We start from the raw sequence: 144,179 nt of genomic DNA on the forward strand, positions 1-144,179 counted from the left end.
TTCTGTTCCCTTGCACAGGTCACTCACAGCACTGACTCTTCCCTGTGACCCCCAGGAGCAGCTGTTCCCCTTCCATTCTGCAGCTCTATTATTTAAGGGAAGGAAAGGAATGAAATTATGTGTTAGTCAGTCCTGTGCTGTACTTCTGCCTGAGATTGATTAACACAAAATTCAATTTCATGCTAATCATCCCCAGTCCTTGCTACATGTGTAGGAACAGGTCCTACAGTGCACGGAGAGCTGCAAAAGCCACTCTCTTTTGGAAATTATTGTGGAATTATTCACTGCAAGACTCTACTCATTCTCACCTGCACTGCTCTGCTCAGACACAGCTACTCTGACCTGGCTGCAGCCAGAGGAGAAAGTCAATCCCCTCCCTGTAACAGATGTTGAACAGAGGATGGATAACTCACCACCAGGAACAGCCTGTCGTTCAACAGACAGACAGGTTGGATGACTAAATTCTGCAAAAGCAAAGTCCAGGGACATCCTCCTTGGTGACAAGCACAGCAGAGGCAGGCAGTGGGAAAACTCTGTCAGCTAAAAGAGCTGGGAACTCCCAGGGGTTAGTTGAGTTTGGGCAGTGGGGATGGCTCAGTTTATTGCCAGCTGGGTGGCTGCAAACACTGCAAGGAACCGGGTCTGGGGGGAAATATCTGGGGCAGAAGAGATCTGAAGTTCAACAGGGCTGAAGGAGGTTGTCAAAAAGACTTTAAAAAGTAAGCACAGCACCCTCCAAGCCTGGTTACACTTGGGCCCAGGGACAGTTGTGAAGTTACTGGGAAGTTCAGAGGTGGGGAGGGAGTGTTGCTCTTCACAGGCCTGGCTGGGGGAGGAAAGGAGGGAACAGAACACACAGCACATGGAAGGTTGTGGCTGCTGAGCACTGGCCAAGCAAAACCTGCCTCCCTGCAGCCCCTGGCTGCTCCCTGTTCTCCCTCCTCAGAGGTTCTTGCAGGTGGTTCACGCTTTTCCTTGCCTTGACTTCTCTTCTTTCAGGCAAGGGTTTGCAAGAGGGGAAAGCACCATCCAGCTCCCAGCACCAAAACAACCTGGTCTGCCCAAGATCCTCCTCCTCCTCTCCCCTTTCAGCAGGAAAGGAACCTCCCACCCATCCCTGAAGGACACCAACCTCTGCCTGGGCATTCTGAGGAGGAGAAGCTGCCCTCCCATATCTGTTCTCTGGTTGGGCTCTGCTCCCAGGGAAAAAGGGACAGGATGAGGGGAAACGGCCTCAAGCTGTGCCAGGGGAGGTTTAAGTTGGATATCAGGAAAATTTCTTCATGGAAAGGGAAGAAGGACCATAAAAAAAGTTCAGGACTCTTCCACGGCTGGCACTCAACGTTCCCTCAGGAAGCCTTGGAATTGTGGGACTTCAGTCTCAGCCAAGGAAAAACCCAGAATACCTCTAAAGCTTTCTGCAAGTTGTCTTTAACTAGAGGTACTTTTAAATTAGAGCCTGACACATTATTCTAATCGTTCCTCTAGAAATACAAAATTAAACATGTGACACATTTTTGGACAGGCAAAAGCATTCAAGAAATTATGAGCATGAATTCATTTGAACATGATAATAAAAGAGATTTGCTTCACAGACAGCTGGTGAAAGCAAAATGCTCCTGAGAGGTCCCAGCAGCTGCTTTGTGCTGGGCCACCAGGATTCTTAGGAGAAGGCCTGACCATGGGAGTGTTTAAATCCTGTTTGTCACACTGCACCAAGAGCCATCCCGTGCTCTGCTTCTGCCCTGCCTGTCCCTGCACCCCAGTGAACAGTGAAGGATGATCCTTCAACGATTTATTCAATAAAGATCACTCAATTAATCAGATAAATCATTCAAGATGTTGTTTGCCAAGTTTTGCTGCTCACATCGCAAGAAAGGAGTCGAGCTGCTGAGAATGTTACAGACAAAAAGGTTGTGCTACAGAACAGCTTTGCCACATCTTAAGCAGACTATTATTTATCAATTCTCACACCCAAACAGCTCCAACTGCCCAGAGAAAGGCCAGTACAAGAGACAAAATAGAGGTTTGCTCTCCAGCATCAAAATGGGGAGAAAATACATATATTTATCTTAAAGGTCGGTTCAGTCATTGAGTAGTTGCTTAGCAACACTTCCTAGCAACACCACTGCAGGAAAACCACTGAGTACTCTCCTCCAAGTCAATTAGAAATGGTAATTTGGATGGGAAGATCCCACAGCCTTCCAATTACAAACAACAATTCTTTCCTCATCACTATCCTTTTTTATTAGAAGCTTTGTAAATTCACCCCTTGCTCCATTTTGCTCTGCTTTCCTTTCCTTCTCCTTCCCAGGTGACAAAACTTTACATCAGCATCAAGTCAAGGCTGACAGGATTAGGAGCAACACCTAAAAGGATAATACAACCCATTCATCTCCATCTCCAAATCAACGAGGGGCTTCTTCCCCTCTGCAAAAGAAGCTCAAGAGACACAGCTGGCTCTTCAGTCTCCTCAGATGTGGGACACTGCCAAACTCCAGAGCCAGAACCTGGAGTTCTGGCACTGGGGGTGTCATTGAGCTTCCCAGTGCAGTAGCTGGGGAACTTCTCTTCATCCCTTGAAGCACAAAACACTCAGGGAATGTGGTATTGCATCAGCAAACTACTCCACTTTCCTCCATAGTCTGTAAGCAATAGCAGTAGATAAGAATGGCTGGGTAAAAACAAACAAACAAAAAAAGTAATTAAAGTGCTTGGTAATTTCGGGTAATTTAATGCAATGTGTTCCAAAATGAGATTTGAAAACTAAGAAGCCAGGCAAATCCTTGAGATGGGAATGATCACCTATTGAAAGCCTTTCATACTTGAATCTGTCAATCTCAGCAATGCAATGAAATGAAGAGAAAGAGCAAAGAACATGATCCTGCGTGGGCTGGTGACTGAGCAAGGCTTAAACAGTCTCATTCACTGATGTCTCCAATATACAGTAATGACAAAAAATAGATTTCCTGCTGTCAAATGACCATAATTTTCTAGTTGTTTACTCTCTCTAGAGCCAAAAAGCTATCTCCTACTGAACTGCTTGCAAAAACTATTACATGCTTTCATTAGGGTTTTTCCTAAACATCCCCTCCTTTACATAACTTGCCATTAATTTGAGGGAGGCAGATCATAGAATCCCAGAATGGTTTGGGATGAAAGGGACCTTAAAGCTCATTTCATTCCAATACCCCTGCCTGGGCAGGGACACCTTCCACTAGACCAGGTTGCTCAGGGATGCTTCCTTCAAAGTTTGAGGGAGATAAGGTTCAATACAACACACACAGACTTCCCCCATAACCCACCTGAAGTCCTAACAAGGCCACAAACTCACAAGGTAAGGCAAGAGGGCAGGAAAAGAATAAGTTTTCCTCATCTGTGCCCCTGCCTTGGACAGGATCATCTGGAAGCCCCATCATTCCCAAAAGGTGTTTACCCAATGTGCCCTTAGCAGCCACCAGAGATGAAGATGCTGCTCCCTCTGAAGATGAATCACTTCAGTGCCTCATTAACAGAAAAGCTTTGTCATATTTTAAGTCATTTGACATTGCTCAAGACTCCCCTAAAAAAGTTAAAACCTAATTCTTTGAAAAGATTTTGCATGGCCCACAGGACACCTGCCAAAACTTAGTTTCATTTCAAAAGGAATGCCTGCTTTTCACAGTTTCCAAATCCCAGTGCCTGTGTGCAATTGGGACCTGTCTCTTCCCCTTGGGGTACACGTTGGGCCAGTGCTCAGGGCTATTTTCTGGCCATCCTCCTCCAAAAGACACCCTCAGTTACCCCCAACATGAAGGTAGGGCTGCTTTGCAGGGGCTAATTTAGCTGGGAAAACACGGCTGGCACGTCTGGAAGGATCCCACTTCTAGTTGAGAAATAACATTACAACTCCAGCAGCATCAGCTTTATAGACACCATTAAGGGAAAGCTTATTAGCCTGTGAAGCTGCTGGGGTGGATGTGCAGCCCTCTGGCTGACTACAACTAAACTGCTTATTTCATAAAGCCCACAGCAAAATTCTTCAATAGTGACACAAAGGGGGAAGCCACAACTGTGTGGTTTAATGTACAGCTTGTCACAGGTATTTGAATGGTCTCCACAGCCTTTAGCAAGGGAAAGGTTCCCCCCACTTGCCTGAGAGCAATACATTTGGTAATAAGGTAGATAATCAAAAAGCAGACCTGCCTCCATAGCAGACATGTTTGGATGGCTGATTTATGTCACAGTATTCTGGGAGCTGAGAGATAGATCTGCTTCTCCTGCCCTTTCAAGGAAGAATCCCAGGAGCACACTGAACCTCCAGAGCTGGCTTAGGAGAAACCAAACCAGAGCAGGCTAAATTCTGCAACAGCAAAACCAGAAATGCCCCAGGTATGACAGATCCAAATAAAAGGGTTGGAAACAACTACTGCCATTCCTGGGTGGACACACAAGGAGGGAGGCAGGGATAAAGCAAGGGGCTTCTCTCTCCTTATCCCCCTCTCAGCCTCTCCAGGACTCTGGGGCTGGGCTGTGGGTCTGCTCCCCACTCCTCCCTTGCTGCTCATGGGGGGCTGCCCTGCACCTCAGTGTTTCCAGCTCTCCATGAAGGAAGCAGCCCTTTTCCATAGGATCAATCCAAGGATGAACTGACACAGAGGGTTCCTTGCTCTATTTTACCCAACCAAATATAAAGCAAACCTCATCATGAAGGGTGAACAAGCAAACCATGTCCCTCCAGAACCACTCCCTGGACATGGATCCCACTTCACCAGAATCCAGCCCAGTTCAGTTACTCTTCAATGCCATGATTTGGGATTATGCAAATTCTGTTTTAGGAGTGAAGGGAGCGATTTACAGCCTTTTAGCAACACACTGCACTACTGAAACTGTCTTTGCTCATCCCTCAAAAGGCCAGAGAAGACTTTTACAAAAGAAAATGAAAAGGTAAGATTTGAAAGGCAATTTTAGAATTTAAATAAGGAAGTTGTGATTATGCCTTCAGCCCTTCAGGACAGAGAGAAAAGCTTTGGTATAAAGCTAGGCTGGAACCAGCCTAATTCAACTATCTGAAAAAAATAAAAAGGAAAGAGGAAAAAACCCAAACCAAACAACTTCCCTGCATTAAAATCATCATCATGTTAACAATCCAAAAATCCAAGACACCCTCCCTCACTGGAACAGGAGGGCAAGTGAAAAGGTCACTGGAGAGCCTCTTTTAATCCTGAAAAATTTCAAAGCACCCGGAAAGGATCCTGTAGGGTAAAGCAGTGGCAAGATGAAAGACATCACAGGCTGTGCATCCCAAATTCCTTCATGCTCTTCAGATGTGCTCAGCCACGGCAGGAGCCAACTGCTCCTCTCCTCAGAGGAGTTCTGCTCCAGCCCGACCCTGCTGCAGTCCCAGAGCAGCTTTATCCATGCTCATTTGACATGGATCAACAAGGAAAATGAGAGGACAGAGCCAGAGGCTCCCTGAAGCCACAGCTCAAGAGGACTCCCAAAGTCCCCCCGGGCACAGCCTCAGCTCCCTCGGGAGAAAGCACTCGATCCTGTGTTGTTTTAGCAGAGGAATCCTCCCTGTGCCCAACAGGGAGAAGAGGCACAGCATAAAACACCAGCTCAAAGTCTGCTTTTGGTACGAAGGGAAAAAAAAACCGCGTGGGAAGAATATTGGGGGGGCAATTCTGAACTAAGCCCAGGTCAGTGACAAAACGTCGGAGCCTCCGGGCACAACCCGAGCTCTCCCGGAGACATCGATCCCGAGTATCGCCTCCAGTCTCCTTTTAAGTTCCTCGGCTGAGAACCCCGAGTGCCCGAAGGGGGATTTGTGGAGCAGCAATGGCCGCAGTCTGCAATGGAAATGAAGCCGCGCTGCAGCACAATCCTTGCTGAAGTCAGAGGGCACGGATGGGATGCGAGCTGCTAAATGTCAAACGGCAGAGCTGTGGCAACCCCCCAGCATTTTATCTGAGCACACTCCCACTGTGAAAAGGACCTTTGTAAACAACCTACAAATTCCCAGCTAAGCTCCCCAAAGCTCCCTCATTCCACACGAGTTCACTGGTATGTCGCTGGTCACATCTTTATTGACAATAGAAATTTAGCATCATCACCTTGACACGGAGTCAAAGGAAAGAGGGGATGGGGAGAGAGGAAAAGAAACATCTTTGAAATCCTTTTTTTTTTTTAAATATGTACTACTCAAAGCCCCTGAATCATCCAGTAACCTGGGGATGCAGGGGGGTGGGTGGAATTTGTCCCTTCTGTAGATCAAAGACTTCAGTTTCTAAAAAGTTGCTTTGTTGAAGAGGTCTGCACTTTTGTCAGGTCCCCTCTTGCCAAAGGAACCAAAAGTTCTTGGCAGAAAACAGTCTGCCACGACGGTACATACAGAAAGATGGAAAATAGAGTTGTAAAAGGAACTTGTTCTCTTCAGCAGATGGCTCGTTCACCAGCATTTTGAGAAGCTGCTGCCTTGACATCTTCCTCGAGAGAGAAGGAACAGTTTAGCACTGGAGAGAGGGAAATCTAAATGCACTTGCAAGTGATTCTCTGACTCTTCAGTAGCTCACACTAAATGAATGTGACTGTAATTGCTTGGGTTCCCAAACTACAGCAGGATTTTCCTTATGAGTGAAGTGTGTCCCTCTCTCACTTTCCCTGTCCGTTCCTTGTAAAGGATAAAAGAAATAAAAAGAAATAAAAGCAGTGAGCGGGGACCTCCCAGGTCCAGGTGGAGCAATACTTCCACTTGCTCTGAGTCCTTTCTCCAGGCAGCTTCCCCTCACACAAACCTCAGTGACAGAACATGACGTGCCAGGTGATGGGACATGCAGGGTTTGGGTGGATTCCCTGCCTGTGACACCACTCCCCAGCAAGCCCAGGGAGTTTGGCCTGTCCTGCCCCATTCTCTTGGGGAGGGGAGAAGGAGCAAAACCTTCCCCTGCTCTCAGATTCACCAGTTCACACATTTTTCCATAGAGAAAGGAGAACAAAGGGAAGAAGTTTTGCAGAGAACTTTTTTTGCCTCCTCTGATTGCAGCCTCATTGTCTGTCAGGGTTCAGTGGCATTCAGTCAGTATCTTCCCAAAATAACTCCTGAGCACAAGGTAAGGTTAAGGCAAGTTAAAGTCCCCTCCAAAATTTCTCAACATTCAACTGCAGCATCATCCACAGGAACAGAGCTCAGCTGAAACAGTGGCAAAGAGCCAGGATGTTCAGCAAGCCTGAAGCAGAGGGCACAGCCACTCAAAGATGAAAAGCATCTGGGAGGTGACATCCTGCAGATGACTCCAGGAAAGCACTGCAGCTCTAAAAGGCAGAGGAGAAACCACATTTCCAAACTGCAAACCTCGAGGTGTTCAAACCTACCCACACCACAACCATCCACTCGTCCCATGGAGGGGCTGGGGGAACACCAAGCTTGTTCACACAGACACAAAGTGCTGATTACACTGATCTGCACCACTTTGCACTGGCAGACAGGAGAGGAGACCCACGATCCAGCAGAGCATCCTGCACCACCAGCTCCCATTCCTGAGTGGAAAGTTTAGTGACTTTTCTTCAATATAAAGATATTCAAAAACCCCAAAAACCCCAGGATTCAGCCTGTAGCACCTTTTCCTCCTGAAACCAGAGGCTTCAGCAGGAGTGGAGGGATTTTGCCAGCAGTTATGCAAAACTTTCCCAGGTACTGGATCACCCAAATATTTGCCTAAAAGGCATGGGAAGAAAAAAGGCACATTGAGCTGTGATGTGCTGGCAAATGGTCTTAAGCAATAAAACAAACCACAGGTAGGTGCTTTCCTCACAAGAAGCCATTTCCATCTGCCCTACTTTGGATGTGGTAAATGTGCTGAAGGTGACTACAAACCCTTAGGCACCATTGCAACGGGCTGGGGTGCCCCAGCACTGGAACACCAGAGCCTTCACTGACAAGGACAGGGCACCTTATCTGCAGCTCTTGCTGTTGTGCAAGAGAAAAGGGAGTTAGTGACTGTAGGGAACATATTTCTTCCCTAAAGTATCTCCTTGGAACACCTGAGAGTGGCTTAAAGCACAGGTCAAGAAGTCCAAGTGGTTATTACCTTGAAGGGATGAGACCTGAAAGGCTCCAAGGATGAGAAATGCCAACTATTGTGATTACCACAAACTGATCTTAAAACAGATACCACGAGAGAGAGAAAAGGATGGGCACAGCCTTCAAAGGACAGGCATTTTTCACTGCCTATCAGCAACAGTTCAATTACAGCACTGTCTCCCTGTGTGCTATAATTACACTTTCAGCTGGGTTCACAGGCAAGTGTTGCTCAAAACTAGTTTCCATTGGAGTGGAAGTGAGTGACTCCCACGCTGCCAGTCAGACGTGGCACTGGATGGGGACACCTGGGTCATGCTGTGGGGGCAGGGAACTCCATGATCCTGAAGGTGCCTTCCAACCCAAACCATTCTATGACCTTCTAAATCAAATAAATTAAAACCACAAAATTATACACTTGCATGCACATCTTGAACACTTCTTTTAGTGTCAGCCTTGATGCAAGGCCTGGATCCAGTGGCAATTACTTTACCAATCTGAGCACTCAGATTGCCCAGATATGAAATTATCCTTCACATTCAGGAATTAATAATGTACTTCTGAAGAAGCAGCAAGGGAAAGGCCTGGGGCAGAAGGCTGGCCAGCACACAGAGCACATACGTGGAGGTTGTGAGTCAGTCTGGTAACAAACATGAAGTACCTCAGTGACATTGCAGAGGACGGACCACGACACCCATCCCAGCACACTTTTGTTCTGCTGAACAGAAACAACCACAAACAGCTGCTGTTTCTTACCAAGATGGCCAGCAGATCTGCAGAGCCTTAAAAAGGCAACCCACGCTGTTAAACATCCCCTTACCACCCTTCTGGCTGCAGGAGCTCCACAAGTGCCAACCCGCTTCCCAAACAACCCAAAAGCTCCAGAAAAGGAGACAATTTATTCATGGAAACGGGGCACCTAGAAAACGACAGGACATCTCTTTAACTCTGGTGATTGCACCAAAGTTCAGTGATTTTACCCAAGTCATCCCTAAACTACCATGTTTGCAGCAGAACAAATGCTTGTTCCCCACTGTACTGCTCTCTTCCCACAGACCCTTCCCCACACTGCTCCTCGCTGCCTCCCCATGCAATACTTGGCATTCCCTGATGATTTTGGAGCTCTTTGAAGCTCAGGATTTCACTAATTCATTTCCATGCTTTATTTCTTCTAAGAATTCCTTTGTAAAGTGTGCTCAGCCTTGGGAAGTAACACTGCACTAGTGTGTGACTTTGAAGAGGGAGCTGAAGCGTGAAATGGGAGAAAGGCTGCCCACAGGTGTGGTCACCCCAGAGCAGAAAGGAGCTGGAGAACAGAGCTCAGCGAGAGATGGGGAACAGCCTCCTGGCCTAGAAGCTGCTTTCCACTCAGGAAGGTGACAACTAATTTCTCGACTGTGGTTCAATTAATTACTATCACACTCCCCATGGGATTAAGTAGAGTTGGTGCTTTAGACCAAGAGGTTTTCTGCCAGGAGCTCAGCAGTAGGTGGGGTGGGGGCTGCAGTGCCACAGCCAGGCTGTGTCCCTGGGCTCCCCATGTCACAGAATCCCAGGATGGGTCAGGCTGAAGGGACCCCAGTGGGTCACTGGTGCCACCTCCCTGCTCAGGCAGGGCCAGCCCAGAGCACAGGGCACAGGATTGTGTCCAGAGGGCTCTGGAATATCCCCAGGGAGGAGACTCCAGCCCCTCCCTGGGCAGCCTGTTCAGAGCTGGGGCACTGCCCAGGGAAGAAGTTCTTCCTCCTGTCCAGCTGGAGCTTCCTGGGCATCAGTTCCTGCCCGTTCCTGCTGTGCCATTGCTGGGCCCCCCGAGCAGAGCCTGGGCCATCCTCTGCCCCCTCCCTGCAGCCCCTGACACACGGTGGGAGGTCCCCTCTCAGTGTCTCTTCTCTGACATTTTCCTCCATCTTCAAGGAACTCACCAACCCCTTCCACACCCATCTCCCCAGCAAGCCATCCTTCACCCAGGATGTCACATCCCAACGTGCCTGCTGCCCTGCCACCCCCTCTGGGACTCTTTTCCTTGCTGCTCCTAAAACCCAACTACAAACAGTTTTGAGCCTGAGATATCTTTATTATGCACTGTGACCACCAAGCAAGTTCTCCAGAGCATCCTCCTCTAGTCCATGGGAGTCTTCTCTTCTGGGGCAAAGACAACACTTTCTGCAGGTGCTTGGCACAACCTTGGGAACAGGCCAGGCCAGGCTGTGACTCAGCTCAATCAATCCAATATAAAAATAACATCTGCACCCACCCTCCACAGATTTTGTAACAGAGCTTCCAACCCTTGGATCCCAGACCACATCCCTTTCACATTCTTTAGCCAGGACACACACACACACATTTCTGTTACAAGGAGCAGCCTCAGATTCTCAAAGCCAAGTATTCTATTAATTTGAATTGGGACTAGTTGAGTTAAATTGATTTTTTTAATGCGTTTATCCTCTACAGAGACTTTTTTTTTTCTTCTTAAATGCTGATTTGCTGAAACTGTGCCTATCCAATACTCATTACTGAAATGCATGGAAAGCTGCCAGAAGAAGCAATGCCTTCTGGACTAAACAAGGGATTTATTACTGAGAAACCACAGCACAGGGTAAAAATCCATCACAAACTTATTGATTTAAACTGATTGTAAGTAATCACACACAATTTATATTAAGTGAAACATACTGCCATCTAATTCAGAGTAAGTGAATGGAATGTTACTGCTCTGAATTCTCTTTAAACCCAAACTCTAATTGATATCCAAATAGAAATAATTGAGACTTTCAGAAAACGTGAATAAAATATTTTGTTATCTCGGTTTATTATGTATTGATAGGTCATTTTTACCTATTTAAGAACAGTTAGACAGTAATTATAGTATTATATTTCACCAGAGATTTACATGTAAGCCTGAGGGCAAGTTAAATAGAATTGGGCAAGTACTGTGCCTACAGCATGGAGAAAAGGATTGGATGTGTGATGCAGTTTAAATAACTTTATCTTGCTCCTAATACAGAAGCCTCAAACTTTGCCTCCCTTCCACCCCAAATATGATGAAATAAAGTCATGCATTTCACTAAAATATGCTTGTCTCACCTCCAGAAGCAGCATTTTAAGATAAAAATTATCACTGTGGCATCAAATCTTCCCTCCAAGATCCCATTCAGGGAACTGTCGGTCTCCTCTGGTATGTCACAGAATGGGATCCCAACCCTCAGCAGTACTAGTCAGCCCTGTAGCCAATTCTATTTCTAAATAAATGTTTGAAGGTATTTGCTGTTCTTTTAAACTGTCCGTGTGTAAACACTGACAGGAATTGAAAAAGTAAAAAATTCAATCTTGATCAGAATGTTCTCTGCTATACCCAGAAATTCAGCTATTAATATTTAAGGATGTTAAGAACCTATTACTTTTTATTAATAAAATCAATTACTTGCAGGAGCACAGAGTGTGCCACCATTTCAGCAGCCCATTGGCTCCTTGAAGCTGTCGGAGAGCAGGAGCCCACCTCAAACCTCTCCCTGTGGAACCTCCTCTCAGGTCATTTTTAGTTACAGACTGACACACCATTTCTCAACAGGAGCATTTCTGACCCAGATCATTACATGATCAACATCCAGGACCGACTGGGAACATTTCTGGGGCAGGTTGGGTTCAGCCACCCATTTGCAGGAAGGTGCATTTCAAGGTAACGTGATGTTAAAAAGCATAAATAAGGATTATTTATGCTTTATTTATTTATTGCTGATTTTTGTTGCTTTATTTCTATGGCCTTCTGATACTGAAATGTTTTAAGCACTGCTCTAATCCACTTTGCACTCATGAGTTTGAATCCAATCATGTAAAGAGCTGGTTTAAGTGAACAGTTGCCCATAACCAGCCTCATTACAACTCAATTAAGTCCATTTGCAGAGTGCATTGCGGAACTGGCCCCTCAGGAATTTCTTATGTTCCTGGAGCTTATTAAATTGCTAGATATCTTCAACAAGGCAACAGCTCTGCATCCAAATCACCATTTATTCCTATTTGCCTGGTTAGCACTAGCCACCTGTTAGCTCTTATTTTTGCTCAACTGGACACTTCCATTCCTATGAAACTTTCCCCATTTTCATAATAATCTGGCTTTTAACACCAATCCCCTGACCAAACACTGCAAAACTCTGTTTTTCAGCTGCTCTGACAAGAATTAATAGCCCACTGTCATGGACAATGCTAAGCTGTACCAGAGGACATTCATGCTCCTCAGGTAATTGCCAAGCATGACTTCAGTTCTACAGAAGCTATTATGAGAAATAAAACCTAATTTGCAAGCTCTGTTTTTTAAAACAAATTTATTCACTGCACAGCAACCTGTTTAGCAGAGCCTTTTTCCTGTCCTGTCATGTGGGTGCTGCCAGGCCTGTTTCTACACAATCCATGAACACCTGCCTGACCTCTCCACCCAAAAGCAGATCCACTGGCTCCAGGTGGCAGAGATGGTCTGATGTGCTTGCTTGTCTTGCAAAGCATTTACGTCATAAAGTCAGAAGAATGGTATGTTACTGAATCACAGAATGCCTGCAGTTTTAAGGAACCCACAAGGATCCACAGGTCCAATTCCCCTCTCCTTGCAGGACTACCAAAAACTAAGCCTTGTGACAAAGAGTGTCCTCGAGATGCCCCTTGAACTGTCACACTTGGTGCCACGAGCACTGCTCTGGGGAGCCTGTTCCAGGGACCAACCACCCTCCCAGAGAAGAGCCTTGTCCTAATGTCCAACCTGAACTTCCTCTGGCAGCTTCACTCCATTCCCTCATGTCCTGTCCTGGTCAGAGGGAGGAGATCAGCACCTCCCCTCAAGGAAGGTGCAGCTGCCAGGAGATCCCCTCAGCCTCCTCTTGTCCAGGTTGAACAAGACAAGGCATCTCAGCCACTCCTTATAAGTCTTGCCCTAAATTAACTTACACTCCCATTTCAGGAGCCTTGCTGCTGTTTGGAGACAGAATCCCAGACTGAACACACATTTACTTGCAGTCCCAGGGCTGGGCCTCCCAAAAACTGCTGTCAGATACTGCACTGTTCCTTTAGAGAAGTGAGAAGAATTAGCAAGTTAGTGATAAGTAATTCTTTTCTCTGAGGGGGAAATGCATTTCTTTATTAATAAATAGAAGTAAAACTTCAGTCAGAGATAACCTGTCACAACAGAAAGAAGTGAAAAAGGTTTATTTTCTCAAGGAATAGCTAAGGTTGAGCAGATACTGTGTCAGAAAGATTTTAGGTGTCGGCAAGGTACAACCAGCAATTTTTCTGCTGTGTTTCCCCCTCCCCTCTCAGCAGTGGTTCTGAAGCACATAACCAAATTCTCAGTCAATGTAATGTCAAATAGCACAAAAAACCCACTCCCTCACAATCACATCTTCCTTTGGTATCCCAGTGACAGCATTCCCACCCCTCGTGTTTACAGCCTGTTACTTCCTGATGGTTGTCCTCTCCTTGCTTTGGATCTCAGAAAAGTGAAATGTTGATATTGAAAGAGAAATTCATCTGTGTGATGAGTAGTTATCTGGCATAGAAGCTGTCAAACCATGGAAGTGTCTTACAACTGCCATAGAATAATGAAAATATTCTTTAAAACTGTGACAACTGCAAAGTGAGACAGAAAATGAAGCTGCCTACACCTGGAGACTGCTCTCCCCTGTGTGAGCACATCAGCCTCTGCTCTGGACTGCACAGCAGGTTTCATGGAATCACAGAATGGAATCCTCTGAGTTGGAAGGGACCCACGAGGGTCATCGAGTCCATCTCTTCCATGACTGGCCTGGACAGGGATCAAACCCACAACCTTGGTGTTATTATCACCATGCTGTAACCAAGGGACAGACAGACCATTTTGCTTCCCATTTCCCCTCTGCCAAAACAAGGCACTGTTGCAGTCCTGTTCTGGAGGAGATGGGAGAACTGCCAGGATTCCAAGGGCAAGCAGCTCCTTGCAAAGGATCAGCCTTGGTGTGGGGCAGGATGGCTGATGGAGCCTCACCATGGTCAGGGGCACCCACAGACAAACAAAGGCAGCTCAGGCTGGAGGAGGTCTCAGCTCACTTGAGGAGGAGCTGAGGAAAAGCCCTGGCCAGTGCAGAGCACAATTCCAGCCTTTCAGAGAATGCAGTCTACGTAATGAATGTGGTTTTTCAGGAGTCAAAATAAAGATGGACGTGAAGCTTCAAACCATGCAGAGTCCATAGTACCTGAACCTGCACCCTGACTGTCACACAGCAAAGCACTTGCTTTACACAGAGGATCACAAAGATTCTGTTTGCCACAGTTCCTGAAAAGCTGCTCATTTCAGTGAATCAGACTTTGTCTCATTGAAAACATTTCTTGACTCCATGAAAAGCTGAAGATTTATATGCTTTAGACACTTAGGCAGAGATTTCCACAGGTCACCAGGGAACTGGGATGTTGAGCTCTTGCCAGAAGTCAGAACACTGAAGAGTGAGCACAGGCAAGCAAATATTCGAGGTATTTAACCTCCTCCAAAGGTGCCAAGGTTAAGCACCCAGGTGACTAACCACCTGCAGAAACACAAGCCCCAGATTTTGGGAGGTCATTTCTGTCAGCATGGAGCAGCCATTAGGAGATGTGGGAGATCCAAGGCCTTTGTCTCAGCCTTCAGTGCTCCTGAAGGCAACAAGGAGCCTGCAGGGCAGAGCATCAGTGGCTTCAGGCCTGTTAATCACTGCTGTGGTTTTATATGAAGTCCAAGTGTAAAGGTGGGGCAGGGGGGACATTTAGCAGGGCTGCTTTGAGGGCAGAGAAAAGATGAGATTACAGTTAAGAGTGGAAGATTGGTATTATCAAATCAATACCCTACAATAAATATAATGTGTTGATCCAATTAGCTGAGTGGAGTAAGATGAATCTAGGGGCTATTGGTGAAACAGGAAAATTGCAAGAGGCTAAAATTAAATGTACCCAAAAGAGAGGGGCAGTGGAAATAATACTCTAAAACAATGAGCTTGGGTGACTCTGTGCAGTTTGAAAATTTAAGCTGAGTACAGAGGTCATCATGGAATTTTTGGAGCTTTTATTCCAGAGGCTGAACAGAGACAAGTTCTTCCACAAGTGAAAACACAACAATGCCAAAATTCTGCAGATGAAGCTTGTTAAACTGTTTGCTAAATACCTTTGCACTGTAACACATTGAAAAGAAAGAGAAGTATCACTGTAATGATGTAGCTGCTTGCAGAGCTGGTTAACTCGTCCCACAGCCCCCTGTCCTCAGTGAACTCAGCAACCAGATTTAGCAGGAGCTATGGAAATATCAGGGAGGAGGCAGCAGTCAGGCTAAGTAAAGAACTGGCAGCCGAGGAAGGACAGGTATTTCAGACAGTTTCCAACACTTAAAGAACTCAGCTCTCAGTCTGTGGGTGTGTTTGCTCAGCATCTCGACTCAGTGGCCATTCCACACAACAGCAAAGCAATAATTCCAACTAAGCACACCAGGAAAAGGAAAACTTCTCTCTCTGAATGTTTAAGGAGCAGCTAAGGAAGACTGACTTATGCATGCATTTATTAAAATTCTCTCAGCACCGAGCAGTTCAGCTTTTAAGTTTCATGTGCAGCTTGAAAGCCAGGCAGAAGCCAAAACGTTTGGAAGAACAGCATCTCTTCAGAGGATTAGGAATTAAGTAAACTGCACATTAGAGATAAAATAGGGGAGTGCTTGTCTTTATTCTTAATAATAAACCACAAGGCATTGAGCTACACAGCATGATTAGCTCCTTTCAACTCCTCACTACTACTGCTGAGACAGCAATGTGGCAGTTTCACTGAAACATTAAAGAATACGGAGCGATTAAGTTAAAATTAAGTGAATTTAGGGCAGGCAGAAATGCTACATTGCAACCCAGAAGGGATAAGTCTTTTGTTTGGGTAAAGAGCAGCTTAAGCCCTAGTAGTGTTAGAATGGATTCCTGGAAAACAGGAGTTATTCATGGTTTGAAGGGACCAGCTCTGGGGCTGGACATGTTACTCTGCATCTCTCCTCTCCTTCCTGAGTCACCCGGGGACTTGGTCTCTAAAACATCAGCCCTGCAGTGGTGCCTGCCAGGCTGGGGAAAAGGATGAACTTGGGGAACCACACCTGAGGGCTCATCCCCTCCTCCTTCAGCAGCTCCATACAGTCTTGAACTTCATGTTTCTGTGACTGGATTCCTCATTCATAAACTCCTCTTACAAACATGACAAAAATACAAAACAACCCCAGACAACCAAAGAACAGTTAAGTCTGTGAGATACAGAGATACTAAGCAACCAGGGGCCATATACAATCAGCTCAACACATACAACAAAACCCATGACTGACCAGACTCCTGGGAATGAAAACACTCTGCACAGGATGGACAGAGGTCTGTCTTCACTGTAGACCTGCAATTATTCAACTCCTCTCTACGGTTTAGAGAGATACTAAATTTATCCTGCTGTACCCTGACCTCGTTTAGGATGGCTGGAGTAAGAGAAGGAACAGATCAAACCTCCCAGCCCTGCTCCCTCCAAACTTCAGCTGTAGCCTATGAACCCGCACACTTTGTCCTTTACTGTCACCTTCCACCTGTGGGAGAAGCTCACCCAAAACCTCTTGGTTTGAGTATCTACCAAATCCCACCCTAAAGTGCTTCCTCATTGCCTGAAAAAACTGGGCAACACATAAACCACTAAAAACACTTTGGCACCAAAGCCCATCCCGTTAAGGCAAAGCTGTTTCCTTGTCTTTGCACAGTCTTAGTTAGGCCATCCCTGGTTAGGGAGCCACCTTTTCCTGCCTTACAGAGCCTGGCACATGTGACTTGGACCCAAAACTAAGCAAATCTAAACAAGCAAACAGACCTGCCTTAGCCCAGTGAGCAGCTGGAGCTCTGTGGTGGCCTTTAGGCACTGCCCAAACCAGGGCTGAGTGCCACGAGCACACATTCAGTGTGCCAGGATGGGCCCTGAGGTGGCTGCCACCAAAGCACACGAAGCAGAATTAGAGCTGCTGAAAGCCTTCCAGGAAAACACTGGGAAAAGGCAATGAATCAAAATGAAAATGCCTCCTGCAATGGACTCTCTTCCAACAACAGGGGCCGGTTCCCCACGGACTCTCTCAGGCTGCAGGGATTTCACAACATCTCAGGCAGAGCAGACACATAAATCACCTGAAAGGGCTTTGGGTTTGACTCTACAGCACCAGCAGTGTTTGGAAACTTGTGTCTACCAAAGCTGGCAGAGCTTTCAGATTTGTGGATTCTGCTCCCCTCAGGGAAAATATGAGAAGGGAGCCTTTGGTCAGATTCCAAAGGAAAATATCTTCAGTCTTTGGGTTCCTCTGGACTGATACGTGTCAGCATTTTGGGAACCTGAAAGTCTGATTACTGCAAAGACCCAGTTATTGGCTTGGCTTGCTCTGGAATATGCCCTGGGATTCACAGAGAGCCTGAACTCTGCTTCCTGAAGCTGGCATGGTCCCAGGTCCCTGTCTGCCCTGTGGCAAACCACCCCAGGCTGTGGCTGTGCTGGGGCGTTAGAAACCATTACTCCATCCTGGGTAAACATTTTAAAACAACACTTCCTGTTTTGTCTTTTAAAGTTATCAGGAGAGTTACATTCTCCACCCAGAAGAATGACTTCTCTTGTTTACTGTTCTCATGGATCTACAGGATGGAGGTATAATACAATGGATAATATACACAGAGAAGTTTGGAATATTAGGCTCATTTTGATCTTGGGTAAACTATGTAAACCTGAGAGTCTCTTACTGAGCTGCAGAGGCAACAAGAGCTCCACAACCCCAACCTGGTGTCTGTTCACCTTTACTAAACCAACCAAAATAGGTGATTTTGCCCTAACTCTTCCAGTAGCATCTCTAGTAAATGTTTCCATACCTGTGAGAAATTCAGGAACTCTTGTGATTTCTCTGATGCTCAGCAGTGAGAGAGTTTATTACCTTCAACAGGTCTTCAGTTACCTACAGGAAGAAAAGATTCACAAGTATCATCACAAGTATCATCAGCCTCTGTCTTTCCAACACTTGCAGATTCAGAAATGCACAAAAAAACCCTTTTTATTTTGCAACTGAGTTTCCATTAATTTCCATTTAGACCTCCTGTTTATCTCCCAGTTAGACCATCCTCTGTGCCTTGCTCCAAAGCAGAAATATCCCCCCACAACATCCTCCCCCAGGCTAATGTTCAGGCGCTGGTTTTATACCCACCAGATATTTCAGAGGTGCTAACTCTGTATTTGCCTTCCAGATAATCCATCTGAACTTCCTGAAGTCAACCACCTGCCAAAAAACCACAAGATAACAGCCAACTAATCTTCCTTTATAGAGCCAAAACTCTGATCTGGTATTCTAGACAAAAGAAAATCCTACTATTTTACACTTAATCATCACATTTTGTCTTTTGTCCCCCACAGTATATATATATTTGTGAGGGTCTTTTGCTGTCTTGATGAGTTAAGTGGGAGATTTCACTGATGGGATGCAATTTCACTGATGGGATGCATTTAAAAAGAAAATCAAAAGCAAGAATCACCAACAGGTGTGGTGTTGCAGAGCTGTCTTCTTATTTTTCAGCTGGATTCCCAGGTTCAGGAAAGTGCTGAGTTCACACACCAACATGCAGCAGGTATTTTGGAAGCCAAAGTCAAGGACATTCATGGTTTGCCCTTCAGTGATGAGCAAATTCAGTCCTGCACATTTGGGGAGAAACTTGTCAAAGGTACAGGCACAAAAACAAGGTCCAGTTTGATCCCACAGTAGTCTAGATTACAGAATTTCATAGAAACTCATGTAGATTATCAATTAGTCAGAGATCCACCCACTCTATGCTAAATTTGCTGCAAATAGACTGTTCTCTGTTTCATCAAGCAGTCATGGTGCCATTCAGAGCAAAGTTTGCTCAGCCAAAGCTGTGGAGACATGGAACAGGTTCATGGAGTTCAGAATTAGCAGTGATATAAAGCTATTGTAGTCATTACAGAACAATTCTTAAAATCCAATGCCCACATCAATTGTAGTCTCTCCAAATTCAAGCCAACCTAAAGATAAAACCAAATAATCTGCCAGAATAGACTTACTGCATTGCTAATGGGTATTAGAAAATGTAACTGCAGGAAAAAAAAGGAATAAAACAAAAAGACCATGATGAAACCTCTCTTATAGAATTCCTAATAACAGATATAAAAGTTCTTTACAAGAGACAAGGCAGGAGGGAAGGGCAGGGAGAAAAGCATCACTTATCACAGTGAAAAAACAAAGGCACAGATTCTTAATATTCATCTTAAGACTCCCCAGCAGGCTGGAACAGAAATCAAACCTGAAGCCTCTAGTTATTTGTTTTGAAATACAATTGTAAAACGTGCAGTCGTCTGAAGAAACATGCTACAGAACAACACACAATTTACCTCCACACAACTGGAGTGAGAGCAAATTTTATGTCTAATTCCACACAGTCTGGCTTCATCCTCACATTACCAGAGCTCAGGAGTCCCCCTGTCACACTAACCCTATACGATGCTGCTGTGAGCACAATTTCCCCTTCAAAATCCTCGAGATCCTTGTTCTCACACCCGAAGTGCAGGACACAGCCCATCCTGAGTGTCCAGCTGTCTGCCCCCACCGTCCTGCTGTCTGCCCATCCCAGCCAGGCTGTGCCAGGACGGTGTTCAGGGAAAACAACTTTTCCCACCCAAACTTGTCTAATGAAACTCAACTTTGGCGAAGAAAAGAAACTACCAAAGGGTTTCTCTTGCTCCCCAGCATCCTGCCTTCTTTTGAAGTTCACAGTGAGAAATTACACAGGCTGTTGGGGAAGAGGCAGCAAGGTGAATATGGGTGGCAAAAATCTGAAAAGAGAGGAGTTGTCGGGCATTTCTTTCCCCTCCCTAAACATGCTTTTATTTCCCTTTAATTCTTACTTTTAACTCCACTTTATGTGGAGCTGCAGGTCACCACATTGACCTTCCCTGGCATTTCTGCTGCTGCTGCCAGTCTGTCCTCCCGAGGGCTGAGGGCACCAGGGACCACGTTCCGAGGAGCTGGCGGAGAAAGCAAAGCGTTTGCTGCCTGTTTTTATGACAAGTAAATGAACACATGCGAACGCCAGTCTGTCGCACCTGCTCCTTTTCCCACTTCATTTTTCCATCACCTCAGGCGACACATGAACTTACAGACAGTATGGTTTTTTTCCTCAGCCTTTACTTCCAACTTGCTGCGTTCCTCAAGATGTTTCTCAAGATGCCTTTATCAAAATAACTTCCGACCAGACTCTCCCCCAGCCCCTCACAACTCTAAAAATAAGAAGCAGGAGCTGCTGAGATCTGTGCAGAGCTCGAGGCGCGGCCGCCCGAGGGGCGCCGGCTGCCGCCTCTCTGCAGCCCGGCACAAGAGCTGCAGGCAGGGAGGGTCCATTTGGGAGTTAAAAACGCAAACAGCCCCCCAAAGTCGTATTTTTGGCTTTGCGAGAGCTGCTCGAGCCGCAGCCCGCCATCTCCCTCTAGTGCCCGGGCGCGCCGGCCCCGCCGCCATCTTGGCCGGGCTTTCCCTCTCCCACACTGCCCTCTGCAGCTCCATCCCGGGCCGTGCCTCCCGCTGAGGAGAGAAAACATAAAAAACCCATAATAAATATAATATAAAAAGTCCTTCCTTGTGTTAGAGAGGGGGTCCTTCCAGTCAGGATGATCAGAGAAGACCCACGGCGTTCCCCGAGACGTCAACACCTCGCAGGCCCGGCCGCCTCAGCGCCAGCACAGGGTCTCATGCGTCTTGACTAGAATCTCTCATTTTTTCGCACTAAAATCACCAAATTGAGGCGTCATCAGATTGCACTAAAGATGCTCGATCAGTTTGCACAAACAGGTCACCATCAGCCGTGTTTCTACCCCTTTCTGGTGCAGGACAGGTGCCCTGGAAAGCTGGGCTGGCCAGCACAGGCGCAGACACACCTGCCCGCCCCGGCTCCATTTTGCTAAAATAGATTCTTCAAAGCAATAGATTAGTACATTGCTGTAGCATTCAGTGATGTATTTACTGCTGCAAAGCTCCAGATGCTCTGTAAGCCACAATAATACAGTTAAGTGGAAAATGAGTCATTTAAAACCATAATGACTATCATAGCATGACTCCGCTGACAACGAGCCCCGGCGGTAATGCTGCGAGGTGGATGAGGCTGGATCGTCAGGGCTGTGGGGCACGTCAAGCTCTGCCTTCAGGGCAGGGCCTGCAGCCCCCCAGCCCTGGTGCTGCCGGGGGAGCCCCCCTGGTTTTGGGGTGGGGATGGCCGGGGTGCTGAGGTGCTCCTGTGAGCCCCCATCTCCTCAGCACCACACTCCACCTCACTGCCGGGATCATGGAAACGCTGTTGTGGCTCCCAGGTGAGAAAAGCTGGGCACCCGGATTTCGGTGTGAGGAGGCAGAGCTCAGTTCTCACCAGCATTCCCAGGTGCCCTGGGAGCAGGTGGTGAGGGGCTGCCACCCTTCCCAAAGGCTCCTGGTCAGACACCCCAGGCTGTGCCCATGGGGACGGATGCATTTCCAGGTGCTTGCCATGGCCAGTCTGGGGACAGGCAATATGAGGAGGGACATGAAGGCTCCTCCAGCCTTGCTGTGGTCCTCAGCCAGGCCAGACAGCAGTGGGGCCATGTGGGGCCATGCCTTGCTGCTCCTCAGGCAAGAGAGGGGAGAGTCAGGAGAGTGAGTGCAGCCTCAGGGAAATCACAGGATCCCAGAACATGCCAAGCTAGGAAGGGGCCCACATTGAGTCCAATCCTTAGCCCTGCACAGGCCCCTCTGTGCCCCAGAGGATCATCCAAACACTCCTTGAGCTCTGGCAGCCTTGGTGCTGTGCCCACTGCCCTGGGGAGCCCATTCCATGTTGGCTCTCCGCTGATGTGACAAAGGCAAATAGGGTAGAAAAGGTAAAAGCAGGGCCAAGCTTTCTGCTGGTATTAAGCAGACAGCTCCGGTGATGGTAAATAAACCATTTTAATTTGTCTTCTTAGGAAATTTGGCATCAGTTTTTTCCCCCACCTCCAAAGGAAGAAATTCTCTCGCTTAGAGCTTTGCTAATTGTTTCAAAAGGCAGGTAATGGAAAAATCAGATGGATGTGCTCACTAAAGGCAGAGACTTTAAGGAGCTCATAGAATGGAATCATAGTATATCCTGAGGGAAGGGACCCACAAGGATCACTGAGTCCAACACACACTAACTCACACTGTACATACAATTTGCTATAGAGAAGCATCTTTTATTCCCTTAACACAAGCAATGTGCTTTGTTGCTGGACTGTAGCACTGTGCAATTTAAGCCTAACTCTCCAGAATACAATTGCCTTTATCGAGCTGAATGCTCTGGGTATGGACCACTTCCAGTGCCTTGTATTAAATGTGATAAAGCAAGGTCACTCCTTAATCAACCTGACCAGTGCCTGCCACAGCACCGCTGGGATTACTCTCATTTATGTAGGGGACCAGGAGAGCTCCTCACAGATCAGACTCATAAAAATAATTTACTGCTACATTCACCTTGCCCAAAACAGCAGAGCCATCCCGTCAGCCTGCACACATTTCAGGCTCTCTTGAACTACCCTCTTGTGGTACGGCTGCAGAATGACATCTTCTTCTAACAGCTTAAAATACATCCAGTTCTGCTTCACTTTCTAGGATTAACTGAGACAAAGCTTTCCTTTTGGAGTGCAATAACACCCTTTTTTTATCAACGAGCTCCAAATGCATCATGTTTCCACCAAATACACCGAGCCCCCCAAAATAGGGACGACTGAAAATCCCAGGAAGTTTATAGTTCCATTTTTAGTTGTCTGTAAAAGAAAAGAAAACAAATTTCCAAGCTTTTAATGCAGTTTCTGCTGCATAAAGCACCCCCCTGCCCCCTCAACAGTGATTCAACAGAAACTAGTTAAGGGCTCTGAAGATGCAAAGCAAAAGATACATTTCATAATCATATTGTATATTTGATAGGTAAAGGCTCTATCTAATGAGCTGATTAAGTTCTTGCTTAATTATTTTCTTGTATTGAAACAAAGATAATTGTACCAGGGCTGGGTGGTTCAGTTCCTAGGGCTAAATGCAAGCTTTTTCAGTAGAGAAACATAAATTCAACCAAGAAAAATGCTGCATTCAAAGTGAGTTTCAATGTTGAGCAATAATGATGATTAAACAAGCCACATTAAGTGCTAAAATACAGCATATCTGCCCTCAGTAATCAGAATGACCACAGGCCTTATCAGCTTGGGTCAATACTCGAGGCACTTGAATTATCAATAAATAAGTAAACCCATTCTTTCCTGGATAAGTTTAACAAATCTAGGGTGCCAGAAGTTGTTAACATGGGTGAGGGTTGAAAGTGCTTTCTAAAAAAATAAATTCCTCATCTCCTACCACCACTGACTCTGCAATTTACCTGATCCAGGCTCTTTTTTTTGTTCTCAAGTGGCCCGGACAGTAACCTCGTTGCCCTGGGTGACTCCTGGGCTGACTCAGGCACCTTGTATTCCACTGGTGACTCTGAGTTTTGTGTTCTCAGCAGCATTTTTCCCATGTATAAAACAGGGATTACCAGCCCAGCAGAAGAAACACCAAATGGCAGCAGAAAGGATGTGGGAGATTGTAGGGTGGCACCGTGATTTCATACCCTGCTCCTTGCTGGATTGAGCTTCATCCCTGATATTGTGCCTGACAGCATGTGAGCATTTTGACAGCTATCAATACCTGTGTTTCCATATGCAGGCAGTGCAGGAATGAGAAGGGGGATATTCTTTATCATCTGGAAATACCTTTTGCTAACATGATTTCAGTTGCAAGATACCTGTGGAAAAGGAAAGGTGTGTGTTCCCAACACATTGCCAGCTGGGAACTTCCACCTTGCCCACGGCCACAAGCAGTCCCAGCTCCTCTAGCTGGAGACAGGACACTGGGAGAAGAACAGTGTGCCCTCACCTGCAGCTCTGGTTCTCCTCAGCTGGCACAAATCTGGAGTCTTTCGTAGAGGTTACCATGGCTAATTCACTGAGGCCTTCAGTTTTAATACTACTGAGGGAGTTTTTTGTACTACAGCAGCACTGGGCAATGCTCACTTGCCCCAGCCAGGGCAGCAAGCACAGTGCAGTCACAGAGTGAGAGACAGACTGTCCCCCAAAGAGCTTCACTTAAGGAATGGCCAGGATTGGTACTTACAGTGGGGACAAGGAAGCTCTGACAGACTGTAAACCAGCAAGGGAGGAGGAAGCCCCACCACTCCTTTGCACACACTTCTCTCAACCAGCAAAGTTAGAGGTTCGTCTTCATCCAGAGTAAAGGCAGAGTCACCTTCAAAAGGCAATTCAGCCCATTTCAGTTGGGATCCTGCTGCAAATCACCTTCTGAAGGTAAGTACAGGTATGCTCAAAGCTGGCAGGTGGAGTCCAAAGAAGGAAGTTGGTTTATCCAGGTGGGACTTAACCGAGTCACTGTGGGAGTAACAAAACCCCGTGTGATCTGAGCCTTTGGCCACTGTTTGAACCACAGCTCACTCTTCTTCCTTGCCAGAACCAGAGCAGCAAGCCAGGGAGCTCCTCTGGAAAACAACATGACCACTGGTGTGTTACCTTATTCCAGAGGGCTTTCAGCAGGGTCACCTGCACGTGTGAAGCAGCAATTAAGAGTCCAAAGCAGCAAGAATTGTGCTAAAGAATTACTTAACAAGGCACAGCCACAGCAAACGAAAATTTACTTTCAGTAAAATCCTCCCCTATCCTCCAGTCCAGCAAGGACTACAGTTTTCATGAGCTCATACAGGCAAAGGTAAAAAGGAACACAAATATGGCTGTGACTTTTGGGAAAATATTAAACACAAATTAGACACAGGCAGTGTCTATTGCTGCCTGTGATAGATTTAGCTGTCATAGGCCATGAGAGAGAAAAGGATTGCAAAGATTGCAGCAGTAAGGTCTGCATAGATGAAAACCAGGCTAGAGCAAGGTATTAGTAAGGAAAAGCAAAGACAATATAGAAAGTTAAAAAAGAAGGGTCAAAGTATGGCATAAAATGAACATTGTATTGGGAAATAAATGTTAGGAGTGCTTTCAAAGATTCCTCTCCTGTACACTATGGTTGGCATCTCAACTGGTGATAGGAAGATGCTAAGTTAAGTGGAAAAATAGTTGGAGTGTGGGAAGGTGGGACTTTAAAGCCTAAAGCAAAGTCCTAGGTGCTGTAGGCACGGTAGCTGAAGGCTTTCTAGGATCTAAATCTCACACAACCTACAGAATTAATACCTTTACCACTCATTTCATTCCCACAGATGGTACTTGGTGTGGTCTTTAAATGAACTTCATTTCTTAAACACTAGTGAATTCAAAAATAGAAGATTTAAGACAAATGTCCTGCAGAGAAAACCCTGCAAAAATGATCAAATTGTCTATACCTGCAAGCTAACATCCCTGTATCAAACTTCTGAAAAACAAGGAAGGCACCTGAAAGAGTTTAAAAGCATTAAAAAAATCTGTTTTCATCTCTTTCTATACCTCTCAGGCATATTCCTCTGAGTATCACCAGCAGTAGAAGACTTGACACACAGATCTTAAATTGGATTGAAATCAAAGGGAGTGAAAGCCTCAATGCTTCCTGGGACTCTGGGAGTGAGGGCTCATTGGCTTAATTGGGAATTAAGGACCAGCAGCAAGAGTTTGCTCAGCACCTGGGAGGACAAAGATCATAGTCTGGACAATGAAGAGCACGTTTCTTCCCCCTGAAGACACCGACAGAGCTGTCAGGGCTCCTCTGAGCCTGGAAGACAATGCTTTCATCAGAACCTCTCTCGTGGGGACCCTCACACTTGCTCCAGTAGTTCCATCCTTCTGTGGCCACCTAGAACTGGTTTCAGTCAGAAACCCAGAAGGCTTTTAATGATGTGCATCCAGAAGACTGAGATTATGGTCTAACTAAAATCTAATCCAAGTAGGGTAGTACTATATTTTAAAGAAGCCAAGGATGTGGTCTCCTTTTTGTTCCTTTTTCTCTGATTACTCTAATAATTTTAATAAGATGGCTTAGAAAAGCTTGCCGTTTCCTTTCCATTTTTAACAGCTATTCCTTCTGAACAAAACCCCACTGTTGGGAAAAAGGATTTCTTCCCCATGGCAACGCTGGGGTACTCCACACAAAGAAGCACCTAGCAGTTTAGTTCACATTTTTTAATAACATGGCACAATTTACATTACACAAGTCTTCGCTGATGAGGAAACATGCTGAAGATTGAGAGCCGCTTCACTTTGCTTTTCACATAGGATCTAGAAAGGACTTTATTACATACAGGATAAACAGCAAAAAGGTTTGTATATAACAATCTCTTTACAATACTGAAAGCTACCACTACGGTTCCAGTGTACATATTCCTCAGGGTTGGGATTTTTTTTGGATTTTTCCTTTTGTTCTTAAAAAAAAAAAAAAAGGAAAGAAAAAAGAAAAAAAAAAGAAAAGAAACCACCGCACAACATCTGGAGTTCACAAAATCTGAAGCTCACAACTAAACCTTCAGTTGACTACTAAAATAGATCTCTGATCATTAGAAACAACTGTCTGTAGTTAACTTTTTTCTTTTTTTTTTTCTTTTTTTTTTGCCAAAACAGAGTAACAACTTCAGATAGCACTTTAATACACTAGAAGACCAATGGAACTAATTTTATTTCATACATATATTTTACAGTCCAGTAGACAAGATATTGAATTCTCTCTGATAAAGTCATATTCTCTCCAAATATTTAGACAAGAAACTTAATGCATTATAAAAAAGTGTGCTATGAAAAGACAAGATTTCAGAAGATTGATGCATATTTGTAAAAAGGACCATGTTCTTCATGTTATTTCATGGCTTCTGTGATTAGGGAACAACAAGGCTGGCCTGTTAACTCTTCACAGACTTTATTACCAACTGAAATACAATAAATTGCATTATGAAATCTGCAATGGAGTTCATTAATTAAACACTGATCCACAGTGAAAACATATCCATCATTTAGAAAAGTATTCCTGTAGGATTTGTTTCAAGGTAGCTAAAAATCCCATAACACAAAAAAAAAGAAGCGTGTGTACAGATAAAAATGACAGACTGGCAATAAAACCAGACATGAATGGCTATAAGCAGATGCTCTTCCAGAAAGAAATTTGACATGTTCAGTGACAAAAGTTCTGGAAAAGATCCAGCATTTGATTATTCCTGTTTAACCCAGATGAATGTGACTGAAAACCAATTGGCCATGACTTCAGTACCGGTGCTTTCAGAGCACTGACCCTGACGCCGTGGAAGCGACACACGAGCTCCAGTGACCTCAGCAGCCTCATGCAGGGCTTCAGACAGAAAACTGCACCTCTAGTGGGCTGTTTCTTCATCAAAACAAGCAAGAGAAATAGGCTCCTATTAGAAATGAGCTTGTTCAGGGAAAATATGACTTTAATTATGTTGTGTGTTGAAAAGGCTCCTTTGAGTTATAAAGGCTTTTGTGAAAAGCCTTAAATTCATTGCATAGTTGAAGGGGTTTAGCTGTCTATAACAATATATGTAACACAGCATAAGCAGACTGTGTTGATCAATATTAAGTTTGCAAATAGCACAGTTTAAGAAGTATTAATGTATTATGTTACTTAATTTTATCTATTTACATTTGTACAAAGTAAAGCTTTCATCTTACCCTTTTTGCATATATGAACCATTAACCCATGAAGCAATCTTTTTACATAAATATCTACAATTGACTTCATTTCTGGTCTGAAAGAGCTTTGTAGGGTTGACATTGGTGGTGGCTTGTTTCTAGTCAAATCACTCAGATTGATGTCTTGTTCTTCAGTTCAAATATTGAAATTCTTAAACTAGAAATAAAATAGAGTAGGAGACACGAGAAACGTATGGACTTGGCTAAAAGATCTGGAAAATTTCAACATATAATATACAAAAAAAACATTTCAAAATCTTTGCACTCGGGTCTATACATATTGTACAGTGGGTCACATCCCCAGTCTGTAGCAATGACTAGTAAGAAGGTCTTTATATTATGTTCATGTACAATGTTTTTGTCCCTCTTTCTATGGTTTTTATTCAGTCTCACTCTGCTTATCGAGCTTCAATGTCCTTGAGGGTGTGAGAGGGGGGCCTCTCCCTCATCTCCGTGGACAGAGGAGTAGTCCTTCTGGGAGACCCAGGCCGAGGTCCCAGCGTGGAAATAAGAGGCGGGGGGGCACTGAGAGCTGCTGTGGGGGGAGTTTTGTTGAGGATGCCGTTCTGGTGTGCCGTGGGGGGGCTGACTCGGGGGTAGTGCATGCTGGGGAGTCCCGGGGTGATGAGGCTGGGGTGGGGCAGGTGCCCGTCCAGGGCGGCCGGGTGCACCGAGTGCAGGCGCGCGTGCTCGTAATCCTCCCGCAGCATGTGCAGCCGCTCCCGCTCGTCCAGGTGGGTGCCCCGCTCGTGCTCGCGCCGAGGGTCGACAGACAGAGGGTGGTGGTGATGGTGGTGGTGGTTGTAGTCGTGAGGCTCCCGATCCCTGAACGACCTGTCTGCTTCGTACAGTCTTGGCGTGGAAAGACGGTGAAGGGGGTCATTCCTTAGCAAAAAGTCTCTGCCCAGGGGGTCTCTCCGATGAATATCCAGCTCTCTGTACGGATCTCTCAAGGGATCCCTCATCGGGTCCCAGTGGAAAGAAGGATAGGGGAAACGTTCTCCACCGGGAATTGGGCTAATTCCCATAAAAGGCGTCATCATGCGAGTCCTATCGAGGCCACTGATGCTGTTCATGTGATGTATTCCAGTTACACCTACAGTCATGGGCATAGACACTAGAGGACTTGGATGGACGTTGGATGTAGATATAGGTGGTGGTTGATCAGATGACCGATGAGTCTGAGGTCCCTCAGGTTGAACATCATGGTCTTCCTTTCGCTCTTCCTTCACTTTGACTTCGTTGCTTTTCTTGGGATTCTCGTACGCCGGCTCGTTCTTCCTCTCGGCCTCGCGGTTTGAGGTGCTGTTGGGCCTGGTGCTCTCCACAACGGGGGGCCTGGCATAGGGGGAAGGAACCCTGGGCATCTGCTTAGACTCTTCCACCACTCGGCTTTCATGGCTCAGGCCTTCTTTCTCCGAAATATAGTTGTCCTTCACCTTGTGCTCTTCAACATTAATTTCCTTCCGGGATTCGGAGTGATCCCTCTCTCGTTCTTTGGGTTTCTCTTTCTCTCGGACCTCGGGGTTCAGATGGCTCCTGATCTGCTCGTTTGAGCTGCGGTTATGTCCGAGGGAATTTACTGGATGGATTGGTGCTGGCGAAGGATGGCTGGAGTGTCTTTTCTCAATGCTCTCCCTACAAGAAAGAGAAGTGTGAAAATGAAGGCATGAGAAGCTCTGCAGATAAAACAAAGCGTCAGGTGTCTGGCTCTCTGCTCGTGGCTTTGCAGAGAGTTGGTAACATGCACCACTAATGCACTGTGCCTTTGGCACACCCAAAACACCAGAAGAACATCCCATCTCTAAACTTGGCCTGTTCTATTATCTCATCCCAGGAGAAGAAGATCCCAAAGCTGCTTTATGAATAATCTGATTGAGATCTCAAACACTGAAGTCCACAGAAGGCTCCCATGGGAATCCAGGTCTAGGACACACATTTCTAAAACAACGGCCTTAAATGTTTGCAAAGAGACAGAAAAGTAAAAACGTACTAATTTCATCCAAAAAAAGTGAGATAATTAAATCCAAATTATGTGTTAGTAGTATTTTACCTGCTTCTTCTATTAGGAATATGTTTGGGAAAACAGATGACTTTCAACTGACTTTTAAGAACATTTCTAGACCTATATATGTTTACTCATTTCTCTCCTCTGTTCTCTACAAGTGTGTAGCTTTTCAATTTATTTCTGACAGTTCAATTTACTTCTTCAAACTCAAAACAAAAGCCTCTCAAGAAACCAGTACTGCTGGTGACAACCCACCTCTCTGAACAGGTGGAGACTTCTCTAAGTGTGCAGTGGCCTCAGTGCAAGTGTTTTAACAGAGCTGGCACAGATTGTGTGACCACTTCCTCAGCAGGCAGGGACAGGGTCAATGCTAGGAGGTCTCAAAATACTGTGAATGCATCACTCTTTCAAACCTATTTATGGTGTCCAAAAGATTAGAGAATTATTGCCTGGCAGTGGACAAAAACCTAAATATGGGAATGGGTTCCGTACCAATTATTTTCAGGAAGCGGTGTTGACCAGGAGTTGTTATGGGCAACACTAAGTGAAAAAGCTTTCCTATTTATAACTAATAAAATTCATAAGGTCAATCTAAGCCCTCAGTTCCAATGATTTTAACCTCCTACTAATTTCAGTTGATCTCTAAGTTGGAGTCTCTCCATGAAGACAGCTCCAGATGCTCAGTGTTGGACACATGCTGTTTGCTGAGCATGGAAATTCTGTTCCATGTGAGATGGACAATGAGCTGTTAGAGGCAACAAGTATTATGGCCATAAACTAAACCACAAGAAGTTCCACCTCAACATGAGAGAGACCTTCTCTCCATTGAGGGTGGCAGAGCACTGGAACAGCTGCCCAGAGAGGTCTCTCAGGAGACAAAACCCACCGGGATGTGTTCCTGTGTCACCTGCTCCAGATGTCCCTGCTAAGGGGGTTGGACTGGATGATCTCTAGAGGTCCTTCCCAACCCTAATGATTCTGTGACTCTGGGAAAAGTGAGAGGTAAGCAGTGAGGCCTCTCAAGTCCCCACCAGCTCCAGTTTCCATGGTTGCTCTTTGGGTGCTGCTGAACGAGGTGCACCCTGAACAGGCTGGGCTGGGGACACAGGGTGACATCACTCTGGACAAGATCAGCAGTACTGACTGCCTGAAGGGCAGCTCAGAAGGAGAAGTGGACACTTGCTCCTTCACCTACACAATTTCTGCTGCCTACTTTTCTTGCTGAGCTGAACTGCCCAAGATTTCTATCTCTAAGTACTTCTGGATGGTGAAACTGCAGCAACTGCAGAAAAACTGTCGTTGAGGAGGAAATTGTCAGTATTATAATCTCACCAGAGGCATTTTTTCCTGTGTCTGGGCTGAATTGTTGAGACTGTCATTTTATGGGCCATGCCTGAGAGACCTCCAAGAGTCAAGAATGTGACTGTTAGAAAACATTTGGAAGATGGAGCATTTGGTACCAGAACTGCCAAGTCTGCACTGCCCAACAGATAACTCCTTGGTATCAGGTTCTGCCTTGACTGACTGTGACCTAAACAGTCTGGAAATCCCATCCTGGCCTAATTTCCCTCCTCTTGCTTTGAGGTGTTTGATTTAACAGCTGCCAGATCTGGACACACGGAGACCAAGTCAAGGCACTCCAGTGAAGGATTCTCAGGTTGATGACTCAATTCTTTTACTTTGCTGGGAAAGCACTGGCTTGTGGGCTCTGCAACACCTAATCTTTTATTTATTTTGCTCACGGGACTAGTTCAGAGGGCACACTTAATTGTTTTATTTCACTAGGAAAGCCCACTGAGTCCTTTCACTGATATTTAATCAATTTTCCATGTAATTGATGTATTTTAAATGACACATAAAATTTAGAGAAAATAACAGGCATTTTCTGTAATTAAAGAAAAATATATGTGCAACCAAAATAACATATTCCTTTGCCAGTTGCATCCTACTTAATGATAGTGTTGTATCATCTCAAGAGCCTAATGATTAGACAGCTCATTTAAGTGAACTCCAAGTAATCCAGTGGTCAGAGAAGGAATTTTTTATCCTCAGATACATCAAGGGCTCCTTAGGTTAAAAATATGGGAACAACTCTAAGCCACTGCCTCCACAAAGAAGAAACTTAAAATGGTGTTCTCCAATGAACTTATTAGTACATAAAAGAAGTTCTGAGGCTGCACTGAAAAACACTGAATTTCTTATGCTGAGGACTTTGCCTTATTTTATGTTGATAAAAAGATCAAGAGATTCTTGGTTGGTTTTTTTTTTTAATGCTCTTGGTTTACATACACTTAAATGCCATTATTAGATTGGAGGTGCTCAGTGACATCTTTTAAAATACCACTGAGAAGGAACAAATCCTTTTTTTCACATTAGATATTTTTACTGATTGTTTTTTTTTTTCCTCATGCTGGGCTGGCATAAGAGTCCTTAAAACAAACAAACAAAAAACCCCTCCACAACTGCAGACAATCACAGAATATCCCGAGCTGGAAGGGACCCACAATAATTCCTGACACTGATCTTAGTGGGGCAGAGCCAGGCCCAGAGATACCTTTCCACTGAAGGCAGAAGGAATTGAGATCAATGCTTTTAGCTTCATGGCCCATTTCAGGGCTGATAAAGTTAGACCCTTGACAGGATGATTTTGAGATTAAATCATCCCCCTGGGTGTGATTCCCAGTTCTTCCTGTTTGGGCAAATTAGCTTAAAAGAGGTAACAAAGACCAGGACCTCAACTCGACAGCAGAGCTCCACCCCCCCTGCAGGTGCCACTGAATGTTACAGGGGTAGGAGAGGCTCACAAACTCTCCAGACTTTTTCTACACAGGGAACACGACTCCAGGAAAGGATTCTCAGCTTTGTCTCAAACAGGCAAAGGTGGAAACATGGTGCAAAGTCCAACTCTCCAACCCCCCCCAGCAAGGCAGCACTAGATGGACAAAAACATCATTGCACTGGACTGGAAGCCAGAGTTGTGCACAGGTATGAGGTATGAATGATGCTTGCTGGGAAGCTCTCAAATTATTGCAAAGAAACGTGTTCTGGGCTATGATATGGAGTTCAGCAATGTCAAAGCAGCTCGCAAGGAATGTGTTTTGGAAAGGGATTTTCTTCAGCAGGAACACTTCATAAGAAAACAACAAAACAGCAACCAAAATAATCACGTAATTCTACAGGTTACCCAAATCAGTAATAACCAAAATGCTTTGCCATTCAAGCCAGTAAAGTTACTCACATGCTTAAGCATTTTGCAGGGCAGAATCCCCAATTTGTAACAGTAATTTCTTTTGAAGCATAAACACCAGACATGAAAATAATGAAGCTATGCTACCAAACAGAAAATATTCCAAATGGAAAATGTAGGTGAAAAGATCTGTAGTTTGTCTTGCTTTTACAACAACACATAAAAGCTCTTACATGTATTTTTAGAATATCTAATGTGTTAGCATAACTTCTTTTAGAAAAGGCTACTAATGCTTATATTTGGGTTAGTGACAGAGAAGTCAGAAAAGCACATCTCCTAAATATTCTTTAATGTTAAAAAATTAGGAACAAATAGCCATTATGTATTAAAGTAATGTGCAAACTTAAAGGAAAGCCATCAAGCCACAACTGAAAAAAGCTGAAATCAGCCTCTCTATATTTTTCAAGGAAGGCATGACACTTGCTGAATGGCAAATTCTTATAATTTGGTATTTCATTGTTAAGAGGAATTGTTAACTGTATAATGGGAACAGTCCTGACAAAAAATATATGACCAGGTTTTACTTTCCATTAACCCTTCCCAGCCTGGACATGTTAGTGTGCAAGTCCATGTCAAACACTGAAGAGAAACTGTGCTTGAAGGTGTGTAAAGGCAGTGCATGTGGGGGGCCTTTTGAGGGGGTTAAGGTGCATTTCATGAAGTGCATGCTCTGACCCTTCCTGTGGCACTGGCACACGACATCCCCTGTGCCCTTCAGTGTTAGCATCTCACACCTTTCTCACTGGTCCCTCTGCTCAGGCTGCTTTGGAAGAGGGAGGGAGCATTACTTGTTTTGCAGACAAGGTCCAATTGACAAAGTTATTGAAGCATTTGAAGGTGCAGATACGTGTCTGATGGACTTCAGAATCCTTTTTTTCCATCCTATCAGGCACTATCTACACATTAAATCTTCAAGAGGCCTATGACAATGTGATCCACAAGGTGACAGGGTGTGTGAGTCTGGTTCTATTCCCACTTGCCACTGCCTGAACTCTGCTCCAGCAGGGCTCCTCTGGATGAAGTGCAGGGCAGGTGGGAAGAGAAACAGATGAAGTAGGAAACACCTGAGTTAGAAACTTCTTCCACGCTGTCACAGGCAGCTCCAGCTGTGCCTCTAGTGCAGCTCTGGGTTCCCAATGTGCCAGGCTGGGAAGGGTTAAAAGCGGAACGGAGCCCCAAGCTTCGAACTAGACAATTCTTGGAAGTTTTCTTTCGTACCTTTCTTTGTCATCTTTACTAACAGATGAGTCTCGTTTATCTACATCTCTATCTCTGTCATGAGCTGCAGCAGATGAACTGCGCTCCAGCTCTCCTGGCTTCAGCCAGGGCGGAGGGGTCGGGAACGAAGGAGGAGTTCGGTGCAGTCGGTTCCAGGGCTCGTGAGGGTTGCTAAAGCTCTGCATACTGGGGCCATCCTTGTGGCCGAACACTGAGTTGGGTGCTGAAATGGTGAAGTGGAAAACAAAAAGGTTTAAGAAAAAGGTATGCTCTAGTGAAGGTACTTACCAAAACAACTTTTACAGCACTCAGAGTTAAAATGAATACATATTATTGGGAGCTGGAAAAGGAAAGGAGATTAACAGAGATTCATTAGAGGGTCTCGTTCCTAAAAAATGGGCAGGCATCTGACAGCTCTTTTAATTGGATAGGGGAATGCTGTGGATAAAATTGACTGGGGATGAAGGAGGAAGATAAAAGTGGCAATGATCATTATTCCACATATTTTGGAGACATCAGGAAATGACCATTATACAGACTATAAGTAATGGAACTTGTTGCATTTGATCCTGAACCAAAACAAAATAATATGTGACCAAAACCATGCCAGATTTGAAGGATGGAGAAAGAGAGTGATTTTTACAAGGATGATCTTTTGTGATTGCCCAAATCTAGAGAAATGTTGATGATCCTGGACGAATAAATGCAGGTCAGTGATCTTTTTTAGGCACATGGCCTGGATTACTGGTGAGAAAGGGAAAAATAAAATCTTTCCATCCCCAGCTGGGGATGCTGCACGCATTAACTGCTTCTGAACATGCAACAAACCCCTGGAAAATTTCACAACCACTCACACGTTCTCTATTTTTAATTTTTTTTTTTTAAATAAACAATGTAACAGTGACATTTAGCACTCCGTTGAACCCAAACCATTAAGTAATTAATGGAAAATTATTTACTGATGAGTGAAAAAGGTCGCTTTGCAAATTCCCACCTCTTAGTGGTACGTGGCCTAATCAACTGGTAAAACAGACAGCAAACAGCCCCCATCACTCCATATTCTCCTGAGTTTCACAGCAAAAGAGGATTCAAAGGCAAAGGTACTCACTGACTGTGGGGTTCCCGAGCCCCCCGAAGGCGTTGCTGCCCACGGCGGTGAGGCCGCTGAAGGACGCCGGGCGGTTGAAGGGCTCTGCAAACCAACACAAACAGCTCAGGCTCCCTGCACGTTGGGAATTCTGCAAAGCATTCCTGTGTCATCCCACTGCATCCCAGTGCTGTGCCCAGTAGTGGTGGAACATGGTCCTCCCACAGCACAGCACTGATTGTGAGGGGCTGGCACAGAAACGACGGGGGTTTGTTCCTGTGTTCCTGTCCCATACTATGAAACCCTCCTCTTCAAAGAAAACCAAGAGGTTAAAATATACACAATACTGCATTTAAAACCTGCAAACATCTCCATTTTTACTTCCTTTTATTCCCTTCCAGTTCAGTTCCACGGTTTTCTTCAGGAAACCTCCCTGGCTAGTAAGACTATTATTAACTCTGGCAACTGTGCTCCAAACACCCTCAGGCCATGTCTCCTAAACCAGAGCCAGGATATAAATAAAATGTCCCATTACACTGATGTGTTCTGCTGACCTGACAACTGTGGAATTCTCCTGGTATTTATTGCTAATAGTATATGAAAAACTAGTGTGGACTGAAAAATGCTGGAACAATTCTTTTAGTAGTTAATGCACACAGGCTACAGGAAAGTCATATAAGCAAATTCTCACTTTATTTTGGAGTAGTCTGACAATTTTGATGAAGCCACTTCTGATAAATAACAGCACTGAGAGAAGGAAGCCCAAACCCTTTTCTATAGGCAGCAGAGTGCAGAATGATAAACCTGCATTGTGTGTCTGCTTTGTCAATTTGTGACCTTCCCAAAACCTTCCTATGCAAAATAAAATGCCAATTTAGTGTCTTGATCTCAGATGTTCCCATAAGGAGCAGAGCACCTTATTAAACAGCAGGGAGTTAGAAGGGAAATAACACCTGGTAACTTGGGTGGTTCTTGTTTTAAATGTATATTAACCAATTTTCACTAACAGACACACCTGAGGCCAGATCACAAGATTTTAAGGATATATTTCCCACTCACTCTAATGGAAAACCAGATATCTAAGTAGGAGATAGGCAAAGAAACACCTCTATGATCCAAAGCCTTGACCATAAGGCATTTTTTTTGGCTGGTTATAACATAAATCCAGTGAAACCCAAGCAGCCCTGTCACTCTGCATCTCTAAGGTCCAGATGCTTTCAGAAGTATTTCAAAACATGCTGTCAGCGACATTAGGATGTGTATTTTGAACTGCTGCCTGGGTAAAGGCTAAAATTAAATGGCTAAAATGTGCAGTTTGTAAAGGTTGAGCAGGATACTCCACACAGGGAATCTAGAGTGGTCTCAGTGGCCAATGTCTGAGTCGAATTCACCAGTAGTTACAGAGAGAACCTACCTAAGTGAGCAGCTGGGTTGAGGAAGTTGCTGTGGTGAGGTGGTGGGCCAAAAGGGGTGCCAGCTGGATGCCCCCCACCTGCCAAAACAAAGCAAAAGGGGTGAATTCCCAGCAAAAGCTCAGAAAGGGACTTGCTGTGCTCTGGGCTTGACCTTTATTTCTTAATTCTCTCAGGTGAGCCCAGAGTGCTGTGATTGTGGGGGCTCTCAGTCAGGATCTCATGCAGATAGCAGCTGCTCTTCCAAACATAAATTCCCAGTTAAAGGGGTGGGAGGGAATGAATGTTTCAGTAAAGAAAAAAAAAAAGAAAACACATGTGAAATACAATTTATTTCCAGCATCTCATCTCCAGGATGCACTGGACACCACTCTGTGAAGAAATGTTTCTCCATTTACTACATGTAAATACCCCTGACATTTCAACAGGTTGGGCCTTTGTTTTAAAAGCATGCAGAATAATTCTGAAATATTTATCAATGGACGAGAATAATTTTAAAATATTTATCAAATAGACTAATAGCCCCTGGCATGTCTTGCAGAGAGTTCATAAGCCAAAGCATATGGGAAATTCCTGGCAAGGATTAGCATTTTAATGAGCACGGAGCAAGGAAGGGATTTCACTGCTCAGGACTCACTGGCTGTGGAGAAGAGAGTCGAGGGCCGGGCCAGGTCATGGGGGTGGTGGATGGCTCCAAAAAGGCTGGGGCCTGGTGGCCTGCTCAGAAATTCTGGTTTCAGGCCAAAGTCCAGCTTGTGTGGATCCGACTGCATCTGTTTCTGAAAGGGAAAAACAGCATTTGCAAGAGACTGTCGGAAAACATAACAGCAAAAGGCACTTTTCTGAATGATGTGGGTGTAGCAGTTCATTCATACTGATGTTTTAACAGAAACATCAGTTTTTGGGACCCTCAGCATGGGTGCACAGCTGTTTTCCTGGAAGGCAGGTCTAAGGCAAAGAGGGAAAAGCTCCTTCATATTTCCTGCAAAGTTCACCCGTGTTTTCACATCTGCTCACATCCACCCTCCAGGGTGCTCAGCAAAGACCTGCCTTCAAAGGAAACACAAAACTCTCTGAGGAGGCCTCAGACACTTGCTGAGCTGAAAGAATAGGTGAGTCTTATAAAAATAAATCAAGATGTTAGTTTGGCCCTGACCCCAGGTGGGCAGGAGTGTTAAAAGCTGGGTGACAGCCCAAACTGTGCCAGGCAGAGCTGCCCCTCTGCCCAGGAGTCACACAGGGATGGCACAGACCAGCCAAGGGACACCAGAACCTTTAATTTAACTGTGAAGCTGCCACCAAGAAACGCAGTGTATCCCTCAGTGCCCCTCAGGCTGCAATTAGGGGCTAAAATGACCCAGGTGACAGATGAAGAGCGTTTGATCTAAGGAACTGCAGCCCCCTTTTGGCTGCTCACACTCCAATTCCAAATGCTGCATGTCCCTGTCTTTATTTCCTTATATGAGAATCAGCAGCCTCCATTCTGTGAGGAGAATTTGCTGAGGCAGATGGATTGTGAAGGATAAGTGGGTGAAGGATGGGCTCTTCTTTGTGCCACATCTTCATTTCAGTGGTGCCAACTCCAGTGGTTTTATAGAAGGAAGGAAGAGAAAAACTAAATTCCCAATGACCTGTGCTGCCAGAACTCCCTAAACACAGGTTGCTGATTAATTGTACAGGTCAGCTGAAAGGATTTACAAATGGGTAACATTGAACCAGGAGATCTTAACAGTAATTCTGGAACAAGCTATGCTTTATAAATCAGTATTTAATACTGTGCCAGCCCGGAGTACAGACTATTACAATGATATAAATATGCATATTAAAAAGTTATGGTCAAGTTAATGTGCATGCCTAGGAGCTGTTTTTCAAGTGCTACTAACATGTCTATGTAGTTATGAGAACGAAAAAAAAAGAAAGAAGAAAGAGAAACAAAGGCATTATTTATGTTTGGAGATAAGGGCCTGCAAGGACACTGAAATGGCAAAGATGGCCAAATTAAGGTCATTTCTTTTAAGCAAGTACCACTGAAGTGCTTTAATAGTTAAAAGAAGTTCAGCAAATGCCTCAGCTGAAGCCTGCGTGCCAGATTTTTATGCTGTGAACTCTTTTTATTCTTCTTTTTAACAACCAAGTTATAAACCCTTGACAGGCATTACTCAGAATAGCAAAAGCTTTAATTGCAGCCATATGAACGGTGCTGTTCTAAATAATGAACAAATCCCTGTCTGAACAGGAACAGGAGTATCATGGATGTGTTAAAAGATTTTTGAACGTGTTGAGTTACCTTAAAATAGCACCAGAAAAAACAGTCAGGTTTCTTTTATCCCCAGCTGCCGTTCAGGAGAGCACCCCCCTGGCTGCCAATCCTTACAGTGCAGCTCAAGGCCAGAAAACGTGTAACACCTTCACTTGGTGCCCACTAAAATCAATGTAATTGTCTGCCCTGATGTGAGCTCAGGCCATAAGGCCTTTCCTAGAAGAGAGAGGGCCAATTATGGAGCACAAATCCTCTCCTGAGCAGTGGTCAGTCTGAGGAGCAGTGTAAATGTGCCTTGTGCAGCCCTGGCTTTGCCTGTGGAACTCCCCGGGCGTGCACAAAGGTTACCCAGGTCTTGCTGCAGAGGCAAAGGCAGGCAAACAGCATCCACAGCTGCATGCAATTTTTCCTGAGGTCAGGAAGGTTGTGTTTTAAAGTTTCCCATCTTGCCTGCTGCTGCCCTCTGCAAGCAATTACTGGGCCAGGTAGTTAGCGAGCCTTCCACACTTCTCAGCAGTCTGGTGGCACTGCAGCCAGCAGGAAATCTCTGAGCAGGTCTGGTTTATTCCCTGCTCTGTGGTCAGGCAGCACCTTCAGCTTGTGCAGGACAAAAGGCACCTTCACAACCATGGGTTGGAAGGAGAAATTGTCCTCTGTGGGCCTTCAGCCAGAGGTTCCCCTCTCGTGGTCACACAGAGGGAGGACGTGGCTCCCCTGTCCTCCAGGAACACAAACCAACCTCCCTCACTTATTCTAGACCAGACCTCATTGTTTTGACTGAACTGGGATAGTGAAAGACATTTCTCAATTGTTCTTGAAATGTTCATCATGCACAGCCTCAAAAAGCCAAGTAACATCTTGTCCTGTGCTTCTGGGCTTTATTCCTGGGTTTTTTTAACATGCAAGGTAGAAAAGGATTAGGCAAAAGAAATGGCTGCATGAAAATGGCATTTACTGTGAGTTATAAATACAGTGGTATGACCTCTCTCTGAATATCAAATCAAGGAAGATTCAAAGGACATAGACAGCATGGGAATAATAATTTCATTTCAAGAAAATACCTTTTCAATAAAATAGAAAAAAAGGACATATAACTCTCTAGGTCTATAATCTTGTCTTTTTTGATAATGGGAAGATGAATGAAGATCACTAGCAGGGGAAACATAAGGAAGCAGAGAAGAGAGATATGTCTACTGCAGCAAATTAACCTGTCAACCTTGTTTAAAAGGGTTATTTTTAAACTCTATTAGCTGCAGGTTTTTGTAGCTGTTCAACATCTTCATATTCTTGTAGCAATACCTTATATACCTCAATTGCACACACAGACTGCAAAGTGCTGTGAGTTCCCTGGTAATTTAGTTTCTAACACAAGTTATTGACTCCTGAAGCATGAGCAGTGAAGAACAACCTTTCCTTACTTAGTGAAAAACTTCAGGAGCAACACAGGATTTTTCTGTGACAAGTAGAGTGAAAATACTATAAAGGGAAAGAAACTTCACAGAGTCTATGTGCAATGAAAATACAGTTGTAGTAGGAATAGAAACACCCTCACTTATCACATGAATACATTGCTTTTCTCTGACTTTTGTTTCAGGAGAGCCCAAACTGCCCATGGCCCTTACCCTTGAAATCTCAAAGCTTGAAAAATAACTAAGGAAATACTTCCTTCCCTTAAGTTTCAGTGCAATGAGAGTGTCTGACAACACATCACCTGAGGGGCTGTGTCTGCCTTAGCAGCCTGGACTCATCCAGGTCCAACCTCCAGCCAGGAGATGGGCTGTGAAGGAAGAGTGATGGGAGCTGTGCAGCCACACTGGGTAAAGCATCCCAGGGACAGGAGAAATCTCCCTGTGCCCCCTGCTGACCAGGAACAGGACTGAGAGGAACGGGATACACATGCTTTGCTTCTCCAGACTTAAAAAAATTCCATCTCACATTTGTGTCCTCAGCCACAGATAAAAGCACTGTTGTAGCTCTCAGGCACACCCATCTATCTCACCCTTCCCAGCTACAAACTGGTGGTTATTGCCCCAGATCTGGTGTCCTGGCTCCGGAGCATCCCAGACATTCGTACTTCAGGTTTTCATTCTGATACACCAGCTCTCTGAATGGGAGGGTTGTGCTATAATGCTGTGCATGGTGGATTTAACAAAGCATGGGCCATGGCACAGAACTGCTCAAGCGAGAGGCAAACCCTTCCTCTCACAGGTTTGCTCTGTGCCCTTCATCCAAAATTCAGGTGTGCCCCACCACTGACCTTGACTTTCTGTTGGTGGTGGTAGATCTGCCAGGCGATGTGGACGTGCATGGCACACCACTTCCCAGGTTTCTGGAAAAACAAAACACATGAATCAGTAACTTCCAGAAACCTGTGGTGCTTTATGCTAGTTCTAGAACCGTTACCAACCCTTAGCCCAGTTTGGTTTGGTCCAGGGGATCCCCCCACCAAAGGATCTCCCTTCAGGGCCTTCCCTCTCAATCCTCTTGGGAACTTAGAAATGAAAAACCTCTGTCCCTTGCTAAGAAGTTTTTCTTGGATATCCAGGAATGCTCCTGTTTTACACACTCCTGTAATCCTCTGATGCCACTGGCTGAGAATGCAGCTTGTGCTGCTGAGATCAGTGAAGCTGTGTCCCAGCCAGCAGCTGCTGCACAGCTGGATTGCTCACAACTGCACACTGAGGTCATTCCCACAAGTGCAGCTATGCCAGGACTGGCATTTCCACAGAAAGATGAAAATTAAAGCAGCTTAAAAGGTCACTCTGGTTTTCAAAATAAATCTGACTCCCTCATGTAATTACTGGTCTGCACCTCCAAGACTTGAGTACGTAAATGTACTGAAAGCACTGGAGGTCAGTCCATTCACTCTGTTTGGGAGGGTCTTTGCATCCCTCCTGTCACCATGGCTTTGAGTCCCGGGGAGGAGAGAGGGAGGGAAGAACCAGAGTGTTTGTTATGTTTCCTTCTTGATTTTGAACTCCATTTCCAGCACAGCTGGAAACTTTGACTGAAAAAGACTCATCGAGGATATACTTTTCCCAGTTTTGTTACTTTGAGGTCTGTAGTAACTACACAACTAATGATTCCTGCAGATTTAAAAATTATCACAGGAATTCAAGAAGCTCCTTGAGCTACTTGTAAATGAAATGTTTCACAAACTATGGCACATGGTCTGCCTTCTATTTTTAGGTGTGTATCAACCAATAATTAAACCACAAAAAAATTAAACCCTCTCTCACACACATGCTCCCCCTAAGCTCAAGCCTTTTGCTAATTCAAAACAACTGGCTGTGCCAGTGATTTCATAAGTTCATTTGGTTGGTTTGATCAAAATCTAAATCTTCTTCTTGACTACACTGAAAAATTAACAAGAAACCCTTTTTGACTGATAGATAGATCTTTAGATCCTTATTTCTAAAATATTTTGTGTTTGAAGCAGACTGTCTGTCCATAACGGACAGTAAATACCTGGGTGGGATGTACCATACTGAATAACACTGACAACACCCAGTAAATAATAAAATGCAAAATCCTTCAGTGTGCAGTGAAATGACAGGGCATCACTGCCAGGATCTCTAGGATTTGGCTCAGGAAATGATGATAGAGGGATTATCAATATTTAACCTCGAGTGTTCGTGTGAGGGGCTGCATGAGAAGCAGAAAACTTCCAACTTTGAAACTCTGCATTGTCCTTGAGTGATCACAAGCTGAAGGACTGACCATCCTGCTCCCAAATGAGGGGTAAAACACCCCAGATGACACATGGCAGCACTGATTTGCAATTATTCTGCTGCTTCAACCCGATGGGACCGAGCCAAGCTTGACAAACTGTAGCACGAGAAGATTTCTTACCCTCAACATGGGCCTGAACGGATCTGTCAACTGTGAAGAAGAAATGACAGCTTGGTTACATGCCTGTCACTCAAACAATTGCTCTAATTAACAAATTTGTATTGCTTCATTAAGAGACAAAATTAAAATGTTATCATTTTACTTTCAAATGAAGCCCTTTCGGATAATAATTAGTCCTTGGCCCCCGTCCCCGAGCGTGGCCCTCCCCCCTGGGCTGTTGTACCTGAGTGTTGACAAGCAACTCAACAAGGCTCACAGAGAGCTCTGGCCTCTGGCATCAGCTTTAATTTGTTGATTTAAAGCTACAAAAATGGCTGGTTAACTCTGCTGAAGAAAGCACAGATCTCTCTTTTGGGCAAACTTCTGTTGTCTTTCAAAGCTGCTCGGCTCATGACCAGGCTGGAGAGTGGACAAGCTCCTTTTCCACAGGCTTGATCCCACAGATTGGGTGGGAAGGGGCTGGAATGGGGTGTCAGCCCCCGCACAGCAGTGTGTCCATCACCACCCATGGCATCAGCTCCTTGCCTTGTGCCTCCAAACAGCCACCACTGACAGACTGCCCGAGGTGTTCTCTGCCACAAATGGGCTTTGCCTTAATTATTTTCTCACACTGCAACAGATGTTGGTAAACAGGGGCTGGGTTAAAACCCAGTTTTCTCATTACTACCTTTTATGTAGCCGGATGGTTTTTTTGGTTTGTTTTTTTTTAGTAGGTTATCTTCTTATTCCCCTTTTTTTTTGCTCATATTTCATCAGTTAATGCTGGAAAATAAATTCAATTTATTGGGTATTGCTCATTTGTTTTGGATTTTCTGTTTTGAAATGCAATCCTAAAGGAGATTTATAGGTGTAAAAGGTACTTAGCAGACACAGTGCTGGCACAATGAATCATCTTGAAATAATCGAAACTCAAGTTGAAAGGGAACATAAAGCTAAATGACTTCAGGATGGGAGGCTCTAGTTATCTCTGCAATTAGATACATAAACAAAAATGTGCCTCTTTTTGGTATAAAGCTCAACTACAGCACCAATTCTGAGCAAACCAAAGTACTGGAATTTGGCATAACCCAACGAAAACAGCTCTGCTGCACCCTAAAGTGAAACCATAGCACAACATGGAATTTTAAGGAGAGCTCCTCATTGCTTTTGTCAGAGAGTTCTGCTGAAAATGTGTCTGTGTGATGTTTCTCATGGCAAACAACGTCCATGAATTCTCACACACAAACAACCCACGGACAGAGAACAGAGGGAGGCGAGGAGCCCAAGTGCTGAGGCAATAAATGCTGTTCACATCCCCTGGAACACAGGAACCCGGAGGCACCAAGTGATCAATAAAGTGCATCTGTATTTCACTGGTGCAATCAATGCTACAGTAACCCAGGGAATAACTGCCATTACCCACATTAAAAACAATTACAGAGTACAAACACAAATCTTGGAGAGGTTTGTACAATTCTGCGCTGAATTGGGCTTTTATGCCTTGACCCCTGGGGCTGTGGGGGGAGAGCTGAGCGAGGAGAGAGCTCTGCCACTGCACAGGATCTGTTTGACATTCTTCCCATACAACCTCTCCAGCCCTCACTGACTGAAACGGCTCAGACAGCTTTAGTTTTAGGATATTAATTTGGACACTCAAGGTTTTCAGGAGGAATAGCTTTACTTGAGGAAAACAAAACATTTTTTACAGACCCGTGGATCTTTCTGGAGAAGGGTATGTGGGACCGTCCCAGGTCTGGCTGCAACATCAATAGGATTGGAAGTCTAGAAACACCACAGGGAGAGAGCATTAATGAGTGACACAATGCTTGAAAGCAACAGAACGTGAAAAATAATAGTTCTTTATCATTAGCACTGTCTAAGCAGCAGAGATAAACTTCTTAAAGAGGAAAGAAGAACCATTATAATCCACTTAATAGTATCTGTATTATCATCTCAATTTCCAAAGTTCCATTGTCCACCAACTTCCCATTATTTTAATCCAAAACACTGAGGGAACAGTGACTGTTTACACTGGAAAATCTTTCTAATATGGAAAACCTGATTAGGAACACATTTCTGACATGGAATCTAAAGCAGTGTTTGGAGGAGCTCGTGCTCTGCTGCTCATCACCAGTGCACCGAGCACACAGAGCATCTCCTCAGTCACTGCCCAAGGGCCTCAGCTCCTTCCACAGGCACTGGCACCACACAGATACCAGGAAAAGTAACATCCAGTTGAAAAAACATGAAAGCTTTCCCCATGATTTGAATGTAAATAGTCAGTTAATAAAACAAAATGCAGCTTTGTGGAGAAAAAACCCCTAAAACAAAAAAAATCAACCCAGCCCCCCTACATTTAGACAGAGCTTCTTCCTAGGTTAAATGAAGAAAATAGAAATCAGCTACAGCATAACTAACAATTAAGAACCAGAGTTGTTAACAGTCTGATTACCATACAGAGGAAGAATCCCACTAATGAACTGCAATTTACATATTCAGTCATTAGAGTGGATGGGCCAATTTAAGGGGGAAGGTGTCTCCTCTGCAGACATTCCAAGCCTGATTTCAGGCTTTAGTTGCAAAGGCCACAGACTGTGGTTTCCTCCCACTGATAAACAAAGAGTGACTCCATGAAAACAAAAGAAAACCCCCCTGAACTCCTCACATTTCTCTCTCCCAGCTATCACACACGAGGAGAGACAAATCAGTGCTCTTCACTGTGGTGGAGCTGGGAGCTAATTATGGAAATGAGTAAACAATAATGATCACCATTTCTAAAAATCCTGATTATTACATGACCTTTCATTAATGCACACTATCTCAGAACTAATTATATTGCTTCTAAAGTGAACTATGCCATTATATATATAATTTTTTTAAAAAATGTTTGTATGTGTCTGAACCTAATGAGAAATAACTTCTCTTCAAAGTAAATTTGGGAAAAGCCTGTTGTCCCCCATGGAATTAGGCTGTAACTCAGACCTCATTGCTCCAGAATAGGAACCATATCCAACCCCTGACCTGCATCACACAGTGTAAGAGGTAATTCCTGTTTTACCTTGGGTTGAAAAGCTCCTTGTAGGGATCCAAAGGGGCCAGTTGGAGGAATCATGGGAGGAATACCTGATACAGCTGGAGGATAGGAGTGAAACAGCTGGAACAGAAAGAGAAGAACATCAATGCCAGCACAGGACAGGCAGAGGAGCAACACAGAGAAAACATTCCTGTGGAACAGCAGGAAAATGGTACATGGAGAAAAACTGAGGAGCATCGAAGTGATCTCGTTGCAACAATGTTAGTTAAAGCATCAATGAGATGTTCACAGATGTCATGATGTTTAGAGCTTAAAAGCAGTTCCAAAATCAGGCAGCCAGAGCCTGTCCCTGCATTAGCCCAGCAGAGCGTGAGACAGACTTTGTTCCTTCAGTTATTCATTATTAAATTGGAGAGAGGTTTTAAATGGTTTCAGTCTGTGAGTCGTTTCAAGAGAAAAGGCAGAATCCTGAGTTGAATAAGACTTAGAAATCTACTGTTTAAGTGGAAAAAACCCTTATGAGTTCTACGATATTGTATCATTAAAACTCCATTAGTACCTTGGGATTTTAATGGTATCTGTAGGAAATGAGCAAAATATGCACAATTCTTACTTCATTAGCCTGTCTGAGAGGATATCCTGCCACATCTAATATTAGCAGACAGACAATCTGATTTGTTAAAAATTAGTATTTAAACAAAATGTTAAGGCAGAACCCTCTAAAAATGTAGGGTAATTTTTTATAAGGATAGTCTGCTAAGCACAAAAATGTGCACATCTCCACTGACCTCCCTGCCCCCAGTGAGCAGAGAACTTAGGCAAAAAGCACAAAAGGCTGCTCTGTAGTAGTGCAGACAACCCAAGGGATACAAGCAGGTAAACTAAATAAATAAATTCTTGGCTGTGAGGGTGGGGAGGCCCTGGCACAGGTTGCCCAGAGAAGCTGTGGCTGCCCCTGGATCCCTGGAAGTGTCCAAGGCCAGGTTGGAGGGGGCTTGGAGAAACCTGGGCTAGTGGAAGGTGTCCCTGCCCATGGCAGGGGGTGGGACTGGATGGGCTTTTACGTCCCTTCCAACCCAAACCATCCTGTGACAAACCACAACATCCCAATGGGATCTTGTCTCCGTGCTCTGGCTGTGACCCTTTGCCTCACTGCTGTAACACAGAACTCGTCCAATTCCATGGAAATGCTGGGATCACCCACCAAATTGCCTTCTGGTGGGAGTCAGGGATTCCAAGCATCACACTCCAAATACATTCTCCCAGTGAAAGCTCTGGATCTAACAGGATGGCTCCCAGCTCCACAGGGACTGGCACCCAAAAACCCACTGGGGTTCTCTGGCTGAGACAAACCCCTCCGAACACACCAGATCAAAGTCAAGCACTGTTTGCTACTTTTAAGATCAAATAAATGAGTTAATGGCCAATTGAACAGAAGCAGGACTGGGCAAAGTAAAAGACTGGACATGAAGGGCAGGAAAACACTGAGAAAATCCCATCCCAGAGTGAATCAGTATCACAAAGTTTTGATGGATTTGGTTATGCCAGGCATACACATGTGCTTTGCTTCATCCTTTTTCCTTCCATTAGCTCATCTTGCAAGGTCATTTATTCATATTATATTCACTGATCACTGAGAAAATATTTCAGTATTTCAGAGGTATCAGAAGATTTTCTCAGTTCCAAAGCATGGTATCAAACTTCTATTCAAGAGTGTTGCTGTTGTTGTTTTTAATTCTATTTAATTTGGACCTGCTCCATGCAGTGGTGCAGAAAACACTTTGAGATTTAGTTGATAGTGAATGGTAGGCATTTGAGAAATCATTAAGAGACACTTGTCCTCATTTACAATAACTTTTAATGAGTAAAATGTGCTTTAAATCCTCCAGTGTCTTCTGCATTTAATTCTCTGTGTAATGGACTAATTCCAAATGATGGGAAAAGACGTAATACTTTGTATTCTATTGGCTATGACTGATAATAAGGAATTATTTCCTTAGAGTTTTATAACAACTGGTAAGTTAATTAAATGTGACCTTTCCTCAAGGGCAGAATTATTAATAAAATATAAATATTATAACTCCATGATCTCTTTGCATCAGTTAAATTCCTCCAGCTTTCAGGATATTTCTTTCATAGTCAGTGCTCCCTTTTTCCCCAGTATCCTGTCTCTTTTGAGCAGCACTTCCCCTTTCCACAGCTCTCCTTGGCTGGGTGTGTGCAATGCTAAACTAGACCTGGCTGGAGGTAAAAATGATGCCTCGCTGTGCTAAAAGTGATTGTAAAATCAAAGATGCCCAGAAAGAAAACTGATTTCAACCTCAACATGAGTTTCTATGTGAGCTGCATTCTCTGTCCTACAGGAGATGGATTCTAACCCTCAAACAGACCTTGTTCTCCTGCAAAGTTCACCTGCACTCCCTGCCAGCTTTTTTAAGGTATTTGAATTCCTGATGTGGATCTACAGTGGAGACACTTGTCTACAGGAAGAAGGTCTGTGCAAGTGCCACAGCTGGATACTGTTCCTATTTCTCCTGCCCTATGGGTTGTGCTCTCACACCACTCAGGGGCTGCTTTTTGGGGCTGCAGCTGCTGAGGGAGCCAAGAGAGCAGTTCCTGTCCCATGGGGGATCACAGGGAGCAGTTCCTGTCCCATGGGGGATCACAGGGGTCAGGCCTTGCCAGGGTTACACACAGATTGTTCATCCAGTGTAACCTGGAACCATGGGATCTCCTGCTATCAGCTTGCCAAATATCCCACAGTGATCACTGTGCAACCCCTTCCCAAGGACAAACCTTTCCTGAAGGGAAGGCAGGGGAGGCACAAGGGAGCAGATCTGGGCCAAGGTCCACAGCACAGCTCTCTGGCTAATGGAGAACAGCCTTTCCTGACATTAGAGGGGGTGATGCCATGACCTTTACGATCCAGGTTGATAAGGTATTATGTCACTGAATTTGAAAAGCAGATACAGCTGGAGACTTCTACAATGTTTCCTGTATTACATGTGGACTTCTGTGCTTTATTTCTAAAATTCTTGTACCTGTCTCCCAGGTCCATGTTCCTGCTTGGATCAACACTGATGACAATATATCTTCTGAATCCATGTAAAGCTCAGCAAATCTGAGGGCAATTTTGCAAACAGCAATGCAAATGAGCAGCATCACCCTTTATTAGCACAGGCTTAAATGTTTGCCCAATACTCCTGGAGCTCTGAGCCTGCAAACACTCTCTTACTGTTCAAGTTACTCAAATGAAGTGCCAGAAATTACCAGGTCTGTTCAGGTGTAGACCAGGCTGTGAGCAGGGACTGTGGTTAATCAGGACAGCAGAAGGCACCACATCATGGTCTTAAGTCTTAACCAGTTTTTTTTGCCCAGTTCCACTTCTAAGCAAAACCAACACATAAAGCCAAGTGCTTTGCAGATTTCTGAGTGCTGATGCAGTACTCCTTCTCTCATCAAAATATCACTGTAGAATTTAGAAACTCTTGCCATATTCAATCAGGTACCTGCCTCTGCCAATAGGACAAAGGAAATGCAACCCAGATTTCAGCAGCAAATGAATCAATAGATTCAAACCCTTAGGAGCAGAAGGTTTACACTTAACTGGAATATTAAAAATCAGTTCATCTCAATAAATAACATTTTTGGTAGCTTAGATAAACACATCTAGTGCATAGCTGGATTCATGTTGCTGTCATCAAACAGAGCTTTCAAAACATAACAAGCCCAGTGGATCAGCTGTGCCTTTGAAATCTGAAGAATAAGACAGGTTTTCAGATTTTATCAAACAAAATATGATAGATTAGGAAAACTATTAGATTACCTGTCCCTGGAGGGTTTGTATGATAGTTTGTCAGTTCATTTCAAGTTTCTTAGGAAAAATATCAGCCTAAGGGTTTGTGGCACAACTGAAACACCGTGATGGAATCACTGCTCCCTCCTGCTCCATGGAACAGTCAGCTCTTCTGTCTCATCTTTTCACATCAAACCTCTCCAAATGGTGTATGAGCAAGAGATCTTTTGATTGGAAAAGCTGATACTGCATCTTGATCAGAAACAAGCACCACGAGCACAAGCCTTCAAAAGCCAAAGCAACCAAGGACGATAATGGTAAATCCGGAGTGATGATTAGGGAGAGATTGGACACTGTGCTGTTGATTGAGTGGTGATCCCAACCCACCACAGAAAAGCAGTGAAGTCAGTTTGAAACAGAGCAATAAAACTCACACTGTGACGGTAGAAGGGGTCAACTTTTGTAGGGTATTTGTCAAACTGCAAAGGGATCAAAGCACAAACTAGTTACTTGATATTTCCTTGCTTTACTTCTGTTGGCAAAATAGAAGACAAACTTCTCTATTGTTTGGCAACCAACAGAGAGGAAAAAATACGTAGAAAACTAAGTTTCCAATGAAACTGTTTGGGATTTTTCTTTCTTCAAAGTAAATCAAGAGACAGGAAAAGGGAAGAGGCACCAGAGTGCACACTCCTCGTCCCTCAGCTCCCACTCTTCACCTGAACCTACCACTCATGGGCCTGTCACGAGGGAGGGACAGCCCTGCCTGTCCTGCCCAGCCACACCTGGGCAGCACAGGCCTCCTGCCCCACACAAATTCTTAACACTTTTTGTAATAAAGAATAGAGTTGTGCTCTACTTATCCTCACATTTCTGCCTGGGGTACGCACCATGGGCGGTGCTGGCGTCGGCATGATGGCAGTGGGTGGGATGGCGTGGGGGAAAGGCGTGAAGGTGTGCTGGTGTGTGTGTTGGTGTGTGTGCTGGTGCTGGTGCTGGTGCTGGTGGAACTCGGTCCTCAGGTAGGGCGGGGGGCCCAGGGAGGCCCCGCGATCCGCGCTCTGCGAGGCCAAAAACCGCGTGTTTAGTTCCTGACGGAGGAGATCTTGTTCTGAAACACAAACAACAAAAGAACCCCCCGTGAGCTCTGGGGCTTTTCCACACCTTGTGCCACTTGTTCTGAAACACAAACAACAAAAGAACTCCCCGTGAGCTCTGGGGCTTTTCCATACTTTGTGCCACTTCACTGTCTGTGGCATCAGTGCTGTACTTAAAACCCTGTACAGGGTGAGAAAGCTCCCTCAGGTCTTCCCCAAAGGCCTTAGACATTTGAAAGTCTCCATTTCCCCTTCCTCACCAAGCCTGCTTTCACATTCCTCTGAGCATTAACCTGAGGGTTCTCCCTAAATTTGTATGGACATGAACACAGCCCTAAATAGGTGAGGAGGTACGAGTAGGCTGGAGGAGCAAACGAGTGGCTGCTGCTCATGTGAGTAGCCTGATGTACAAACTGATGTTACTCAAATGTTGATATTCCTCCATTTTCTTCCCCCACATCCTTCTCAGTGACCTGGTGAGGCCCTGGCACAGGTTGCCCAGTGAAGCTGTGGCTGCTCCATCCCTGGAAGTGTCCAAGGTCAGGCTGGACAGGGCTTGGAGCAACCTGGGCTAGTGGAAGGTGTCCCTGGCCATGGCAGGGTGGTGGATCCAGATTAACATCCTTCCAACCCAAACCATTCCATGATTCCATGATCTCCCCACAGTCGAGGTATAAAAGAGCACAGTTTTCTCCAGTGATAAGAATCTCTACATCTTGCACAAACACAGGCTCAGCACCACTGTGTTCACAGCCACTGCAGACCCCCTCCCCAGCCAGGGAAGCAACTCTGGGCTCAGACCACAACTGCGGTGAAGACCTTCAGCAAAGGGGTCACAGATTCTGTGGGGGCACATGGTGGTTGTACCATGGATTGAACAAAAGAGACATGAAAAAAGCACAGCCTTCCGAAAATAGTCATTCCCAGGGCAGAGGAAAAGTATTGGGTATGTCTAGGTGTTTTGGGGCTTTGATATCACTTAGAATCATCCAGCAGCAAGTACAGCCTCTCCCCACCCAACAGTGCACCTAAAACAGTTACTGGGACTAAAACCAGAGAACTGGTGTCCTACACTGCACGAGACCCTCTGGGGCCACGACCCCTCTGGCTCTTACCTGAGTAAGTGCTACCAGCAGGGTGTCCTGGAACCTGCAGTGTCCCTGACGTCAGTGGAGGTGGAGGGGGCAGAGCCGTGGGAGGGGCAAACATATTGGGGTGGTGGGGGTGTGCTGGGGGCTGCAGGGTGGGTGTGAAGGTGTGCAGGGGGCTGTGGCTGGGCAGGGACAGCGGGAACGGGGAGGCTGAGGGGTGGTGGGATATGTGGGGAGGAGGGGCCTGAGTCTTGGCAGGAGTGCTGCTTCTGCTGCTGCTGTTAAGGAGAAGAAAAGCAATTAGGCTTTGCATGGAGAGGAGGAAAGCTCTGAACACAGACCCCCCCCTCAACCCACACACAGCTCACATTAAACACAGCACGGATGGAACTCAAGGATTACAGATGCAGGTTACTATTCCCAGCCCCACCACTGTGATACTCCTTCCTCCCACCACCTGCTGGACCTTCTCTGGTATCTTTTACTTCTTTTGGTCTCTCCACACCAGCACTTAACACATATTCTCTCTCTCTGTAGGAGGCTGGTATTCTGTCCTCCGACAACACAGAGATGACACACAAAGGAGTAATCAGCCCTGTGCATTCATTACTTAATTATCAGGTCCTTTCTACATGACTGCTTCTGATTCATGTTTTCAGGCAAATGGAGCTCAAAATCAGTGATCACTGCATTAGTAAAAGTTTAATTTTTTTTGTTATGAATTAGTAAGATGAAAGACTGCAGAAAATGTGGAATGAAGTTGAGAAGGCAACAAAAGATCTGAGCTTATTGTATAGATAATGCCTCTCTCTACCCCCACAATATAAAGAGATAAGACGAGTCAACAAAATAACTATTTGTGATTACACTGGTTGCAATTTCTCAGGTTTCTTTTCCTAGTGATGAGTATTTAAAATATATTCATGTAGGGCTGAATTCTACTTGTCTTTATTTCATGTAATAACATGTTCCTATTGCAGTGACTTTTAAAGACAAGCAATACCAGCTTGGTTAAAAATAAATCCAAGTCTTAAACACCTCCATAGTGAAAACATGAAGCAACCATAGTGCTGGTTCATCAGGTCTTGAAGGTCACCAACTGTCTCAGATTTGGGGAATGACAACCTTGCCTAGAGCAGGGGAAACCTGAGGGTCCTGACTCGGAGAGACACACGGTTTCCGTGAATGTGTTGTTTAATCTCACTGCTCATCTTTAGAGGGCGATAACAAAAGATGAGGCCGATCTCACTGTGACCAGGTGAGACAAAAGCACTGCAGACTGCCAGGTGTCAGCAGTGCAGGAAACACGAAGCTGTGCAGTCCCTGGTGTGTGACTGGTGGTGCTGGGCTGTGTGCAGCTGCACCACACTCCCTGCTCTAGGGCACGGCAGTGTCTGGAGAATCAGATGTTTACAGGGATGGCAGGGTTAAAGAGTTACCCTTCAGAGAGCAGCCCAGCCTGCAGGAACTGCCATTTTCTTCCCCTCATGTATACTGTGTAAAATTCCCTCCAAAAACCCAAGTATGACAGGTAGGAAAAGTTAAAGCTAATTTAAAAATACCCAGGGTTTTTGGGATCACCAGGTCAGACACAGAGTGATCCTGGCTCATCTCAGGGTAGGAGCTGAGGTTAAATGCACTAAGTCTCCTTTACTTCCCAGTGATGGGATGGGATGTGCTGCCACTCATCTCCTTTAGTTAATTCCCCTCCACTCCATGAAGGCTCAGCCCAGTGTCCCACCCCAGCACGGCTGCAGTGACCCAGACCCATGTCTCCATCCTCCTACCTCAAGCTGTTGAGGCTCAAGCTGCTGCTGTTGTAGGCGGAGAGGGGCTGGGAGAGGCTCTGTGCGGCGGGATGGGGCTGCACGGCGGGCAGGGCCGCCTGGGCCGGCGGCAGCGGCGACTGCGGCCGCGGCGGGTGCTGCCCGGGGGGGTGCTGTGCCGAGGGGTGCTGTGCCGAGGGGTGCTGTCCCGAGGGGTGCTGTCCAGGGGGGTGCTGGGGAGCAGGGGCCCGGGAGGGCTCCTCGGGGGCCGGGGGCAGCGGCGCGGGCGGGGGCGGCGGGACGGGCAGCTCCGGGCGCGAGGCGAGCGCGGGGCTGGGGCAGTGGGCCTCGGGCGGCTCGGGGTGAGGCTGGGCCAGCGGCTGCGCCACCTGAGGGCAAGGGTCTTTAGGCACCACGGGCTCAAGGACGGGGTCTTTGCTGCTGTCCTGGCTCTTCTCTTGGCTCCTTTCTAATCCTGATATTTTGGGGACAGCCGGGCCCCGAGCACCAGGGTCGTCATTGTCAGCGGGCAGACCGACTCCTAACTCTTTATCTGCAACAACACAGAGACAGAAAGGGTTAAAACCAAGCTAGCAAAACCAGTCACACTCTGGGCAGTTCCATTTTGTTTTCATCAAGAACCACCCATGCCAACGTGAAACCAAATGAAACCCCTCTGCCTGTCCCCTCTCTCTGATAACCCTCCTCAGGACAAACCCCCTGGAAGAGAAGAGAGACCCTGTTTAGTGCTGCTGTTCTCTATTATTGTCACTCATCATCACTGACCCGCTGAGGGAACCAATGCCACCTGAGCTCTGGGCCTTATCTCAGAAATGTTAGGGTTGGAAAAGACCTATAAGATCATCAACCACCAACCCAGCACCAATACCATGTTCATCACTAACCATGTCCTCAAAGGGCCACATCCACGTGTTTCTTGAACACTTCCAGGGATGACGACTCCACCCCTGCCCTGGGCAGCCTGTGCCAATAGTGCCTGACCACTCTTTTAGTGAAGGAATTTTTCCCAATATCCAAACTAAATCTCCCCTGGCACAACTTGAGGCTGTTTCCTTTCTTGTCTGTTCTTACCTGGGAGCAGAGCCCGACCCCCACCTGACTCCACCCTCCTGTCAAGGAGTTGGAGAGAGTGAAAAAGTCCCCCCGAGCCTCCTTTTCTCCAGGCTGAGCCTCCTCAACTCCCTGAGACACTCAGACCCTTCAACATGACACAAGATCTAAACATTAAAACCCTGGCTTTTTGGTTGGCTGGTCATGGAATGACTTACTTCTATTTTCCAACTCTTTAATAATATTAATTAATTAATATTGTTATAATTTTAACACTTGCTACAGTGGAGTTTTGCTCACTGGGGCTCTACAGCAATTTCCTACTGGAATCACTCCCCAAACCTTCTGCCAAAGCATATCTGGTCCATGGCACCCCTTGGAATAAATTGAGGGGATGTTGCTGAGCCAAGACTGGAAGAGGTGATGTCTGAAGGAGGGGGGATCAGGAGCACCATTTAGGGCTGTATCTCACAATAATTTGGAACAGCTGAACTTACACCTTCAGCAAAGATGGAAGTGCAGCATATGGAAAACACAGAGGGTTTGAAAGGAGTTGGGACAAACTTATAATTAAAAAAGGATCCAGTGTTCTAAATAACCTTAAGACAGGAAAACTTTACTCCTTCTTCTGCCAGTCTTAAGGGGTAAAATGGCTAAATGCGTAATAAAATAACACATATCCAGAGAAAATTGTTGACAGCTCCATTGTCCAAACCCCAAAGTAAAGGAGTGAAATAAAGAGGGAGGGGAGTGAACTTGCCCAGCCCATAGCCCAGGCACACATGTTCTCCAACCATCACATCACTGGAGACAGCCTGGCAGATATGTGTCACAAACACAGCATCATCTGGGTTTCATTTAGTTAAGACATCAAAACAAACCATGTCAGGCACCCTTACTGGTGCTTTACAGGCCCTGTGCAAAGGTAGCAGCAGAGGTTTTTCATAATTTGTAGACAGGAGATGGGGAAAAGAGGGTAAAGAGAGGCAAAAGGGAGGTAAAGAGGATAAGAAGGAAGAAGGAAAGGGGGAAAAAGTAAGCAGACTTATTTGATGAGGACCTACTTTAATCACTTCTGGAATACGTAACCTGTAACAGGCACAAATTTGGATCAGAAGACTATGGAGGCAAGAGTGGGACTCCAGAGGGATAAAAATAATTACTGTGCCGTATGCTCAGGGTCTATCTCACTGCAATTATAGTGCAGGTTCTAAATAAAGGGACTTCCCTTGCATTAATTGTTTGGATCAATCCTGTTTGATCAAACAATTTTAGAAATTAGACAGAGAGTGATCTGCACAGGTGTAAAGGCAGGTCCCCAAGGAGGAAAGAAGTGAGCATGTTTGTTCAGGAATAGGTGGATCTATGTTCTCAGTCCTTATAGGTGTAAGAGTTAAAAGTTTTTGTTTTGTTTTGTTTTGTTTTTTTAACACAGTGGCATAATAATTAGGGCTTTGAGGGCTTAGCCTTGTCATTAGAAATCCCCCACTAGATGAATGAAGTAGATGGTCTGGAAATCCTGCACAGGTGATACATCCAAATCTACAGGGAACACCTTGCACTCAGTGCATTCATTAAATCCTTCCACTTGGTATTTTTAGCCCCTCTCATGTGTGGAACATTTATTCAGCACAGCTCTGTGCTGAGGATCTGCTCCTCATGCTCCTCCTCCCCGGGAGAAAAGGGCTGGGAATGCCACTGTCTCCTGGGGATCTTTTGCTGCTGCTGCTCACATCCTCATTACACAGCACCCAAGTACCATTCCTGGGAGTCTGCACTTAGAAGATGCTCTCTGTAGTGAGATAATGTCGTTCCAAATGTCTCACACCAAATGTGCCCATGGTTTCTCCCTCTCCCTGCCTAACCCCCCTGCCCCCACACAGCCCCCCAACACAGGGTCAGCTGTCCAGGAGTCTCTCTAACCCCAGTAACCCAGTGCACACATCCCTGCATGGGTGATAATTATGATGTATAAATCAGAAATTTCTCATGCCACAGTATCTCTTTGGGGAGCTGAAATCTGCCCTCAGTGATGAACATTACCAGTTACAGGTACTTGGGCTCCCAGTTCTCCCAGCACTCGCTGATGGAGCACATTTTGTCTAAATGAGTGGCATCCTCAACCTCACCAGGGCTGCCCATGGCACTGAACAGGCTCCCCAGGGCAGTGGGCACAGCCCAAAACCTGCCAGAGCTCCAGGAGTGTTTGGAATGCTCTCTGGAACAGGGTGGGATTGTTGGGGTGTCTGTGCAGGGCCAGGAGCTGGACTGGATGATCCTTGTGGGCCCCTCCCAGCTCAGGATATTCTGTGATTCTGTGTTTCATAAGGAGGGTTTGAGTCTTCATCAACAGCACTTCAGGGTCACACAGACAAGATTAGGCTTTTTCTACCAGTACATCCTGACTGAGAGGCTCAGTGTGAGAACTATGGGGAAAAAAACCCTTTATGTCACTGTGACACAGACAAGGCAACCTTCTGAGTTTGTTTATCATCACAGGAAAGTTCGCAAGTGAACTTTCTTTGCTGGTAGCCTCCACACTGTTTTGGATGAAGTGGAATCACTGCATCGTTATTCAGGAGAGCAGGAACTGTGATGTAACTTCCATGGCCTCCCCTTCCCCACTGAGTTGAACCTGCATGCAGCAGCAGTCAGTCTATTACTGAAAAAGGAATAAAGCCATAATTTGATGCTGAGGACTGAGGAACATGGGCTTAGCTTGTCCCACCCACACAGGAGATGCAGCTTCTATTATCTTCCTTTCCTGTGCCATTTGATGTGTCTTAAATTTCAAATTCCTCTATTTTTCACTTAGCACAGACAAACTGGGGATGTCTCAAGAGGAAGGACTCCCAGTAGCCTCCATGAAACCCTGCAGTGTGTGTGATTCTTACTGCACTGTCTCCATTACACTTCCCTCCAGAGCCATGGATTTGTATAATAAGCACACATTATATGCAGCTTTCCATCGTTGCCTCTCTTCCTAATGTGCAAACCAGTAAAATTTGCCCCAAACTCCATGCTCTGGCTCCTTTGGACCAGCTGGGTGGTCCCAAAGAGCTAGAGGAAGGCCAGGGGTGGCCAGTTGAGAACATCACAGCCACAGATGATGCCCAGCTGTGCTTCTGCTGACAGAAAGGCCCCATCAGAATTCGCCAAATTTGAAAATCCCAGAGATTCACCAATACAGAACACTCTCAGTTTGCCTGGTCAAGTGTTGCTTGCAATGGGTTCATCGTGTCTGGTTGCACAGGAGATGCCAAGAGCCAGCACAGGGCATTCCATGATGAGAGCTGAGGCCCCTGGGCAGCCCCAGTGGCAGCCAAGGACGTGTGACCTGGGCATCCCTGCCCTGCCCTGCCAGGACCCGGGGAATGAAACCTCCTCAGGCAATGTCCTGCATGATGCTGTCAACTTACAGTGGCCAAGCTTGCTTTCTGAACAGAAAATCATCCAACTTTTCCATGCCCAGGTCTGGAGTGTCATCCAGAAACTAGGCTGTATCATATACTGTCACTCCTCCCTCTGCCTGCACCAGGATACAGCCTCTCCACATCTGGCCTGGGAGCCTTCAGGCATCATCAGAGAGCTTTTCAGAACCAGTACTAAATTTTTTCACTTTCCTGAGAGGAAAGTTTTGAATTAAGCTCAAAGACCTTATTGCACAAGTAAGAAAATTACAGGAATTTTCAGTGTTTTGCAGCATTATCTCTGGGACTGAGCATTCAGCCCACCAAAGAAAGATTTTTATGGCATTATTTAATTTAAAAATAGTATTAATTTGCTTTTTCTACTTTGCTAAGCTGAACTCTTCTCTTGAGAACACTGCCTCTGCCTAAGTCAAGTTTTCTGCAAACTTCTTAATGCAAGATTAAAAACACAGATCTTTCAAAAACAGAAAGACTTTTTCTCCAGCTTTACCATGGATAAGTGTGGAGTTGGTGCAAACTGTCACAGCAAATACAAGCCCCTAGAAGATCTCTGGAGTCATGGAGTGCAGGAAAGATCTATCCCACAGACCACCAGCCCTAGGAGGTTCACCTCAGCAAGCACTTTACAAGGCTTGAAACAATTAATCAGGCTGAAGACCTTTCATATTGATTAGACATTGGTCAGTGCAACACTGGGATGAACAGGGGCAGGTGGCAGGAGCTGTTGGCTGCACCAGCCAACAGGGACCACACGGGCCCCAGAGGGATTCAGCTGCTCCACTGGATACACATAATTTGCTAAAAACAATTTCTCATTTTTAGCACACAGTCATCTTTCATCCTAATTTCCAAGGACACTAACAAAGTATTTGATTATGCAAATGAAGAAGATGCCTTGGAAAGCACGGTTACTGCAGCTCTGTCATCTGCTGATAGCAATTACTCCCCAGTAAGCAGGTATTTAGTACAAGTGAACAGCAAGGCTGGTGACACACTTTGCACTTAATTATAAAACAAAGGAAATCATTCAGGACAAAAGATTTTGCTACCTCCTGTTAAATGTTTATCTTCTGTGTTCAAACGGATTTAATTGTCAACAATGAAGTTGCAGATCAGTGAAAAGAAGCACTTAGTGGGATTGCACAAGATGTTGACAATTCTTCAGCCATTGAGCTGCTTCTGGCCTTGATTTGAGAGTGCAGAGTCCTCCAATAATGCAATGAAATAATTTATTTCATCCAGCTCTTAAACAGAACATACTCCATAAATGTAAGTCCTATAGCCCTGTACACTGGGAGTGTAATACTAACAGCCCTTATTTTTAAAAAAGCACTTTTTGCTTAGTAAAAAGGAATGAGATAAAGCTTTCCAGAGGAAAGCAAAGAACAGAACATCCTAACACCCCCCTCTCTCAGAAATCCTGGCATTTTGGTGAATAGGAAGGAGCTGCAGGCTCAGCATGACAGACCCTGGGAGAGAGAAACACTGGGAGAACTCAATCCTGCTTCAGTGTAGGGACACGATATCCACAGCCAAAGATCTATTTCCAATAGGGAAAATCTCCTGACTTCCTAACCCTTCCAGTTCAGAATCAATAAATTACATCATTAACTACACAACCCTGAAGTATTCCATGGCCAGCTCAAGTGCTGACTGAAGGGGACTTTCTCTCAAACATCAGGAAAACTTCCCACACGGCAACTGCTGCTGACCAAGTCACTGGGGGATATTGTTTGATAATAATGGGTTTGAGCTCAAAGAGTTTTACCTTCCTGTTTCAAGTCTGCGTTTTTAATTAAAGAATTTGAGGTCTTGTCTTCACAATATTTCTAAAGCACACCCAGATTCACACAAGTGAAGGCAATACCTTGTTAAGCCAGGCTGGTGGTCTGTGTTTCCCACTACCCACTGCACCAGCACGAGGCTTTTCCAAGTCAGGTGTACAGGCCTTGGAGCCAGTGTATGAAAAGCCACCTGCCCAGCCCATGGGCTCTCATGCTGATCTCTGCTCAAAGACTGGCTTATACCCAAAAGCCTGAGATTTTCTGCCAAGATTCTCTACAGTTGTGGTGACAACCATGAGCTTGTTATGTACCTAAATCTCAAGAGTCGTAGAATCCCAGAATGGTTTGAGTTGGAAGAGACCTGAAAGCTCATCCCATTCTACCCCATGCCATGGGCAGGGACTCCTTCCACTAGCCCAGGCTGCTCCAAGCCCCATCCAACCTGGCCTTGGACACTTCCAGGGATGGGGCAGCCACAGCTTCTCTGTCCAACCTGTGCCAGGGCCTGTTCCCTCTTGTTTTGTCACTCCAGATCTTTGTCCAAAGTCCTTCTCTGCCTTCTGCAATCCTCTTTGGGCTATTCCAGAAACACCCTGTGACCTACCCAGTGGTGAGAGCATTTCAAACCTGCCCAGAGCAAATAACGTGGCTGTACAAGACAATAATCAATTAAAAAAGAAAGCACAGGAAGACTTGATAATTTTCTCCAATTATCAACAGGGACATCACCTCAGCACAAGGTTAACCCCATCACAGGGCGAGGGAAGGCAAACATAGTGGGCTTATCCAATGTATTTGCCTTGGCCACGTAGCTCAATATTCCCTCAAATGCCCATGACATCTGCTCAGCCCGCTCGAATGTGACAGGATTACTCGAATGAGCCTGAACAAAACCAGCTTTCAAAAGCAGCTTGAAAAGTATCACTGATTGAATTTAGCCTGACAGCTCAGTTTAATATACCAAGGACAAAAAAGATCTGTGTGATATGTTTATAGAGCAAAATAACACATCTATTCCCTGTGAGAGGTGTCATACCCCCAACTCACCAGCCACATACCCCTGCTTCCTTTGGGAATTCGTTCTTTAGAGCCAAGAATTTCTATTCTGATTTTAAAGGCATGATGCCAGTATAAGCAGAGAGCTTAAAAACTCTTGTTATGAAGCTCAGCCTGACCAAGACAATTCCTACTTTTAACCACAACCATTTCAGCTCATTGGTGTTTACAGGAAACTTCGCTGAGCTTACACATCCCAGCTCCCCCAGCAGGGTCACTTTACACTATTCTCATGCTCAGCACTATTTTGCTCCTGTTTCCAGTGCTGCAGAGAAAAAAATATGGGTATTATGGAATCACAGAATCACAGTACTATTAGGGCTGGAAAAGCCCTCAGAGATCCTCGAGTCCAACTGTTCCCCCAGCATCGCCAAGGCCACCACTGACCCACATCCCCAAGTGCCACATCCACATGTCTGCTGAACCCCTCCAGGGGTGGTGATTCCACCACTGCCCTGGGCAGCTGTGCCAGGGCTTATCCAGCCATCTGCTCTAACACAGCACTGCTGAGGAAGAATTCTTCTGGTCTGGGTCATATCAGTAAATGCAGATTTCACTGCTTCTGGCCAACAAAGTGTCTCATTAAATGTGTCAGTTATAAGTGTCCAGTGATGCCCATCTCTCTGTAAATTGAATATCTGGGCTAAAACACATCTCATGAATTTGGTTTGTTTTAAAAGGGGGGAAAAAAGAAGCTAATTTACTGAATTGGTTAAAATGTGTAACTGAAGATCTAGCTATCATTTGTGTTTCATTCCTTTGACAACACAGTCACTAAAAGCTTTTATTTGTATGTAAACATGACTCTGCACACCAAATTCTCCCTGCAAGGGACAGCAGTATAGGGCTTAAATGGCTTTATAGAAATTAAGATAGAAAAGAACACAAAACTGAGAAAAAGACATGGCAACAACAAGGACTCTTAGGCATGCTTTGTTCTTGCATCATTCTACAGCATTTTATACGCAGGAGTGGGATATTCCACTGTATGGCAAGTCAGAAATGAAGAACTTTCTAGCTTTGAATGACAGCCATCCCTATGGGACCATTGCTGTCTCCTGGATAATTCACTGTAGGTGTTGGGGCCTCTTCTGGTCCAATCTCCTGGTGCCCCCTCTGCCCTCCATCATTGCTACAACAGGTTTCCTTGGTCTTGGTAACTTGTGCTCTTGACCATGTCTCTCCAAACCTGCTCTCCCCACAGACATCAATCAAACCACAGCCCTCCCAGTAACCAAACCTACAGAAACAGCTGAAGTCTGACTAATTGCCCAAGTCACACCCATGTTCAGACAGGAGGTGGGGAGCTGTGGAACCTGGCAGGCCACACAGAGATGCTGTTTTCCATGTTCATGGCAACTGGAAAGGCTGTGCTGCCAACCAGCTCTGCTTTCACATGTGTCAGGTCAGCTGGTGGTTCCTGGCAGAGTAAATTTTGGTACAGCAAAGGGTCCCTTATATCCTAATTGCTTCACACAATGTGACACGTTTTACTCCAATCAGCTGAACTATTCTCATTACGTTTATCTGTGACCTGAGGGGGTTTATTCCTTATAAATACATACAGCAGGACTCTGTGAAATAGGATTTGTGACCAAGAAAGTATTTTCCTTAAGCCCTCTGGATGATCACTTATGCCGTGAACACAGGTTGGGCAGTGCCCATCATCTCAGGGCACCACTTTTACCACTGTTTCATCATTTTGCTGGAAGATTGACTCCAATGTCAGTGAGCACTGGCCATGGCAGTTTGTAGAAAATGCAATTTGGGACACTGTGGTTTTTTTATTACCAACCTGAAAGCAAAATCCAAGTGAAGGTGCAAAGTCAGGGTGAAGGCACTTGTGAACTACCTGTTCACTGCTGAGGCAGATGTTGTCTTCAAGGAAGCTCTGACTCAAATGTTTCTTCCCAGAGGTGTGGATAATCTCTGCACTGTCCATACAGATCACTAAAAAGACACTGAGTTGCTGTGAAAGTGCCTTTGCACATCATCAACAGCAGTGCTCACCTTAGTGTTTACTGACTGACCTGGCTGTAATGAAAACAGCAGAGCAGCAGGTCAGCAGCGTTCCTGTTATGACAGAGCAGCTGTCTGAGAAGCTGCCACGTGAACACATCCTAAACCACCCCAGCAGGAATGAACACAAACACCCCCAGCTCAGTGTCAGCTCAGCACCACACTCAAAAATCTAAATAAACATCCTCAGTGCCAAAATAAATGGTGAGCAATGAAGGCCAGATTAATGTCAGCTCTGCCCCACACAAACCTCCACTGTCACTGTAGTGTGGTTAATGAGCTGGCAGGTCACAGGGCTGACACAACAGTGTCCTACAAGCAGAAAGGACACCAACATTGGGAAAGCCCTGCCTGCTGCAGGGTGCTTTTGCAGCCCCAAACACAGGGATTTTCTACACAAACTGGAATCATTAGCCTGTGTATGATTCATAATACCATTTGTGCTCCTCACTTTTATTTTGATTCATGTTGTGCCTTGCTGCTGAGGCTAATTATTATCCAGCACTGGTACATTCAAAGACTTCAGCCTCACACGCAGGATTTTGTGGTGTTGCCTCCGTGTCACAAGGAACTGTAATTCTAAAGGGATTAAAAGTTTACCAGCACAGTCATGTAAAGTAGAAAATGAATTGTTCACTCTTCTCATCTCTGTTTGGAAATTAGATTACGGGCTCCAAGCGAGCTGAAATACAGAATGAGGCAAATCTATGTGATTAGCTCACAGGTGGCCAGTGAGCCTTTCTGGGCTTCAAAGCCTGGCAGATTCCCATTAGCTGCAATAATAAAAGAATGTGTACTTATCCCTCAGCCCCAGCCCTGCCCTGTGCCAACACGGCTACCTGCTGTGCTAATCCTCAGAGCCAATATCATCATCCCCAATTGTTGGTTCATGAGTTTGCTCAGCTGTCGGTTGGGACACACGGTTTGTGTGGCACAGCAGAGCTCAGTCCTGCTTCCCCAGCACACCCCACAGCCACTTCCCAGCAGCAGGAGGGAGTTGGGGTGCTCACCCCAGCCAGCCCCACGCTGTCAGCAGCTGTTTCCCAGCACTAAGAACAGCGTTGGTACCATTAATCACGAGTGTTTCCTCTAAACAAACAAACACGGCTTCACCTTCATCTTCTCTCTGTGGAAGGCACCCCTGTGAGTGTCAGTGCAGCAGAACCCATCACACACCAGGGCAGAAAACAGCACAGACAGCAAATCCAGGGGTGGGCAGAAGGTCACAAGTGATGCAGAACATCAATGGCCCATTTCATGTGGGATTTGCTCCTGACTCATTCCAGGTGGAGATGTGGTGGCACAATGGGAGCCCCACACTCAGTCACAAGGGAAAACTCTCCAAGCCCTCCTGGCAAGAGGCTGGTTAATACAATGACCCTTGAGGGTTCCTTCCTCTAGCAAACTCACATCCTACCTGGTACCAGTCTGATAACTTTATTATTATTTCTATAAACGTCTAATAATCCTCTGAACCCCCCCTAAGCTCTTCACTGTAATATTATCTTGCCTCAGGGAGCTCTACAACTCAACTTACAATTTCCTTTTCTTCCTTTCATAGAATCACAAAATCATTAAGGTTGGAAAAGCTCTCCAACATCATCAAGTCCGATGTTCAACCAAATACCCCCATGAGCACTAAACCACATCACAAAGTGCTCCTCTACTAATTTCTGGAACCCTTCCAGGGACAGTGACTCCACCATTGCCCTGGGCAGCCTGTGTCAGTGCTTGTCCACTCTTTCAGTGATGAAATATTTTCCTAACATCCAACCCGAACCTTCCCTGGAATGTGTTAGGCCGGGAAATGAGAAACCATCTCCCTATTCCCACATCACAAACTCACCAGGATATTTCATACTAAATTTATAATTTATACATCAAAAATTAAAAAATCCTGTTGAACAGTGGTGCTGTGGGCAGAGGGTAACTAGTGCTTCAGGTATCCACCTTCCCACCCTGCCCTTCCCTGGCATGTTTTATAAGCCGGTCTGGGGAAGCAACTGGAACTCAAAGTAACCTATTCCCTTTTCATTTCCCTTTTAACAAAAGCCTGAACCACCAAAGCTTGCTTCAAACAGCCCTGCTGCTGGAAGAAATGCTTGGAAAACTGCCCCTATCCCTGAGCTGCAGGTCCCTAAAGCACCAACAGGCTCAGTGCTGGAACTCTCAGCCTCTCCCAAGTTGTGCACACATTTAACTGGATGTGAAGAGAGTCAGATCCTGGTTAAGCAGCAGCTGATTTGATTTGTGGATGAACACCACACACACACACCTGGGCTCACAGGCACCAGCTGCTGCAGGGCTGGTGACGTGGCACTCGGGCTGTACCTGCTCGGGATCATCACGTCAGGTAATCAAGGGTGGCACTGAACTCCCCTGCTCGGTGTTACAGCCTCACACAGCCCAGGTTCTCCTTGTGTCACCCCAGTGTCCTAGAGCTGGAGGTCATGGTGACCACCCTCCCCAGGGCAGGACTGCACATGCTGCCAGTTTCATCACAGAATCCCAGGATGGGTCAGGCTGAAGGGACCCCAGTGGGTCACTGGTGCCACCTCCCTGCTCAGGCAGGGCCAGCCCAGAACACAGGGCACAGGATTGTGTCCAGAGGGCTCTGGAATATCCCCAGGGAGGAGACTCCAGCCCCTCCCTGGGCAGCCTGTTCAGAGCTGGGGCACTGCCCAGGGAAGAAGTTCTTCCTCCTGTCCAGCTGGAGCTTCCTGGGCATCAGTTCCTGCCCGTTCCTGCTGTGCCATTGCTGGGCCCCCCGAGCAGAGCCTGGGCCATCCTCTGCCCCCTCCCTGCAGCCCCTGACACACGGTGGGAGGTCCCCTCTCAGTGTCTGCTCTGGAGGCTGAACAGCCCCAGCTCCCTCAGCCTTTGCTGCTCAGGGAGATGCTCCAGTGCCCACAGCTCTGCAAAGTGCCAGAAGGAGCTCGTGCTCCAAACCTTTCCAGCAAGGAACCAGACAACCTTCAGAAAAATGGCAGCCTGAAGTCTGCAAAACTGCACACCAGGAATTCCCACTTTGTCTGAATAACTGGTGTGGAGATAGAAGAAAAAAGCCCATTCCAGAGCCAGCCTGGAATACAACACCCAAACCTCTTCCACCCAGCACAGGTGGAGCACACTGAGAAAGGAGGTTTCATTGCTCAACTTTCATTTTTATCTCAACAGCTGAACAACTCACATTTTATTTTATTTTCCCCTCTCTGTTCCTCCTCTCCAAGGCCTTTGATCAGGGAAAACATCCCTCTGAGGGCACACTACAGCACCCACTGAACTCCCAGCACATGCCTGGGACACATTCACCCACACATTTACTGACACTTCACCCACACATCAGGGGCAGAGGGGGCAGGTTTGCAGAGCTGTGGGAAAAGGGGGTTGGTTTCTGTCCTCCCAACACTCCCACTGGCAGCCTGAGTCCTCTCCCAGTGCTCAGCTTTGAGTCATAGAATGATGGGATGGTTTGGGTAGGAAGGGACCTTAAAGACCATCTTGTTCCACCCCCTGCCACGGGCAGGGACACCTTCCACTAGCCCAGGTTGCTCCAAGCCCTGTCCAGCCTGGCCTTGGACACTTCCAGGGATGGGGCAACCACAGCTTCTCTGGGCAACCTGTGCCAGGGCCTCCCCACCCTCACAGGGAACAATTTCTTCCTAATATCTTATCTAAACCTATTGTCTTCTAGCTTAAAAGCAAGAGAAAAGGTCATTTCCATAACTGGTTTGGTTTCCAAGAAGCAGAGCTTGGCTCCAGAAGCAGCCTGATGGAGACAGGTCTGATCCAACATCCTAAAATCCATGGGGCTGCAGATGGTAGTGTCCAACAGAAATCTCAGTTGCTTATAAATTAAGGATAGGCCCCACCTGTGGCATGAAATATCCATCTTGGAGCAAGGGGAACCTTTACAAATAACATTTACTTATGTTTAAGAAAAATACTTTAAAATAGAAAAAAAAAACCCCAAACCACTTTCAGTTTTATAGTATTTTCAATTCTTTTCACAAAGGGAGGTAAAACTGAAACCGAACATTTACTGGGTGCTGGAAGACCAAATCAAGCACATATGATGTTTCAAGAGCAGCCCAGTGAAATAATCAATAACCTCCAATTCAGGTTATTGACTTTTGCACACCCTTGCAGGCATGAGACTCCAGACGAAGGCATCAGAATCACCAAATTGTTCAATTTGCTCTCCTTCAGATATTTCACACTGACATTTTTTATGATGGTGTGTGGAAGCTTGTTCAAGAGAAGCTCTTGAAAGTCAAAGTGGACTTTTAACTCCCCAGATTCCCTCTTTTGCTTCACTTAGGGATCCAGGGCTGCTTTGTGCAAAGACTAAGAGAAATAGGAAATGCTCCCTTCTCTGTGTTTTGTCCTTTCTTACAATTTAAGGGGGCTTTAGGAAGAAAACCACCTTCTGCTCCTCCCTCTGTTTAATCATATCAGAATTACAAAAGATGACACATCTACAAATGACATTAAAATGGGTTGTCTTTGTGTGCCCCACATTTGCTCCCCCAAAACCCCATCTTGTCTTTTCATGAGCCTGTTTGGATAATATAATTCTGCACTCTCTTAACAGCCACAATAACAAGTTGTTTGGACCACTGTGAACCAGCAAGAGCTCATTAAGTCCTGGAGAATGTTTGCAGCTGTTTTAGCACGGGTGTGATTTGTTGTGACGCAGCAAAACTCCATCATTTCGCCAGGTTTAATGGGTAATAGATGTGCCCCAGCACAGGCTTCTTGCAAGGCTACAAGGAGCTTTCAGCAATAACCCTTGAGGATGTATTGGGCAAACTCATCTTGCAACATCTCCAAATCTGCAGAGAAAATGATGTGAACTATGGCAAATCACCGTGCTTCAGGGACGGTGCACCAGACTAGAAGATTAAAGTTCTGCTCCAGCTCCCTCAAGACACAGTTAGGTCAGTGCTTGGCCCTGTTCCTTTTCCAAGGATTTAGATGATGAGCTTTCCAGGGCAGGGGCTGATGTAAAACAAGAATAAACTCTTGCTTAAGTCCTCTCTGTATTCATTTCATGAGAATAATCATAAGGTTTAAAAAAAAAAAAAAGGTCAGACTCAAGCCTGGCAGAATGCCAGCTCTCTTCACCCTGGTTCAACAGATGCATTTGAGTAAGGAAACTTAAGATACAACAATTTATTTCCTTGCACTACTCCTTGTTGTGCATCTGCATGTTTGAGAAGCACCTCGCTGGGGTTTTTCCCCTTTTCAGAGAGGGAAGCCTTGAGCATTTGAAAATCATGTCCTGAGCTCACGTGCCTGGTTTTCCATGAGGCCCTGACAGCCACCAATACTTATAATCATATATAATCAAATATAATCCTTACAGAACATGCAGAGGGCTGAAACTGCACCGATCTCCAGTGCAACACAGAAAATACACAGCAAATCAGCTGGGCCTATTAAGACTTAGAAAGAAACTATTATGAGCTCCATTCAACAGATCAACCCAGTGTGGTGCAAATGGGGAGGATTTCTTTTAATTATCATCAGATAAGAGCTGTCAAATTGACTCTGAGGGAAGGAGGGAGAGCAGCACATGCAAATGGTTCTGGCTGCAGGTTGGGACCAACACTTGCTCCTCACCCTCCATGTCTGGAGGGATCCAACCCCTCCTGCTCCCGGGAGATGCCAAGCCTGCCATTTGCGTTGGAAGCTCTCCAGTGCTCACTTTGAGCTTCCTGGGGGTTTGTTTCTGACTAGCAGGGGAAAAAAAAAGGCAGTTTAACGTTTATCAGCTACACCAGTTTTACTGGAAACTGTTGAAAACGTTTAACAACTTGTCCTCGGGAGGAGGGAGGTGGTGCCACATGAGAACTTCAAGTGTTTTCTCTAAGTTACTCTTCTTCAAGCAAGGCTGAAAAATGAGCTCTAGATACAAAGTGAGTTTAGAGAGACAGAAGGTTTTAGGAGACACAAACCTCTGTGGCCCAGGAAGTCAGTACAGGAAGAGATGACAGAATCACAGAATAGTTTGGGTTGGAAGAGACCTGAAGACCATCCAGTCCCACCCCTGCCATGGGCAGGGACACCTTCCACTAGCCCAGGTTGATCCAAGTCCTGTCCAACCTGGCCTTGGACACTTCCAGGGATCCAGGGACAGCCACAGCTTCTCTGGGAAACCTGTGCCAGGGCCTCTCCACCCTGACAGGGAAGAATTTATTCCCAATATCCCATCTAACCCTGCCCTTTGGCAGTGGGAAGCCATTCCCCTTGTCCTGTTACTCCAGGCTCTTGTGAATAGTCTCTCTCCATCTTGTTTGTGGGGTCCCTGTGAGGGAGGACAACACTGACTGGGATTGGGGCTCACACATGACTCCAACAAAGCCCAGACAGAGTGAGGCAGGGGTAGAGACCTGCCCCTTCCTCTTCCACACGATTCCATCCCTGCTCTCCCTTCTTCCTTAATGAACAGTCACTCAGAACAGACCAATGGTCACATCACAACTTGTCCCTGGATTCAAAACCTTTCTCCTTCCCTCCTCCAGCTCCACACTCCACCAGGCTGCAGCTCCCCTCTCTGCAGTGCTCTGTTCATCGGTGCCATCGTGGCACAAACCTGCCAGGCACGTAGAACTTAATGATCTAATCCTCCCACTTTCACAAAGACCAGATTAGCTTTAAGTTAAATACTCTTGTTCCTTAAATTTCCTCCTTGTCAGGATGCCATGGGAAGCTCTTAATCTTACGAAAAAGGGCCTGAGGACATTCTGATGCTTCTGCATGAAGAGAGAAAGCAGTCCACAGTGCCAAGATAAAGCTGAGGTATTAAACTAATCCCCCAGGCTGGGGGTGTGCAGGCAGGAGGGGTGGCTGTGCAGGCAGGAGGGGTGGCTGTGCAGGCAGGAGGGGTGGCTGTGCAGGCAGGAGGGTGGCTGCTTCTCATCGATAGCCGCGGCTGGAACCGGGACCCTGCCGGGAGCATCCCCCGCTCCATGAACAGCACACCCAGCACACTCGGGCTCAGGATACACTTGTGCAACTCCTCAGCTGCAAAGAAATCCAATAAACCTGTGAATTAGCCCCAGAAGCCCAGGGGCTGATGAATCCAGCCAGCCTGCCCACACTTGCCCTGGGCCCTTTGCCGGCGCGGCCCAGGGCCAGTGGAGCAGCTCCACTGAGGGGACGCTGTGCAGGGAGAGAGGGAGCATCCCAAACCACCACACTGCTCCATGGCAACCAAGCCTGCAAGTGCTCTCCAGTTGGATGGTTGGAAAGGTGAATTTTCCCTTGCTAGGTGTGACACCAAAGGGTCTCTGGACTGGCAGCGCCCAACCCACCAGGAGCTCCTGCAGCCAAGCTTCCACCTCCTCACCAAGCTGCTTGGATTGAAGCCTGGGCTTAGACAACAGAAAGGAAAAATCTTCCTAAACTTGAAATAAAACAGCAGAGCCTTTGCCCCCAGGTAAAGACCAGAGCACATTTATGAAGCAACTAATCTTCTTTTCACCCTTCTCGTCCACAGGCTTCGAGAGACCACAGGTATTTTACCTAACACCATAAACCCCAGTGTGGCACCTCCAGCTTGGCTCACCACTCCTCACTGCTCCATGCAGCCAGCAACACACTGGAAGGGACTTAATTCCTGTACAACTTCCCGTGGGCAGCACAGCCTTCTGGAGACCCATCCCTGGATCACGGGAACCAGTGGGATCTGCTGGAGGAGGGAAGTTCACCTCACTCACTGCCCAGCAAACTGTGTCTGTATCAGCTGAAGACAACTCAAAGGCAAGTTTGCAAAAGCAGGCTAAATATCAGTGTATGATATCAAGCACTGGCTTCTACAGTTTCATATTTTTAAGATCAGATAAATAAGGAAAGAAAGGTTTTTCCCTGCACATCTCTTTATAGACTTTCCAACAGCTTACACACAAAACATTTAGACACTTTAATTTCCACTCTAATATGAATACTCTAACCCCAAATGAAACCTATTAAAAATTAAATTCTTATATTAAGTTTAAGATGCGTCTCTTTTCTCCCCAGGTCCCATTAAACACTCTCCCTACACACAGTTTAGAAGACAGAAGAGATCCTAGAGAATATTTACAAAGAGAACAAAACCCCCTGAGGGTTTTTTATGTTACTACAACATTAATCTATTTTAATCACACAACAGATTAAAACCAAACAACATTAAATGGTTCTGCAAAGTACCCAGTGAAAGTCTATCTTTATTGCACAAAAAAAAACTCAGGAAAAAATTAAAGTGCTTGGAAATAGGGTTATTATGTTGTTCCACAGAGACGGAGCACAGCAAAATCAAGACTGGGCCACAGAGCCCCTGGTGGGAAGAAGATCACAGAATCATGGAATACCAGCCTGGTTTGGGTTGGAAGGGACCTTAAAAATCATCTTGTTCCACCCCCTGCCATGGGCAGGGTCACCTTCCACTAGCCCAGGTTGCTCCAAGCCCTGTCCAACCTGGCCTTGGACACTTCCAGGGACCCAGGGGCAGCCACAGCTTCTCTGGGCAAACCATTCCAGGATTCTGTGATTACTTCAGCAATAGTTTCTACCATAAATCTTGGTAACTCTGACATCTTCTCTATTTCCCTCACGCCCTGTCCCAGCCCCTCCAGCCTGTTCTCACAGAGTGCCCTTTGCTGTGTGAGCATCTCCTCTGCCCACCTACAACCCCCACCCTCAGCTCTGTTTTGAGGGTATGGAGCCCAATGAGCAGAGCCTGTTCCTCAGAAGTTGCCTTGAGCAGGTGCTGTGAACAACAGCCCTGCTTTCCATCCCAAGCTCTAAGATTTTATTCAGTTTCAGTTTTTAACAGTTTCAGTGCAATGAACTAAAATATCTATTGACCTGACCACAGGTGATTTCCTTGAATAACCCCAGTTAATTTAGAGGCTTATGAGTAGTTCATTCTTCCAGTAGCCCCCATCTCAGAGTTGCTAACACAGAATCTCCTCTGCTGCTGCTGCTGCTCAGTGGCCTGGTTATCTCACCCTGATGCTCAAGGTTGTTTTTTCTCATCTTGAATAACCCAAATAATTGTGCTTCTGTAATTGAGTTTGTCATCTGACTGCCCAACAGGCTCTTGATGGAGAACTGCAGCATTCTCCAGGATGGGTTTTGCTGCATCCCAAATCAGATCCATACACTGCTGCAAAGCTGAGCCTTTCCAACAGTCACAAGCCAAAGTGTTCCACCACAGTTTTATAACCACCTTTGCCCAGCAGACATTGAATGGGAGCAGTTACATTGGAGCTTGAAATTATCTCAAGAAACTACAAAGAAAAATACCTGCTCTTGTTCAAAGCTGTTAGATTTACTGAAATGAGTGGAAGCATTTCACAGGGATGCTTGGATAATATGGGGTGCTCTAGGCAGCCCTTTTATCTCTACATGTACCAACTGAGCTGCCAAAGCAAACCAAAACCTTCAAGGGAATGATTTGTGTGATTACTCCAGATTTACCAGGAGATATAGGTGGGAGTAGCTGTGGTGAACTTGTTTCTGGCAGCATCACTACTGCTGTGGAGGGATAAAATCCAGGGGATTCTGCACAACAGTTGCATTAAAACCTTCCACTTTGTTTACTCAGTGGATTTACTACCAATGTGGTGCAATCCCTGACAGGATTTGATTACTTCATCTCAACATTCTTTCTTCCCAAACCAGCTGCTGCAATGGATAATCCATATTCAACCGTGGAGGACAAAGAGGAGGAATGAACAAACCCTGATCCCCTTCTTCTACTGTTTGGGTCTCTCTTTCTAGGCTAAGAGCCAGTGAAGGAGGGCTGCTGACCTCCTCTGAGGGCAGGACATGCACTGCAATCCCACTTCCCTGCCAGTGATCAGGGAGAGGGATCCACTTCCCTCACTCTCCAGGACTAAGCACTGAAACAGGGATCAAGCAGATTCTACTAAGGCAAGTCAGAACATCTCCAGCACACAGAGATGCCTGGAAATGTTTTCATGGCAGAGACATTGTGCCTCTTCTAGCTGGCACAGTGTGCTGCTCCCACAGGGCACCCTGGGTGACACTAGAGAGACAGCCCAGGACCTGCTGGGCTGGAGGAGTGACCAGGCTTTGGGAGGAGGAACAAACCCGTTGTGGCCACAGCAGCAACACACAGGAACAGTCCATGGGACATATGGACAGAACATAAAGGATGCCACCCATGGCACAAGGACTCCACTTACCTAGTGGCAAAAATGCACAAGGTATAAAACTATGCCTAGGTGAGATCACAGAATCATAGAATGGTTTGGGTTGGAAGGGACCTTAAAGCTCCTCTCCTTCAAGCCCCTGCCACAAGGCCTCCCCACCCTCACAGGGAAGAATTTCTTCCCATTTAACCCTGCCCTCTGTCAGTTTGAAGCCATTCCCCCTTGTCCTGTCACTCCAGGCCACTGTAAATAGTCTCTCTCCATCTTTCTTGTAGGTTCCCTTCAGGAGGAGGCAATTAGGAGATGTTTCACTGCTCCTCACAGCTTCACAAAACTTTCTAGTATTTCCAGTCTCAAGTAAAAAGCCCCCCACAAGTCAGTGTCCACCCTCCCAGGAACCTGCTTTAAAAGCCATGGCATGTATACCCAGGGCTTTCTTATTTGCATTGCAATTTTTAGCCTCATGAAAGGGAATGCCTTTCACATAATGATATTACTTAAGGATCTAAGATAACAACAAAAAAAAGATGATGAGCCCTGTGATAAAATCATGAAAGGCAGTAATGCTGCACCTTATTACCACTCCATGGTAATTCAGCTTCTCTTAGTAGTGGTAAGGGCCTCTCCAAGAGCAGACAAGAGCCTGTTGTTGAGCTCTGCTAATGATGCAGAAGGTGTAACTCTAATGCAGCCGAGGTGCCAACTCCTTCCAGGGCCACACACTGGGCAGGTAACATTATCCTCTCCATTTTACAAGTTTTCACAGTAAAAAGTCACGTCTCAAAATCATATGAAATCACATTTTGAATGAACTTTAAGCTGCCTAAGTAACCATAAACTCAGGGAAGGCAGAAATAATGTGCCTATGCCATGGTGAATGGATGGTGTAAATGTACATCAGATGTTGGGGAAGTGCAGCCATTCAGTGGGTGAATCACTGCAGGGTTTTTCTGCCTCAGACTGCAGGCACTGTACCCACAACTGGTTTTGAACCAGCTGCTACACTGAGAAGACATCAGCTTTAAAAGATAACAGCAAATCCTTAAGGACAATAAATGCTCAGCTTCATGCTTATCCAAGCTCCTGGAGTGCCTCCTTTGGATCATTAAGATTGCAAAAGACCTCAAAGATCATTAAAAAATAAAGAGTGACTTTCAAAACATGCCCGGACATCCCTTCTCTCCCACCACAGTGTGAGAACAGGGTCTGCTTCCCATCTGGTCTCAATCATTCAAAATGTCAGACTGTCCACCCAATGGGTTGTGCAGCTCCAAAGGATCCCCCAACACCACCTGTGAGTGTGCATTAAATACTGACTCCAAAGGAAAAGCACCACTGTCTGCAGCATCAACAGAAGGGTGAGATCCCAGTAGCTCTCACAGCCAAAGGGTTTGAGGCAAAGTGTGAAGAAACTTCTTAATATTTCTACTCCCAAAATAATCCTGGGTATCTGTCCTGGAACTCCAATTTTGGATATCAGGAATGACAACAGAACAGCTTGTTCAAGTAAAAGCTGTTCATAAAGGAGTATTTCACCTAAATAGGGGTAATGATTTGTTATTATTGGTTGTAAGATCTGATACACAAGAAACACAGAAAAGAAAATTAGAATAAGAAAAGAATGATTTCTCCATCTGTGCTATTTTCTTGAAATTAAATCTTTCAGGGGTTCTTCTGTACCCTGATGCCAGCCTTTTCCCATACCAGTTTGCAGTCAGGAATCACTAAGCCTGGGAGTTTGGGCTGGTCTATCCTGTCCAGCCTCCTCTTTGCTAAACAGCTCCTGTCCCAGAAAAATTAATAAAATTACTCACTAAATGAATTTTATTTTAAAAGGAAGAACACACTAACTCTTAGACCTTAAATTCCAATACAGCCAACTAAATTAAAACAAAGTATGCACTGCCAAATGTTTTTGTTAATAAGACTAAAAACACTCTAGAAATTGAACATCAGTTAATCTCCCAGCTAAGAATATCACGTAGAGAAGACAAGAGGATCTGCCAGTAATCTTAAAATGAAGCCTGATAAGGCAAAAAAGTAATTCACAGCAGCTTGTGATCACTTAATGTTCTCGTTGCTGGTTAATCCATCCAGCATCAAGGGGTGCTCACTGATCCAGGGTCACAGGGCTTTTCCAAAATAATCCCCAGGAAGAAATAGTCCAAAAGGGTTATATTTAACACCGTATCACTTTCAGGCTAAAAAAGTGCTTTCAGCTACTTAATCCCTTTCTGAAAGAGGTGGCCTCGTGTTTGGTAATCAGCGACTGCTTCTGTTGTGTTGTTGCCATAACAGATGAGAGGAGCTTTGAGCGCTGCCCTTTCTCCTCTGCCCTGACACATCTCAGGTTGTTAATCCTGCCCTGGGATCAGACTCGGCCCATCTTTCATCTCCCCCCCCCCCGGGGGAGCAGCCGAGGCTCCTCAGGGGGATGGGTCACAGAGAGCTCTGCTTTGGGAAGGGGCTGGCACAGGGAAAAGGTGATGGTTGGGCTTGGGATCCTGACAGCTGGTGCATATTCATGGCCACATGGGTGAAGATGCAGGAGAGAATCCCTTCTCCCAGCTCCTTGGACAGCTCAGCATCTGAGCAACCAGAGCTGCCAGGAGAAAGGCTCTGGGTCAGAGCAGCAGAGACACTGCCATGGAAGGAGAGGGAAATGAGAAAGATCAGGAATGTGAACAGTTATGAGCCTTAACAACACCCTCCTGGAGGAGGAGGAGGAGGATTTAGCTCTATGAGTCAGCAGTGCCCTGGCAGCCAGGAGGGCCAACCCTGTCCAGGGGGTACCAGGGAGGGGATTGTCCCGCTCTGCTCTGCCCTGGGGCAGCCTCACCTCAACATTGGGGCAGTTTGGGGGGACACAATGTAGGGAAGGGATTGAGCCATTGGAGAGTGTCCAAAGGAGGGAACAGAGATGGGGAAGGGCCTTGATTTGAAGCTGTGTGAGGACACTGAGGGCACTTGCTGTGTTCAGCTGGAAAAGAGGAGACTGAGGGGAGACCTCAATGCAGTTCCAAATTCCTGGGCAGGGGCAGAGGAGGGGCAGGGACTGAGCTCTGCTCTGGGGGGACCAGGGACAGCAGCCAGGGAATGGCTGGAGCTGTGTCAGGGCAGGCTCAGGTTGGATCTCAGCCAAAGGTTCTTCCCCCAGAGGCTGGTTGGGCACTGCCCAGGCTCCCCAGGGCAGTGGGCACAGCCCCAAGGCTGCCAGAGCTCAGGGAGGGTTTGGCTGATCCTCTGGGGCACAGGGGGTGACTCTTGGGGCTGGGCCTGTGCAGGGCTGAGGGTTGGACTCTGTGATCTGTGGGTCCCTCCCAGCTCAGCACATTCTATGACTCTGTGATTCTTGGTCTTCTCCCTCCAGGGAGGCCACCACAGGCCATGGACAACTGATGGGCAGCCCCAGGGATGACAGGAACCTTGGCACAGTCCAGCTGCCCAGACTAGTCCCCAGGCATTTTCCATAGTGGGCCTCTTATCCCAGAGAAGACACTAATCACTGAACTGTGATGACGCTTATTAAATTAAAACATCTCAACCAACCTCATCAATAAGACCAAAACTAAAATGAGTTTCAGCAGCTCTTCCCTTGGGAGTGCAGGGATGTTGTCAGTCAAGCCCAAACATGAACAGGATCTAAACAAAAGCTGAAAAGCAGGAGGAATTCCAACCCCGCCTCTCGGTTGCCTCTTGGAAATCCATTTCTTAGATAACTGAAAGGCAGATAAATAATAAAAAAGAAAGATCTGCACTAACTAGATCATTTGTTTTCAGATATGTAAGTGGCAAATGCTGAATTTCTTTTTCATCTCGCCTTGAGTTGCAGCAAACTGTCACTCTTGCATGAGCAGCAAGGGAAAAACATACTTATTATTAGAAAACAGTCACTGCCAGATCTGATAACAATCTGACATTAACAACTGTGGGGATTCTGCTGCCAAGGATGTCTTCTGTTATTTAGAAAACAAAAAAGAAAAAATTCCTGAGGGGGGAAAGGAACAAACAAATAATTGTTTTACATCCTATTAATAAACCTCTACAGCTCGTGTCTCCCTCGGAAAACGCTCACAGTACTGCTATCACCTTCCAGAGCAAGCCACCAAATGACAATTAATATTCCTGAGGCCGAAGAAACAACCACAACTGTCTGAGAACCTGTCACGAACACGGAGGGGGGGTTGTTTTTATCCAACTATTTTACATTATTACCTTACTATTTTAAGGTTGTGGGACACAACCTTATGTCTCCTTTTTGTACTGGCTCTTGCTACTCATAACCCAGCCTGGAAGGATTTACTCCCTCCTTTATTTTCCTGGTCTTAACCCCTCTATCCTGCCTGAGCTCCAATGGCAGCACCATCCACACAACCTACCACATTACAAAAGTCAAGATCAGGTTTTAGTAACTCAGGTACAAAGCTCTGGGTTTCTCCCTTCCAGCTTCAACTAGTGGAAGATCTGTCAACCTACTGACACCCCATCCAAACCAAGCTAAAGCCTTTGGATAGCAAATATTTTGGATGCACATTTTGAGGAATCACCTAAATGGACCTCAGTGTGCACAGGCAGCAACAGCAGTAAGTGAGCTGGTAAAATACCAGAGAGTTTTTGGGTTTCACCAAAGGCTGTGAGATTGTTTGACTTCTCTGCAAGAGCTTAAATAGTCACTAAAAAAACCTCCGACTTAATCACAGAATTGAAAGGGCCAGGAAACCATGTGCTTAACCAGAAACATCTAAATGGCTGAAGTAACAATGTATATGGTTTAAATTGAAGTAAATAAGATTTTATTTTAGTTTTTAAATGGGACTTGAAGAACTCAGCGCCACCAGGCACTGCAGGTGATGCAGTGAGCACCTCACTGAAGTTACATTGTTCATGGTGGCTTCACAGCCGGGAAATTACAACATTTTGAGTTTGTTTGTTTGTTTTTTCACACAGCTGATACTGTAGTTTCTTACAGAGCTTGTATCTGTTCTTAGATTCTACAGCAAAAGGCTTTTTAGACAAATTCAGGTTCCTTGGGTGCAGACAATGTAGGGTTTTGAGCAGGGTCTGTGGGAACAATTTTCACAAAACACTCTCCCGTCTGGAAACAAAGTTTAGTTTCTTCACTGGTATTTCTGGAGCTCAAAATAAAGTTTTACACTCAGCATCATTCAGCATCACTGCCCTCACCCCTCTGGAAGGACCTCCTGCAAGTCAACCCCTCCAGCTGCACCTGTCCCCAAGGCCCAGAGAAGTCACTCCAATACTAAAAATGGGGTAAAAGCAAGTCTGAAACACATGGAAATCTCTCAGTCTTTGCCCAGGTAACCCTCTGCATCCTCATGGCCATTTCTACACAAAAGCAGCCACGTGTGTAACAGGACAGGCATGTCCTGGGCTGCTCCACATTTACACAAGGCATTGGATTATCAAGTAAACCAAGACACAGCCCAGGGACTTTACAGCAGCACAACCAACCATGAACAGCCCCAAACAGCTTCAAGAGCCTGGGTAGGGCTGAACCAAGGGATAGCCCTGGGCTGGGGCACAGCCAGAAACAGAATCATAGAGTCATAGAATGGCTTGGGTTGGAAGGGCCCTTAGAGATCACTTTTTTCCACCTCTCCACCATATACTGAACTTCATCCAGTTCCAACTCCTCCATCAAATATCAAACTTCTTGAATACAGATGCCCAAATCTCACTGATGTGGCCTCCCCTGCCAGCTCCACTGTTTGTAAAATGCCTTTGCAAGACAAACCCTGCAAACAGGAGACTCCCTGGTTGGATTTCCCTCCCCCCTGCTCCGCTTTTTATTGACACTGTTTTGTTCTGGTTGTTTGTTTTGGGTTTGGTTTTTTTTTTTTCTGCAGTGGTGGAATACAGGGCTTGCATTGTGCATAACACTGACAGCCCCTGAGCTGCCTCCTGTCCAAGGCCAGCCCTCAGCAGCACTGGGAGCTCTCTGCCTCACACTCACAAGTTAATGCCTTTCGAGGGTGACCTGGGGACCGACTCTTCCTGGTGTGAGTGCAAATCACTTGCCAAGTTTAGTTTCATTCTGACTGTGCCTACCAGGGAAGGGTCACTTACAGACTCCATCATCTCTTCCCTTGTCTCAAAAGATTATAATTTGTCCATTGCAATTCACATCAGGATGCAATTTGGCAGGTAAGTCAGAAGTCTGAAGGCAATTATTTTTCTTCCTTTGGAGAAATGGGTTATATTCATTCTGTAATTTTCAGTTATTTATTTTAGATGGAGCACGGGGGGGGGGGGAGGAAGGAAAAGGAAAACAAGACGGGTTTAGATATTATGATAGGATTGACACTCGATGTTTTGACATCTAAGCAGGGCTGACCATACTGATATATGCAATCCATGCATCTAATTCTACCCAAGAGGAAAGGGCTGGAACACAAATGTCTCAGCTCTTACAGTCAGGTATTTGTGTGCCAATGAAAACAACCATTATGACAAATCCTTAGGACTCACCCCCTCCCAAATTCTAGTTACAGCTATTATTAGCCAGTGTATATCACCTCATTTATAACAGCTGAAATTTATTCCTTTGAATCTGATGAGTGATATGCTGCTCTCAGCTTACCAGGAAACACCTTTCTTTATACCACTGTTTTTCCTTAGAAAGACAGCCAAAAACTACATTTAAACTACACCCAGGTTTTTGCAGCAGCACAAGGGACAGAGACCTTTCTGCCCAGTTCCTTCCCTTCACTCCTCCCCACGACCTGACACTGGTCTGACCTCTCTTGCCCAACACAACCCCCATGTTCACACCCTCATCCAGCCTTTCCTGTGCCTACATGTTACCTGGACACAACAAATTAAAGGGATAATGTCCAGATCTAAGGAATAACCTCGACTAAACAAAAAGGATTAAATATGGATGAGTGGCTTTCCCCCACCACATCCTCCTCCCACAGCTTTAGTGGACTCAGGTGGAGGTCAAGAGAGTTTTCCAGTTGGATTTTTCCAGGTCCTACTGTAATTACCTGCCTTTTCACTATTATCTTTCTACCCCATAAAATACGGTTTCCACACAGCTGAAAGAAAAATCACAGGAAGTCATTTGTGTTCATCAGATGTCTTTGGAAAGGCTTTTCACTGAGCCCAGATCTGTCAGCAGGACCCAGCACAGCCCAGCTGGGCTCCCTGTGTCGCTGTTTCACAGAACCATGGAATCATGGAATGGTTTGGGTTGGAAGGGACCTCAAAGATCATCTTGTTCCACCCCCTGCCATGGGCCAGGTTGCTCCAAGCCCCGTCCAACCTGGCCTTGGACACTTCCAGGGATCCAGGGGCAGCCACAGCTTCTCTGGGAAACCTGTGCCAGGGCCTCCCCACCCTCACAGGGAAGGATTTATTCCTAATATCCAATCTCCCTCTACTCTCTCTCTGTTTCCTTCCTATCAACCACTAAACCCACTCCCAAGCTCATTTCCATTTTAAAAGGCAAATTATTAGAAAAGAGTGGTTCCAAAACCACTCTTTATTGGAGCAAGTGATTACTTATTTCAACAGTTAAAAAGAAAGCACATTAAGTTCTGTTTTAGCTAATTAAAGAAGTTACACGTGAACTCCCTGTCAGCCCCAACCGGGTTCCACGTGAGCCCAAGCACAGCAATGTGCAGCAAAGCTGCCACTGAAACAGCTCAATGAGCCTTAGCCTAGAATAAATTTGCCAGATCAGATCTTTACTTTGAAAACTGAATTTTAGGGAACTGCAGCTTTTTTTTTTTGCAGATCTTTTCAGGCCCTGTGCCTTGTAAAAAACCAGCCAGGGTGATTCCTCCAGCATTCCAGTGGAAGACCAAGTTTTACCAGAGACTATAAAGATTTAAAGTCACAATATAATCTCACCTCCAGGTTACTGGGCCCACTTCCCTTATCAATTAACCTGTCAGCCGACAGTCGGCTCTAATTAGTGAAATCCTTTTTTAATGAAAAGAATTTGCCTTGAGCACAGTCTGTCAGCTCCAGGACCATTCTCCACTCGGGAGCATGTCACAGCAAACCCCATTAAATACCTGCAGAGAACCCAACACCAGCAGCAACTTCAAACTCCCTTTGGCTCCTGCAGACACATCCAATGTTATTTTTCCATGTCTGTATCCTGCTGTCACAAGAGACTATTTCCATTTGTTGTATGAAAACTGCACTTGCATTTGGCCCTGATGCACCTTTGTTCCAGTTGCCTGAAGAAGTTGTGTATCCATAATCCCGGAGCAGAGAGGCTCCCAGAGAAAACCCTGGCACCAGAGGCCTCCGAGAACACCTTTTTTGGGGAATACCCAGCATCCCACATGGATGTTTCTCAAAATGCACCTTTCATGAACTGAAGGAGTCACCCAGAAAGCTGCCTTCAAGGAGGAGGAGAAGTTCTTAGACTGTTTCTTTTAAAATTATACAGTGACAGACCTCGTGGACATTCAGCTTCCATGGACATTCAGACTTCACAGACACACCAGAGGCCACACTTCCACCCTCTGGAAAAGCCACAGTTTGGAAAGAACTCCCCACACCCCATCCCTGCTGTGTGCATTCCCCAGGTGGGAGGGGAGGGACAGGAGGGAGCTTTTCCCAGAGCACCAGGTAAGAGTATTGCATTAGAAAAACACTCACTAATCCCTATGCTAATGATCCCCCTGCTCCCCTCGACTTCAAAGGGCCCTGGATCACATCTGTAATCTCCTGCAAGTGTTAGCAAACAAAATTACAAGTTTTAACACTACAGGTTTCAACAAATTCCCCTCGCCCTCAGCGCAGCAATGGACTTAAAAATAGATGTAATGAGCAGCTTTGGATCTGCATAAATCCCCCGTGGAGTTCATTAATGATTTCATTTTTGGCAAGACACCATGTCGAACGACGGAGTGTTATTAAAAACATACATACACATGTACCTGAAACTGCATTCCTGCAAATGCTGAGGGAAAAAAAGGAGGCTGTGTAATTTTGGTTTACCTTTTAAGTAACATGATTGTAACGGTGTGTAACTGTAAACCCTTTTGTTCTCAAAACTAATTACAGCTCTCCAAGGGACGCCTGAATCTACAGTTATTTTTATATTTGAGAAAATGGGACCTGAAATTTCACCACAAAATCCCAGACTGGTTTGGGTAGGAAGGGACCTTCAAGATTATTCAGTTCCAACCCCCTGCCATGGGCAGGGACACCTTCCACTAGCCCAGGTTGATCCAAGCCCCGTCCAGCCTGGCCTTGGACACTTCCAGGGATCCAGGGGCAGCCACAGCTTCTCTGGGAAACCTGTGCCAGGGCCTCCCCACCCTCACAGCCAAGAATTCCTTCCCAATATCCCATCTATCCCTGCCCTCTGGCAGTGGGAAGCCATTCCCCCTTGTCCTGTCCCTCCAGGCCCTTGTCCAAAGTCCCTCTCCATCTCTCTTGGAGCCCCTTTAGGTACTCAAAGGCTGCAATAAAGTCATCCTGGAGCCTTCTCTTCTCCAACACCCCAGCTCTCCCAGCCTTTCCTCACAGCAAGAGCTGCTCCAGCCCTTGGAACATCTTCATGGCCTCCTCTGGACTCATTTCAACCTTTAAAGTTCTGCACTTGAACACAAGCAGCTCAGCCCCTGCTGCTGTTTGTTCCTGATCTCCACAGCCCAACATGAGTTATTACTCTGTGAAGCTCCCATTTCACACCACACTTGCTATTGCATGAAATCCCAGGAATGTGCCTGTTGACAAGGCAAGGTTCAGCACGTTGCACCACCAAACCACCCCCAGGAAATTCACTCCTGGCTGATGTGTTGCTGCAATGAAGGGAAAACTCAAATACAACATGTCAGAAAGTATGTGGTGCCTCCACCTCCCGTTTACTCCTCAGGGGAAAAGGTAAATAGAGTATAAGCAATTTCTTTCTTTTCAAAAAAAAAGTCTAAGCTGCCTGAGATGTAGGGAAATCATTTACCTTCTGCCTGTCAGAGCAAGTTATCTACATGCTTTTTCCATATTAAAACCGCAGCCTAAGAGAATGGACTCACTCTGTCTACAAAGGACAAAGTTTAAGTTGCAGAGAGAACATGAAAGCCCAGCAATAAACTCCAGGTTTTAAGCAGTGCTCATGTTCCATGGTTAGCCAAAGGAAAGCACATAAACCCTAAATATTTAAATGCAGACTGCTAAAGTCTGTTTATCATTTTCTGAAGAATCAGCTCAGAGACAGAATCCTATTTCTTGCCTCCTGCGTGTTTGCTTTTGGAAATTACTTTATCCATAATATGATTACTAAAATAAGTAACATGGACACGTTAACTATAAAGACAGACCTTTACCTACAAACTAGGTTGATCTTTAAGCTTTGAAGTTTTCCTAACTGCCCAGATTTTTCAGACCACTCCTAGTTCTAACTGCTGGCAGCAGCAGAAACATAAAACACTGCAGAAAAAAGCTACAGATTCTTTGCCAAAACAAGTAAAACCCCCCCATAGCATCTTTTTGAACCACTTCTCGTAACACCTTAATGCTGCTTCTCCCTCTGCCTCACAATCTGCTCCCCAACACGGACTGTCTGAGAAGCAAGAATAAGCACTTGAGCAGGAACATCCTAATTCCTGGTGGTGTGACCTGGGCACACACACCTGTACTGATGTGGCTGAAAATCCCGACTTGCAACTCACTCACCAGCACAGAAAAGGGAACATCAGTGTTTAAAAAGGAGCAGTTCCAAGAAGTGTTGAGTTACAGGGTCTCCCACACACTTCTGAATGCAGCCACTCTGTTTCATCACATCCACCAAGTCACATAGGATTAGTAATATCAGCTACTCATGGAATCATAGAAAGACACAGCTGGAGAGATCCAAAGGGCTGCAGGAGAGTGACCACATCCCACTGGGGACACCTCACTTTTGGGGACCCTGGCACAGGCCACCTCAGGTCCTGCCTCCTCAGGACATATTAACAAGCTCCAAAGACAAGCAATTTCATGGCTTTTGTGTAAACTGCCAGAGCAATAAAAAACATCATTAGAAACAAGTTACTGGCTAATCTAATTTTTAAGTATGCACAGCAATCAACTTTAAATTAATTACAATATCAGATTAAAAGAGGAAGATGGATCATTTGCTGGCACACTCACAAACTCTGTCAGGTGACAGTGTGCGTGTCATTGTTTTTAATTATTATTCTTTTTAATGGTTTTGTTAAGCCTTTATTCCAAGATGCAGGAAAATGACAGTGGCTTGTCCTGGGCTGCTGAGGAGACCCCCCACACTGTCTGCATCCCCAGGACACCATGGGGATGTCACCCTGTGTCCCACTCTCTGCAGACCTGCTGTGACACCAAGGAGGTGGTTTGGGGTCTGCTCTAATTAGGGGCTCTGCACACAGTGGTCTGTGGCAGCTTCACCCAATTATTTGTTTGTCATTGAGAGCAGATATTGTCAAGTTATTTTTGGCCCCTGATACAGTGGCAAAACATAATGAGGCCTTGAGGTGAACAACCATCTTGGCAGCAAGGAGCTAAGATGATGTGCTGTTGAAAGGCTGGAGAGCAATTAGGTTATTTGAATAGGAGGAGATGCTGGACAGGGCATGTGAAGACAGAGAAAACCAGCTTAACTATTAAAATGCCACCCCTCCCCCATTCAAGTTGTCAGCTAACTATTTAAGCAAGGTGTTAATTTACTATGGGCTGGATTGCAGACAAACTTCATTTTCCTATTAATTCAAAAGATGCACAGGCTTGTCCCACATGCACATATCACCCAGCCCTTTGCAGACAAGTGGAACAGCTTGCCAGATGATTATTATCAGCATTTAATCATATTACAGTGATTCCCACAAGTCCTGGCCGTGGGCCTGGTGTGCCCAGAGTGAGGGGCTCTGCAAACAGGGCCAAAGGTGGTCTGTAGAGTGATAACTTCGAAATAAGAGTCAGCATTAGGTACAGAGAGCAGATACAGAAGCAGATGGAAAAACAGCTCAGTCGAAATCCATCACCCCAACAACTCAACTCACACGGTGCCAAAGGCACGGGAGCGACCTGAGGAGCACGAGGGTAGGGCACAAGTCCTCTCTGCAGCTCTGTGGGCTTCACCTGGTGTCCAGGAGACTGGGCAGTGAGTTGGACTCACACCCACAGTGCCCACAAACACTTCTAACATCACACAGGATTGGGCTCTGCAGAGTTTACCTCGAGACACCGTCGTGCTGGTCACCACTGCACCTGCTGTGGGGAGCGGTTCAGACTTGTCTGACTGGTCAAATTGGGTTTTCCCTGCTCAGACTTTACATCCCATCCTGTCTGCACCACAGGAGGAGCACACAGCACCCGAGGGCCCAACAGAGTCTGGCTACGATCTTATAATCATAGAATGGTCTGGGTTGGAAGGGACCTTAAAGATCATCTCATTCCAATCCCTCTACACCTCCCACTAGCTGCTCAGAGCCTCATCCAACCTGGCCTTGAACACTTCCAGAGGGTCACTTTAGGAAGATACTTATTTTTGTAAAATATTGATGCAGATGCACACAAAGGAAAACACTCTCCACGACAAGCACTGGTAACTCCACCAGGTTCAGCAGAGCTGGGCACTCCCATCTCTTCTGCATCCAAGTGCAAATTCACAGGTTGCTAATTTGGGCACAAATTATCTTGAGAAACTACTGGGAAAACACAAGAGCAGGTATAACTGCCCAGTTTTAGGAAGGAAAACTGACCAGAGCACAAAGAAAAGCTGTAAGACACGAAAAATGATCTTTACAACACAGAAACAAATGAGAGTTTTCTAATTCAATCCACAGAGCCAGCTGGGTTTGCTTTAGCCTTTCAAGTGTTCAAGTATGAGCTTCTTTACCCAAAGGTTATGATTTCTCTTGGAGCTTGGACCAAACATGATCCTGGGGACCTGTTTCTATGCCATGGCTGTGGGTCTGGCTGTAGATGATGTGACATCTCTTTATGCACAGGGAGCAGCACAACAGGCACAGTGACACGAGCAGTGCCAGGGTGAGTTAAACCACCTGATCACATCCAAGCAATTCCTGGTGTATTCCAAGGGTTGTTCATCCAAGGGTTGTTCACCCACCTGCAATCAGACACGACTGTTCAAGTATGAACTGGGTTACAATGAGCCAGTCACTGAAGAACCACAGTCTGCAAAGCAATCTGGGTAGAGTGGTCTGCTCTAAACATGTCTGATGGAACCATGGGGTTTCTCTTGGCATGGGGAAGGAGGATGCACTTGGAGTTTCAGGATTGCTGGGATTGTTCCTGAGCATGCTCTCATCCATGTATGTGTTCAGAGAACATGGTCAGCACGACCCTTCCACACTGCTCTTTCCAAAATCCTGACAACCTTTCCATTTCTCCATCCACATGGTAAATCTTTCCCAGATCCCAGGGACTCTGGAGGCTCTTTATTCACACAGCAACAATCCTCAGCTTCAAATCAACACCCATTTCAGAGGGAGTTAGAAACACAAGACTGAACTTCTGGCAAAGAATGAAGACCAGAATGAAGACCAAGATCATTCCCCTGCTTTTTGATGAAGAAGTGAGAGCCTACGAGTTCACCCCATTTCTCCCATAACTACATGAGACTTGTTTGGACCTCAAGAAGAGTGTCAGGAGCACCTAAAGCACAGTTTAGGTACCTCACCTGGATACAATCAGATGGGAGAGGAAAAATTCCAGCACTTCTCTCTCAGAAGGGTCAGAAACCCAATATCCTTATCAGACTTTCCATCTGTCATGGCCTGAAGTCTCACTGCCCCCAATAACAAAAAAAACTGAAGATCAGCTGCCTTGGGACAGTAATTCCCTCAATGACAACATTCTCTCTATGCTACCCCAGGGTTCCAAGGAGAGCTGGTACTCCAAGTTCCAAAGCTGACCCACCCTTGAGGTTTTGATCTACAGCAGGTGCTGCGCTGCCAGCACAGCTTCTCACCCCTCCTCAGGGGCAGCAGGTCCAAAGTCAGATTTTAATAGCCATTTATCTCAGCAACACAAGCAAGGAGAAAAGAAAAAAAACCCAACAGTTATTTATCCCAGCACAGAACAAACTGGTGCTGAGGTCCCCAAGCAGCTCCCACACCTGCTGAAAGCTGCACAGGCTCCAGGCCTGCAACCCCCAGCAATAAAACCCAGCCAGCAGCAGTAAAACCAAGCCTTTGCTCATCTGCTTCTGATTTTTATAATGCTGTTTCTTTCAACAAATGAAGTTTCAGGGCTTGTGGGACTAACAACCTAGTAAATGAACTAAGTATTTATTTGTGGCTTTATTACTCAGCAGACCTATTTCCACGGAGTCGTTTTTCCTCAGGACTCAGCCTACTCTGCAGCAGCTGTTTTCTATTACAAGCCACTCAAATTCCTTTGCCTCTAATTTCCAAAAGTGCCCACTAACTTGAAATATTTGGAAACAGCACCAAATGGCTGTGGGAGCCCAGCAGTGCTGTACCTCATCCCGCTCCACAGGTTCTTCCTCCAAGGATTCTTCCCCGCCTCCCTCGTCACGCACGTGGCCCAAGTCCTACAGATACCCCTCCCCTCCTGACCCCAAAATGTTTGTGAAAACCCATGAGGGACCCACAGAGCACACAGGGACCCAATGTAAGGCTCCCAGGGGGGCTGAGGAAGGAAGTGGTTCAGCCCATGCTCCAAAGACTGCGAGTGACTTTTGGATCACGACAGCTAAGTGGGTAAGAGGGGATTTTGGGGAGCTCCTCTGGCTGGGAACAGGAGGCAGGAATAAGCCAGGTGGCTCTGGAGAGGTCAGGGCAAGCTGCAAGGATGCCTTAAGCCAGCATTGCAAGTGCCAGGGGAAATCCTACTGCACAGACTCCAGCGCTGGTGGAGTTTTGAGTCTTGTGCTCTCAGACTTGGAAAGTCCCCCCTGGTCCCACTCTGAACATCTTAAAGTGAGTGTAGGTCTTCAGCTCCAAAAAAAAAAAAAAAAAAAAGAAAAGAAAAAGGTGTTTTTACAACAGTATTTTTGGCTTAGAAATTCTTGGCTGTGGGGGTGGGGAGGCCCTGGCACAGGTTGCCCAGAGAAGCTGTGGCTGCCCCATCCCTGGGAGTGTCCTTGGCCAGGTTGGAGGGGGCTTGGAGCAACCTGGGCTAGTGGAAAGTGTCCCTGCCCATGGCAGGGGGTGGAATGAGATGAGATTTAAGGTCCCTTCCAACCCAAACTGTTCTGGGATTCTACAATTCCATGTTAATTATGGAAGGAGCCCTGCTCTCAGTTCCTGCCCTACTCTGCCAGCATATGTAAGTCAAGGCCATTAACTGCTCTAAAAGGCACTCAAATCAGTTTATCTGCTCCTCTGTTTGCCACTTTTTAACTATACATTGACACTGGCTTTTTCAAACAGCTTGAACACTGTGCTTGAATACTTTCAGACACACACTTGAGGCCTCTCTCAGCCAGTCATACCCAGCTGGGAAAGCAGTTCTTGTTACACTGAATAACTGGATGCCTTGGACAAACTCCAGGAGAAGAGGTGATGGCAGGTGAAGCTGTGCTGTGACTGGGCTGATCCCCCAGCACCAAGGTGGGGGCAGCTCCTCTGCCCTTGCCCAGGCTGTCTCTACCCCCCTCTCCTCCTTTCACTCAAGCAACTCAGCTGAAAAATTATCCCCCCCTTTTTTTTTTTTTTTTCTGTGTTTGGGTTTTTGGTGAGAAATCACTCACCTCATGCAGCCCAACTTTGCTGCCCAAAGCCAGGACAGCAGCCAGGTGGGGGAACACTGCAGGACCAGGTGGGCACAGGGACCAGCAAAAGGGGCTCGACCCTCCCTTGGTCACCAGGATCCATTAGGGACAGGAAAAAAGGAATTCTCAGTGATGCCTGGGTGGCTGAGAGTCTCCAGGGTGTCCTAGGATTTACTCCTGGAGCCCTCACCCAGCACAGCACTTCAGTAAATCTCAGTGTTAACAAGTGTTTGAAGTCAGTGGAGCAATGAAGGACAATACTGAGCTGAAGCCAAAATGAGGACAAATCAGGCTGTTTATTCCGCTCCCTGAGACTGGAAATGCCCCTCACAACTCCCTCCCTATCCTGAGAACCTCAGTGTCCCTTTGTGACAAGGCCTTGCCTTTCCTTTTGGATAATCTCCACTGAACCACGAGAAAGTTAAAAATTCACCAGATTAAAGTATCATCCTTCACAAAGTCTTCTTTGCCACCAGAATGAACGTGGCAGCTCTTACTTGGAGGCTCCATTTCAGTTTTTCTGCCTACTCAGACAAATATTATTGCACTCAGGTCACACAGTGAAGAATTTCTTCACATGTTCAGGCTCTGTTTTTCTAGGAAAAAAAAAAAAGCTGAGACTTTGGAAAGCAACAGCGAGATCTGCCTGTGGTTCTCTGCTCCTATTCCCACACTTTGGAAAACAACCACTAATTCATATGGACTTTTGTGGGTAGACTGCATGATAAAATAATATCTGACTTTGTGGGATCATTTTATGGAGACAAACACTTAAAATATGTCAGTGCAGTGATGAATCATAGAACAGTTTGGGTTGGAAGGGACCTTAAAGTTCATCTTGTTCCAATCCCTGCCCTGTGCAGGGACACCTTCCACTAGATCAGGTTGCTCCAAGCTCCAACCTTTTTGAAGGCAAAAGACATTCTTGTTTGGGGGACAGTTGAGAACTGGAAGAAAAAAAAAAGCCTCTTTGCTTTGGTTTTAAGCAGCTATGAGACTTTATTTAAAAAAAAAGGAAAAAGAGAGCCCACAATTCCTATAGACATCCCTGCAAAACTCCCACTGACATCCAGAGTGTCAAGACTGTAGGATGTGAGATACTTTGGAGTGCTTTTTTTTTTCTTTACATTAAGAGTAGCTGGATGTCTAACACCCCTTGCTCAGGCTGTGCAATTGTGCCAAGTGAGAAGACATCAGATCCTGCAGAAGAAGGGCCTCAGGGGGTGAACTGGTGGGTCAGAGGCACAGCTGGGTACTTGGGAAGCCTGGACACCCCCCGTGCACCGACCCCACACACCGAGCACTCTGTGCACAGCTCCACTGACTTCAAACAGGCTTGAAAGCCAGGCTGGCAGCACAGCCTGGATGGTGGCTGGGAAAGAACCACTTCTTTCTGAAGGTAAAGTTAATTCATGGCCCATTCCTACTGGTTTGTTTCTAGTTTTTGAGCCCCACGGGCACAAATATCCAATATCAGTGACAGGGTGCTGCTGCAGGCTCTGCTGCTCCCCAGGGTGGCTGTAGGTAACACTGATGGAAACCTCCCCGTTCAGGCTGCTCCCTCCCTTGAGCTGGGCCAGCCCAGGCCCTGTTTGCTGACACACCCTGGGGAGGAAGCCCTTTTTTCCTCCTACAACCCCCAGCAAGGTGTTGTGGAGCCGGAGCCAATCCAGCCTCAACATTAAACACACGGATGGACAAACCCCATGGAGGAACCCATTCCCATGGTTCAGTTTTATCTATAACCACGTCCCTGTTGCGTCAGCACCTTGGTGTCTGCATGGTCCTTGGCTTAACGTGGGTTAAACCCACTCCCAGGTTAAGCCTGCTCACAGGAGTAGCTTTGCTAAGGTGACAGAACTGCTGGTGTAAACCTGATGCAAAGGGCCTTGGCCAATGACACTGCTGCGCTTTTCCAGTGGAAATGAAGTGTATTTGATAAGATAACAAATGCCTGGCAAAGCACATTGAAGTTATGTAAGGGAAAGAATAGGAGGGGGAAAAAAACCCTTGTATAAACAGCAAAACAATACAGCTTTATCTAATCTCAGCAACTTATTGCTGCTTGTCTGCCTGTGTGTGTTTTACTGACAAAATAAAATAAATTGAATCAGCTCACACACGATAACATGCTCTTTCCTACCTCATACTAATTGCTTGGCTAATTGATGTTTGTTGAACTTTCTCCATTTCATTGAGTGATTAGGTACAAAGCTAACAGTTGACATCTGTAGGCGCTTAACTGGCGTCTGTAATTACTGTTAATGTTAAATAATTGTTAGTTAATTGGAGTGGTAACTGACTGAATGGAATCCAGATTGTGAAGCAAAAAGAGACCTAGTTAAATAAACATACATTTTCAGAGAAAATAACATTTTATTACAAGGGAGAGACTAACAGAAGGCCAGATATGGGAGGTCTGCAGGATGCTCTGTGTATGAAATCTCACACCAGCCTCCAGCCTGGACTCCCCTCACTGCAGGTATGTTGAGGCAGGATCTTTGTCACCAAAACACTCCTATCCCAAGAATTTCTCCACATTCTTTTGAACTGATTAACACAATTTTACAGTCCAACACTGATGTCTTTTTTGAGTAAACCAAATGTAGGCTAATCTATAAAACAAACATTCCCTCCAGAACAGATACAATTATGTGTTAGTAAATATTGCCATTTTGCTCCCTAAGACTGGAATAGTTTGACTTTGCTAAAATCAACAGCCTTAAATGAACTCCTGGGGAAATATAATCACCAAGTAATCCCAAAAGGGACTTGATACCAGCCCAAACGGGCAGGGATGCCCAGGACAACACTTCTAACTGCCTCCCTCTGCTATTTTGGTCAAGAAAAGCCAGTGCCTACAGGTGCTTCTACCATGCTGGCTCCTCTCTGCTCTTGTTTTGAGTTACTAACTTTAAAGTTATCAGTGAAGCCTTGAAAGGCTCCTGTTAGTAAGATCACAACTTTTAAGACTTAAGAATCCAAAAGGATGTGGAAGAGGCTACCTTGGACTTTCACCTGTTCCTGTGGGCACATTGGGCACATCACATTATCCAGCAACCTTCTCCTGCAGCTACAGAACAGCTTTGGGATCCCACAGCTCTGGCACCTCCCAGCTTTGGGATCCCACATCTCTGGAGTCTCCCAGCACTGGGATCCCAAAGCTCTGGCACCCCACACCCCACCTGACTGCCACAGCCCAGTCAAAAAGCCACCAGCACGTAGAGAAGAAGGGGCACGGAAAGAGTAGGGATGGTGAGGAGGGGTTTGTGCTCTGGAGATGCCGCTGTCAGGGATGTTATGGAGCAAATTCCTGGCACTGGAGTAACTGCCTCACTCCTTTGTGTACCAGAACAAAGCACCATCTCCAGACATTTATCGACCTTTCCATCTGCCTGGCTCAGAAGTCAGAGTGAAGTGACACACCAGCTCTTCTGATTTAACTCACGGGTACCAGGAACACGGGCTCTCCAAACCAGAGGCTTTTTCCAGTGCTCAGTCCCTCACTAATGAGACACTGAGCTTTCACATGGAAAATACTGAAAAGCCATTTGAAACCCATGAAAACACAGGCAAACCAGTGATTCAAAGCCACCACCGGAAAGGTCGGGATACACCACGGTCAGGGTGTCCCCTGGGGAGGGTGAGCCATCAGATCCACCACAGAGGGGGACAGCTGGTGTGATTCAGCAGTCCCTGAGGTTTGCTGGCCCATACCCGGTTCCCTGCACTGCTGGGATTGCTCCAGGGCTCCCAGAGCAAGTGAGGGAGAAGCGTTTCACTGAGAAGGAGCAGCAAGAAGAGCCAACATATGTGGACAGCAGCAACCCCACAAATCGAAAGCAATGCTGACAACACACCCCAAGTGAGTGAGGCTGTTCTGTGGGTTCCTACAGACCCCTAGAAAGGAGGGAGGCAGCCCCAGCCAGTTCTCAGGCCCACTGACCGTGCTAATACTGCACACGTGCTGTCTGTGTAGCACTGGATCCACTTATATTCAGCATGAGATGCCGTGGGGATGGTTTACTTAAGAGTGAGAGCACCTCTCCACAGCCAAGGATCTCCTGTGAATGCATCAGCAGGGAGGAATTGCCAACTTCAGCTCCCTACTTGTTTACAGAAACAGATGTAGAGGATCCTCAAGAAACGCTTCACCACAGACAGACGGGGGAGAAACAACAACATGACTGTTTTTCCAGGGCAGGATATTGCTGCAGAACCACCTAAACAGCCAGAGCTTGATCCGACTGGTATTTCAGCCACCAGTGAAGCCTCCTAACCCAGACGCCTTGATCTACCTCCAACTGAGAGTATAAATATTTCCCTGACAGCTGGTGGTGCCACACAGCAGAAGGATTCATAAAGTTTACATGAACATCCTGTAAACAATTTGAACATAAAAGGCTCTAACAGCCCAATTGTGTTTCTGATCAAAGGCAAACTTCAATATACGGCACAAACGAAAACTTCACCACTTTGGGACTCGTTTCTCCCTCCAGGAAAAGCTGTTTTCCAAGGGTATGTAGGAGGGAGTTAACATAAATGAACTACACAGTCACAGAATGAGCTGCCTGCTCTGCAGCTTCAGATGTGTCTATTTAAATTATTAAGAGAAAATGGAATTTAATTACACTGAGAAGTCACGTTACAAAAATTCCTGAACAAACCCTGTACTCTGGCCGGGATTAGTGGTGCTGAGGTGACACTCCCAGAGGGTAAAGAGCAGTTCTGTTCCTTCAAAGACACACAGAGCATAAGCAGGAATTCCAAACTGGAAGGGCCAACCCGCAGGGAAGGAGGGAGGGAGCTGCAGGCGGGGATGCACTTCTCTGCCAGCCCTTCTCCAACTCATTTATTCAGATGTTGACAGCTCCTTTGTCAAGCATTACCATGGGCCCAGACCCTTGGGTGCTCACCTCCCAGCACAGCCACCTGGATTCCCATGGGAACCATCTCCCTGGATAATTTCAGCATTACAAGGTGAAGTGTTCCCTGCAGAGCAATTGGAGTGCAGGGACAACTCACTTCAGTGGCAGCTGCAGCAGTTCCTGCTCTGGGGACCAAACCATATCCCTCCCAAATTCCCAGCCTGCTGCAGACACAGCACAGGGCTGGGACCTCCGGGAGCAGTGGCAGCAGGGAGCTGAGGTGGGAACCCCACAGCCCTTTCCACCCCTCGGCTCTGACACATGTCCCAGCCCTGAGGGGCCCCAGCATCCACTTGCTGCCCCCCAAAACTCACAGGGCCTTCCAGATTCAGGGATGCACCTTCCCGTTCAGCTTCAAGGGCACTAACTCCTAAATGGGAGCTGAGAGACTTCTCCTCAAGGGGTTTCACCAGCTCTTCAAGGGAGGTTTTGGGGTGATTTCATTGTGCTCTAGATTTCTTTAATTCTTAGTGTTTCTGAGGAAGGGACTGTCCCTTACACATCCACACCAATCCATCCCTCCTTGAGCTTATCTTCAGCCTTGAAGTCCACAACTAAATGACAGAAAGGGGACAAAATGTGTATACAAGAGCTGAAATGCTTCAGGATTTCTACAGGCTCCATAAATACATTACTTGTGTAATTTCTGCTACCTCAGTTATAAATAATTCGGGGGGGTGGGGGGGAATAAGTGGCAAGACGGCAAAAAAAACAAACACTGTGTGAGCCATGAGTGGCTGTGGGATCTCTGAGAGGGCTGGCTGTGGACACTGCCAGCCTGCCCAGCCCTCCCAGCCTGGCAGCTCTGAAGGTTCCATCAGGATTTACCCAATGCAAATCTGACCTTTCTTACGAGTGACTTTTATTGCTTTTGGCAAAAGCGGCCGTGGACAACACACAGTGGGGAAGAACTGGCTTGGAAGCAAAACAGACTGAACTGCAGAAAGGGAACTTGAACTTGGAATATATCAAACTGACAGCCCCCGGGCAGCCACAGCGTCCCCAGGGCACACACTTAGAGAAGGCAACAGCCTCCCCAGCATGGTGAGAGCCCTGCACCTGCCTGCCAGCAATTACTGACATTATCTCCAAACAGGGGAGCTTTTCTGAGGCTCTTTTTCCTGATATTTAGTAGTTTGAATGCTAATCCCTTTGACAAAACTGTCCCCCATGCTTTTTCTGTCCTCTTTCCCCTTAATCTCTTTCTCCCAGTAGAAAAAAGAAAAAAAAAGGGAAAAAAAAAAAAGAAAAAAGAAAATACCAGCCAGCCTAGTTTGGCCGCACCTGGATTTGCATTGATTCCTCCCTTGTCATTCATGTTACCAACAGGAATTAGCATATGGCTTTAAGGGGAAACTCAGGAGGAGAAAAGAAAGATGCCATTTTGATGGAAATAAGGGGCAAAGGAATAATCTACCATCAACTAAAAAGCTTATTTGTGTATGGTTTCCCAAGCAAAGCTTCGAAAAGCCCATGTTGATTTTAGGCTACACAAAGAAACCCTAATCCTTTCAAGGGAACTAAATCACCAAAGAAAAGTACCTCGGAAGAAAAGGCTCCCTGTCAAGCATGGGTATTCACATCCAAAGGGATGCCACGAACCAAGCTCCATAAGTAAACAGAAATAAGAATGTGGGAAATGTGTTTGAGGCAAAAAAAGAAAACCAAAGGAAGAGGAAGAGGGGCCTACTCTTCATCAGCCACCTCCTGGGGAGGAGAGGAGCCCCTCACCCTGGTTACAGGCCTGTGCCAGGAATGTGGATTCGCTGCCTCCTCCTCGGCTTCTCCTGCCCTGGTCCAACCCCAAGAAAGGGCTGCTCAAATGCCAAAGCTTTCTACAGCAAATTAGCAATATAAAGATGCAGTCACATGTAGTTTGGGGGCCTGGGGTCACTCCAGACATGCAGCTCTTCCCTTCTAATGGCTGTGCCACCTATTCTCTGCCTCCGAGGGGCCGGGAACCTGCAAATGCCATTAATCACAAAGGATAGATCAGCTTGCCAAGTGAGATAACCTCGTTAGACCTAAGAAATAATCCAGACTGTACTTCCAAAGGATGCTAATACATGAAAAACAGGACTATGGATCCGTAATGCAATTAAATCCAGGTATAATTCAATATGCAGCAGAAGACTTCAGAGGCAGCAGCGGATCAGCGTGGGAATCCCAAAGGTAACGGGGTCATGTTCTGTCCCCAGTTAAACCACTGCAGCTTCGTGGGATTAAAAGACACAGAAAAGCACCGGAATGACCCACTGGAGTAACAAACCAAACCCAGGGAGAAGCACACAGGGCAAATACCGAGCAAATCCACACCTGGCCAACAAAACAGACCCAAATTTCAAACCAATCAAACCTGCCTCTTCTAATGCAAACAGACTCCAACCTTCCAAACCCCCAGTCAGTCAAAATCCCGGGTTTACAGCTGGAAACTCAGCCCTTACTGAGTCCATTGAGGGGCAGGACAGTGGGGTAAAAACCTGGCACATTTTCCAGGCTTTGAATTACACTCATTTGCACAACTCCTGCCTGGAGCTGCACCCTCCACCCTCCTTGCAACAACACCAACAAAATCAAAAATAAGAATTAAAACCAAAGGATCCCCAAAGCCTTTCCAATAACGCTGCTCCAGGCCCAGCCCTGCAGGGCAGCTCATTGGTGCTGATTTAGGGCGAGTTTTCCCTTAATGTACTGTTATATCATTAGCCACTCTCTCTTTGGATTGCTGTTTGGAAGAAATTAATGGGATACTGAATATTTAAATGTGGCCCTCTATATCATTTATTAACTCTACAGAAAGCACACAGCACAGTAAGCCATGGTTTATGACTATTATCCTGTGAATACTAAACGTTGGCTGGTTATTACTGTCAGCAGTGCAAATTGGCTATTCATAATTCCACGTCTATCATGGAGCTGATGAGTAACAATCAAGTTAAAACATTTTGAAAACTCTTACAGTTATTTAAATGAGCTTAAATTAAAGCCATTTGTAAAATAAACTATTCCCTAATATTGTTATTTAAATTAATTCTGACCTGGCAGGCAATGCATTATTTAAAGCCTATATTTTATATTAAGCAAAGCAATTACCAAGCATACAGAACACGTCTGAAACCCAGAGAAACATAAAAAGCACTAACAAGCTGATTGCGACATTTCTGCAAGACAAGTTACATTTCATCTCCCATTGAAATTGCCATGAAAAGAAACGTGTGGGGAAAGAAAAAAAAAATCTGTTTGGGATGTGAATTGCAGCCTTACCTTTATTTGTGACAGCGTTGAACAGTTTCTCAGAGCTGGCATCAGATGCCTGAAAGACCAATAAAAACAAAAAAAAAAAAGTTACGTTTTGTAGCAGTGATAGATTTCCAAAGGCACGGCGGTGTATTTATACATAGGCAGAGGAATGTATATTTTAGGGAAACAAATCAGGAGACAAAACCAGGAGCGCTGGAAGCGGCGGCTCCGGGGCCGTGTCCATGAGGTGGTGCTGTTTGGCTGTGCTTCGCCGCCCTGCAGTGCAGAGATTTCCTTGGAAAGATTCTATTTCAAAAAGAAATGGGGTTTTTCTTCAACATTAGCTGCACGGAAACTGGATCTTTGTGCTGCCGTTATCCAACACGTTCTGACAGCGACATTGCGATGGAGGAGAGTCACGATTTGGAATCACACAGCCCAGCTCCGGGAACTTCCAGAACTGCAGATTTCTAAATTAATTTTTAAAGTATTTTTGGGATCCCTACTGTGGCAACACTCGATTTTTACCACCTTCAAAGCACTGCTGATAACTTAGGTTAGTAATTTCATCAACTGCTGCTACCAACTGTTTCAAAAATAAAGAGCAAGTTCGTGTTTAGGATCAGAATTTCCACGCCGGATTCACCTTCCTCTGAATAACTGAATCTTCACACCACGCTATGTGTCAACTAATAAACCTTTTCTTTTTCATCAAGACACCTTTATCCATGGAGGTTTTTCCTCCTAATATTGTGTTAGCACCCCCCCTACTCCTGCTGTTCCTGTGCCAACGCGCCAGTTCAGCTCTTTACCTGCTATAAAAAGCCTGACCTGGGTTTCACAAAAAAACGTTGAAACTCGAACAGCACAAAAGCAGACGGGGAAGGTAACGCTGGAAATGTTCATTTGACAAACACCCTGAGCTCAGAAGCACAAACCCCTAAGTTTCTGCAGCTCTGTTTGGGCACACACACACAATACACGCATATATCCAGCTACAGCCTAAACTTCTCTCTCCTCTGCACCCACAAATGCTCTTTGATTCGGGACTGGAGCTTGGATCCAGCCCCGTGAGAGACAGGCTGCTTTTGGAAAATACATGGAAAATGTGCTCAGTAACAAAACACTGCAAAACCAGGGTTAAAACGCAACACTCAAGAAAAATTTTAGTTTTTTCCTAGAAACTGTTTTCGTGCTGGATTCAGGAAAAATAATTAAAAACACTCTTTGGAAAGCAGGCTGTGGGGTTTTTTTTATTAAAGGGAAGGAATTTCTCAATTCAGAACCAAATAAAAACCATCAGACAAGCAACACAGACGTTAGCTATCTCGACTGCACTAAAAACTTCCCTGTGAAACTCCCGATAAATGAGCAGACACGGCTCAGACTGTGTATTGCAGTGCAGCAATACACTGAAATAATTTGTTTGCCCTCAAGTTAGCGACAGACAAGATTTCTACGATTAATTGTTAAAAATAGCATTATTCTTTTTCAGACTTCTAGACAGATTTTACTAGATTACCGCCTGGCTTATTTAAAAGCTGAGCTGGTGCATTTTGTCTCGATTAAATACCTTGTAAACACTGGATTTATTACCCAATGATGGATTTATTATGCAGTGACGACTTTCTCTAAATTAATGAAAATATGTGAATAATGCACAAATTGAAGAGATCAAGAAGGCCATGTGCTTTAAAGAGCAGCCCAGTATTAGTCCAACAAGAGGCTCAATGCTTTCCTACTCTTGCCAATCAGGCTGCTTAAAAATACTCTTTTCCAGTGAATTTCAGCTGTTGTTGTCTTTTCAAATGCAGCTTTTCTCTGAAGTCAAAACTCTCCGAATGAGTCCTTCTTTTCAGAAAGAAAATCCAATATTATAAACCAAACAAACTTCTTACAGTTTCAGCTATTACTTTATTTTACTGTTTCAAAACAAAACAGCACAGGGAAGCTCTAAGTTGCATATTTACTTGATTTTTCCAAGCACTACAAAGAGGAAAACATCTTGTTATGAAGTTTGTTCTAACACCAAGTGTAAACCAACAGATTGTCTTTAAGTCACGGTTTTTCAGCTGAAACCTTTTCCTGTGCTATCATATAAACCAGTCACAAACCGTGCTGTGACACCGGGAAGTGGCACATCTTGGACATAACGTGGTGCACAAGACAGCCTGCCCGGGGATGATTATCCATACAATATACATAAAAAAGGAGCAATTTTACAAAGACAAAGCTTGTCCACGAGCGAATCTCATTTTGCATTACTGACCACACACAACCGAATGGAAGAACAACTTGAAAGAACCCCTTTGCCTGCACTACCATAAAAATAACCTGAACCCAAACACTGGCTCAAATGGTGAGATGGAACTTTGCCTGCCTGTTCTGTTATTTAAAAATCGGGGTTTAAATACAACATAGCAATTAGGGCGATGAACCAGTGATACAGAGGCGAATACAATCTCTGCCAGCAGACAGGCAGTGTATCAATTTCCATGCAACTCTTATTTTTCCACAGTCAGGCAGCCACATCACTCAACAACGCTAAAGGAAAAAAAGCCAAATTAATTTAAAAATCCACAACGACTCAGCACTATCTCAGATGGATGAAATTCAGTGCCTATGCAGTGCTGACCTAAACCCTGCTCTGTACTGACAGGGATCTGTGGAGACAACAAAGTGCCTTTATGTCCACGGCGGGTGCGATGTGGCCAAACGTGGATGTCTGAGCGGCGGAGGAGCTCGGCTATCCCTTCCCTTACACCGGCCAAGTGCAACTCCCTCTTCATCCCCCTTTATCCTGATCTTTCCAGGTCTTCCTTGAGCAGCAGATGAGCAGACAGTGTCTGCTGGCACCGTGATATTTGGGGACAGCACCGGGTCGGGCGCCCCGGGCTATCCGGGGTGTTCTTGCCCTCCGAGCCCCCCCGGTTTCGGGGTCCTTCTCCCCGGTCCTGCACAGACAGAGCCGGAGCTGGTGACACACAGTTCCCTTCCTCGCACTTCGGCCGTTTTCCCTTACAAATCCCCTTGTTACCAAGCGCAGCTTAATCCTTTTCACCGCGAAATGAAACAACTCAGCAATCCCTGGGCTAAAAAAAACCCCAAAAACCAACCAAACAAAAAAACAACCAAAACCCAACAAACCGCACAGAAAAAAAAAAAATGACCTAAAGAGTATTTTTTGCCTCACCAAGGAATGCGCTGCCATTCAAGGGGCCGTATGACTAAAACATTTCCTGTGCAGACGGCGCAGCCTGACTCATTGCTGGCACGGCGCGGCACTTGCACCGGCCCCGCACCTGCCCGCGCAGCCAGCGCGGCCCCTCCGTGCCCCTCATCCCGGCCGGGGGTGCCCGGGAGAGGCGGCCGCTCCCTCCATCCCTCCCTCCATCCACAGGGGGCCCGCACGGAGCCCCCCGCCCTCCCCCGCGTTACCTGCGCTCCGGGGGCTCCGCGGGGCTGCCGGCCCGCGGCTCATGGCGGTGCGGGAGGGGCGGGCGGTGTGCGGGAACTCCCGATCCCAGCGCGGCTCTCTCTCAGCGTCCCGCGGCCAAACCCCAACTAATCCTCCGCGGGGGGCGAACTCCGGGGGCCGGGCGGGCGGGCATCCTTCCCGGGCCGCCGACCCCTTCCCCCGCTCCCGCAAGATGGATCCCGGGAGGAGCGGGGCGTGCGGGGGTGTGCGGGGAGCGCGGCGGGCGCGGAGCGGGAGCGCTTAATGGAGCAGCAGCAGGACAAAGAAAACCATGTGCGGCGGCGGCCGGGGCAGCGGCGGCACCTCCGGGTGCGGGGCGGTGCGGGGCGGTGCGGCCGCGGCGCCTCCTCCCTCCCTCCGCGGGTCCAGCGCGTCCCTTCCTTCCTTCGGGCGGCTTTTTCGGTTTTTTGATTCCGCTGCCTTTTTTTTTTTTTCTTTTTTTTTTTTTTTCTACGGGAGGGGGTGATTGTTTTTGTTTTGGTTAAAAAGTCATGCCCGTCCTCTCTCTCCCGAGCCGAAGCGAGCTCCCTCCGGGCGCCGTCCCTCTCCCGCCGCGGCCGCGCTCAGGTGAATTCCATGGGGGAGACGCAGCGGCCCCGGCTCCTCCGGAACAGCCTCGCAAGCCTGTAATCCCCGCGGGGGCGGCCGCTCCGCCGGGCCGGGATGGGGATGCGGTGCCCCCGGACCCCTCTCCGCCGAGCCCGGGCTCGCTCCGCACTGCGCGGCGCTCCCGGAGCCGCTTCCCAGCGCCCGCCGGCTCCGCCTTCTCCCACCGCCCCGCCCCGCTCTCCGACGGGTCCCCGCGGCGGGGGCGGCCCGGCCCGGGGCGGGGGAGGCTCCGCGGGAGCCGCGATCCCCGTCCGCGGCTTTGCCGGCCCGGAGGAGCCGCCGGGAGACGCGGGGATGCTCCTCGAGGGGTGCGAAGGGACCCGCGGCGGATGCGGAGCCGGACGGTCCCCGCTGCCCCCGGGATGACGGCACACACGCACACGAGCATCAGTCGCTAAAGCTCCGCGAGCATCAGTCGCTAAAGCTCCGCGGGAGGAAACGCTATCGAAAACATCGTATTGCATTTAGCAATTTTTTTTGTTTGGTTTTAAACGGAAATGTAATTTTTTTTTTTTTATTGTAACTGGGAAAAAAAGCAATGTCCGCGGCTGCAGGCAGGGTGGCCTGACGGGGACCTCAGGCTGCTCCCTGAGTTGTGGTGACTCCCCGAATCTCCCCGTGCAGAGGCTCGCCTGGCTGCTCCCAGCGCTGAACATTGTTGTGGACAGGCAGTGGATTTCCTACTCGCTGTAGGTTTTCCTTAAGCACAGCACAACATTAGTAAGAGCCACCACGGAGCATAAACACACAGATACACGATGGTATAGATGATTATTCACTGGAGCGTGGCAGTCGGAGCCAAATGGTGTTTCCTGGGAAGAGGAGAGGCAGTTATGGCATTGGCACAGTAGCCACATATGGCAAGATGTTTCCTGGGAAAGGGATAAGTGCAAAGAGAGGGCTTATGGGCTCGTGAGGCCTTGCTCATAGGGTGTTTTCAAGGTTTCAGATCTTGAAATGGGTTTCAAACCAATACTGGGCTAGAAGTGCTAATGGAATTAAACTTGTGCGGGTTACACTTGGATTTGAGCTAAATCCTCAGAAACAGGGTTGACAAGCCCAACTCACCCAACCCCTGTGGCAGAGCTCAGCCTGTAGAAGGTGACTCTCCTAAGGAAAAGATGGGAACTACCTACACCAGCCAGAAAACAAGAGCAGAGCAAGAGCTGTGGCTGCCTGGTCGGCCTCACCGGAGCCAGGAGAAGAGTTACACACCCAAAATCCGGTGGGAGCTTGGAAAGACACGTTTATGTCCTGGCCCACTCCAGGCTCACCTCGGGGACAGGGATGATGTGAGATGATGAGGGACTGGGGCAGCGAGGTGTGTGTGTGGCTCTGAGCTGTCCCCGAGCAGTGTCACAGTGACCAGGGTACGGCCACGCTGCAGTGGCTCTGCTGGCCCTGCCCACAGCAAACCCCACAGCGTGTGAGGGGAATGGAGAAAGCATGGTCTGAACTGTCCACACAAGAACAAGTGCCATACTTAAGGAAAAACTCATTAGAACACCTTCTGACCAACTACTGATGTAGAACTACAGGATTTTATGCAAATAATTTCCCATTAGTTCCTCATTCCACCACTGTATGATCCATTTAAGAACAGTTTTCCCTCTCAGTGGCTTCTCCAAGAGTCTTTTCTGAGGTACAGTTCCACTGATTGTGGTGGTTTCTGCTGGGGCAGTTGCATGGGAAGATCAAATGACAACAAGAGGCAGAGGCACCCACCACAGCTCCACATTCAGTCTGCAGACACCACAGTGCTTTCCTGACATGGCTGATCCACAGTGGGAATGCTTGGGTAAAACTGTGGCAAATGGTCTCCACTGGAAAATGAAAGAATTGTGGCCAAAATGAAAGAATTGTGGCAAACCTCAGATCCTGGTTATAGCAATGGAAATGAGTTCTCCAGGGCTGTCCACCTCAGCAGGGTTATCCCTAGATTTCCACAGCATAATTGAGGATGGATTTCAGCTGTTAAAATTGCACAGGTTTTTGCATTTAATAGATGTATATTTGCATCTAATATATTGCAAAGATAATCTCGTGCCATCAGAGAGGTGGTTTCCATCTCCTCCTCTAGGAACCCAACAGAGGTGTCTTCAGGTCTGGTCTCTGAAATCAACAGTGGACAGTGGCCAAAAGCCATTGCAGCCCATCAGCTATTTCAGAGCTCAGCAAAGGAAATGGATGGGTTGAGTGCAGATTCCAGTCTCCACCAAAAATAAATTAATAAAGGCAATAAACTGGCAGAGTGTTCTCTGTACAACAACTGGAGCTCTCTGGGACTGACAGTGAGGCTGTACCTGGACGAGGAATTAAATGCACAATACCAAGGTGTGGCAGCTCATACACTCTATGAGCACCTTGGTCAAGACTTTCCACATCCTGACATGGTAAGAACAGGTCTAATTAAAGCCTAGGCTCCTCACAAGACTTTAATTTGATAAATTTAGCCAGGATTAAACTACAGACTTGTCCGTACTGGATTTTTCCAACGTTAACCACATGCCACACCTGAAATCTCAGCATACCCAGAATCAGAAATGCATTTACCTGCCCATCTCCCTGGGGCTGTGAGGGTTTATTGGCAGGGCTCTGGGCCTCATTATGCTCATTATTCGTGCCTTAGAGACAAGTTGAGGACCTCTGTTTTCCTGCTACAACATTGTACATGCACAGAATGTGTTGTGTAATTCTGAATGAGAAATTTGGAGTTTGGAAATTCACCCAAAGCCAAATTAAATCAAAGGGACCCTTTCTCCCCTCAGTGATTTCAATGGCCTTTGGATTAAGCTTCCCCTTTTCCTGACAGCAATATTTTCCTGTGTTTTAGGTTATGCCTGGATAGGCTTTTGAAACCTTCTGTCTCTTATCTATGTGGGACTTTGCCAGGATTTTTTTCATCTGTCTGTGGTCTCTGTCAGCGTTGACATTTGTTTCTGCCACAACAACAGCCAAATGAAGTGCACTGAACTCGGATCAAAAGTAATTTCAAGATCTTTCACTCTCTGGAAGAGGTTTTCAGATCCAAGTATTTTATAAAAATGACCTAAAGCTGCCCAGACAGCAGGCAGGGAAGCAGACATTTGTTTCCAAGTCATAGAGTAATTCCAAAGAAGAATTACCCATCTCTGGCACAAGGACCAAACGAATATTGAAATTACAGCAGATTATATTGGATTAAATTATTCATGGCAAGCCTCACCTCACCTGGAAGGTTCTGCAGCTTTTTTTCCTGGCAACATGAAAACTGGATATTCCAATTCTTTGGTATTCTGTCAAAGCCTGGAAACATTTATATTTCCATTAAGTTGCTAACCTTCCCAGAAGACAGCACGGTGTCTGAGTTTGGAGCGTGATTATTGTGCCTTATAAAGTCCTCCATAATGCTCTGGAAACATACACGATTTTGTCCATTACTGGGTAGGAGATGCAGGGTCTTTTCCCCAAGAAAACAATTTATGGAGCTATCAGGAGAGGTTTATGACTCTGAACACAAGCCATGGCACAATGTCCCAACCAGAAGGTACTTAAACTCAACACTTTAGGAGGTTCAAGAAAAGGACCTGTTCTCAACAGTGACCTCACCCCTGGCTTAGGCTGTAAAAAGGTCATGACAGATGCCAGTAAAAGTACATGGTGGTGAGGGCAGGTTCTGCTGGGTTGGGCAGGGATGTTTGTGTGCAGCCCAGCCCTGGGGTGGGTGCTCCTGGTGCTCCTTCAACACCCCTTCCAGCAGGGACAGAGCACTCCTGTGGGGAAAGGGTGACACAAACAGCAAATACCCCTTTTAGAAGGAAACTGGATGTAGAACATCCCTAGCTAAGTCTCCATGTAATAACGCTTTTCAACTGACAGAGCACAAAACTTTGGCGAGAGCATATTAATGACAGTGCAACTTTTTTTTTTTATTATTTTTATTTTTCTGCAGCATTCGCAAAACTAAACCCGTTTGTAATCCCTTCTTTTATGCAGAACAGATTGCAGTTTTAAGCAGAGGCCCATAAACTGCAGGTTCAAAGAAACCTGAAACTGAATTAGCATAAAAGCTGGAATTCTCATTTAGAGGAACAGCAAGGCAACTGCTCTGCAGGCAGTTTTATGATTAGGGTTTCAAATGGAAACAAAGATAAAAAGTGGGGCTCAGGGAACAATAGGGCTGCTCTCTCTTCCCTCTCCTTACAGCTTGGCCCTATAAAATACTAAGTGGTCTCCACTGCTTCCAAGGACAGAATTTAGCCCAGATTTGTACACGTGGAGAGGTTGGATAATTTTCTGAACCCATTTGCTGCACTGAAGAGAAATCCCAACTGTCCTACTGTGTGAAGCCATTTTTCCCACAGGCTTCTCCGGTGTTCACTCCTGGAGGTGAACACCAGTGTCATCTTTCCTTCCCATTGACAACCATGAAGAGCAAGAATCCCCAGACTGACTCCTGGCCGTAATTTTCAGTCAAAAAATACAATAATTTTATATCTTCCTCTGTAATCCTTCCTGTAGTTTGAGTTCCCAGGTACTAAATACATGACGGAGCAGGGGTTAGCTCCTGGAGGCCTTGGTGGGCTTTGAGCTGCTTCCCACACTGCAGCCTAACCTGGAACATAAGATCCTATCACTGGGTAAGAAGATAAAATATAAATTCTTCCCCATCTACCAGCACTCCTGTAGTACACTTCATAAATGCACCACTTGAAAGCTGTGGCCATTATCCTCCCCTAATTTCTGCCTGCTAGCAGGTTCTGCAACTGAAGAAGTATTTCAAATTAATTTGTCTGTCAATATCTGGGTACTGAATCACCTAATAAGAGAAATATTTTTCATTCTCTTCTTCTCAGTCAGAAGAAGAGACTTTCTTATCACCAAATAAAGCATCCATTATTGCATGCTGGAATCCCACTCTGTCATCCAGGTCATTTTTAGGCCAGAAAATGCTGAATCAGCACCATAAACCAATCAAGTAATTTCTTTCATTTTGTAATATTCAAGCAAAATAATGAAAATCACATCTCATTTGATGAGGAGAATATACGACAGAAATCTCTTCTTCCAAGGATAATTTTCAAAGAGGTATGCCAAGGCAAGAAATACTGTTGCAAAACCATGTAGCTAATGTAGGGGCTCTTCTGCTGAGCAGATAAATTCCATTTTTGACTGTCAGCTCATATTTAGATAGCAGATTATGAACAATAAATCTGTACCTTTACCCAGCTTCTAAACCGTGTAAAGACGTTAACTTGGCAAAAGAATGACCATTACTTTGATGAATGAAACATTCACCTAAAATATTCATGTACAAGATGATAATGTCCAATTGATAACCAAAAAACACCCACCCCAGTGCAGATTTAAATAACTGAGATGTATATGAGAGAAACCGAATCACATACATGAGAGGAGTTATTATGGCACTGTTAGGAGAACCAACAAATGGGAAAAAAAAAAGCTTGATAAATATTTTCCATAACAAAACACAATTGGTTTCAGTGGGATACAGCTCTGTTTCTCATTAGTTATCCTTCACTTGTCAGACAAGTTCCATATTTCACCGAAACCCGCTGAGTATTCTTTCTAGTTTGCTGGGGAAAGTGGCCATACATTTAGCACGTTCCCTTTATGCTGTGTGTTTTCACAGGTCTTTCTTTAAAACACACTGTACATGCTTTTGCTTCTTTCCCTCAGGATAGTGGGTTTCGACATCCAAGGAGAGTTTAAAAGCAGGTAACAAGTCATCACTTTTGAAGCTGCAGAGCAGCTGAAGAGGTGCAATAGCCCCAGCAGCCATTATCAGTGCCTGCCAGGGTGCCACGCTATCAAGTTATATGATAAAGCACTCAGCTGACACCAGAAAAATAATCATTCTCTCTCTCCTGCACCACCCCCTTTTTCACAAGGAGGCTTTTTACACTCATTAAATGCAACCTTATCTCTGAAAGACTGCAATCCTCAGCAAATGACAAGTGTGCCTAATCTCATTTTCTGACAAGCGATTCTGACAGCACCTTCCTTTTGATTTCTAAGACACGTAGCTAGACATATATTAATCTGTCAGTCATCGCCCCTAGGAAGGATGGAAAAAAGGAGAGACAGAGATGAACATTTGTGAATGTGAAGGGAACAAGGCAAGAAAGGACTAAGGGTCCTTTCCTGGCTATTTTAAGCAGCTCAGCTGTGTTTCCCCACTCCTCCCACCCCAACATGGCACCCAAGTCACTCCCGTGCAGCAGAGCTGCCAACCCACCTGTCTGCAGAGGTGGGTTAACAGGCATTTTATTTCAGGTTTCAGCGTGGCCCAGCAGCTGTGGACTAGCAGCCAGCAGTGGGTGTATTCTGGGTATATTTTCATGGTTTCCCTGGTGTCCAAGGCAGTTGGATTCTCATTTAATTTCTCTGTGCCTCAACTTTCAGCACTGCATAAAACCCAAGTGTTATTGTCACCACAGTGCCTATTTCAGTTGCAGACTGGGACTTCCCAGTACTGGTACTATAAAATGTAGAGACTTAATTCCGAATTTACAGATTATGAAGTGTTCTGCAATAACACTCTTTTTGTGCAGCGAGAAATGCTTTGTCATTGCAGCCACTGAAGCCCTGCTTGGCTTTGGTCACCAGCCTGGCTGGCACATGTTAGCAGGGACAGGCAAAGACAGGTTGGACAAAAGCATCAAGATTGAAAGCATCAAATTGGTGTCAGATCTTCACAATTCTGTATGAACACTCAAGGTGCTGTAAAACGTTCAGTACATCACAGCCTGGCTAGGTGCAAACTGGAGAGGCTGAGCAAGACTGAGTCCAGTTGCTTTTGGAGGCTTGGAAAAGGTAGGATTTCCAAGAACCCCTGGCTATAATATGAGAAGGTGCATTTAAAACCCAAGTGTGTTATGGGGCCCTACAGTGAGTGGGAATCAGTGCAGCTCACGTGGATTTGCCACTCAGCAAGTGTGCAAAACCCAGGCACTTTATGCACAGTGTATGACATGATAAGGGGGAATGGTTTTAGTGAAAGGGGGTAGACGTAGGCTTGATATAGGAAGAAATTTTTCCTTGTGGGGGTAGTGAGGCCCTGGCACAGGTTGCCCATGGAAGTTGTGGCTGCCCCATCCCTGGAAGTGTCCAAGGCCAGGCTGGATGGGGCTTGGAGCAACCTGAGCTAGTGGAAGGTGTCCCTGCCCATGGCAGGGTGGAACTGGGTGGGCTTTAAGGTCCTTTCCAACCCAAACCGTTCCGTGATTCCATGATATGGATTGGTGGGCACAGGGCTGTGGAGTGGGAGGAGGTAGCTGGTACACAGCTACAAAACTGCAAAGGGGCGTAAAATAAGTGAGATTCTACAAATGGGACCCAAAGGAGGAAGGAGATGAAATGAGGTGGGAGGCAGTGTACTTTATCTTGCACAGACCTATTAGTTATGTTCCTCGGAAACACGCCTTCTCCCTCTCAGCATGTGAGTCATATTAATATTTCTACCCACCAAATGGTAAATTACAGTAAATTAGACAGATTTCCCATCTAACATTTGCTGGCTGACCCGCCTGCACTTGCAGAGACCTCCCCAGCTGGCAGCACATCCTCCTGCCTGGGGACGGCCCAGGCGCCGCAGCTCCAGCTTGGCCCAGTCCAGATCCCTCAACTCAGAGCTCCTCTCCACCTCCTCTCCCTCCTGATGTGCTATATCACAGTACAGGAGAAACTTTATTGTTCATAATGGGCTAAGAAGAAAAAAAAAATCAAACGAAAGCAAAGTACAAAGGGGCTCCTCTGCAGTGCTTTAAACCGATGCCATTTTCATAGCAATATAGTCATTAAGTACTTGTTTGATGGTGCAAAAAGTAGGCCAAGATCTTTGCTAATACATTTAATTAATCAATACCTGCACTAGAAGATGGGAACAATTAAAGTTTTCCTCCTCACTCAGACAAAGCAGCAGAAAGCTTGTGATCTACTTAAGGAGCCTGCCACTCAATGGGAAGATGAAAAGACTCCTTTAGTTTTACTTAAGAGCTGAAATCATGTTAATACTCCAAGTGTTTAGGATGTGGCTCTCAGAAAGCCAGTAAATGAGCAGTGGCAGGAAAGCTGCCTGTTGTCCTCAGACTTGTGTTTCCACCCTGATGTCATCATAACAGGAAAAATCACAAATGTATTCTGGAGTTCACTGAGCCTGAAAATAACACTGGGGATATTTCCTTGCTGTGCAGAACACTTGGATAACTGAGCCTACCAGAAACATCCAACTACTCCTGATGGGCCTTGGAAGGGTAAATGGAAACATGACCCTGCAGTTTACATTTCTTCTGGATTTTTATTAAAAAAAGGATTTTCTAGTTGCATTTAAGTTTCAGGATGCAGAAATGAAGGTGTAGGTAGAAAAAGTTTTCTCCTGTGGGGAAAAGTGGTGGGAGGAAACTGGGCAGTTCACTGTGCAGACCTCGGGCTCAGGGAGGGAGAGACTTCTAATTTCACAATGAGGGTTGCTGTTATGGGCATCAAATACAAGAAAATTGCCCCAAATCAGCCCAAAATGCAGCTGTCCTCGGGGGACTCCAGCTCTACCCCTGCAGCAGGTGCCACCATCACCTAAGGGACAACACTTACCTCTTTTCCACCTTCTGGGGCCTCCAAAAACACACCTTGGCAATCATCCTGGTGGGCTAGTGTTGCCACATCTCCCCTGCACCCACTCCCTTGACTGGAAAAACTTTGGATAGGGGTCTCCTTTCAACCCAAGAGGCAGGACAGTGAACAGGTCACAAAGGATACGGTTGTTTCCCACTCCCCAAGGGAGTAACATCAAAGAAGACCAATGCAGGTAGTGCCAAAAACTGAATAGCCCAGGTTCATCTACTGTTCATCTCTGATGAGAGCAGAACCTCACCCAGGACCTCACAGCTTTCTGCTATGGAACCAAAGGGTCCATCACGGACACATCCTGACCTTACACACAAGAGAAAGTACAGACACAGTGCTGTGTTGAAAACAAACTATTTTTTCATGCCATCATTAACAGAAATATAAATGCTAATGACCTTATAATTTGTATTATGAGAACTATCAAGATAATGTTGCAGCCAAACAAGGAAAACTTCTCCCTGGTCATCATTTGGGAAATGCTGGAGATGCACTCAAGTCATAGAGTTGATCTCTTGCTGTGAATTTGCTGCCTAGTTTCACTCGCTATTGAGCCTATCAGGCAATTTGCTGTTTCTAACCCACTTGTCAAAATTATGCCAGAGCCTCACTAATACTTTCTTTGAGGTCTCCAATTGTCCTGTGCATCTTACCTGGGATTGCAGATTGCTCAGGTCACGGTACTCACAACAGAAAGGTCGACAACAAAACAAGCAGATGGATTCTGCCCTAGTCCAGCCTCCATCCAGACATCCAAATCTCTCCAAAAGTCCTGATTTGAAGTCCTTGGAAAATAAAATCCCTCTAACACAAGAAACAATTTTCAGTAGCTCGCCAAGCGCTATTTTCCTTTCATTTAGGATTCTAACAAAACCTAACTTCTTTGTCTCTCAAGCTCCCTTGATCTCCTTCACTTTTAGCTGTCACATAGAGTCAATTGGCTGCACCTCTCTGCTTGATAAAGACAAGCCAACTGGTCTGATGTATCTTTAATGAGGAGGTAGGTAAGACACAGTCCAACAAGGTGCTGCACACTTTGACCCTAAGCTAGCAAAGCACTTGAATAGCTGCTTAACTTTCAGCAAAAAAAAAGCCCTTTTGAAGCTAATGGGGCTGCTCTGGCATTCAGACTTGAGCACCATTGTATAAATTTGGCTGGATTAGGGGCAGAGTCTTTGCAGGGCTGAACCAGTTACTGAGAGAGCAAAACCAGTCAGAAATACACAGGTAACCTGGTGAGAGCCCAGGCTGCTGAGTCACAGGGAAACTGGGGAAAGTCCCTCCATTATTAATTAAAGTGTCAGCCTTGTTGCACACAACACTGTGTGTGTTGTTTTGTGTTAGTGGGAGCAGGCAGGGTTATTTCTGTTCTAATGGAACACTTCATAAATGGGATGGAACACCTGAAGGATCTGCAGGGATGAAGGCTTGGCCTTTACTTCAAAATAAGTGTTCAATTCTACAAGAAGGAAGGGACAAATACAAAATAATACAAATACAAATTAATGATAGGGAGGTCATGGAGAGGAAGCCAAAAGAGTAAAATTTATATCAAAGCTGAGCTATTGTTCCTGAGACTCAGTTAATCAGCTGATCCATATCCAGCCTGGATTATTCCAGGCATTACTGGAGGAGGAGAGCTTTTAGAATCTAATATAATACATGAGAGACATGATAAAACTTCAACCTGTTGTGATAATATGTTCTACTCCACATGCACCCCTAAGAAAGGCTGCCAGATCTCATCACCATTACTTATTAATCCATTTGTTCCTATAAAATCTTCTTATTTCCCCCTCTTTTTTAGGAATTCACTTTTTCTAAAGAGGAACTGATTTAATGTAGGGAAAAAGCTGCAGCGTATCAAAAAGGGAATGGAAAAATGGGTAGGGAGATAATGTTTGTTTAACTGGGAAGGAAGAGTTATTTTAGAAATATTTTACATCATTTAAAAAGCACTGAGTACTATTTTATGCCTCTATCTGAGGAATAAAAGTCATAGTTATGAGTCCAGCTGTACATATTTCAATAGCAAAGTGAGACCGTAACAGATACATAAAAATTTCTTTAAAAAGTAGCTCAGGTAGATTTTTCATGAGTAAAACACTGGCAACCTGAACTTTAAGATAATTTGCAGCATTCCAGTGGAGCATTTTGTTCATCTGTAAAGTGCTACAGAAAACAGAGCATAGATCATTCCTCCTTAGGCCTGTGTCACCTCACTCCGGCTGCCCCGGGGCTGTGCCGTCCATCACAGCACAGTGGGGCTGGGATATGTTAGTGCTTCCAAGTTCTTTAAAATTTATGGAACGTGCCTGATGCTTGGGGTTATGGCCATTTATTTAGGAAGTTTTAGCTGCTCTATAACTCGCTACTGTGCAAACAACAAAAAGTAAGGTGTTCACCAGGTTGAGCTTCTCTCTGTACAACATTACATAATATGAAAATTAAGTATTTTTGCTTAGCAGCAGGTTGCAATATTCTATATTACATCGCCCAGGACATACACAGAGAAGGTTATAAAAAGCTGCCTGAGCTGGTTTTATTTGAAGAGGCCTTCAGACCAAAAGCCTCGTCTCCGCCTTGGACCTGGCAGGGAGGCTCCAAGAAGTCACCAGGGCTCCCCATTAAAATACTGTCAGCACATACAAGAGTTTTGGTCTCCTTTTTAGTTCAAACGTTGTCTGGGAGAGACAAAGAAACAAAGTGTTTGGGTCAGTGGAAATTTCTGACAAAGACTTTTCTTCCTGGCACACACAGGGACAACCCCACCAACTGTGTCGGGTTTGTCCCCCCCGAATGACAAGGCAAAGGTCCTGATTAAAGGCCCTCAGAGGGGGGGACACAAAAGATGGCCCAGGACTTCAAAGTCAGCACACTGCTGGCCAGCGGGGAGGTCCCTTTTTCCCCCCCTCTCTCCTTTTAACTTCAGCTCCTGCTGGCTGTGGAAGGGTTTCTAATTGCATTTCACAGGGGCTGAACAAAACGTGGTCTTGTCTTCCAGACAGCAGCGACCCCGGAGGATGTGGAGATGATGTGAGGCTTCAGAGCAGGAACAAAAAGAGATTTATCACGCCAGCAAGCCATGCAGAGGCAATGGTGAAGCGTTTGCAAGGTTATTTGCATGTTGGCACATTTCTAGAGGTGAAAAAGCAGTGGTGGGTTTTCCTAGAGGTGGTGTGGGCTGGATCCCTTCTCATGGCTTTGAATGTGGGGCACCTGCAACCCCCCCAAGATTTGGGCCAGGGTTTGACCTTGTACATGGCACCAGCAGAAAGCCAGACACAGCTGAAGGTGGTTGCCTTGACCAGTGGAGTGGATTCCTCTTTTGTGCTGGAGAGGAAGAACCTCTGCCCACTGACCCAGGTCTGGAGGGGGAGACTTTGGCAAACTGTGATCTTGATCAAATGGCAGCCAGGATGATCTAAGCAGCCTAATTAACATTCTCCTAGTTGTGTCTAGAGCTATGAAAGACAAGGTTTGGCTGAAGCCTGGAAGTACAGGGAAGTGGTTTTAGGGGATGTAGGATGAGAAGAAAGCCTCCAGCCAAATGTTACATAGGCATTGCCCTGCCAGTGCAGACACGGGACATGATTTCAATCAAACCTGAAACTATACTGGAACTTTGCCATCTTACCCTCTATTCTTAGTGACAAAAAGGTCTGTGTTAGTAGGGATGAACAAAACCCTATGTCATCCCAAAATAAAACAAGTAACAAAGTGCTATCCCTTTAATGCCTGATAGTCTCTCTTTTCCACTTCCCTAATGAGATTGGCTTTCTCATTCTTCTTCTTTTGCATTCAAATTTCAATCTGCAATGAATTTTACACATTACAGGATGAACCCTATATCTGTTTTCCCACATTGCACAACACTAGACCCAACACAATACATCAAAATCCCAAGAAGTAGAGTTTATCCTGCATTGCTTTTGCCAATGCCAGACAATGAGAGCCAGCACTGCTGAGCCCTGAGCTTCCTCCATGGATGTCAGAGAGGAGAATTAGACCTGGAATGAGGTTAGTTAGTCACTGCTGATTCATCATGTGTTTGAGATTTGGATTAACAAACCATCCATCCCCCAGTCCTTGTATGCAGGCCCATGTTTCTAACAGGAGTAAGGGTTTTTTATTTATTTACTAACTGACAATGGTGGAAAGCCTCATATTCACATCCGAATTATAATAAATGCATTATAAATGAGTAAGTAGGAAACAGTAAGGAAATGATGTTTTACTTTTAAATGCTAATTATGGAGCCCTGGTGCAGTTAATGTGTAGGGTGTTCTGTCAATTTTTAATGTTTATGCCAAGTGTAGTCTTCAATTTAACATGAGCTTTTAATCCTTTGAGTACTAAATTGCCTTTTAATGCTTGCAGCACAACATTGTGTTTGCACAAAGTCAGGACTGAAAAATGAATTTACTACAAGATATGTGCATGTATGAAGGGGGGAGGAAGTACAAAGGACAAGACTTCTTTTTAATGATGTTGTTGGAACCATACAAGAGGAAGGAACTGCTTTCAGGATGTACCTGGCAATTGTTTGCAATGGCAAGAGGCTGCTGCTGATTTAGTATCTCTGTTGAAGCTTTTTCAGAGAGGGCTCTTTCAGGCTTCAATAATTTATCCAACGACTATACCAAAAATTTATGGTTTGCACCCAAAAATGGAAATTGAAGAAAAACAAAATGAAAGGAATTACCACAGAGAGGAATCTGCATGTTCAGTAGGACAAAAGCACCCATGAAGAGAGGGAGTTTTTCAGCTGACAGTACTTAAAAGAAATGCAGAGTAAGGCGGTTCTGGAAAAGATAAGTATTGTTTTCTGGGTTGGCTGGTTTGGTTTTGCCTTTTCAGCTGGTTCCTAGTTCTCAGGCTGCTCCAGTCAGTAGTGTGGCTACAGCACAACCCCCTGGGCTGAGGATGCTCATCCCAGCCCAACACAGCTTTTCCTTCCCAGTCTGCCCTCCTGTGAGCAGTCAGACTCAGGGAAATGGCCCAGGAAGGTCCACCTTCACAGCCAACAGCACAACTCCAGCACCCTGCACACACTCTCGGGGTTTCCTTGCCAGGGGACCACGTCCCCACTTGCTCCCACGGCAGCACTGCTGGGATTTGGCCAACTGGACAAACCCCAGCCCCACGTCCCCTCACTGCTGCTCTCCCCTCCCCTCCCAGCCCTGGGTGTAGGGGACTTAGAGCAGCTTGTGAGGCTAATCCCTATTTATCTCCCCAGTGAACAGACGTTTTAAAATGACACTGTTCACATGCTTAAAGCTCCGAATTTGACTTTCCTTGACAGCAGCCATGTCAGGAATCCCAATGAGGGTTATTTTTGGCAGTGGAGCCTTCACAGAATAGGCTTTGCTGTGTGTACAGTTTTCAGCACACCAGTACAGTTCTGCAGAGGAATAAAACTGGGGGCCTGAGGATTTTGTACATCCCGATGATGTACCCTCAGCTTTGCTGCCAGGTTAGACCCAGAGGGGTAAAGCTAATATATTAAAAACTCTCTTTCCTTTTTTTTCTTCCCCCCACGCCACCAAAATCTGTAAGATTTTTAGGAGATCACAGGATGGTTTGGGTTGGAAGGGACCTTAAAGCTCATCTCATTCCACCCCCTGCCCTGGGCAGGAACACTTTCCACTAGCCCAGGTTGCTCCAAGCCCCATCCAACCTGGCCTTGGACACTTCCAGGGATCCAGGGGCAGCCACAGCTTCCTTGGGCAACCTGTGCTAGGGCCTCCCCACCCTCACAGGGAACGATTTCTTCCTAATATCCAATCTAAACCTCTTCTTCTTCAGCTTAAAGCCATTCCCTCTTGTCTTCTCGTTGCAGAGCCTTGTAAAAAGTCCCTCTCCAGCCGTCCTGTAGACTGGTATTTGGAAACATTTTTCCTTCTCCCTCATCCTAGAACCCCACATGTGCTAAAATATAGTTTATGTTGCCCACTCCAATAATTTGGTGTTAGGGGAAGAAGGATCTCTACTTTTTGGTTATTAGCCAGTCACAGGTAACAGCAGCCAGGAAGAGCTAGAAATACAAATAGGGTCAACTATTTAATCATAAAACAATTATATGTTTTATGATTAAATAATACAACTTTAAAAAGTGGCTGTAAAGAGAAACATAGCCAATTAAAGGTGGAGTTTGAGCTGACAAATACAATTGTCACAGGTAGACAGGTAATGTTTAAACATTACCTTTGAAAAAAACTGCAGCTGAAATTAGTCTATGGGCCTTTTGCTAGAAACTCATACACTGAATTTAAGCACAGAAAAGGTCTTGCCACATAAAACCACCAAAATACAGAATCACAGGATCACAAAGGTTGGAAAAGACCACCAAGATCAATCTTGGACTGAGTACCAACATGCCCATTAAACCACACCAGAAAGGGCCACATCTACTCATTTCCTGAAGCCTTACAGGGATGGGGACACCCCTCCCCCCGCCCCTGTGCCAGGGCCTGACCACCCATTTCAGTGGAGAAATCTTCCCCAGTATCCAACCTAAAGCTCCCCTGGCACAGCTGGAGGCCGTTCCCTCTCCTCCTGTCCCTTGTTCCCTGGGAGCAGAGCCCGACCCCCCCCAGTTCCCCCCTCCTGTCAGGGGGTTGCAGAGCCAGAAGGTCCCCCCTGAGCCTCCTTTTCTCCAGGCTGAGCCCCCCCAGCTCCCTCAGCTGCTCCTGCTGCTCCAGCCCCTTCCCCAGCTCTGTTCCCTTCTCTGGACATGCTCCAAAGTCTTTCTTGTTGTGAGGGGGCCAAAACTGCCCCCAGGATTCGAGGTGGTGCCTCCACAGTGCCAGCACAGGGGGACAGTCACTGCCCTAGTCCTGTGGCCACACCATGGCTGGTACAGGCCTGGTGTCCTTGCCCTTCTGGGCCACATGTGGCACGAAGCACATGGATCACTGCTCGTGGAAGTGAAAAGCCAAAGTGAAGCCAAAGTAAAGGAGGCTGAGATGTTCAAAGTAAAGCATTGTGCCTGCTAAGCCTTGGCTGTGTCACCCCACATCCAACCAAACCCTCCCTGCTCCCTCAAGACTTTCTGCTCCCATGTACCATTTTGTATCTGCTGGAAGGCAGGAGGGCTCTGCAGAGGGACCTGGTCAAGCTGGAGAGTTGGGCTGATTCGAAGGGGATGAGGTTCAAACAGGCCAAGTGCCAGGTCCTGCACTTTGGTCACAACAAGCCCCGGCAGCCCCCCGGTGTTGGGTCAAAAGTTGGACTTGATGTCTTTTCCAGCCTGGTTGATTCTATGATTCTATGATTCTATGTGTGTTAAGGTTCCCCCTGTCCACACTGAGGAGAACCTGGCCATGGCACTATCCCCACTCACATCCCAAGGTTGCTGCTGGCAGCGAGGGGTGACCAGCCCTGGTGAACCCCCAGCCCCTCAGCCCAGCTCAGCTCCTGGCACCTGCCCTGCACAGCTGAGGAAAGACTTCTCTGAAGGTGCTTTGGGAGGTAATTACACCCTGGGAGGTAATTACACCCATTTGCAGAAGTACCAACACTGCAGAGCAGAGGTTGGAAAACACGCGTTTGGGAATTCTCCCGTCTCTTCATTTGGCCCAATGCCTCACTAATGGCATCCAGCTAAACATCCTGGCTTGGAAAATGGGGAGGACCAGGAAACCAGGCAGTGTTGGCCACTATTTTTTTCTTGTGATTGCATCATTTTTTCAGGACAACCACTTAAAGCTTGGTGCTCAAGGCAGGCTCTTAGGCCCATCCCACTGAGATGCTGAACCCCCTGGCCCCAGTCTAACACTGAGGTTTTTCTGCTCTGCAGGGAAGTGACAAATACCAAAACACCCCATACTTGAAAGACCAATAAAGGATAATCCATAATTTAAAGAATCAAATATATGTCCCTATTTCCTCTGGCTTTGATCTGGAGTTTTAATTTATGGAGATAAAACTGAATTAGACGCCAGTTTTAAAAGCTTGGTCTTCAAATACTGGACTTAAATTTTGAGAAGGGGTATTAAAGCAGAACCCACAGACAGGGAAGGCACATTCCACCCTGCAGCACCACAAACCCTTTGGAGCATCACTGCTTTCATGGCTCCAGAAGGACATGGCTGCACAGGAGTGCTAAAGGCATATGTTCCACATATGTAAACATATATTCCTACATGAGGCTTAGATCTCCAATAGGAGGATTGGAGAAATAAACCCATCTTTTTGAATGGGGCGGATGCAAGAGCAGGGCTGGGGTCTGTCTGGTGGGCAGGACAGGCTGGAGTGATGGTGGTAGTGGGGATGGGGACCTGCAGATGCCCTGGCTGGGGATTTCAGCCCTGGCACAGAGTTCTGCAGGGTTCTCTGAAGGCAGGAATCTCCCTGCCACAAACCACCTACCAATTTTAATGTATTTTAAAATAAGACAGGGGTGAGGTCTGTATTTGCAGTGTGTTTTGCTTTGCCTTACATTTCCAATCCTCTTTTCCAAGCCTCCTTCTTACTATTTTTTCTCCCCTCACCCAGGTTTTTTAATCTTCTCATTCAAGGCTGAATTCTTCTCTTTTCCTTTTCATGCCATTGAGGTGAACAGCCTCTATTTTAGATCTTGTTCATTAATATATCGAGGCATCTTACTTTGTATTACTTCCATATCTAGATGTTATCTAAAGCTTTTTATATAGTAAGAGAGAAATTACAAGGTTCATAATTTCCCTCATACATGTAACAAAAATGATAAAGCATGAAATTGCAGAGCTGTGACTGATTTTTCTATAGAAGTTCAACAACTTCCAGCAGGCTACGGCAGAGATGGGGTTGGATTTGGGCTGTGCCTTTAGGTCTGTGCTGATATGAATCATTGTGTGCACGTGTCTGGAATTAGAAACTTGTGTTTGTCTTTTATATGTGTCAAATACACGTCAGAGCAGGCCACGGAGATGCTCCAAGGGCTGGAGCCCCTCTGCTCTGGAGCCAGGCTGGGAGAGCTGGGGGGGTTCACCTGGAGCAGAAAAGGCTCCAGGGAGACCTGAGAGCCCCTTGCAGGGCCTAAAGGGGCTCCAGGAGAGCTGGAGAGGGATTTGGGACAAGGGATGGAGGGACAGGACAAGAGGAAGGAGGAGAGGTTCACAGGGGATATTAGGGTGAAATCTCTCCCTGTGAGGGTGGTGAGGCCCTGGCATAGGTTGCCCAGAGAAGCTGTGGCTGCCCCATGATGTCATCCATCAACTTGCTTTAGTGACTCTCATAAGGGAACTTAAATCATGGAACGACAGTTTTTGATTTCCTTAATTTTAGAGCAAACGTGGAAATCAGGTGAGCTCGGGAAAGCTCCGTGGAAGTGTCCAAGGCCAGGTTGGATGGGGCTTGAAGCAACCTGGGCTGATGGAAGGTGTCCCTGACCATGGCAGGGGGTGGGACTGGGTGAGCTTTACAGTCCCTTCCAACTCAAACCATTCCATGACTCTGTTTCTATAAATACATCACACTTGGGTGAAAAGCAACATTAAAACACCAGATAAAACCCTTCTGAGAGGATGCAGCATGTCTGCAGCAGATTTGGAATTACACAGCAATTTTGTAAAACATCAGGCAGCTCTTTAATAGGTCCTGTTTGGGCAAGCAGATGGAAGAAAGGATTCAGTTTACCCACATCTGCAAAATCCAGCTTGGAGGAATAAACACTCAGCAAGAGACTTCTAATTCTTTGTGCACCTGCCTAGGGCAAAAGTAACATAGCACTGGTTTTACTCCTGGGCTTTTGAACACATCTTGCTTTTGACAGGGCTACAGACAGAGCAGCTGTAATTGTTGGCTGGACCTCCTTGGAGAGTATTTGAGCCCCACACTGTGCTCTTGGATTCATGGAAAGGAAGAAAGCTCAGCACCTCCCAAGACCTGATGAGATCAGGGCGAAGTCAGTCAAAGAAGAGCAACGCAGTTATCAGACAGAGAAGGCAAAACTAGCCTCTCCATGTGTCACTAAGGACAATGGGGCTGCACTCCTTCCAAGGTCCTACTGAAGCCCAAGTGAAATTAAATCTTTCTATTTAATAATGATTCACCCAGTTTCTTCTACACTCCTGGTGCCAGACAACTATAAATGCTTCAGTGGTGCCAGGATCCCCATCCCAGATGTCCAGGACACCCTGGAGTCAGCACTGTGTCCATGGCAAGGTTACAGCAGCCCAATGCCCCTATTCCTGGACTTGCCAGCAGTGTGGATGAGGCCTTGCAGCTCACCAAAGGCAGCGTGGAGTTGAGAGAACCGTTCCCACTGTGGGGTTTGTCCATGAAGCTGGATTCCTTTCCCTCAGCTGGATTCCTCTCCCTCAACTGGACTACAGAGAATACAACACCCATATCACATTGCCTTGACATACTTTGTGACTGGCAAGCCCTGCTCTCCCCACTCCCTTACATATCCAAATTTCTGAGGTTAACTTTTTCTGTCACTCATCCCTACAGCACACTAGGCAATGGTGAGCCTTTAAAAGAATAAAATTTAAAAAATCAGTGTGAATTTAAAAGTATAAAGTCTTTGTGCCACGCTGCCTAATGTTTCACTGACCATCTCATGCAGTGATGAAGGGAAATCTCTGTTTAAAACCTGAGGCAGGTTCTTTGTGGTGTTCTTTCCATCATTGGGGTAAAGAAGCCATGGAGGGCTGGAATACCCATGGGAAGGCTGGAGAAGCCAGGGAAGCCCAGCACACACGACTTAAGTTCCACTGTGTCACAAATCTATCCTTATTTCAATAAATGTATGCATGTGCAAACATTTTGAGAAAGTTTCAAGCACGTACTCTAGCATGGTAATATCTTCCAAAAGCTGTGGATTTCACTAAATCACTTTTACTGCCCTAGTTTTGGAGGGAGTATAAATATTGCATGCACGGAATCCAGCACCGTTTCAAGGGCACCACTGCACGTGGGGCTGTGTGGGGCTGCACGGCCCTGACTCAGGGCCTGCTGGCATTGCTGGACACTTGTCATCCATCAACTTGCTTTAGTGACTCTCATAAGGGAACTTAAATCATGGAATGACAGGTTTTTGATTTCCTTAATTTTAGAGCGAACGTGGAAATCGGGTGAGCTCGGGAAGGCCGCGTGGTGTGCGAGCGTGGCAAGGAGCTGGCAAACCAAACTCCCCTCGTGGCAGTCTTGCATATAAACTGTAAGCCCATAAATTGCCTTTAAAAAGTTACTATTGAGAAATTCCAGTGTTGCTTTTTTATATTATTGCATTGCCTAAAAGCCTTAGCTGTGAACTTGGATTCTGGCTCTCTAAAATACACGTCCCTGTCTCAGAGCTGTACATTACAGACACTAAGACATTACAGACACTAAGACATTCATTGCCCAGCTGAATCCAGGCTAATGCATTGCATTTATTCCCTAAAAGCATTCAGAGGAGAAATGAAAGAGCAAACAAAATAAACCCTAATGTTACACAGGAATTAAATATACCCAGTCTTTACTACTTGGTATTTTCCTCCTTTGCTATTCATAAACAGGCAGCCAGAAGTTTCTTTACTCGTAATGATGAGTGAAGGCTGGATTGGTAACTCCGTGATCCCTCAGAAATTGCCCGTGTCTGTGATATCTGGGAGTCAGCACCTCCACCTGTTCAGCTGTCACACCTCTTGTTCAGGTCTCTCCTATGATAATCTCCCCCTGCTCAGCTCCAGATAACACAATGCATTCTCTCTTCTACCTCCCGAGCTTATTTGCAGATGTAGCCAGCCATAAGAAGCTTTAAATGTGTATTACACTACAGGAAAAACCCCTGTGGCCCACCAAGTAGTGGGCTGGAAAACCAGTTTAGATTCACAAAGAAGCTGGTATTAAAATCCTGGAGGACTTAGCATTCCACCTGCCATGGGTTTTAAGTCCTGTGAACAAAAAAGGAGCCCTGGTAATTTGGCTAAAAAATGAAATTCCATCATTTCTGCAGAATAAACAAAAACAAACCCAATGCATTAGCTATGCAATACTTCTCAGCATCACAGTTTGAATGCATCATTAAAGACAGATTTTACCCATGAAAAGCATTTTTAAAAAGTAATAAATACACAAAACTTTACATACACTTTTCATTTCATTCCTACATCCTCTCTGTGGGAGGTGGACTCAGATTAAGTTGGTATAGCCAATTCCTCCAGCTCCAGGAAGCTGGAGCCCTATTTCTTACAGCTCACTTATTGTATATTGTGCTCTAAGCTAGATCCTACCTGCAAGTGTAAAATTTGGGAGAATAAATCTATGATGTTCACAGATATTAGAAATGAAAATAAGTAAAGAGCAGCTAGAATGTAATCTCCCTGTCAGTACAGAAAGTTCACATTCCCATTTCCAGGTCCTAAGACAAACACCAAGGCCAATTCTCTGATTCTTCTCTCCTGAAAAACTGGTTTATTACAAAATTCAGGTGGAATCCTCTATGCTCAGATCTAAGATGGCTTTATTAATTACATGGGGAGCTGTTTTTGAAGGAGCACAAAGCAAATGAATGTGCAAATTACTATGGAGAACATCCTTGCTGGCCCAGCCTTGCCAAAGCAGTGTTGTCTTGTCCCTCTTCCAGTCGAGGAACCATCACCATTGATTTGAGGAAGGACCAAACTGCAGCTCAGTGCCCCAGCTGCTGGGAGGGTGATGCTCTAAAGAAGGCAAAATAACCCTCACATCCAAATTAAACCTTAAGGAGGGGGAAAAGAAAGGTACCTGCAAATATCAGAATCCTGAAGGATGTTAAACCAGGAGACAACAGCCACAGTCAACAAGTCAAGTCTCCTTCCATCCTCCTCCAGTGACAAAACCAGAGTACCTAAGGCTTCTTAGTGCTTTTGATTATATCTCAAAAATACCATAAAATAATGGGATTGAGTCTCCTCTCTGGCATAGTGGATTTTAATGATAAGTGATTGCCCCTGAAATGCTGGCATCACACTGGAGTAAACGAGAGGTGTGAGAAGCACAGTGTTATAATGGGCACTGCCTCCAAAAAATACTGCTCTAGTAATGCCCACAGCTCATACATGGCAGACACTGCCCAGGTCACTGCAACAGTCATAGCCTTGAAAAGACAGGGAATGACAGAGGAGAGCTGTAAAATATCCGTCCCCATTCCATGGCCACGGACTGCCCTGGCGATGGATCGGCCCCAGCGGGTGCTGTCAGTGAAGCCCTGTAGCCAAGTGCCCGAATTCTCAGAACACACAACTCCAGCAGAGGATACTGCAAGGTTACCAGTAAAAGACGAGTCCTGAGGGGAATATTCAGGAGCAGTTCCTTGGTTGGGAGCTGCTTCCCGCTGCGGAATGTCACTCACACAGAAAGTCACGATGCCTTGATAGGCTTCACAATCCCCATCAGTTCTTCAGCTGCTTGGCTAATCAGATATTATTACCTCCTTTGTGTTTTCTTCCCCAGCCCTCTCTCTCTCTTTCTCTGGCAAGGTTGCTGCAAAAGCACTCGGTAATGATTCCTATCTAAATATTTCACTTGCGATACCAAGGTCTGTATTTTGCATACTGTGGAACTTCTGTTGCTTTGTCTTTTGACAAAAAAGCTCGCCGTGCTTCTAGGAATAAATACTGATAATTGTACCCAGCCTCAACAGAGCCTGTTGTACATTAAACCACACAAAATTGGATTCAAAGGCAGTAATTGTTGAGGACGTGACTTCAGCACACCCAAACCTTCAAGGTTTGTGTGAAGGTGGAGGTTTGGGAACTCCCTTTCAGGCTTGAGGCTACACCAGATCTTTCTGTGCCACACAGACACCCTGGCAGGACATGTGGAACCAGAGTCTGGTGCTGTGATTCCCAGTCCTGCAGGGTCACCTCCTCATTGGGAATCCTCCCTCCCTACACTCAGAGTGAAAGGAACATTTCACTTCACTTTATAAACATGCTTGGCATGGGCCTGAATCTTCTGTAGACATTGGCCAGCATATGGCCATTAAATTCCTTGGGAGAAGATGTAGGTCAGTGCTAAAAGCTTTAGAAAATCTCACTTTTTGACTTTTGCTTTCCTTGTGTGCAGAACACTGAGATTTCAACTTGCCTAAATCAGAGGAGATTAAACTTCAGAATTCCAAAACCAGGCAAATTGTTATGATTAATTTTTTTTCTCACAGTTGCTTAACAAGACAGACCTGGTGACTTTACAGTCTTCTGCAAAGGAGAGATCCCCAGAGCTTTGACCATATCCAAACAACTGCCCCTTGTTGAGCAGATGTTCAACTCTGCAGAGCAGTTCAAACAGTCCCTGGAGCAGGGGCCTGACTGCAGCTCCCTGTGCTGTGGCACACAGGCCATCAGCTGCAGCCCTGCTCCTTCACCCAGCCCCGTCCCTTCCACCCAGCCCCGCTCCAGGCCACCGAGACCCGAACAAAGGCGGCCTTTTCTCAGCAGGACGTGTGAGCTCGGGCACTCTGCCACGGCTTCCCAGCTTCTGCAGGTAACTGGGTGCAGTGGAGACAAGCCTAATGTGGTTTCATATGGAAATGAGTGGTAAATTATTAATATTAATAACATCTATAAACAACTGGTGACAACTTCAAGTGGCTTATTGTGTAGTACGTACAAGGCATCTGTTCATTATCATTTACAAGACACTCTTGATACACACAACAATTTACCCGAGGAGCTGTGCAGACACGTCCCACTCTGAGTTTCCCTGTCAAAGCCCAGGGTGCTGACAGCATTCCAGAGTCTGTGCTGGGAGAGCACTGTGCTCATACTGGAGTGGGAGCCCTGGGGTGGGTGTCCCTCACCCGCACGCGGCGCCGGCGGGGACGAGCTGCTCCCAGCAGCTCATTTACCTTCAGATCTCGCTGTTCTATAAGGTCACAGCGATTGCATCAGTGGAAATTTGTCTAATTCAGAGAGGGGCTGATTCTCGCTGGCAGCCAGACGCCTGGAAGCCATTACGTGTCTGTGTGATGGTTTAAGGCCCAAAGGAAACTTCCTCCAGCCCAGCAAGTAACTCACGGGAAAAGGTTGTGAGAGGGGAGAGGCAAACGGGAGTGTGAGTGCAGGATTCTGCAAAGCACCACTATAAGTTTATTATGTCAAAGATAGAGTAAGCCGTGATGTTACAATTTTTCTGTCAAGGACAGTGATAAAAAACTCTCCTCACTCCAAGCTCTGGGATTTACGGCATAGGTTTCCAACCTCCAGAGGCTAATTATTTCCAGTCATCCTGCAGTGCACCCTGGGCAATGCTTTATGAAGTTAGCTTCATGTGGCTGAACACCCCTTACTTCACTGGCCTCTTGCTGTCATGATGCAAAGACGGACTAGTACTTCATGTAGCAATTTTTAAATAGAAGTGGATGATTTTTCAAGTAATTATTAGCAAAAACGTCAAACAGAAAGGCAGAGGCTGGCTATCCTACTGAGAGGAACCACTGAGGCAGAAAATATGTGCCAGAGCATAGAGTGGGAGCTGCACTGAGCTTGATGTCAGACAATGTGCTTTATCAAACTGGGAACACAACACCAGGCTGCTCATAATGCCTCCTTTAATGAGGCGGCCCAGCCGCCATGCTCGGCTGTATTCAAATAAACACAGTGGCTTTTCAGCAACTGATTTTAATCTCATTTCCTGATCTGAGAAGGGCCCGGGAAACCTGACACTCTCAAAAAAATTGTTTTTTAATTGTTGTTGGCAACCTCATCTGCTACCTTCAAAGGACAAGTTAATGGTATCTAAACAGGGAACAGTGACACCACAGCAAGTGAGGGAGCTGCTCCTCTCTCTCTCTCTCACAAAGACCAATTCTCAAATCACCAGCTGTTTCCTTCGTCTTTTGGAAAAGGAAAAAAAAAAATATCTCAAGACCTTCCTTGAAGGCAGAGGTGGGAATGACAACGCTCGACCTGCAGATCAGGGCCGTGTCAGGAACAGCTTTGAAGTGGAGCATTGCAAAGGCCATCCGGAGCGTAGAGCCGCCCTCCTGCCGTCGGAACAGGCACTCCCAGGAGCTATGAGCAATTCCACACTGGACATGACTTCACTGGATTGCACACAGTGGAGAAGAACGATCTTCTGAGGTTAAAACACCAGCGTTCAGCTGGGGATTTCTGCTGTTATTGAATCCGTCCAGGCCGCAACCCCCCCGTGTACAAATGGAGAAACCAGTTCATTCCTTCTGATGCCCCATTTTCTCTGGCAACTTTACAAGCGTTTTTGGACATGGATTAATCCTTTTTCTGTGTTTAGTAATGACACCTGAAGACTATGTGTACATAAATGACCAATAATGGCAGCGCTCTTATCAGGTGGCCATCAAACCTTGGTCACATCTCACATTTCTGGAGTTAGTTTCTGGGCCTCGTAGAAAATCTGAACTAGAAACTGCTCCAGCCTTTGGGGAAATTAAGATATAGAATCACAGAATCATAGAATAGTTCGGGTTGAAATGGACCTTAAAGATCATAGGCCAAACCATGTGACAAATCCTTCCCTGTGAGGGTGGGGAGGCCCTGGCACAGGTTGCCCAGAGAAGCTGTGGCTGCCCCTGGATCCCTGGAAGAGTCCAAGGCCAGGCTGGACGGGGCTTGGAGCAACCTGGGCTAGTGGAAGGTGTCCCTGCCTATGGCAGGGGGTGGAACTGAATAGGTTTTAAGGACTCTTCCAATCCAAACCATTTTATGATTCTAAAACCTAGTAAATTCAGCAGTGAAGATACAGTAATTGTTTTTTCTATAAAAGACTGCTGAAATAGGAGAAAAAGCCCAATCCCACATGTAGTTGCAATAAAGCTCATTGTGCACATATCCAAAGGTAAAGCCACACGTGCCCCAGCAATCCAGCTGTGCTACATCTGGGCTTTCAGAGCAAGCCTGCAGTTCAGTCAGGCCACACTGGGGGTTCAAACTACCTGTGTATCTGCAGAAATATCTGAGCTACAAGGAACTTCTCAGCTCATTAACAGTCTGCTCTTTGAAGCTCCATCCAATTTTAGCAACTGAAATGCTGGAGGTGGCTCAGGCTGGCAAACAGCGAGTCCAGCCAGGTCTGTAGGGACTGTCCAGCTCATGACAGGTCAAAAGGAAGTTCACTGCCATTTAGGGTCGTTGAGCAAGTGTGGATGTATGGTAGTACTTAGCTTATGGTCAAGTGTTGCATTTCACAGAATCACAGAATATTCTGAGTTGGAAGGGACCCACAAAGACCAAATCCAACTATCAGCCCTTCACAGGACACCCCAACAATCCCACCATGTGCCTGAGAGTGTTGTCCAAACACTCCTTAAGCTCTGTCAGCCTTGGGGCTGACACTTGGTGATGTCCCATCTCTCTCATTTATCAAGGTCTCTCTGATTTTGAGGGATTTAAAGTGCCAGGAAAAGCTGTGGGGACACACCAATTTTTCTAAAAAGCAGCTGATTCCCATTCAGCAGAAGTTTGGTCCCACTTGTCCTGAGCTAGACCGAAGTCACTCAGACTGAAACACAAATGTTCATAAAGGCAACACTGTCTTAATGACTTGTTTTCAATTTAGTCCTAAATCAAGATTTAAGAGGTTTCTGTTATTGATTTTCTCAGTACTTAATTTTAAAACAGAATTTTGCAAGGGATTGTCCATCTGCAGGAAGAACATCCAGGTACCTCCATAGTTCCTGAGTGGAGATGCTTCAGAGGAAAAGCAGATGACAGTCCAACTGTTCCTGAGCATTTGGTTTATGACCAATTACAAGTTTAGCCTTCCAAAATTATCTCAGCATGGGTTGTGCTGGGCTAGCAAAGCTCTGCTGGGAAGGAGACAGACATTTTGGAAAACAACTTGACCAACCTGGATTTTGGAAAACCACACCTGCTGTCTCTCTTGTCTGGAGCTGGAACCAGGCATGGCACATGTGCAGGGAGAGGTGAAACCTGGCCTGGCTGTTCAGCTGACATGTTCCCTCAAGGCAAAATGTCAAGAGAAACACTATGAAAACGTGTGACTTCAGGTAGGAGTTGCCAACTTCAGGCATGTAGGATCATGTGGGACAGGTTCCTTGGAGCCAGCACCTCCTGCCCCCTCAGGCTTCCTGCTGCTGTGACTGCCCTCTGCTTTGGGAAAGAAAACCCCCCTGAGGCATGGCCTGAAGAGCAGCAAGAATCAGGCAAAGCAGTCAAGCAAAGAGCTACTGGTAACTTATGATCAGGCATAAATTTTTCAAGAGCCCATAAACAATTCAAACATCCAACATTTCAGAGAAACCAGTGGAACCAGGTATTTGTGTTAGTCACAGCACATTGCTGCAAAAGGCACTGCACATCAACATGGCACTGTTTGCTGGAGAGGTGGACACAGATCAACACAGACCCCAAGTTTCACACTGGGGGTAGACACGAGTTTTCCAGGGGAAAACACAAAAAAGCCAAAAAAAGCAAGTTTTGTCCAGCTGTGGTGGTCCATTAGGAAAAAAGATTGGAAACTGGACAAAGCTCCAGCCCTTCACATTATTACATCTCTGATATAAAAATGACAGCAGATGAGCTCAGTGCCAGCAAACTCGTTCCCAAAGCAGCAGAGGGTTCCTGGTATCTGTAACCTCCATCCTTTTGAAGTCTGTCATTTCTCAGAGCCTCTTTTTCTGCACTTCCAGCTGTTTATATGACACAAACCACTTTCTGGATGCGAGCCCCAGACCTCTCACGTATGGAAGAATTAACCTGAGGAGGAAACTGTCAGACAAGGCTGACTCGAGTTCCACCCCCACTTCAGCAACGCACAGGAGGAGCCAACACCTTTCTGCAGAGTGGCAAATTAGTGTCTTACAAGTGGAATGATCTGAGGGAATCTGCATCCAAGACCTTTGCCACAGAGCAGGACTCTATTGTGTTTGCACGTCAATAAAGGCACCCCAGGCAGCTCTGGGCTACCAGCTGAGCCGTGGGCAGATTGCAAACAGCTCCCAGTGCTGAGGCACCTGGACATGGGAGACTGTGTGGGTAAAACTGCAGAGACCTCTCCTCATCCCACTGCTCCCTCTGCCCAAAGCCTCAACCATGCACTCATCCCCCACCATCTCACAACACAGACCTCCTTGGAAGCCACTGCCACCTCCCACTTGTGAACCCCTCCTGGCCCATCCCAATCTGTGCTGTGTCCTGTGACTCTGGATCATATGGAGATTGGGTATGTTCCTTCCTACTGCAGCAAACCAAAAGTCTTCAGGAAAATCCAGAATTGGGTTTCCAGGGAATGGCACAAAAACAAGCATATGGGGACACCTGTCTGAATCTGCTCTCTGCTTTCTGCCACTGATGGCTCTGAGATTTCTTCAGCCAAGGATGTCAGCTTTGTACTTAAAGTTTTCCATACGTCTTTCTTCCAGAAACACTGTCCCCTCATCATCAGGAAGACTCACCACATTCAGTTCAACTTTATTCTGTAATATTTTTTCCTACAAAACTCTACTTTTACAGTATTTATGGCTGCATAACTACAAGTGAAGTAAAACAAAGAGAATGGAATTGGGAAGTTAAGTTGTATCGTCTGATAAAGTCAGGAAAATATTTGGAGAGGCAAACGCAGAAAACTGAGGCTGTGATGGCCAATGCTGTTTACAGAGTTGGCCAATGCAAGGGGAGATGAGTGAAGAGGCACCTACCTGTCTGTAGGAGATGCTTTTGCTCTCTGAATGAGCTCTTCCTGCCTGCAGCAGGTAACAGGTGTTGCCCTACTCACTCCTTCCCAGTATATTTTGGTAAGAGTACATAATCCTCAGAAAATCTTGTGATGAGGGTCATGCTATGCTGTTATATATTTTACAGAAAAACATGTCAAGGCAAAGAGAAGTGAACGGATCAAGAAGGGATGCCTGGCTTCCTTGGTACAGCTATTTGGCAAGCACAGATGGGGTTGCTGAGTGGTCAGCAGATCCCCAAGGGCTCAGAAACGACCCCTTGGACTTCCAGTGCTCCTCACAGCTCACAGGACGGCTCCTCTCCAACACACAGCACCTACAACTATTTATGCCCAGAGCTGTGACTCTGTGACAAAGCCTCCTCAAGCCCACTCGACACCGTGGTGCACTTGGCCATGGCACAGACATGGCTGGAACACTCCAAGGAAACTGGAACAGGCACAGAAAGCCACAGGAGGAAGCCCTGGGCTCCAGTACATACAGAATCATCAATCTCAGGATGAGAGAAAGGACTTCATGTTTGGATGACATCAAGCATCCTTGTCAGGATCATGACGTTCGTTCCCTTGCTGCTGACCTGGAAAGCGAAATATGCCCTTGACATACGACCCAAACAAATGTGAAGGCAATTTTACTGACAGCATGAATAAAATAAACTCTCCCTGACAGGCCCACAGAAAGGGGTAAGAGATGAAGTGGTTTGTGCTATCCTCCGTTAGCTAAAGCCCTTTGGACTTTGCTTCCACCTCACTGCAGAAGGCTGCTGATGCAAAGGGTGATATTTGCCTGCAATCTTTCCCTGGGAAGTAATTAGTTTCCATTTAGAGGGATGACAAATTGATCAGGCAGGAATCTCACTGAGCTCTGAATTGAAGTTAAACTGTGATAGCTCCAGCTCTGGCAAGTTGGGTTTGTCAGTCTGTCAATGCATTTTACAGTTTCAAAATTCAATCACCCAACAGCAGGAAAGACATTGGCTTAAAAAAAAAAAAAAGAAAAGAAAGATAGAAAAAAAAAAGAAGCAGCAGCACAGAAGAGGGGGGAGAACCAGCAAAGCCTACACTTCCTCCTGCAAGTTCATTATCACCTCTCCAAAGCATGACGGTGGTGTGAAATGGGTTAGACGCATGGATGCCTCTGTTAACGGCCAAGGAAAAAAAAGTCGCACATCATTAGGAATGGAATAAACGATACCGAGGCACAGAGCAGAAATGATTTGATTAGCAATTTCCAGTTTTGAAAAGACCTGGAAGAGAACCAAATGACTATACAGAAGGTGTGATGGAGTTCTTAATTGCTGTAACTGCACAGGGAGACTCGATGATTTGTGACATATAATACAGCACAGTACGCTAACGCTAATAACTGTTAATTAACTGCAGCAATGATATACTCTCAAAATGCACATACAAGTTACCATAATTTCTAGATTAAAAGCTGCAACGTTCAGAGCCAAAGGCAGAGGGAAGGCAGCACAAAGGGAGTGGGAGAAGAGAAGAAGGTGAAAAAGGAGATAGAGAATCTTTCCTTTTTTTTTAAAACCCCCTTTTGAGCACTCCTGACATCTCACCCGGAGCAAAGCGGGCAGAAAGCACTAGGAAAAAAAATTAAACACTCCTGCCGAAATGCGAAACGGTTCCTGCACGAGGCTCTCCCTCCAGAGCAGCAGTTATTAATTCTGAAAGGCTGTTGTTGCACCAGGCCATCTGGCTGTGCCGTAAAGAGTTCAGGAGCTGCTGCTGAGCTCAGATTCCTGTTGGATCCCACTCGCCCCAGCGACATCATTCACTCGCAAATGTTATCTCTCCGCTTTTGCCCCCTCGCTGCTGCTTGCGAGTCGCTTTATTTATTTGCAGGCACTTTGCTGCATTGCCCAGTGCAAAACTGGCTCTGCCAGGAGCCTCCGGGGAGCCAAGAGACAACAGCCTCGCCCAGCGGATGCTCCGGAGCCGGTTTCGCTCTGCTTCCGAACAGCAGCGCTGTGTGTGAGGCTGGAAGGTGGCACCGAGGAAAAGCTGCAGGATTGACAGCCCGGGAGACTGAAGGCTTCTATTTATCCCCCAGCAGGCAGAGCACACACACGCTCCCACATGCTGTCCTTGGCGGAGCCGGGAATCAGATGACGCTGATTAGCTGTCCAGAATTCCTAAACATTTTCTCTTTCGGATCAATAGTAATAAAGAGGAGGGTAGGGCAGGTATCAGGCTGTATGGTGGAAGGCTGATTCCCATCTTCCTGCAGAGCTGCAGCCAGCCCCGGTAGAAAAACCTCTTGGCTTCCTTCTCCTCTGGGGTTCTTTCGGTGCAAGCGACCTGCAGCCAGGCTACTTAAATGTCACAGCCAGGCTGGTCTTGTACCAACCCTCACACATCAATTACCCTGAGGATGAGGATGGAGAGCTAACAGGCTCTGCTCTTCCCTTTGTGTGCCCATCCTCACACACTCCTCCTGGATGGCCTCCCAAGGGCAGTTAAGTGAAGTGGTCTGTGTTCTGGACGGCAAAAATTTGAGCCCAAATCTAATCCCTGCAGCAAACAGTGGGAAACCGGGGAAAAAAAACCCACACAAACCATCCTTAACATCTTCACCCGACCTGAATTATTCTGTGATTCCACAATTCCGTGACTCCATAGCACTGGTGTTCACCAGGGCGCACCGGGATGCAGCTGATGGCAAAGATAAGGATTCAAGCACAGAGCAACGAGGGAAAAAAAGGACTAACAGACTGGCTCAGCCTCTCTATCCCCCGCGTTCGCACCAGCACAGCGTGTTGAGAGCATGTGTGAAGTCTATCTATCATTTTAACATTGAAGTGCCTGGAAAAATATTAAGGGTAAACTTTGCTGTCATTCCAACATATGGCGAGGTACTGAAATATAGACATATCCTGAGGAAACTGGAGAATTTGAATGAAAACCTCCTTTAACTGAAGAGCACGTTGGTTCTGTGTTTTCCATTTTTTTGTCCACCTCCTCCCCCCACAATTTTTTTTCTACTCCAGTTTCTTTCAAGCTAATAAATCATTTCTCCTTCATAGAATCCCACAATGGTTTGGTTGGAAGGGACCTTAAAGCTCATCTTATTCCACCCCCTGCCATGAGCAGGGACATCTTCCACTGTCCCAGGTTGCTCCAAGCCCTGTCCAAACTGGCCTTGGACACTTCCAGGGATGGGGCAGCCACAGTTTCTCTGGGCAACCTGTGCCAGGGCCTCACCATCCTCTGGTGAGAGATTTTCTTCTTAACATCTAATCTAATCTCTCCTCTTTTAGCTTACAACAGTTCCCCCTTATCCTATCACTGTTTGCCCATGTAAAATGTCACTCTCCCTCTTTTTTATGGGCCCCCTAAAAGTACTGGAAGCCCCCTTCAACACCCTGAGGAGCATGATGAGCATACATAGAGAGAAAAAGAAAAATAAGCTTATATTTATGTTCTAATAAAAGAAATAGCTTATAGTTACCAAAAAAAATGAGAATTTTCAATTTTTATGCTGTGCATGAAAGACAGACTTGACCTTCCTGACTGTACAGCCCTACTCCTTCCCTGGCTGTGTGGCCAGCACAGACCTGTCCCTTACACTCCTCCAGCACTCTGCCCAAATGGAAATGGCTCACAGGATGGCATTTGGATCATTTTCTTCAGTAGCAGAATGACACTGCTGGGCCAATCCTTTCCCTTTCCTCACCTCTGTTTCTTCAAAGGCTCCTAAGCTGTCACATCACTCCCAATTTTGCTCCCACGACCGCAGCCTCTAAACAATATTGCATTTTCTTTACCACCTAACAGGGAACTTTCAAACCCATTTAAATGTGAGAGGAACGCTGCGAACACTGGTCCATACCCACGACAGACATTTAATAACCCCCCTGGGAAAGGAGAGCTTCTGAAACTGCTAAAATGCATCCTGTGGGGATGTCAGCCTGGAGTGAAAGATTCTTAAAGACTTTTTGTGTGACAGCATCACACCCTCTGAGAGTCCCAGGTGCCATTAGGGGGGAGGAGGGGACTGCAGCACACTTGAAGAATTCAAGAATAATCAGCCTCAGGTATTAATGTTTTGCTTGAAGATGTAAAAGATAAGACACTGAAACGGTGTGATTGCCAGAAAAGGGGGTGTTAATAAGACATAAAGCTGCCTGTTCAACTCTACACCCTCATTCTGCAAGGGTGCTGATGCCCATGAGGTCCCAAGTATTATACAGGATTAACAAGGGACCACAGCCAGGTGGGGGCAAGGGGACTGCCAAAAGGTTGGATCAGCTTCTTGGATAAACTGGAAACAACTCCCCATGTCATTTCCATCCCTCAGCCTTCCAGCAACCTCTCTCAAGCCCTGCCAGCTTGTCCCACACAGACCTCTGCCCAAACCATACGTAACACCACTGATTCTACTGCAAAAAGCATTTTTCATATCTGAAGGGAAATTAGGGGTAAAAGAGGGTCTCCTTTCAAGTCTTTCCCATTCTAAATCCAGACTTTGTCTCAGCACTACAAAACAAAGCCTTTGTATAGGACAGCTTGGCACCCACCCTCGTGCAAGGGGGGATTATACTTTCCAAGTTGCATTTTTTGCCCTTGAAATGTTCCCCTCATAATTAGAAGCAATTTTTTTTTCTGTCACAAGATGAAATTCCTTTGTGCAAAAAACCCAAGCCAAAGCCTATATATTACTTACTTCTCTCTTTAAAGCCTTTAGCTTTCCTGGAGATTAAGTGCCTGATAAACCCTCCCAAAGTTGGGGTTAAGGGCAGGACTGCCCTGTCAGCCCCAGCTGGGCTCTTCTCACAACTGGACTGTGACAAAACCCTTGGGAGGCCCTGGCTCCCAAGTCCAGGGCTTTCCTGGTTACTCCCAGCACTGGAAAATTCCTTCTCCTGTGCTGGTTCCTGGAAGAGCACCCCTTGGCCACTGGACACCAGGAGAGATCTTCTAGCCCACACCCTTTTAACAATAATCTTTGTGATTTTTTTCTTTATTTCTTCACCTATGACTTTCCTGAATATTTATCCCATACTTACTGGAAATACCTACCTCTACTTGTTTTTCCCCTTCATGTGACTGGAGTTCAGGGTGATTTGGAGGTAGCTGGAGAACAAGGAAGCATTTTGCTCCAGATGCCTGGCCCAACTCTGAACAGGAGCACGGGGACACTGGTGTCCCTGCCACCCAGTACAGCCTTCAGAGTATTTAAAAGATAAGGTGTGCATCCATAGGAGCCACAGGGCCAATCTGACAGCTGGGACCAGAGGGGCTGGCACAGGAACAAAGCCTCTGGGGCACAGAGCAAGTCACTGGGGACAACACCTGCCCCTTGGGTGCTGCGATGGAGCCTCTCCTCTGGGTGCCCCATGAAATCCCATCAGCCCCAAACAGCAGCTCCACAGGCACTTGGCTGTTCATTTGTCCTTCATACCTCATGTTCCTGATCCTACCTTCCTAGACCATCTCCTAGGATAAAGTGGTTGGCTCCCAAGCTCTTCGCTTTGTGCTTTGTGCCCAATTTTAGCTCCTGCCAACCTGGCATTCCTCTGGCTCCTCAGCTTCCTTCTGGCCCTGCCTCCAATGCAGGGTCTACTCTCATCCTAACTCACTCACTCTTGCTTGTGCCACACCTGGACTCTGCCCAGCGACTGATTCCATCCCTGATTTCTCAGCTGACCTGCCAACATTTGCGCCAAGTGAAAATCCTGCCGGGGCACAGAAGTGCAGCCTGTTCTGGCTGCACGAAATACAGTTCTCCCTCACTCCCTACAATCACAGAGGTATTTGCTGCCCCAGATGGAAACAAATATTTTTTATGAAGATCTGTTTTAACCAAAAGCACACATAAAACAAAAGCAAGAGAAATATTTGAGGTTTGCGGTCGTTGGAATCTCTGCACCGAAAATTAATGCTTTGACATGGATTTTGCGCTTAATCTTTTGTGGCAACTTTTTTACATTTGTAAGAGTTATGGATTTTAAAAGTCACAGCTAAGATTGCTTAATGAGCATTCACCACCCTGGAAGTGGAAGCAAGGCTGATGTGGTTTAGTCAGCTGTTAGCTTTATTGCCTCTCTTCTGTACTAAAAGTGACAAGTTGAACACATTATAGAGAGCTCAGATGTGTTATGTAGATGAAGCCTGCAGCAATATCTGCCTGCTCTCTATTATTTATGATGTCTATATAATACAATGGACTGAGATTTAAGCCATTGTGATGCAGTTTGTTTTCCAGGGTTCTAAAGTACAGCACATTTTACAGAGAATTGCATCTCTGTTACATATTAATCAAATCCATCTTACATGCAGCTCTTACACTGTAAACTAAAGGGAAAGAAAGATTAAAGCGCTTGGCTTTTCCTCAGCTGTCAAGGACTGGCAATAAAATAATAATAAGGGCTTCTAAATAATGTGTGTGTGACAGGCCTTTGCTCGGCTGTGCAGTCCTTTATGGAGGTTAACTACAAAATAAGTTCCAGTGAGTGATTGAGAACAGGCGAGTGTGTAATACTGTAATGCCAAGCCCTGCATAATTCTTTGCAAAGTTCATTTGCAGAAATCCTCCCAACCTGACAAGCCAAAGTTGTTGTGGGTCCAGGCGCTCAGCAGAGGTGTGAAGTTTAACTCCTGCTGCCCCCACTCCAAACCCTCACCCTCCTCCTGAACTGCTTCAGCTGCAGCCCATTAAAGCAGAAAGCTCCACTCCAGCAACACCAGTCAGTCTTCCTGGTTTCTTAAAAAATATTATTATGAGGGAAGTCATGGGAAAGTTATTTTATTATAAAATATATAAAACTCTGTAGAGGTCTGTGGTTTTGGATTTTTCTTTTCCATCATTAGCCAGAGTTTTGAAGATCAAGAGGTGGAATTTTTAAGAAAAGCCTAAATCACAACAAGTTTTTAAGACAGTATGAACTGTGGAATTTATTGGAGGGTGATTTTTGCCTTTCCTCCCTTGGCTTTTGCTGCCAGGTAGCCTTTCCAAAGTTCATGTGTCTGCTCTGCCCTATTACCCCCTCAGCAACCACAGTTCACAGGTGGTCTGTCCACCCCCCACCAGGTCACTCACACCGTGGTAGAGGGACAGAAGGGACTACAGGGAACAGGCAGCCAAAAGGAAGAACTTCCCTGTGCAGTGACCCAGCTCTGAACAGGCTGCCAAGGGAGGGGTGGAATCTCCTCACTGGGGATATTCCAGACCCCTCTGGACACAATCCTATGCCCTGTGCTCTGGGCTGGTCCTGCCTGAGCAGGGAGGTGGCAGCAGTGACCCACTGGGGTCCCTTCCAACCTGGGATTATGTGAGAACATCACAAGTCACAGCAACGCCCAGCTGGTGACAAGGCTCAGGATTAAGGATCCGGTGTTTAGTGTGGGTTCTCTCACTGACTTCCCACAGTGTCACCCCATGCCCAAAGGGTGATCCAATCAGGCTTACAGAGCCCCACAACCCCCATATGAAAAATCACCAGGTGAAAGCTGAGCTTTTAAGCTCTGCTCTGCTGTGGACAGGAGAAATACAGCAGAGGGCGGGATGAGGGATGTGTGTGAGTGTCCAGCAGCACTTGGCATCACACACAGCCAAGCCAACCAGCACACCACCCCTGCAAGCCACGATGATGCCTAAAACCACTCTGGACAGGGACCCCCAGGGCAGGGAGGGCAGGACACAGCACCCAGACAGGGCAGCACCAGCCCTCTGGCAGCAGCACCCTCAGAGATGTTGCCAGAAAATTCATCCCTGGATCCAGAGCAAAGTTCTAACAACATTTAAGGTAGGGAGCTCCAACTGGAGTCAGCATAAAGATGGAGCTGCTGGAAAAGACGTGAATTCAGATCCAGGTCTGTGTCCTGGAGAAAGCAGAAAGGAGCTCGGGCATGGGGTCTGGCTCACCTGGAAACCACGCAGCACCTCCCAGGGTTGGTAATTTTAGGCTCAACCAACACCAGCAAAGGAGTTCAGGAAATCAAAGGAAGGCCTTCAGGGCACCATCTGGTTGCTGCAAGGAGACAGGGAGAATTCCCATCGCCCTCGCACACTCGACAGGGCCCCTGCCAGCTCCTGCCACCCCCATCTCACAGCAACGGCATTTGTTTATTGCTGAGCCAATCCACGAGGGCAAACTCAAAGGTTTGCTCTCAAAGGTCCATCTTAAAATGCTATTATACACGTCCCTTGGGTCAGAGTGGTATTTTAAGTCTATTGCCACGGAAAGAAGATGTTTCCTAGTATTTTCTGTATTTTCTTTAGTGTGTTGGGTCTCCTTTCTCACAACCCTCCTGAAACACTGGCCATTGATGTCCCAGCCTGTTTTTCTCTGTGATATTCACACTGTGACTCCTGGGACTCCTCAGGAATGTACGTACAGGTGTTGCCACCACCTGAGCACTTCACTGTGTGAGTGCTTGATTTTTGATTTTATTTTTTTTTAAACTTGAAAAAATATAATTTTAAGCCTCAACTCAAATCTAACCCCCTTCTTTCATAACGTCCCCATGGTTTGGGTTCATTCCCACTCATGTCGAGTCCAATTTACTTCTGACTGACACTGTTGCACACAGGAGGGAAGAAATAAGCCTCATGAGGATGTCCTGCATAGCACAGGTTACATTTGTAACCTGTAAATAACCATCAATGTCCTGTGTTCTCAGGTGTTTTGTCTTCCAGGTAACCAAACCTTTGCACAGTGAGTGCATCTTTATCTCCATTCCTGCCATGAGCATGCCTCAAGTGACTGTAACTTGGTGTATGGCTGTCTTGAGGACTTCTATGATTTTGGCACTTTCTATGAATCCCCAAGATGCCCCAGGCCAAGCTGGGCTCTGAGCTTTCATTTAAATACAGAAAAAGAAAATTCTGCTCCTTAGGTGGTCAAGCTTTTCCTTGGAATCACTTGTGACTCAATCCCCTCAGAACAAAATGGAGAGTCCAACTTTTTGTATTGCAAAGAAACTCATTATTTTAGGGAATCTTCTCATCTCCTCAGGGCTGTTAACATGGAACCTTGCCATGAATCCACCAAACAGCCTCTCACTGTCCACTGGCCACACCTACGAGGCCAGGCACATCCAGCAGGCACAAGAAGTCTCTCTGAAGCCAAGAAGAACCGTCTTGGCATTTAATTTTCCCCAGTGAATGGGGAAAGATAGATTTTGGAAATAGATCAAAACTCCACTGAGGGGGAAAAAAAATGACCCTGCAGCTTTGAAAGGTTTGTCAGCCCTAACGTGGAAAGTTCCTGAAGCGAAGCTTGGCGTTGGAGAGATTCCTTCCCAGTCCAAACTGGGAACTGGGGGACAGCCATTTCCACTCCTGTGTAAGCAACACTTAAAAGGATGAATAAGAGCTGGCCACACAGAGGAGCAGGCTGGTTTCTTTTGCTTTCCTTGACATGGAAAGTGGCCTGCATGCCACCTGACACTCAGGGATCACTTCCCAGGCTATGGGAAATGAGCTGGGAAAACACAAGCACAAACCTCCTGTGGTTTACATGTCTGCATCAGGCGAGCCCTGCAGAATGCAAAGGCAAACCTTTCAATCCTTCCCTCTCCCCAGCCCTGAAAGGCCAGCACAGAGCTCCATTCAGGAGGGGATTTACCACAGGGTTTGGAAAGCCCCAAGTGCTAGACAGGAATCCTGCCCTGACTGAACCTACTTATAAGCCCTCCCATTAACAGCACTGTGAAGAGCTGGTGGCACAGTGTGTGTGGAACAGAGCTGTAAGTCACAGCACAGGTTTTCTGAATGAGCTGGGGACCAGCTGCATCCCTTTACTCCCTCAATAACACACTGATATGGGCACATTTATTTTCCTGTTGAAGCAGCTCACAGAATAAATGCACATCCCATCCAAGGGGAGATTACTGGGGGAGCAGATGTATGCTATACTGCAAACAGTAAACTTATGGAGCTCTAATCCGAGACAATACAATTTAGTTTCATACAAATCCTCTGAAGAAAGCACCACAAACTGCTTTGCAGCAGGAGAAGAGGAACCTTGCTCTCAGGCCATGGCAGCGGGAGCTCTGCGCATCCCAGTGCTGGCCACCAAACCCATCTTACTGAGACATTTGCACAGCCTGTGCTCCAACTCATCCAGCTGGAACCCAACACACTCACCCTCACGGGAGACCCCGAGCCTCAACTCTTGCTTGTAAAGTGCTTGGAGCTCCCCGGGCGAGCTGCCTGCAGAGCCATTAACAGCGCCGGTACATTTACTGCACACGTCTGGGTCAGCAGCTCCCAGACAGGGCAAACCACGCAGGGAGACAAAGGTGAGTCTGAAAACCCCGGAAATTTAATAGCAATAAGGTACAAATTCATGCAGGCTCGTAATGACAAGGCAAAAATGGGAAATTGGAAGTAGTGGGGCAAGGTGTAATAATGCTAAATGCTGCAGCATTTAGCACTGGCAGCAGAGAACAGCAAATCAGGAGCTTTTAAGGGGCGACCTGAAGCGAGGAAGTGGCTCAGGGGAGAGGAGGGAGAGCTGTACCAGTTAAATGGACACAAGAGAAAGATCAACTCCCAACTGCATAAATGCTGCAAGGGAAGGGAGGAAGAGGAGGCCGAGAGGAGCAGGGAGGGGGTGAGATGTCATAGATGAGCTTGGAGAGGTGGGATGAGGCAAATCCATAAGGAAGACATCGGAGTTTTTTTAATTGAATATGAACAGTAAGAAGTGAGAAAGTTTTATTGGAAATGTTAAGGCTTCCTGTTTTACATCCTTGGTTTTAAATCTTCATTGGGAATCAGCACATGGCACTGGAAACAAAACCCATCCCTCACCAAAGGCTGCTCGCCGCAATCGCTGCCTCGCTGGATCTTGCTTTAAATAGTCAATAGCCCAGTGCTATGTCTTGTGCTGATTATTCAAGAGCCATTATGATATCAGTGAATGTCTCTGATTGCATTTAATTCGAGTAGGCAATATATTTTGAATTCAACTTGCTCTAGCAGTCCCCAGCTCTCCCTCCCCCAAAGTCTAACAGATCATTTAAAAGCAAGCAGGTCACATCCTGAGCTGTAGGTAGTAACCATGTCATTTCTTCGTCTCCTAGGGGCTTTAAATCCTGCAACTGCTGCCCTGCCAGCAGGAGAGGTGACCCCACATTTGTCCTGCTCATCGCTGGCTAATAACCATTAGGGACAATGGCACAGCTCCCACCTGCTGCCCAGGAGGAGCGCAGATCGCTCCCAGCGGGATGCCAGCGCTGACAATCTCCTCTCCTTTTCATTACAGGCTTTTGTCACTCTCACACCCCCAGAAACTACTCAGGAGGGCTCTCAGGGAATTAAACTGCAGTGACAAAGTGGGTCCTACCCCCTCCCAAGTTAGCAAACACGGGCGAGGGCTGAGGCTGTGCCTTGGCTGCCCCAATGAACCGGCACCTGGATCGCTCTCCGTGAAGGGCCGTGGGCTGACACGTGGCCGGGGGAACACACGGGGACACTCATCTGGACGAGACAAAGGCTCAGCCCTCACAACTCGAGCACAAGTCACTTGGTTTCCAGGAGCCCCCAGCCCCACCTGCACTAAGGCGGCTCTGAACGGCCCTGCAGACCCTGGTGCCAGAGGGGCTGTGCCGAGCCCCCGGTGAGATGGCCCAGGGCAGGCCCTGCCACGCTCAGGGCTGTCAGAAGAGGAGCTTCAGTCCCCCACAGTGCTTTCAAACACCCAGAACACCAACCCTCCGGGGCACGGGCCTTGCCTTGGCAGAAGAGGGTTTTCCATTCCCACAGCAGCCCCAGCCCCAGGACACGGAGCTGCGGGGCCTCTGGGCCACAGGTTCTGCTACAAAATCTTTATCCATCTTTAGACTCTTTGTAAAGCCCCTCACACCGTGCCTGCAGCAGCACAGCTGGCGCCCGCCACTGCTCCAGCAGCATCCCTGCCCCTCTCCAGTGCCTCCACACGCAGCACAGTCCCTGGGAAGGGAAACAGATCCTGCAGCTCTATTTTTCGGTGCAATATGGGCTGGTGGACGTAAAAACAAGTGGCTCGGCTGCGCTGGCAGACCCTCAGCCGGCGTAAATCCACGGATGCCGGCGGGGCTGTGCCAGCCCGCTCCGGCTGCGGCACGAGGTGTATCCGTGGCGCATCCGTGTGCTCGCACCAGCCCTTTGTACGGCTTCCCTGAAGCAGCAGCAGCCCGGCCTCGCACTGCTGCAGTGAAGTATTAACTCATACCCAACACAGTTTGTCTCCGAGGACCCTCTTGGCCCCTTCGTCATCCTGTGCTGACATTTTAATCGCGCTTTTGTGGGAGCCGGCTGGCAGTTTGTCATCAGGAATGGCGCGGCGAGGGGCCAGCGCGGGCTGCTGGCTGCGCGGCTGCCGAGGGGAGCAGCCCATTCTGACAGACTGAGCAATAATCTGAACTTACTGCGCTGAGCCTGTGGGACACCAGCCGGGCCGCTTTATCTTCTTCATTAAAGTGCGCTCAAAAAAAAAATCCATTTTCCTTTAAAGTCTCAGGAACAGATGGAGTAAAATTAATTGCGCCATTAAGTCCCGATAGACAATACCAGAGTGGTTTTCTTTCAACAGTGCATGTGTGTTACAAAGTGCTCTTCGTAAAAGGCAATTACTGCAACATTTGCCATAAAATAAAGGTTGCTTTAATGGGCAATAAACACAGGCTTCAAATTTTGTATGAAATGGGTCTCCAAAGGGCGCTGTTATAGGCAGCTCAAAGGCACAACTGACTTTAGTATTTCTGCTCTGGCTCCAGCACAGCTAGTTCGGAGAACAATGATTTCCACCCTTGGATATTTTCTGATGGAATTATGTATGCCATGGCAGCGCACGGCCAGGCCCTCCGAGCCACCTTTGGCTGGTTGGGAAATGGTGGCCGGGCAGACTCCGGCGCTCTGCCGGCTGCCATCCGTATGGGACACAGCCACAGGGAGGAGGACGTGGCCGAGGCCAGGGTTGGTTCTTCTGCCGAGTAGAGAATAATAAGGCCCCATTTCCTGACAGCAGATCCTTGCCAGTCTCAATTACCACTGGGTTTGTTTGATGCAAAGCCTGACATATTTATTTATATTTCTTTTCAGCATAAAATACACTGGAAAATGGATACCACATCCTTGCAAACAGAAGGAAGAGACTATAAAAATGTGTGTGGGCAGTGTTCAGAAGACAAGAAACAATGGCATTTTCCATGTTCTTTGCTCTCTGGGCACTAAAAACCAAACCCAGTCCTTGCCATACCACTCCCCATCAAACGGCTTGTGACGGCACTGCTGAACGCAGCTTCTGAACAGGCTGGTTTGGGGTCCTGACCACAAACAACCCAACAAATCGACATCATTCACACCAAATGGTACATTGCATTTGTCAACTTAACAGCCAGCCTCGCCCTGGGAGTAAAACACTTCATTTAGGCAGATTTCAGTCCTACAGAATCCCCGACGATGGTATCAAGACAGATGCCTCACACACCCCATGTGCTCTTCCTGCAATGACCCGTTAAAAATCCCCTCTTCTATCTGGTACCCCTGTGACTGTCCTGGGTGCATCCACGTGCCCACATACTTCTGGGTAGGAAAACAGTTTCTATCTGATTCTCTTTCAGATTTATTTGAAGAGGAGGGGAAATAATTTCAATTCATTGTATTTTCACATTCCAGTAATTACAAAGCGAGCATGACATATAAATGATCCATTAATTGAAATATGGGCTCTATGAGCTCCAATATTTATAGTGTAAATCCATATTTAATTAAATAAAGCCAATAATGCTCATTTTCAAAAGGAACATTGAAGCTTTTTATTTAACCATGTAGTTGATGCTGAATTTTCTCATTTCTGATCAACACCTTTTAGTAAATCACTGTGACCAAGAGAAGTGGGGGGTCAGAGGGTGCAGGCTGGCTCACTGGAGAACCCCCCAGACCCCATACAAGCAGCCCCTGCTGCTGGAGGCACTTTACATCCCTGCTACTATACAACAGTGCTGCTGCTTGGTAATAGCATCAGTCAGCACCTCTGACTGAGCAGCTTTAATCACCCACTTAATTGCCTTAATCGCCTTTTACATAACTAAGAAATCACAACACTGCAATTGTCTGACTCTGACACACAGTAACATCAGGGGTGTGACATTAATGACGTAATTATATTAATTGCCAGGAGCTAATGTTTCAGGATCTCAAAGTAACAGACGCCAACTCCCAAACCCACAGCTGCTGCTCCCTGGGCACTTGCTGGGTACAGGGCAAAGGCCACAGCAGTGGCGTGGGCAAGGGCAAGCCCAAAAAAATGGGCTTTAACACTCCGGCCACAGAAAGCCTGGCACCTCTCAATACCTGTATGTATACAGAAATGCACACATGTATAAGGGTCTGAAGCATCTCTCTCATGAAGAAAGGGCTGAGGGAGCTGGGCCTGTTCAGCCTCAAGAAGGGACACTGAGAGGGATGTGTATAAATATCTAAAGGGTGCCAACAGGATGGACCAGGCTCTGCTCGGTGGTACCAACCAATGGAACAAGAGGCCACGGGCAGAAACTGGTGCCCAGGAATTTCCAGCTGAACATGAGGAAGAACTTCTTCCCTGTGCAGTGATTGAGCTCTGAAAAGACTGCTCAGGGAGGGGCTGGAGTCTCCTCACTGGGGATATTCCAGAACCCTCTGGACACAATCCTGTGCCTGGGATAGCCCTGCCTGAGCAGGGAGGCGAGACCGGATGCTCCACTGTGGTGCCTTCCAGTGTGACTCACTGTGGGATTCTGTGATATATATTGTTTTCTTTGATACCTGCTGTTGAAGTCACAGTTCTGAGCTCACTGTAAGAATTACAGAGTGCAGAACTGGAAAAGCCCCAGTCCAGGTGTGCAG

The 144,179-nt window shown here is 46.2% G+C and overlaps 1 protein-coding gene and 4 long non-coding RNA genes across 10 annotated transcripts; 2 read left to right on the forward strand and 3 right to left on the reverse strand.

Moving 5' to 3' along the window:
• Nucleotides 1-17,953: 17,953 nt before the first annotated feature.
• Nucleotides 17,954-20,996, reverse strand: LOC113957340. 3 transcript variants are annotated; one of them, XR_003531137.1, is made up of 5 exons: nucleotides 20,240-20,996; nucleotides 19,988-20,107; nucleotides 18,604-18,760; nucleotides 18,279-18,350; nucleotides 17,954-18,032 (listed from the first exon to the last, which is right to left on the reverse strand). It is a non-coding gene; the product is annotated as an uncharacterized LOC113957340 (long non-coding RNA). The 3 variants fall into 3 exon arrangements; XR_003531136.1 differs by having other exon boundaries at nucleotides 20,186-20,996; XR_003531135.1 differs by having other exon boundaries at nucleotides 19,988-20,996.
• Nucleotides 20,997-21,869: 873 nt separating this feature from the next.
• Nucleotides 21,870-26,512, forward strand: LOC113957343. Its single transcript, XR_003531140.1, has 2 exons — nucleotides 21,870-24,451; nucleotides 25,596-26,512. It is a non-coding gene; the product is annotated as an uncharacterized LOC113957343 (long non-coding RNA).
• AUTS2 (AUTS2, activator of transcription and developmental regulator) lies at nucleotides 26,248-53,809 on the reverse strand. Of its 4 annotated transcripts, none has more exons than XM_027664719.1 (13): nucleotides 53,641-53,809; nucleotides 51,878-52,128; nucleotides 50,556-50,776; nucleotides 50,100-50,144; nucleotides 45,894-45,989; nucleotides 44,546-44,617; nucleotides 42,857-42,886; nucleotides 41,262-41,333; nucleotides 37,382-37,523; nucleotides 36,747-36,824; nucleotides 35,354-35,437; nucleotides 34,246-34,468; nucleotides 26,248-29,410 (listed from the first exon to the last, which is right to left on the reverse strand). In XM_027664719.1, the coding sequence occupies exons 2-13, from the start codon at nucleotides 51,969-51,971 to the stop codon at nucleotides 28,171-28,173; spliced, it is 2,397 nt and encodes a 798-aa protein (XP_027520520.1). In that variant the 5' UTR covers nucleotides 51,972-52,128; nucleotides 53,641-53,809; the 3' UTR covers nucleotides 26,248-28,170. The 4 variants fall into 4 exon arrangements, with proteins under 4 accessions (XP_027520520.1, XP_027520518.1, XP_027520516.1 ...); XM_027664717.1 differs by having other exon boundaries at nucleotides 51,878-52,131; XM_027664715.1 differs by having other exon boundaries at nucleotides 51,878-53,809.
• Nucleotides 53,810-53,937: 128 nt separating this feature from the next.
• Nucleotides 53,938-101,207, reverse strand: LOC113957339. The gene is made up of 3 exons (XR_003531134.1): nucleotides 100,450-101,207; nucleotides 97,036-97,084; nucleotides 53,938-54,172 (listed from the first exon to the last, which is right to left on the reverse strand). It is a non-coding gene; the product is annotated as an uncharacterized LOC113957339 (long non-coding RNA).
• Nucleotides 68,807-70,944, forward strand: LOC113957341. The gene is made up of 3 exons (XR_003531138.1): nucleotides 68,807-68,901; nucleotides 69,682-69,784; nucleotides 70,485-70,944. It is a non-coding gene; the product is annotated as an uncharacterized LOC113957341 (long non-coding RNA).
• Nucleotides 101,208-144,179: the final 42,972 nt, after the last annotated feature.

Source organism: Corapipo altera, unplaced genomic scaffold (genome assembly GCF_003945725.1).
Source record: "Corapipo altera isolate COAL_440 unplaced genomic scaffold, ASM394572v1 105, whole genome shotgun sequence".
Lineage (NCBI taxonomy): Eukaryota > Metazoa > Chordata > Aves > Passeriformes > Pipridae > Corapipo > Corapipo altera.

Excerpts from the sequence above, each read along its gene's own strand:
- AUTS2 (XM_027664715.1), bottom strand. The coding sequence starts at position 52,166 with ATGCAAAGCCTAATTGCTTTTCTTCTCCTTAACAGCAGCAGCAGAAGC. Across the intron at positions 50,777-51,877 it reads TGCTGGTAGCACTTACTCAG|AACAAGATCTCCTCCGTCAG; the intron begins GTAAGAGCCAGA and ends TTTGTGTTTCAG. Across the intron at positions 42,887-44,545 it reads TTCTCCAGAAAGATCCACGG|TTGACAGATCCGTTCAGGCC; the intron begins GTCTGTAAAAAA and ends TCTTCTTCACAG.